The sequence below is a fragment of the Ranitomeya variabilis genome, chromosome 1 (assembly GCF_051348905.1).
Source record: "Ranitomeya variabilis isolate aRanVar5 chromosome 1, aRanVar5.hap1, whole genome shotgun sequence".
Classification (NCBI taxonomy): domain Eukaryota; kingdom Metazoa; phylum Chordata; class Amphibia; order Anura; family Dendrobatidae; genus Ranitomeya; species Ranitomeya variabilis.
The window spans coordinates 630,475,612-630,619,790 of record NC_135232.1 but is presented as its reverse complement, the minus strand read 5'-3'; the positions used below and the strand labels follow the sequence as shown (position 1 = coordinate 630,619,790).

Sequence of the window (144,179 nt, the reverse complement as noted above, 5' to 3'; positions counted from 1 at the left end):
CGCGGCAAGAAGACAAGAGGAGGACGTCATCTGATGAAGATGGGAGGCGCTGGACCGGACCACGACGCCCATCGGACCCTGACCGCAGTGGGACCGCCCCTGGGTGAGTATAATATAACCTTTTCTTTCTCATCTTTCAGGTTACATAGGAGGCTTATCTACAGCATTACAGAATGCTGTAGATAAGCCCCTGATGCCGGTGGACGCAGCTCATATACGATTTTTGGGGTGACAGATTCCCTTTAACCATTAACATTAAAGTTTTACCCTATTCTTTTTCAGAAATGCAACAGAGATGTGTGTTTGGATCGTTGTCAAATTGGAAAAGTATTCATCTACCATGGGCATGGAGTGATGGTAGCATCTTCTTTTTCAATTTAGAGCAGTACATCTCTGAATTCATGATCACATCAATGAAATGTAGCTCCTGACACCAGCAGCACTCATACAGCTCCATATAAAGACACTGCCACCACCATGTTTAACTGTAGGAAGAATGCATTTTGATAAATGAATTTAGAAAAATGCATGGTGCCTACAGTAAAACATGGTGGTGGCAATGTCCTTATGAGCAGCTGCATGAGAGCTGCTGGTGTCGGGGACCTACATTTCAGTGATGTTATCAGGAATTTACGTACTGCTCTATATTGAATGATAAGATGCTCCAATCACTCTGTGCCCTTTTGTAGACATGCACTTTTCCAACATGACAATGATACAAAATCTATCTGATGCATTTCTGAAAAACAGGGTAAAAGTGATTCAGTGGCAAAGTTTGTCTCTTGATCTGAACCCAATCAAATACCTAAAGGGATTTCTGAAGAGACAAGTTGTTATCACTCGCCATCCAGCATCCAAGCTCTAAAAGAGATTTTACTTGAAGAATCGAAAAAAATACATGTTGCGGTATGTCACCAACTTGTTAATGACATGCCTAGAAGACTTTGTGCTGTGATTAAAAATCATGGCGGTCACACAAATTCCTAGTTGCAGTTTTTTTTTGCATCAACTAATTTGAGTAAAACTGAAGATTTTTTAATGAAAGTTAAAACCTTTTTTTCATGGGTAAAAAAAATGTGCACAGAATGTACATTGTATATAACACACACTTGTTAATGGTCTTAAGGATCCATCCTTTAGCCATTGAATTTGGCTTTTACTAACTAAATAAAATATGGTAAAATGTAAGCTCAATGATAAAAAATGATAGAAAATAATATTTCTTTAAATATTTTTACCATTTTATTTCTTAAAGCCCTAAGAGTGAATTCTCCACATTTCAGATTTTGCTTCAGAAAATTCTGCGACTGAAAAATGGGTTCCCTTCATCTGAATAGGGTTGCTTAAAACCCATTATCTACCAATGTCCTTTTTTTGGGACGCCTAATCTTTAGCTTCTAGCAACTAAGATTTTATAGTTTTTATAATTAGGTCCAATTTTTTGTGTTGTGTTTGTAAAATGAATGTTTTCAAAATAGGAAATCATGTTATTGTCATTTTTAAATGAATATTGGGACGCCCTTTTCTGAAAAATCCGTACTTGTAAAAATTTCAATTTGGCAAGTAATGGGTTAAGATAAGTGAAACAGATGCAGAACTTTATGCACTGTCCTCATTCACTTACGTGGTCTCATCATAAACTATGGGTTCTATGCGGATCTACAGCTTTCAGTAATTGCTTTTAAACCAGTTGTTAAAATACTAAAGGAATGATTTATTACTTCTTATCTGTGGTTGAGATATTAAAAGTTCCCATTTTTGGATCAAACCACTGACAAGAGAACTGACTGCCAATTTTACAAGGAAGGACAGAACTTTCACTGGATGATAGCCTGCGCAGTAAACTCCACTGGTTTGCTATAAAATGTCCAATTGATCTACTATATAATTGTGTAAGGGTCACTTCCGTCTTTCTGTCTGTATGTCTGTCTTTCTGTCTGTCTGTCTGTCACGGATATTCATTGGTCACAGCCTCTGTCTGTCATGGAAATCCAATTCGCTGATTGGTCGCGGCAAAACAGCCCCGACCAATCAGCGACGGGCACAGTCAGGCGGAAAAATGGCTGCTCCTTACTCCCAGTGCCCGACACCCGCATACTCCCCTCCAGTCACCGCTCACACAGGGTTAATGCCGGCGGTAACGGACCGCGTTATGCCGCGGGTAACGCACTCCGTTACCGCTGCTATTAACCCTGTGTGTCCCCAACTTTTTACTATTGATGCTGCCTATGCGGCATCAATAGTAAAAGGATCTAATGTTAAAAATAATAAAAAAAATAAAAAATAGTTATATACTCACCGTCTGTCGGACCCCTGATCAGGAACAGGCCTTTCCCGCTCCTTGTGACACTCCGGTGACCGCTCCATGCATGCGACACCGCTACGTCATCATCTCCTGAGACCGCAATGCACTCTTGGGACCGGTGCGCACAAGGAGCATCGGTAACCGCTTCGCCTGGATCTGGGGCCAACGGAAGGTGAGTATATAACTATTTTTTATTTTAATTCTTTTTTTTAACAGGGATATGATGCCCACATTGCTATATACTACGTGGGCTGTGCAATGTACTATGTGGGCTGTGCAATGTACTATGTGGGCTGTGCAATGTATTACGTGGGCTGTGCAATATACTGCATGGGCTGTGCAATATACTACATGGGCTGTGCAATGTACTACGTGGGCTGTGCAATATACTATGTGGGCTGCGCAATATACTACATGGGCTGCGCAATATAGTACGTGGGTTGCACAATATATTACGTGGGCTGCACAATGAACTATGTGGGCAGTGCAATGTACTACGTGGGCTGTGCAATGTACTACGTGGGCTGTGCAATGTACTACGTGGGCTGTGCAATGTACTACGTGGGCTGTGCAATATACTAGGTGGGCTGTGCAATCTACTACGTGGGCTGTGCAATGTACTACGTGGGCTGTGCAATATACTACGTGGGCTGTGCAATATACTACGTGGGCTGTGCAATGTACTATGCAGGCTGCGCAATGTACTACGCAGGCTGCGCAATGTACTACGCAGGCTGCGCAATATACTACGTGGGCTGCACAATCTACTACGTGGGCTGTGCAATATACTACATGGGCTGTGCAATATACTACGTGGGCTGTGCAATATACTACGTGGGCTGTGCAATATACTATGTGGGCTGTGCAATGTACTATGTGGCTGTGCAATATACTGTGTGGGGTGTGCAATATACTACCTGGGCTGTGCAGTATTCTACGTGGGCTGTGCAATTTACTACGTGGGCTGTGCAATGTTCTACGTGGGCTGTGCAATATACTGCGTGGGCTGTGCTATATACTATATGGGCTGTGCAATATACTACGTGGCCTGTGTTATACACTACATGGCCTGTGTTATACACTACCTGGGCTGTGTTATACACTACATGGGCTGTGTTATACACTACGTGGGCTAAGTAATACACTACATGGGCTGAGTTATATGCTGTGTGCGTGGGCTGTTATATACCATGTGAGCTGTGTTATATGCTACGTGGGCTGTTATAAACTACGTGGCTGTGTTATATGCTATGTGGGCTGTTATATACTACGTGGCTGTGCTATATACTACGTGGCCGGCCGTGAACAATCAGCGGCAGGCGCAGTCCGGCCGCGAATTGGTACGGGATTTGAACCATGCTTCGCTAATTGGTCGCGGCCGGCCAAATCCTGTGTATTCAATGTATTATTCTAAAATCTTCATAAATAAATTACATACATATTCTAGAATACCCGATGCATTAGAATCGGGCTACCATCTAGTATTGTCATAAAATTCATATTAAAAGGTTTCCCACTCCTTTCTTTTTAATACCATACGAGGATCAAGTTTTCAATAAGAAAAAATAATAGAAATAGCACTTATCCTTGGATCACCCACAGCTCCTCTGTCCAGCTGGCCGTGTTCCCTGCTACTGTACTCTCCTCTTGTTGCCTAGTTGTGCCTAATCACTGCAGCCAATCAGTGAATGCAGCGGTAAGTAACACTTTGGAGCAGAAGGGAATCCAGAGGTGAGTATGTGTAATTTCTTTTTTTTTTATAGTACTAGGATGTCATTGAAAACCTGTCACCTGACTGTAGACTGTTATAAAATACAGACAGGAGATATGGAGGATAAAGGAAAAGAGCATTAAGGTATTCACTAGTGTTATATTGCCTTAGTTGACAGTGAAGCTGCTGTGCTAGATATATTTTGGAAATGCTATAGGCAAATTTGGGCCGATCCCTTTATTTCTTTTGTGTTTACCTGTCATATTTTTGCTGACAAAAAAGTAATATCAACTGTATAAATTCTGCTGTGAAAAATAGCAGAATGCTTGATGAAAACCCATATTTGACTCAGAACAATTGTGAAAAAGCCTAAGGCCCCCTTCACAAGTCCGTTTTTTAAAGATCACAAATACGGACACATGCACACCAATTATTTTCAATGGTGGTGTGCACATGTGAGGCTTTTCACATGGACTGTGTTTCCGTGTGAAAAACCTGCAGACATATCCATTTTTACCAGCACTACGCACTAAATGTGTGTCACACAAGTGCACACTGATGACATCCATGTGTCATCAGTGTGACATGTACCAGTGGCCTTGGAAAAGCAGTACAGTTCACGCTTTTCCCAGGTCCCGGGTGCTGAAGATAGCTCTGATCATTGTTACCTGGTCTCCCTGAGCTCAGCGCAACCAGGCGACAATGATGGGAGTTGTATTCAGCACCCGCTGTGTACAACCTGTGTAAAATTAAGAATTAAATAAAAAATCTGGCACTTAGCCTCACTCTTTCCACTTGCCCTGGTGTGGTGGCATGTGGGGTAATATGGTTGGGGTTGATGTCAGCTTTGTATTGTCAGTTCACATCAAGCCCAAGGGTTAGTAATGAAGAGGTGTCTATAAGACGCCACCATTACTAACCCCATAGTCATAATATAAAAAAATACACTGCCAGAATAAAGTCCCTTAATCGAAATAAACACACAAACCCTATTTTTCCCATTTATTACTGTAAAAATGAAAATAAAAAAAAACATATTCCTCGGCTGTCTGACAACAATCCATTTGTCCCATGAAGACACAATGAAGTTCAACTCTTCTACGTCGGGACTACGTGGTTGAGCAGTGGCATGACGCAACTGCTCAGCCATGAATCCAGAACACACTGAGCTGAGCTTGGAGTGCACCTTCAGTGTCAAGCGGTAACACCATAGACGTTACTGCCAGTCACTGCCAGCTGTTCCCGCGCTCAGTACAGTATGAGTCAGCTGATGAATGGCAGTGACCTTGATAATGTCACCGATACGTCCGTGAGAATTTTGTCACAGTGCATCGGGCTGCTCAAAATTACCTGCCCATGGGAACTGGAGCAACAGCGACCTGTGGTATCCTCAATGATGCCACTGCAGGTCACTTTAACTATGCTTTGATGCTAAGCTCAGTGTCTCCTGGATGCCAGGTGCACCAAGGCAAGTGGGAAGAGCGGGGCAAAGCTCCAGAATTGGCACATCGTATGGATGCGCCTTTTCTGGGGTGGCTATGGGCTGCTATTTTTAGGCTGAGGGGGCCAATATTCATGGCCTCTTACCAGTCTGAGAATACCAGCCCTCAGCTGTCTGCTTTACTTGGCTGGTTGTCAAAAAATGCGAGGATCTTACTCTGTTTATTTTTATTATTTATATAAATAAGTGTGAGAAACACAGGCTCTGATCTGTGGTAACTTTTCAATTTACCGCTGGTCACTGCTGCTGGCTCACACACTGTCATCTGTATGACAAGCATGGGAACCACAGAGCTGATCAGAGCCTGTGTTTCTCACACTGTCATACAGATAATAGCATGGGAAACACTGGATGTTTGGGATCCCCATTCATTTGAATGGGTTTTGGGTTCAATTTTGGGTACCATTCTGGTACCTGAACCAAAAATTTTTAAAATGTTCGTCCAAACCTGACCATTCACGGGCTTAACCACCACTACTGAAGGCATCTTTTGTGCAACAAGGCATCCCTGGGGGATAGGGTCTTCTTCTGCTCTGGCCCATCCGTCTGTCTCATGTGTTTCTACAGGTCAATGATTCCTCTGAGACCTGCCTCTGTTTATAAATTTTGCACTGCTGCCAACTTCATTGGTGTGGGCAGCACATGCGCAGTTAGATTTCATGGCCGGTTTTCTGGTCTTCAAAAAATGGAGGTGGGCCATGCACAGATAGAGATCTAGGCTCAATAATGTCTTCAGTGCATGATAACTGTAGGTTTAGCATTGACATCTGACTTATACTCATAATACAGTTCTATAGGGAAAGGTCTCACATAAATCTCAGCGTGCCTGGAAAAGAAATAGACATGTTGCGGATTTTAAACACCTACCGCAGGTCAGTTTATGAGTTGGTATAACATTTCTATAAATCCCATCCACTTTGCTGAAATGTAAAACATTGCGTTTTTGTGCATTGAAAATATGCAGTCAAAAACTCTTTATGGGAACTTAACCTTATATACTACATATGACAGGAATTAATAGATCACCATACCACAAGGCCATTACTTGACCTCGGGTTGCAATGTCAAGTATTGTGGGTGCTGATTGGTTTAAAAAGGAAACCTCCCCCCTCTGTTAACCATAAACTTGCTGATGTCATGATTTTACAGCAGCAACTAGTAGGGTGAAAATCTGTTGCAACAGGGAGTCATATAATGTACAGTATACAGCCCACATCCACAACATTTTTGCTTCTTATGTGGTGCTATTTTGGTAAAAAGATGGTGCTGAGGAATAAGGCTTTGTCACATAATGACTAGGGACAGTGGGCGCCAATCCACTTCCTCGAATTAGGGGCACCCAAGTCGGCACCCAAGTCTATCTCTGTTCCCAGATTACTTCTGAAGATAGAGACACTGAGGTTACGTGCCTTGCTGTGCTCCTTTATTAACCATTATCTGTTCCCTCCCCCACCCAGAGAGGTATGAGGTCGAAGTCTACAGCATAACACTATCCAGATAAGCAAGGGAAGACAAACAGGGATAAATGAAAACAACAATCATACAAAATACACTCACCAAACAACAGAGTGGAACACAGGGGATGTATAGGAAGGAGAAACCAAATAAGGGTATGTTTCCACGTTCAGGATGGCCGGCGGTATCACCGCAGCGGCGAAGCCGCTCGGCGCTAAGCCCCGCCCCCTTTCTGGGACGCAATCATGCCGGATGTGTTAACTCTTCACATCCGGGATGATCGCTCTCTCCCATAGGGCCCTGTGATATGCCTTGCGGGGACGCTGCGTCCCCGCAAGGTGTACGGACATGCTGCGATCTGAAAAGACGCGCAGCATGTCCGTAGTCGCAGGGCCGCCGCGTAAGGGTTTCCACGCATAGTGGAGACGGGATTTCATAAAATCCCCTCCACTATGCTGGAACATCTGGATGCTGCTTGTTTGACGCTGCAGCTCTGCGCAGCATCAAACAAGCAGCGTTTCCTGACCGTGGAAACATACCCTAAGAGAGGATGAGGATGTATACACAAACAAAGTCCATGCAACAATCTCCTGAAAACCTCTCCAAGTGCCTACACAAACATGAACTTCACCTCCAACTCCTAACCAGGCAGTAAGAAATATCACTGGCAATTCCCAGCATATAAAGCAGAGGGGAGTGGGCAACACTGAACAGCTGAGACAATCCAAATTGAAGATCTCTAAGAGATCAGCTGAACTGATTAACTCTTGCACTGCCAGCTTCGTCAACATAGTAAATAAACGGAGTGGTGGTCATTAGTGATGAGCGGATATACTCGTTACTCGAGATTTCTCGAGCATGCTCGGGGTCCTCCGAGTATTTTTTAGTGCTCGGAGATTTAGTTTTTCTTGCCGCAGCTGAATGATTTACATCTGTTAGCCAGCATAAGTACATGTGAGGATTCCCTAGCAACCAGGCAACCCCCACATGTACTTATGCTGGCTAACAGATGTAAATCATTCAGCTGCGGCAAGAAAAATTAAATCTCCGAGCACTAAAAAATACTTGGAGGACCCCCGAGCATGCTCGAGAAATCTCGAGTAACAATTATATTTGCTCATCACTAGTGGTCATTAAGGGGGACTTGTTTTCACAGTTTACTTACTATTACAATACAATATACCAATAAGACTCCTGTTACGGGTTGAGTTCCCATCTCTGCACAAGGGGAATCTCGGGCCATCTCCGCTGCGGTCTCCCATTCTTCTCCTGCCGCAGCGGAGTCTGCTCAGTGGAGACGTCGGTCCCAGCATCTCGCTCAGTCTGACTCTGTACAGAGAGTTACTGCTGCTTTTCCTGCTTCTGCCATTGAAGTCAGTACTGGGCAGCGGTGAGCAGATGCTTCTGAGACTAAGTCCTGCTTTTCTCGTTCTGAGCATGCCCAGAGTAAGATCTTTCAGTGGAGATCGAGGGTCACATGATCAGACACTGCAGCTAAGGTCCTGTAGGTGCTCACGCTCTGTGGCAGCCTCTCATTGGTCCTTCCAGGAAAGTCCTGTACATGCTGCAACTATTTAAGGCTCGCATGGCCGCACGGCCATGCGCTAGTATTGCTTTTTATTTATGTACTTTGTGCCAGTGTGGTCTTGTATGAGTGTGTTCAGGGACCCGGCTGAAATAAGCCCCTAGAATGCTGGCACCTTCAGCGAGGAGTTTGTATGCTTGGGTATTCAGGGACCTGGCCGAAACAAGCCCTTAGAATGCTGGCACCTCCGGTGAGGAGTTTCGTGTGCATGCATGACCACTGACTGCTCTTGTTTAGGCAGTTAGCCTGTGCCTCTGTGGAGTCTAACAGGGCGCAGTGCTTTGAGTTCACGGCTGCTCTGTGAAGTAACAAAGTTAGCTAACACCGTCATTTACTTCCGCTATTTGCTAGCAGCAGGTTCTCCTGCACGGTGGACCAAGGGTTGCGAACGCATCTATCATAATAAAATCTATATATTCATTTGGTGCGTTCCGCTAGCCCTAACATAATACTAGCGCCAGGGTCTGGCTAGTAAATGGCGGACATACAGCAATCTTTGCGGTATATCCAGCAGCTGGAGGGTAGGTTGGCGGCTCTCGAGAGCTCAACCTCAGCTGTGGATATTGCCGCAGTTGCTGTACAGGCTGCTAGCGTGGCTGCAGCAACCTTGTCCACTGCCACCCCTGTTCCGACATTTTCGCGCCTCCCGCTGCCAGAAAAATTTTCTGGAGAAAGCAGATCTTGTAGGGGATTCATGAGTCAGTGCTCTATTCACCTCGAGCTACTGGCTGCACGTTTTCCCACAGAGCGGGATAAGGTGGGATTAATTGTGTCCCTCTTGTCGGACAAGGCGTTGGAATGGGCTACGCCGCTGTGGGAGCGTGATGATCGTGTGTTGCAGAGTGCTCCGTTGTTTCTGAGCAATCTTAAACAGGTCTTCCTAGGACCTCAAGTCACCCATGATACGGCGCTCCAACTGCTGGCATTAACTCAGGGTAAGTCCTTGGTCAGCCAATTTGCCATCCGTTTCCGAAATTTAGCTTCAGAGCTGGAGTGGTCGGATAAAGCCCTTATCCCCATATTTTGGAGGGGGCTGGCTGATCACGTTGAGGACGCTCTGGCCACTAGAGAGATTCCAGCCACACTGGAGGAGTTAATAACTGTCTCTACCCGTATTGACCTCCGTTTTAACGAGCGAAGGTTAGAGCGAGCCCAGTGTAGGCAAGGGTTTCAGCTGGCTCCCATCTTCGCCAAACCTCTGGAATCTCCGGTCCAGGTTCCTGAGTCACATGAGTCCAGGGAGGTGTCTCGAGTGGGTTCTAAGTCCCGGACTGCTTGGGCACCCAAGGTCTGTGATGTTTGCCAGCAGTCTGGACATCTTGCCACCAGATGTTCCCAGCGGTCGGGGAGACGTCAGCCTCTAGTGGTAGTCGGTGGAGGTACACTAGATACGTTTGCCTCAAAATTGTCCTTTAAGGGGACAATTATTATTGACACATCTTCCCACTCTGTAGAGCTCTGCGTGGATTCTGGGGTGGAGGGCAATTTTATGTCTTCTGCCTTCGCCCAACGTCACACAATACCCCTGGTTATGCTAGCGCAACCAGTTATGGTACGAGTGGTGAATGGGTCGACACTGTCCTCACAGATAACTCAGTAGACCATTCCTTTTACTCTGTCCATGTCGCCATCCCATCAGGAGACAATATCTCTGCTCGTCATACCTGAGGGAATTGATGAGGTCCTGTTGGGAATACCTTGGTTACGGTACCACTCTCCACATATCGAGTGGTCCTCAGGCAGAATTTTGGGATGGGGTGAGTCTTGTGAGGGTAGGTGTCAAACGGAGTGCGTTCAGGTTGCTACTACAGAGGTAACCGCAGATCTATCCTCTCTCCCCAAGCAATACTGGTCTCATGCGGACGTGTTCTCCAAAAAGGCGGCGGAGACCCTTCCGTCTCACCGCCCCTATGACTGTCCTATTGACCCCTTGCCTGGTGCTGAGCCTCCCCGGGGTCGAGTTTATCCGTTATCTCTCCCAGAGACGGAGGCTATATCTCAGTACATCCAAGAGAATCTGGCAAGAGGGTTCATCAGGAAGTCAGTGTCGCCTGCTGGGGCTGGGTTCTTCTTTGTTCAGAAGAAGAATGGAGAACTGCGTCCATGTATTGATTACAGGGGTCTTAACGCCATCACCGTTAAGAACAAATACCCATTACCCCTGATATCTGAGCTTTTTGATAGGCTACGGGGAGCAAGGGTATTTACAAAATTAGATCTGCGGGGTGCTTACAACCTGATTCGCATCCGTGAGGGGGACGAATGGAAGACGGCTTTTAACACCAGGGATGGGCACTATGAATATCTGGTGATGCCCTTCGGGCTCTGTAATGCCCCAGCCGTTTTCCAAGACTTTGTGAATGACATCTTCCGGGATATGCTCACCTCCTCGGTCGTAGTCTATCTGGATGATATTCTCATCTACTCTCCAGATATTGACTCCCATCGGAGAGATATTCGCAAAGTCTTTGACCTCTTACAGGCAAACTCCCTCTACGCCAAGTTGGAGAAGTGTGTGTTTGAGCAGAAGTCCTTGCCATTTCTTGGTTATATCATCTCTGCCCAGGGTTTGGCTATGGATCCTGCCAAGCTACAGGCTGTGATGGACTGGCAGGAACCCCATTCTCTTAAAGCAGTGCAGTGCTTTTTGGGGTTCATTAACTACTATCGACAGTTCATTCCACACTTCTCAACTTTGGTAGCTCCCTTGGTTGCCCTTACCAAGAAGGGAGCAAATCCCAAATTGTGGTCTGAGGAGGTCTCCAAGGCCTTTAATTCCATAAAGTCACACTTCGCTAGTGCTCCCATCCTACATCGCCCCGATGTAGACAAACCATTTACCATGGAGGTGGATGCCTCATCTGTTGGTGCTGGAGCAGTCCTCTTCCAAAAAGATGCCCAAGGTCGGAAGCATCCTTGCTTTTTCTTTTCTAAGACCTTCTCACCAGCAGAGAGGAATTATTCCATCGGGGACAGGGAGTTGCTGGCCATGAAGTTGGCTTTCTCGGAGTGGAGACATCTCTTGGAGGGAGCTCGTTTTCCTTTCCAAGTCTTCACAGACCATAAAAATTTGGTGTACCTGCAGACAGCCCAGCGGTTAAATTCTCGCCAGGCTAGATGGTCCTTGTTCTTCTCCTGGTTCCATTTCACCCTCCATTTTCTTTTGGGGGAGAAGAACATTCATGCCAACGCTCTCTCTCGCTCCGTTGTGTCATCTGTGGAGGAGGAAGAGGAGCCTCGGCTTATTGTCCCCACTGAGAGTCTGAGAACCATAGCTCTGGTTTCGCTAGAGTCTGTGCCTCCAGGCAAGACTTTTGTACCCATTAGTTTGCGACCGGAGGTTCTCTCGTGGGCTCATTCGTCCAGGGTGGGTGGACATTTTGGGACAAAAAGGACATCTGAGCTGTTGGCGAGGACATACTGGTGGCCACGTATGGTCCGTGATGTCAGGGATTATATTCAGGCGTGTGTCTCCTGCGCCAAAAATAAGTCTCCTCGACAACGGCCAGCTGGGTTACTCTATCCATTGCCGGTGGCAGACAGGCCCTGGGAGATGGTCGGGATGGACTTTGTGGTGGGTTTGCCCAAGTCTCGGGGCTGTACCATCATTTGGGTTATCACTGATCATTTTTCCAAAATGGTGCATTTGGTGCCGCTTCCACGGTTACCTTCGGCACGGGCCTTGGCAGCGTTGTTCATAAAGCACATCTTCCGCCTACATGGTATGCCAGACAAAATTGTCAGTGACCGGGGTCCCCAGTTTGCGTCTCAGTTCTGGAGAGCTTTGTCATCTTCTCAGCATTGAGTTAAATCTCTCTTCCACATATCATCCCGAGACGAATGGATTGGTAGAGAGGGCCAATCAGACCTTGGTCACATATTTGCGACATTTTGTCTCAGCCAGGCAGGATGACTGGGCATCCTTGCTACCGTGGGCAGAATTTGCGCTGAACAATGCGGTAGCTGACTCCACTGGACAAACCCCATTCCTCCTCAACTATGGTCAGCATCCGCGGGTACCTGTGCCTATGCCCATGTCTTCTGCCGACTCCAGGATGGCAGACTGGGCTGTGGAAGCACGGGATATTTGGGACCGCACTCAGGATGCCATTCAGGCCTCCAAGGAGAGAATGAGGTCCTCCGCCGATGCACATCGGCGCCCCGCTCCGACCTTTGCTCCTGGCGACTTAGTGTGGCTCTCCGCCCGTAACATCAGGCTGCGTGTTGAGTCCACTAAGTTTGCAGCTTGCTACTTGGGTCCTTTCAAGGTCGACGAACAGGTTAACCCTGTAGTCTATCGTTTAGCCCTTCCACCACGCCTGGGTATCACCGACACCTTTCATGTGTCCCTCTTGAAACCTGTATACATGTCCCGGTTTTCCGAGTCATCTGCCGGGACATCGGGTTCGTCTACGGATGATTACGAGGTGAACGCTATTTTGGGGTGCAAGGTTGTTCGTGGCAAAAAATTTTATTTGGTGGACTGGAAGGGTTCGGTCCTGAGAGCCTGCTGAGCGCATTCGGGCTCCGCAGCTCATTGCTGCCTTCGAGCGTAGCGAGATCCAAGGAGGGGGGCCCTAGGAGGGGGGGTAGTGTTAGGGGTCAAGTTCCCGTCTCTGCACAGGGGGAATCTTGGGCCATCTCCGCTGCGGTCTCCCATTCTTCTCCTGCCGCAGTGAAGTCTGCTCAGTGGAGACGTCGGTCCCAGCGTCTCGCTCAGTCTGACTCTGTACAGAGCGTTACTGCTGCTTTTCCTGCTTCTGCCATTGAAGTCAGTGCTGGGCAGCGGCGAGCAGACGCTTCTGGGACTAAGTCTTGCTTTTCTAGTTCTGAGCATGCCCAGAGTAAGATCTCTCAGTGGAGATCGAGGGTCACATGATCAGACACTGCAGCTAAGGTCCTGTAGGTGCTCACGCTCTGTGGCAGCCTCTCATTGGTCCTTCCAGGAAGGTCCTGTACATGCTGCAACTATTTAAGGCTCGCATGGCTGCACGGCCAGTGTGGTCTTGTATGGATGTGTTCAGGGACCAAGCTGAAATAAGCCCCTAGAATGCTGGCACCTCCGGCGAGGAGTTTGTATGCTTGGGTATTCAGGGACCTGGCCGAAATAAGCCCTTAGAATGCTGGCACCTCCGGCGAGGAGTTTCGTGTGCATGCATGACCACTGACTGCTCTTGTTTAGGCAGTTAGCCTGTGCCTCTGTGGAGTCTAACAGGGCGCAGTGCTTTGAGTTCACGGCTGCTCTGTGAAGTAACAGAGTTAGCTAACACCATCATTTAGTTCCGCTATTTGCTAGCAGCAGGTTCTCCTGCACGGTGGACCCCCGGCTGCAAACGCATCTTTCATAATAAAATCTATATATTCATTTGGTGCATTCCGCTAGCCCTAACAACTCCTAATACCATAAAATGCTCAATACCTTCTACATCAGAAAATTAAATAATGATAAAGCAACAAATAAGTAGAAATGTAAAAATGAAATGTAAAAAAGGGGAACAATGGCATGCTATGGCAGGGGTGTCAAACTGCATTCCTCAAGGGCTGCAAACAGGTAATGTTTTCAGGATTTCCTTGTATTGCACAGGTGATCATTTAATCACCTGCACAGAATGATTCCAGCACCTTGTGCAATGAGAAGGAAATCTTGAAAACACGCATGGTTTGAGGCCCTCGAGGAATGCAGTTGGACACCCCTGCGCTAGGGGCTAAAAATATATTTGGTCTTTAGGCCCAAAACTAAATTGATCATAGAGCAACAAGGAATCCTGACATTATATTGGACCATGACAACAGATATAATACATATATAAGCTCACTGTGAAAACTACATACAAAAGTTATGAGATATGTGGTCCAAAATGATCCTTTCTATGATGATCCCTAAAAAGTCAATATGCCCATGGTTAACCACCGTGTGTACTGGGCCTTAAGCCTCCCAGACTAGTGCAATGATTTGTCTGAAAGAGGAGGGGAGATTTTTAGTTTTCCTTTAGTAAATTGGCAGATGGCCGGCTGAGGCTTTTGTTTTCACTTTCACTGGTGTCATATTTGCACGTATACAATGATTAACAGGCTAAAATTGGACCTTTGACTTTTTTCAGCAGTAGAAGCATGTAGTTACTTTTGTTACCAGCCAACCTCTTGAGAAAAACACTAGAAAATAAAAATAATCAATAACGCAGCAGAAGAGTTGTGGGAAGAGAAGGGGCAGTTTCATCCATTGCATTGTCACCTCCTCCAGGACAGTTCAATATAGCCTACTGTACCATTTAGGGTCTACATTGAAAAAAAAACATATTTAAAATATTTAGTTTGACAAACATTATATAGATAAGGATGTAAAACTCCATCCTTTCTCTGAAGAACTTAAGCTGGATTTACACTAAAAAGACATAGGGAACGAGTACTCTTAAAGGAAATCTGTCAGTAGGATCTACCCTCCTAAGTCTTCTATATGGGCTTGTAGGTCATAGGAAGCTGAAAAAAATAATACCTCGATATCTGTGATCGATGTCTTATTCCAGAGAAATTCACGTTTTCATTATATGCAAATGAGCTGTTAAGATCTAACGGCTGGACATAGATGTCCCTGAAAATCTGCTTCCAGAGCTTATTTTAAATGAAAGAGGCCATTAATTTAGAAAACAGGGCGCACTACAATATTATAACATACTATATAGGTGCTATATCCAGCAGTCAAAAAATGATGCAAAGACAAGAAAGAGAATAGCACTACTGTACGATATGCACACTAAAAGTCAAATAATATAAAAAAATACTTTATTAGCACACAATAACAAACATTAAAACATAAGTAAAAGCTCGTGGGTCCACAAACTCAAAGCCCATGCTCTGCATACAATTAATGGTAATACAGATAATACATGCCCACAGACAATATAAATAGACAATATTAAAAGTTAACCAATAGTTAATCTATCTAACTTATAGAGGGTGAGCAGTATGGTGATATGGCTCCTGAACACGGTCGGGAGAGCGCTCAATGCATAACAGCACTTAGGCTACGTTCACACTAGCGTTGTGCGCCGTTGCGTCGGCGACGCAACGCACAACGCACGCAAAAACGCGTCAAAACGCACGCAAAAACGCTGCGTTTTGCGACGCATGCATCGGTTTTTGCCAAAAATCGGACGCAAGAAAAATGCAACTTGCTGCGTTTTCTTGGTCCGACGCTTGCGGCAAAAAAGACGCATGTGTCTCACAACGCAACAAAAAAAACGCATGCGTCCCCCATGTTAAGTATAGGGGCGCATGACGCATGCGTCGCCGCTGCGTCGCCGACGCAAACCCGACGCACATTAGCTTAACGCTAATGTGAACGTAGCCTTATAACTGATCAAATTAGAAAAAAGCTGCACAGAAAAAAATTCACAATAATACATTGCATACTAGCTGCTGAAAGATAACACCCAAATAGCATACAGACCCCTTAACGTGCATTTTGTCTATCTTCTTCAGAAGGGGTGCAGATTAAAGGTGTGCCATTTATAGGCAGCAGAGTTAGATCTGTAGGAATAACTCTTACTTCTTCCAGCTGCCTTCATACAAAAAAAAACTGAGTGTCAACTAGACCAATAATTCATAGAAATCTAAAGCTCTGAAGAAAATCCAGTTACCCCATCTAACGTACACAAAGCGTTGGTCAGAGGGCTACCAATTACCAAACTTCATTCATTGACTTGTTACAACAGTGATAGCATAGTCAAGTACCATGCTTGAATTCAAGGAGTATTTTAGGATAATTCATTATGTTACATGTGTTGGTAAAAGGCAAACGGCATGGGGAGAGGCTGAATTTCAACATCTTATGGTAATAGGGATAAATAAACAACCTAAATTCAATGACTAGGGGATGCGTTTGATACTTGTGTTCTTATAGCATAATTCTCCACATATAGATTCCAAAGTTCTGTTTGAGCTCTTGCCTTGAAGGTCACTAGCATATTCTTGAGATCCTGTAAAATTGGGAGAAGTGTATCCTCTGAGGTGCTTATCATTAACATACTCCACTATTCTGTGGAGACCATTTAGCTTCTTTCTTATGTGGGAAAAGTCAGTTTCTTCTTGGGAGGAATGGGGTGGTTAGAAAGTCTTACATTAAGAGAAAAGTTTTTCAACATTAACCCATGTTGTGAATCTGAACAATCGATGTGTGGATGTGAAAAGAAAAAAAAGTTGGAAAGTTCTAAGACAATGTACCTAGAATAGCCTATTATTGATGACCACTGTAGAAAAGCAGGAGGCAAAGTCCTGGATGGCAGGCATGTGTCACTGAGGTGGCTGATGAAGGTCCCAGAAGTGAATGCTCCAGTAACAACCAATTTACTGAGAGGATTTGTGGTGCACCGGATTTTGGATCCTGAATTTAAGAGTGACTAGAACAGCTTGGGTGGATATGGTCACTCTGTACATTCCAGTCCGGGGCTTTGCAGGTCCTATATACCACAGTTCGGCTGGCTCAGGTATGTCTGAGGTAGTAGAGCTAGAGTGAAAGTTCTATTGGTGAACAGACCATGCCTGAAGCCATAGCAGGGCCTGACTTACGGCGAAAGTAAGACTGTGAAATTGTATAGTGCCTACCCTGAGAAAGGATAAAGCTATGACCACCAGTCCAAAGATATATAAACAAGCAGGGTGGGACCAGATAGTTAAAATTTTACTTTTAATATTAATATTTAAAATGGTGTTACAAAACACCTAGGACAATTTTTTGAAATACACTGATTGAACACCAAATTACATGCTAGCATAAATTAAAAGGATAAATCTATAATATTATTACATGTGAATAACCCAAACGAATACATTAATCCACGTCAAATACAAGGAGTACCAAAAGTATGGTTGTCAGGGAGGCACATGTTCCCAATGATACTACTATGTGAAAGCAATAACATTTAACCGATCTTTTGCCGACAAACAATAACACATCATGTTATAAATATACAAAAAGGAACAATCTCACCTCATGTTCTTGTGTTCCTCAAGTGAAAAGAACGGGGATCCTTATAGCTGGTGTTCTATATTATGGGGGAGGTACCTTCTATTTGTATCCATACATTACCCCAAACCAAGTCACCAGTCAAGATCCATACTGTCACCCCAAAATTCCCTCTTCCCAACACGTTTCGTTTTAAATACTCATCAGGGGAAGTTGTGGTAGAAAGTAACAGCGGCTATCCATTTATAATGTCCTTTAGGAGCCCATTAAACAAATAGGGGGAAAGGCGGCTGTTACTTTCTACCACAACTTCCCCTGATGAGTATTGAAAACGAAACGCCTTGGGAAGAGGGAATTTTGGGGTGACGGTATGGATCTTGACTGGTGACTTGGTTTAGGGTAATGTATGGATACAAATAGAAGGTACCTCCCCCATAATATAGAACACCAGCTATAAAGATCCCCGTTCTTTTCACTTGAGGAACAAAAGAACATGGTGAGATTGTTCCTTTTTGTATATTTATAACATGATGTGTTATTTTTTGTCTGCAAAAGATCGGTTAAATGTTATTGCTTTTCCATAGTAGCATCATTGGGAACATGTGCCTCCCTGACAACCATACTTTTGGTACTCCTTGTATTTGATTCAACGTGGATTAATCTATTCGTTTGGGTTAGTCACATGTAATAATATTATAGATTTATCCTTTTAATTCATGCTAGCATGTAATTTGGTGTTCAATCAGTGTATTTCAAAAAATTGTCCTAGGTGTTTTGTAACACCAGTTTAAATATTAATATTAAAAGTTAAATTTTAACTACCGGTATTTGGTCCCGCCCTGCTTCTGCCTTGAGAAAGGACTGTTTTGTTATTGAATATTTTCTTTTGGGCTAAAGAAAAACTGCTTTGTTTATTTCTGAAGATTATGAGAGACAATAAACCTAAAACTGCTTGCAGCAGAACCAAGTGTCTATGTGGACCATATACCCCTACTCCACATATTGGAAAAGTACATACACAATTTTTCATACTTAGGATATTAGGATGTCAGATAGCTGTCTTTCAGTTGCAATTATGTGGAACACTCTCATATTTGGAAAATTTAGATATTTCCGGACTTTGCAAATAGATCCTTTCTCACTACCTTGTTTATAGCCAGGATATGTACTGCAGAATTCTGCCATGTGTCTACATTATTTGATTGGATAATTGCATCTGTTGCAAACCTGCCATATAAAAGTGTATTTATTATCATCATAAATGCCCTGACAAGTTACTTAAAACCTGGCCACGAGCCACAACGGGAGCTGCCTAGAAGTTAAATACTGTACCCTGTACCTCTATCACCTGACACGCCTCGTAACGGAATGCCTGCTACTCACATACCACTGTGCTCATCCTCCTTTCTGATAAATCTCTCATATTTTATCCTGTAATGCTGTACCTCAGTCCTTATACTTTAGTTTATTAGCATTATTTTGTGATCTCTATAGGCTTCATGATCAATGGAACCTAGCAATAGAATCTGTTGTGTAAAAGCCAGAATCCAGTAGTGACTTCTCTGTTTCTTAATACTAAGGATGTAGAGAGCAGTTAGGCTATGTTCAGTCTGGATGACAGAACAACAATCCTCAGTGCACCACAATACAATGCAAAACACATTTACACCTTGTAGAAAATATTTTGAGGATTTTATTGCTCACTGAGGTGTTCTACCACATGCTGTATTCTGCAGCAGTTACCAATGGTGAAATCCACAGTCAGTTATGTCCCATATGAGGGGTTTCTTAAACAGTGAGGAGCCAGAAGAACATGGCGTCTGATTTCTCTTACTCTTGTGCTGAGAAGAAGCACTTCTCCTTCATTTTAATGGTGTTTATTCCTTTTGGCAGAACAGGGTTTAATCGACCATGTTGGAAAACTCAGAGCTCTCAGCTGAGCTCAGTTAGCCATTCCCGTTCCCTTTATAATTTGGCTCCTGATTCGAATCAATGTTAGAGCTAGCATTTGCTGCATGGCTTAGGAGGAGAGGAGTGCTGGAGGAAGTATCTGTCACTGTTGCGTGGTTTGTAAGTGTGGTAATTCCCTTCCCTCCTCTACTTTTGTTTATTCCCCTTCCTCCACTCCAAGGTGCATTCCTCTGTTATACTTGAGTGGATATTTTATATGCCTGGTGTTTTCTGTTACCCTCGTTTGTGTTGCCTTGTTTATTTTGCTGGTGTACTGCGGTGCATGGTAGCGCCCCTCTTCCATGGGTGGGGGAAGAGAACAGATGGAGGGCTAACTCAGAAGATAAGGCAAGGGTGGAGGCCCCGGCATCTTTACCTTCAGAAGTATCCCAGCGAATAGGGCGAGGTAGGGAGCCCCCTAGAGTCAGGGAAAGGGAAGGAACCCCTGGTCCCGGGTCACCCGACAGCTGTATCATCACAATGTATAGGTCCTCCATCCTCATACATATATGCCCCATACTGGTATACATGACCTCCATCCTGGTATGTATGTTCACCATCATGGGCCTCATCATGTTACATATGTTCCCCATTCTGGTATATATGTTCCCCATCTTGGTATATATGTTCCCCATCCTAGTATATCTGTCTTGTTAAAAAATCATACCAAGAATAATTTCAGAACTTTTTCCAACTTTAATGTTACCCATAATCTGAACAAAAGAAACAATATCTGTACCACTGGATAGTGGGGTAGGACCCAATACGGTGGATGTTTGGTTTGCTCAGATTCATGGTCTCTCCTGTTGTAATTTTTACAAAAATAATTGCCTAGGTACTATTATCTCTAATGTCTCCACTAAAAATATTCCATCTTTTCTGTCTGATTTAGGAGGTGTTCTCTAAAAAGGTGTGTCAATAAATGCCTCCACATTGTGTGCATGATTGTCCTGTGAACTTGCTTACGGGTGCAAAGTTGCCCAAGACCAGATTATACAATCTGTCAGGTCTTGCCAAGGGACATATTACACCCTCATCTCCGCCTGTAGTGGCGGGATTCTTCTTCATTAAGAAGAAAGATGGGGCATGCGCCCCTGTTTACACTTTTGTGAGTTAAATTGGATTACTATCTTGGATCCATATCCCCTCCCACTCATTCCTGATTTGTTCAATCAGATTATTGGGGCAAAATGGTTCTTTAAATTGGATCTCAGTGGAGCACATAATCTAATTAGGATTAAGGAGGAGGGTGAGTGGAAGATGGCTTTTAACACACCAGAAGGGCATTATGAAAATCTTCTCATAACATGCCTTTTGGTTTGACTAATGCTCCTGCTGTGGGCCAACATTTCGTTAATGACATCTTCCATCACCTCATGGGTAGATTTGCAGTAGTATATCTTGATGATATTTTTTTCTCAAGACTCAGCAGGTACATATCAGACAGGTGTTACATGTTCTACAGGATAATAAGCTGTATGTGAAATTGGAGAAGTATTCTTAGGTTTCCTAGTGTCAGCCACAAGTTTCTGCATGGATCCTGATAAGTCTGTGCAGTTCTGGAATGGGACCTCCCAGAAAATCTGAAAGCATTACTAGAACGCTTTTTGTGGTTTGTAAACTATTATCGGAAATGTATCTGAAACTTCTCATCTATTGTCAAGCTCCTCACTGACATGACCATGAAAGATACGGACTTCTCGCCGTGGTCTGGCTGCGCTCGGCAGGCATTTTCTTCTTTGAAGAGGTGTTTTTCCACTGGGCCGGTACTCGGCCAACCTGATGCTTAAGAAGCATTTATTGTTGAGGTTGATGCTTCTGAGGTGGAGGTCGGGGTTGTTTTGTCTCAAGGATCATTCCCTGGTAAGTGGCATCCATGTGCCTTGTTCTTCAAAAAAGTTGTCATCGTCCGAAATAAACTAAGATGTAGGCAATAAGGAACTTTTTGCCATTAAATTGCTGTTTGAGGAGTGGCATTATTTTTTGAAGGGGCCAGTTCACCCTGTCACAGTCATCAATGATCACAAAAACTTGATGTACCTTGAATCTGCTAAATGTCTTAACACCAGGCAAGCTAAATGGTCTTTGGTTTTCACCAGGTTAAATTTTGTGGTCACTTACCATCCTGAGATTAAGAACATCAAAACGGATGCTTTGTCTTGGAGTTTCCCTGGGGGGGTGTACTGATGATGTTGTCCCTATTTTACAGGAAGTGGTCGTGTTCACAGTGTATTGTGAACTTGAGGGGGAGATATTGAAGGCTCAGAGGGACGCCCCTGCTGTTCATTCACGGAAATTGTTTGTACCTGTACATCTGCACCTCAAAATTTTAGAAGCACATCGTAACTCGGCTCTGACTGATCACCCAGGTAGTAAGGTGACCTTAGACCTCCTTTCTCGTTGTTTTTGGTGGCCAAGGATGCAGTTGAATTTGTGTCCGTGCACGTTCCGAGACTCCACATACATGTCAGTCTGGAGTTCTTTTACCATTATCTATTCCTGGACTCATTTATCCATGGATTTCATTATGGATCTTCCTTTGTCCTCTGGTAAAACAGTTATCTTAGTTACGGTGGATAGGATTAGTAAAATGGCACACTTTATTGCTTTACCTGCTCTCCCTAACGCCAAGACATGCCAAGGGGAGGAACAATTTTCTTCTTCACTCTCATCTGTGTGGGAAGGGGTTCAGAACAATTTAAAGATCATGAGAAAAAACGATTGTCAGGTCCGGGCCTGGGGGCGAATGATTTAGACTGGCTGTCCACTAAAAATATTAAACTGAAAGTTCCTTTTGGAAATTAGGTCTTAGGTTTATTTGTCCTTATAAGCTAGTCACCACAATCAACCCTGTCGCTTTTCATCTCAAGCTTTCTGCGACTCTCAAGATCCATAATGTTTTCCAAAAAGTGTTTGCTCAAAAAATATGTTGCGTCTGTTGAACTGTCACCTTTACCACCACCACCACTGGTTATTATTATTGATGGCAATTTAGAATTTCATGTCACGAAAATCATTGATTCCCATATGGTTCAACGCTCTGTACAGTACCTGGAACTTTAGAAGAGGTATGGTCCTGAGGAGAGGATGTGAGTGTCGGCATCTGAGGATAATGCCGGTAGGTTGATATGGTCCTTTCAATTGGCTGATCTGGATAAACTAGGCCCCGAGAGTCCTGTAGCCCCTTGTAGAAGGGAGAGTACTGTCACAAGTGTGTCTCGTCCTCCTGGAGAACTGGGGCTAGAAAATCATTACGTATTGTGAATTGCAGGTCTTCCATTTACACTGCCTTGCGAAAGTATTTGGCCCCCTTGAACTTTTCAACCTTTTCCCACATATCATGCTTCAAACATAAAGATACCAAATGTAAATTTTTGATGAAAAAGCAACAACAAGTGGAACACAATTGTGAAGTTGAGCGACATTTATTGGTTATTTTAAATTTTTGTGGAAATTCAGAAACTGAAAAGTGGGGGGTGCAATATTATTCGGCCTCTTTAACTAAATACCAATAAAGATTGGACTCTCTTAATATAAGGCACAGCCACGAGGTCTAGCATGGTCTATGTTAACATGGTCTAGCACAAACAATCAGGGGGACTATCACATCTGGTATTAAAGATGAGGCCGGGAAAACAATATCCATTTAAAGTAGGAGGCCAGAGAGCAGAGCTCATCAATAGAGAAAGCGATAAAAAAGCCTAAAACAGAGTGTGATATTGTAGTGCAGCACTGAAGAAATTAGGAAATGAGAGTGGTAGTCAGAGGGGTAACAATGGCGGTCGCAGAGGTTGCAAATGCAATCAGTAATGTACCGGTGAGGGGTCCGTCAACACCTGCGCAAACTTCAACGGGATGTGTGTCCTCGAAAATACAATCAGCTGAAGTGTTTTGCAGCGCAGAGACTTGCCAGGTCAATACGCTTCAATATACCATACCGACCAATCAGGGGCCAGCAGCTGATGTCGGAATACACAAGACTGGGGGCGCATGACAATGACATAATTTCTCCCACCACTTGCATGCTGTAGTCAGCTGCAGGCTTCAGAAGTAAGAAAAACACAGTAGTGACACCAAACTCTAATTGTCAATATAAGGTTGAATATGAAATGGGGTGCACAATATCAAACCGCTGGCAGCCTGGGGTCATTCCCTCTATTTATCATTGTAAGTAATTGACATTTTTCTAAATTCATTGGCACATTGCACTTTGTTTGGCCTCCTGGCAATTTCCCTTTTATATTGGCACATTGCACTTTTTTGGCCTTCCGGCCATTTTCTTATATTTCATGAGTTTTTGGTGGTAATTGGATTGTTGCACATAGCACCTTATATATTTTTTTACGTGGCCACCTTGAGATTTGTGAGGGAATTAATTGCTGTTTTTTATGATATTCCTATCACTGACACATATTTTTATTATTTTTTATTATATAATTTTTCCCCTTTTTTTCTAATCTCTTTTAGTATGTACACTGGGATCAATTGCCATATGTATTTGTATAGTATTTGGCTTGCCCTATGATCTTGCGGTTTTTAATGTGCACAATTTCTTGTAAATTACTAATATATGTATTTTAATTAATTTTTATTTTATTTTTATCAATAAATGGTTGTCACTATTGCTATCTATTAATAAACTAAATAATTTAATATTCCCTGTCTTGTTCTCATTGGTTCGGGTCCTTGTGTTGGGAACTTGATCTTAGGCTTCAGAAGTGGACGCTGTGCAGCGGTTGAGTGGATGGAAGGTGAGTAAAATCGTTTATTTTTTCTATACATTACAAAACAATGGCAGAAATGGGAACATATACTGGGATTTGGAATATATAATATATACCAGAATAATGGACATATATACCAGGACGGGGAATATATATACCAGGATGGGGCAGAGGATAAGGGACATATATACCAGGATGGGGGATATATATACCAGGATGGGGCCCAGCATAAAAGACATATATACTAAGATGGGGAACATATATGGGAGGATGGAGAACATATATACCAGGATAGGGAACATTAATAACAAGATGAGGCCCAGGATGGTGAACATATATACCAGGATGGACGTCATGTATACCAGGATGGGCACAGGATGGGGAATTGTCTTTGAACTTTTTGCAAGTTTTTACTAGACCAATTTAGATAATGTACACCACACAACCATACACAATAATGTCTCATACACTGTAGTACATAAGTACTGAAATGCATGAGACAAGTAATCAAAATGAAAAATATTCAAGTCCCACAGTGGCACTGGGTAAAAACATAAAAAATGTATAAAAACCCCTCAAAAAGTGCAAAAAAAATCACAACGTTGTGTGACACTTAAAAGTAGCTGTTGTGTAAAAACAAGAGTACGTAACAAAAAAGTACACATAAAATGTATTTCCATGTCCAGAGCGACTTCAACTATAAAACTGTCAATGTAAACAAAAATAAAAACATGTAGAAAATTTAGCTTTTTCATCAAACTGACGCATAACAATAGGAATAAAAATGAATAAAATGTTGAAGGGAAAACAATGGCTTCAATGAGAACATCATCACGTCCCGCTCTCCTACAGTTTTGTCAGCGAAAAAATTAAAAAGCTAGAGCTCTCAAAATACGGTGATGAAAAAACAAATAAATGTTTGTGAAATATTGTTTTTGATGTGCAAAATTGGCAAAGGAAAAAAAAAACTACCGTATATAAATCTGTCATCAATTTTACTGCATGGTGAACTGTGTAAAAAAATAACAATAACTGAATTGCAAGTTTTTGTTCATTCTGCAACAAAAAATAAAGAAATAAAAAGGCAATTAAAAATGTTATGCTGTCGTGCAACCTAAAATGGTACCAATGAAAGCTTCGTCTTGTCCTGCAAAAAATCAGTCCTCATATAACTTTGTTATAGGTCTCAGAATATTACGATAACATAAATTTATTTTTTAAGTAATTTTTAGTGTGTAGCAGTAGCAAAAGATAAAATAGCATAATATAATAAAATCTGGTATCGATGTAATTGCACTAACCCGAAGTATAATGCTTTCTAAACCTTTATCCCACACGGTGGATGGAGAAAAGAAAAAAATATTGAACTGCTGTTTATTTGTTCATGATCGCATTTATCCTGTGTACTACAGGGTGGGCCATTAATATGGATACACGTAAATAAAAAGGGAATGGTTGGTGATATCAACTTCCTGTTTGTGGCACATTAGTATATGGGAGGGGGAAAACTTTTTAAGATGGGTGAGGACCATGGCGGCCATTTTGAAGTCGGCCATTTTGGATCCAACTTTATTTCTTTCAATGAGAATAGGGTCATGTGACACATCAAACTTATTGAAAATTTCACAAGAAAAACAATGGTGTGCTTGGTTTTAACGTAACTTTATTCTTTCATGAGTTATTTACAAGTTTATGACCACTTATAAAATGTGTTCAAAGTGTGTTGAATTGTCAATGCAACCCTCTTCTCCCACTTTTGACACACTGATAGCAACACCGCAGAAGAAATGCTAGCACAGGCTTCCAGTATCTGTTGTTTTCTGAAAATATTGAGAAAAATTCCCACGCTAGAGTTCATATGAGTTTATGCCACCAGGAGACGCAGCTTCTATAATGGCAACGAAGCTGCATTCCACTAATTCCCCAGTTTTTACAGCCAGGGGCGGCTGCATTAGTAGGCTCCTGGTTGTAAATTTATTTAACCCCTTCAGATGGATTTACATGGTGGGACATGACTGTACGGCGGACAGGTATGGGATAGTGTTGCTTTTTTATTTTCCTTTTTTCAGAAGACAAGGGTCGTCAGTTGGATTAAGCATACAATAAAGATATTAAAACCCCATGTGTTTATTTATTTCAATAAAATACTTTATTCTTAATGTGTTTTTTTTAACCCTTTATTAATATTGGATTAATAATGGATAGGTGTCTTATTGACTTTTCTCCATTATTAACCTGGCTTAATATCACCTTACAATAGCAAGGTGACATTAACTCCTTATTACCCCATATCCCACCGCTACAGGGGAGTGGGAAGAGAGTGGCTAAGTGCCAGAATAGGCGCATCTTACAGATGTGCCTTTTCTGGGGTGGCTGGGGGCAGATGTTTTTAGCCAGGGGGGGGCCAATAACCATGGTCCCTCTCTAGGCTATTAATATCTGCCTTCAGTCACTGGCTTTCCCACTCTGGCGGAGAAAATTGCAAATTACTGTATGTAAACCATGTCTCATATCCTGTTGGGTTTGATAAGGAGATAGCAAAAGCCAGGAATTTAATTAGCGGCTTTTCTGCTATCTAGCTCTGTGTGAAATATAAATATATATATGTATATGTGTCTCACTGACATATACTGTATATATATATATATATATATATATATATATATATATATATATATATATATAGACTGTATATATGTTTTCACGAATATTTGAGCCCATGGATCCATTCTATGACCATTTTGCAAGCCGGTAAGAAAATCTCGCCATACGGATGCCATATGGATGACACACGGATAATTTTTGAAGAAAAAATCGCATCCTCGCATTGAATACGGATCACTGTTCAGGAACTATTCTGCGTATTTTGGCTGTAAAAAACAGACCATATTTTGATACGTTAGGTCTGACCCCGGCCTGAAAATAATACTGGCCATAATAACTAACTTTCACTGTGGAGTGCAGAAAGTGAACTAATAGGGCCCTTGTTAGTGCTGGCTAACATGGCAAGTTATATGTTGCAAATCTTGTGGGATGACAGGTGTATCATTTGCATCATTTGCATCATTTGCAACAAAAGTGATGCCTATTGGATTGTCATGCTTTTAGAAACTCTCTAAAAAAGCAAAACGGATTTTTTACCTGCCTCCGAAAAGGAGTCAAAATTGGTATATTACCAGGATAAGTTGTGTTCCCTGCTCTGCAAAGAGTCTGTCAAGCAGATGTCTGCCGTTCACGCAAATAAAAAAAAATCACATTTTTCCTGCAAAAATATTTTTTAGCTCCAAATTTGGAATTTTCACAAGGGTAACAGGAGAAAATGGACCCTAAATTTGTTGTGCGACTTCTCCTGAGCTTACCAATACCCCATATGTCATCGAAAACTACTTTTGAGACACAGTGCAAAGCAAAGCGAAGAAACGCCATACTATAGTGCAGATTTTGCTGCAGTTGTTTGAGGGTGCTATGTTACAATGGCAGAGCCCCTGAGGTGACCCCATTTTACAAACTAAACCTCTCAATTAATTCATCTAGGGGTGCAGTGATCATATTGACACCACAGGTGTGTCAGACTTTTATACCATTGGGCAGCAGTGAGGATAAAATAATTTACATTTTTACCACCAAGATTGTGTGTTACCCCAAGTTTTACATTTTCAAAAGGGTAAAAATGTCAACAAAATTCGCCCCACAATTTCTACTGAATGTAGAAATACCCCATATGTGGCTTTACAGTACTACTTAGCCATACAACGAGACTTGAGAGGGAAGGAACGCTATTTGCCTCCTGGAGCGCAGATTTTCCCAGAATAGTTTGCAGATTCCATATAAAGAACCCCTAAGTGATAGAAAAGCAAAATCCCCTCTCAAGTGACCCCATTTCAGAAATTATAACCCTTTGAGAATTTATCTACAGATGTAGTGACGATTTTGACTCCATGGGTGTCTTCCATGGGCGGACTACAGAAATGCCAAACATGTGGGTTCTAAATGTGGTTTAGGAACACTGGGACTCAGAATGGGGGGGGGGGGGCATTTGGATTAGGGAGTGGAAAATTTGCTGAATTTCTTTTGGGGAGCGTGAAGCCATTTCGCTTTTCCTGAGCCGTTGTGCTACCAGTGACGTGGAAACCCCCTATATTTCTGTTAACAAATGACAGATCTGAGTGAGTCCTTGCTTTTTTGTCGATGCAGTTAAAGCTTCAATTGGGAACATTTTACATAACATTTATGATCACCTTTATCCAGCGCTCTACGCTGAGCACTTACATCGGGGTTTCCATCTAAATCTCCGAGTGACATGACAGGTGAAACCATGGATGGATCCATTTACTATAATGAGGCAGCAGAGTTACTCTGGACTCCATCTGGCCTCTGTTCAGCAGTGTCCAGAAGTGTTGTGAATTCCGCTCTTGGGCTCCCTCCAGTGGTTGTAAGTGGCATTTTTGCGAGTTCTGCTCTTGGGCTCCCTCCGGTGGTTTTAAGTGGTACTGCTGCTCCTTGGATTTAGTAGTCAGCAGCTGCTTCCACTGATTGTCTTTCTGGCTCGACTATTTAGCCTGGTTCTATCCTTCAGCCTGTGCCAGTTGTCAATGGTTCCTGGTTGGATTCACATCGATGCTTGGATTTCCCTGATATTTTGACCAGTTCAGCAAAGATAAGTCCTTGCTTTGTTCTTTTGCAGTCCACTTGTTGTGGACTTAATCTTTCTGCACTTTCTATGTTTTTTCTAGTCCAGCTTGTCAGTATGGATTTATTCAGTTAAGCTGGAAGCTCTGGGAAGCAGATTTACCCTCCACACCTTTAGTCAGGTGTGGAGATTTTTGTAAACTCTGTGGTAGATTTTTCTAGTTTTTAATACTGACCGCACAGTATTCTTTCCTGTTCTATTTATCTAGTTAGACTGGCCTCCTTTGCTACATCCTGGTTTCATTCTGCGTATGTCATTTCCCTCTCCACTCACAGTCAATATTTGTGGGGGGCTGTCCTATCCTTTGGGGATTTTCTCTGAGGCAAGATAGCATTCCTGTTTCTATCTTTAGGGGTAGTTAGTCCTCCGGCTGTGACGAGGTGTCTAGGGAGTGACAGGAACATCCCACAGCTACTTCTAGTGTTGTGTTAAGCTCAGGAACTGCGGTCAGTACAGGTACCACCTCTTCCAGAGCACGTCCCATGTTGCTCCTAAACCACCAGTTCATAACACAGAAGTGCACAAAACTGTGGCCGAAGGCACTTTTATGCAATCCTAAAAGCACGGACACCACCAGATCACCGGTCCTATGGAGTCCACAGTGCATCCATCTGCCTCATTATAGGAAATCTTTTACTGGGGGTTCTGTCTGAATCACATATTTCAGAGATTTACACGGATACCCCGGTGTAAGTGCTCAGCGTAGAGTGCAGGATAAATGTGCACCGAGCCTTACTGCAATCTTTTGGAGTCAGAATGAAAAAATCAACAGCATGTGAAGAATTGGTTTTATTTACTTTTTACGCTGTTCCTCTTGCGGTATAAATTATTAGGTGACTTTATTCTTCGGGTCGGAGCAATTACAGCGATACCAGATTTATAGTGGGTTTTTATGTTTGGCTGCTGTCACACACTAAAAGACGCTTTTTATTGCGAAAACTATTTTTTGCATCACCATATTTTGAGAGCTATAATTTTTTCATATTTCAGTTGACAGAGTCATGTGATGGCTTGTTTTTTTGCGGGATGAGCTGTTTTTATTTTTACCATTTTCGGACACATGACTTTTTGTTGATCTTTTTCTATTCCGATTTTTGGGAGACATAATGAACAAAAACAAGCAACTCAGGAACTGCTTTCTGTTTTTTTTTATACTGTTCCGCATCAGAGGGGTTAAATGCCATTGCTGCAGGGTGTCAGCTCTCACACAGAGCTGACACCCGCACCCGATCACTGCGGCACTCAGCGTGAGGCCACGCGATCGTGCCGTCATACATACACTGCTGTTTGTGGGAACACAGCTCCCGCAGAGTAGCATATGTACGGCGCATGTCAAAAAGGGGTTAAATAATGTTAACCTATTCTCATATATGCACGTCAATGTCAGGTTGCAAGTGTATAGACAGGGCTCAAGAGTTGAGCCTGCTCCAGAATTTTTGAAAGGGTAAGCTATGATGGGGGGGGGGCCCTATCCCATCTGCAGAGTGCTGCATAACTTGGCAAAGGTGATACCTAAGGATGTAGGCGATCATATAACACTCGGGAGTGTGCGGCTGCATGTATTTCTATACAGCTGAAGGCTCCGCTCCTGAGTGCCGGCGGCAGTGCCGGGTATTGATGCACGAGTTTCTCGCATTGCACACGCAATTGTCACCCTGGCCTAAATGTCAGCTCAGGGGACAAATAATAAGACACACAGAGCCATATCCCAAAAATTTAAAACGTTACTGGTCCTAGAAATTGGCGACACAAGCAAAATGTTTATTTTTTGAAAATGTTTTAATTTTTTTCATTGTTAAAATAAAAAAAAATCAATACATGTTTGGTATCAGTGTACTCGTACTGACCTGGAGAATGATATTGCCACATCAGTTTTTCCATATGGTGAACAAGGTAAATAAAAAAACACCCCGAAATTGTGGAATTGCATTTGTGTTTTGCAATTTCAACGCACTAGGATTTTTTTGTACCTGCTTTTCGGTGCATCACATGATAAAATGAATGGTGTCATTCAAATGTACAAATTGTCCCACAAAAACAAGCCCTCATTTGGTTATGTGGATGGAAAAATAAAAAAAGCTATGGCTCTTGGAAGGGGAGGAATAAAATGAACCCTACCCCTCCCCTGAAAATAGCCTGGTCATGAAAGTGTTAAGTACAAAAATCTGTGTAATTCTACTTTCATTGTGCAGTTAATGACTAATTAATAAGTCATTAATTAATTGAAAGATCATGTGACACGTGTCACAGCCCCCGGGGAGAGAGTGAGTGCTGACACCGTTGGAATGGCGCCGTCACGTGAGGTGAGTATAGGCTTTATTATTTTATCGGGCCTGAACATTTGGTTGTACTAGTAGTGAGCAACCCCTTTAAGAGAAGAAAGCTGAGCTCTGATAAGATTGCTCTGGGACTCAGATTGCATGTGTGTGTTTGGTCCAGGGCAACCAATCAGATTGCAGGTTTTATAGACAATTAGATGTTTCTAAAAATGAAAGCAACAGCCTGATTGGTTGCTAAGGGCACCTTTCTCCCTTTGCTTGGTGACTGATAAAGAAACAAGTCACCCTGCTTTGTTAGTGCTTCCCTTTCACAATAATGGCGGGCTAATAACGACTGCCCTGCTCTAGAGTCATTATATGGGTGCTACACATGAGAATCCATGGCAGTCGGTGCCAAACTGCAGCTGACGACACAAAACACAGGCGAGGAGTGCACTGCAATGAGCAGCCTCCCTCCTCCCCAGTCATGGGGCTGGTCATGTGATCCTGACATCAGTACAGGTCCTTGTGCCTGGTGGGAGCAGCATCCTCCATGAGCGGAGTCCTGGAGGCCTGTGTGGTGCTGCAGAGCTGCTGCCTGGGCCTTGTGTATGTGTATACAGTGTGTAGCACATGCTTTATATACAGCACTCAGCCGTTATATAGTCATGGTCACATCATCCATTATATAAGTCTGTCTTAGCCCTAATTTTTCACATTATTTTATTTATATAGCGTCAACATATTCCGCAGCGCTGCTACCCTCTCTCCATCCGCATTGGGGGCTCACAATCTAAAGTTTGGACTGACCTTTTGTGTATTTTATTTGCTCGTGAGAGATAAAGCCCAGAAACCTGCACTTATCAGGGTGAGGATGGAAAAAATCCCACCTGTCTGGCCTGAAAGGGGTCCGGCTCTGTCATAACGTATCCGTAGGTTCATGTATGAGCGGCTCAATACATAGGAACCATTACTAAAATGGATGGAAAGTGCTCCTAAATAATAGGAATTAATAATAATAATCGTCTCCTAAAAATGATTGTGTTATGCCTGTTTCACCATCGGTTACTCCTTTCTACTAATATTATTACAATCCCGGTGTAGTTACTGTTGTAGACTGTGTTATTTATGTGTTCTTCTGTATGTTTGTAAATATATATATATATATATATATATATATATATATATATATATATATATAATTATGTGATATGATAATATTTGTAGACTTTTTTTCATGTGTTTCTCTGTGTATATATTGAGGGATACGATAATATTTTTATACAGTGCCGTCATATTCTGCCGCACTGTACAAATAGGTCTGCTAAAAATAATTTATGTGATACAACTGCTTCTTTGTTACTTATTTATATTAATAATATTACAATCCAACAGTAGTGACTATATACTTGCAGGAAGCTTTATTATTATTATTATTTTTTTTTTTTTTATTATTATGATAATATTTGTATACAGCGCCATCATGTTCTGCAGCGGTATTTTGTAAAAATAAATAAATAACTACCTGCGGCAAATGTTGGTAGTTGTAGTACGCGCGTTATCTGCTGAGACGCTGTGATAGGTTTGCGTGAATAACATTTTTCTTTTTTTTTTTTTTTTTGTTTCCTTCAGAGTGGACCGGCGAGCGACGCGTTAAATGGCAATGTCATCTCGCCAAGGAATCCAAGCTGAAGATTGCCTGGAGTCCATGCTGCCAGAGCTGACCTATATAGGTAGGTGTAGGTAGCAGGGAGCCTTTGTGTGGGATGCTGGGCTGGGGATGTGCCTCAGCATCCTTAATATCCACAGACACTTCTGAGGCCAGCCAGGAGAGGACAGAGCGCTGGATCACCGAGAGCGCAGCCACAAGAGAGCCAGTGTGAGCAGCAGGCAGGGGGATTATTAGGAAACAAAAGAGAGAGGAGGAGGAGGAGAGAAAGCAAGGAAACAAGTCAGAGGCTGCAATCAGCACCACTCTTCCCTCGCACACATACACATCTTGCACTCGCTCCTTTCTTTCCTCCTCAGCCCTTCTTCATCCCCTTTTCCTCCACACACCCCTTCCCTCCCCATCACTCTGCACCCTCCCCTCTTCTCTGTGTTTCTCAGTCCCAGCCATCTTGCTTTATTTTCTGCTTGCTACCTCTCCGCTTCCCTCCCTCCTTTATCTTTCTCTCATTCCCCAATCCTTCTCTATCACCCCCTTCTCCTTCTCCCTGCACACTTTCCTCGCCACCCCCACCGTTCTGCACTCCTCCCCCTCTTTTCTCTCTCTCTCTCTCTTTCTCTCTCTCTCCCTCTCTCCATCCCTTTCCTCCCCCTCCTGGCTTCTCTTTTATTTATTTATTTTGTGTTGCTCTTCTCTGTCTCCGTTTCCCCTCTCCCTTGTATTGCTGTGTCTGTATATTTTGGAGGTGCACCAGGGGGCTCCCCCTTTGCAGTGCTTGCAGTGCAGGTAGTGGGGTTCCCCCACTCACTCCCCTCCTTCCCCAGCCTGTGCTCCCCTTGTGTCCCCCTGTGCTCTCAGCTTGCTGCAGCCCACAAACATGATGGCGGCAGCTCCCATCCAGCAAAACGGGACCCACAGCGGGGTCCCTATAGACCTAGACCCCCCAGACTCTAGGAAAAGACCCCTGGAAGCCCCTCCGGAGGCTGGCAGCACGAAGAGGACCAACACAGGAGGTGAGTGCACCAGCTGCAGTTCTACAAGGGGGTGGACTATAGCTATTGAGGCAGATTCTCGCTTCTTCTGGCCTTGACTGTCCCCCCATCATAATGTAGGTTTGCGATATATGTCGGGGGTCCTCACGCAGGCGCGTCTATTATAATCTGTGGTCAAAATGGCGTCTTCTTCTATTAGTATTATTGTGGTTTTTATATATTTGTTTGACATCTCCAACCTGTACTCTCCGCTCGTTTCAATAGACTTGGTGTTAAGACGCTGCATGCATACGCCCCTTCTGTGTTTTTTGGGGTTCAGAGAAAGATTGTCAGTGGTCGCTTTTCTTGAGATGCATGTCGTGGGAAACTGGTTTATGGGTTTAAGAGGGAATCACCCCGCTGCTGACGGACGGGGTCCAAACACCGCAATCTCTCACTCTCCTCCAGAAGCGAAGAGGTTAATTCTCAGTGCTGGAAGATGCATGGAGGAGGCAGGGACCAGACCAGTCAGCTGCACATCAGTGGCTGCACCTCTCGGTCCCCTCTCATTGTTTCTGGGCATCCTTTTATTTAGCAAGTCAAACCTTCCCTTTCTGGAGTGCCTGGATTTTTTGGAGTAATACTGTGTGCCTTTTTTTTGTATCCCCCCAATCATTAATTGTAAGCTTGGGGGAGGGGGGGAAGAGAGAGAGGCTCAGCTCACAAGAGCTGGGGGGTGCTTCTTCTGCATCCTGGTGATGTGTCCCAGCATCTTCACGTTCATTTCTATTGGAGGCATAACAATGCAACGATGCAGAGGTGAATGCATTTGCTGAGGAATTGCAAGGAAGATCAGTGGGTTTTTTCTTGGCTTGGATGTATGCTCCCATCACAGGAATCACACATGGACCTGCACTTTTATCATAAACTGTACAGGGATATATATTTACTGGAACATGTTGAGGTTATGCAAAGTCAGTGACTTGTTATATATTAAAAAAATATATACCATACCACATTTCCTGTCATTTCATTCAACGAGACAACCTTCCATATTCGCTTTCTATGTTACATATTTTCAGGGGGGGGGGCTTTTTTTTCTGTATTTTTTTATTTTATTTTTATTTTTTTCATTTTGCATTGGGCACATGTGATTCTATCCGATGACCCACGATAACCGTGATTTAAGCCGTAGATCACTTTGAAATAAGGGTGGAGAAAAATCTGCTTAAACTGCTTTAATTAATAAGCTTATAGGAGGATCACGAGAGATTGAAAGAAGCTAAAGAAATACATTGGGATTAGTGTGGAAGTCATTCCACGATACACTGAGGTTTTATTTTTTTTTTCATGGCAACCTCTTAATGCTTACAAATTAAACATGCTGTTCAGAGGTGAGACTTTGGAATAGGTTCGCCCAGAGTTTTCGATTGTCAGATGCTTCGTTTCCACATGTATGTTCATCTTCCATTGCTTCCCATTCTAAAGATCTCACTTTCTTATTTGCAAGCTCGCATCCTTTTGCCATGTATTTCCTTCCCATCACAGGTTAATCTGTAGCTCCGTCTTGGGTATGGGATCCAAAAATGATATATGTACCTATATAGATTTGTATAGATACATATATAGATATATAATATATATGTTATGTAATGTAATGGAAATAATTGCAATGTATTTTTTAAAAAATTTTTGGGGGATTTTTTTTTGCCACCTGAGCTATTAACTTGTATGGTTTTCCCGTTGACACTAGAACTAACTGTTGAATTTTTTTCTTCTCCTTTTTTTTTTTGCATTGCAGAAGACGGACAGTTTTTCCTAAAGGTCCTCATTCCTAGTTATGCAGCTGGATCTATCATAGGAAAGGGTGGGCAGACCATCGTCCAGCTACAGAAAGAGACGGGAGCCACAATCAAGCTGTCCAAATCCAAAGATTTTTATCCAGGTAAGGTCCGGGGCTAGTGACAAGTCTGACGAGGAGCCGTTCAGTGATTGACAGGCAGTTGATATTGCATTTCTCATCCTCGCTTTGTTGGCTGTCGGATAGGTCGTCGTCCCACCAGTTTTATATTTTTCCCACCGCATTTACGAGCATATTTAGTTTTGTGTATGGAAGGAGCAGAATTTGTCACTTAACGCTTCGAGGCTGCTTTTTTTTTATGGGGTTTTTCTAATTTCCTTCGAGCACCACCTCTCTACGTTTAGAGTGCACCACTTTTGACCGATTTAATCTAATTTAGAGAAGGCACCTGCAGTCCTATGTAAAACCATGACTTAAGACTATGTTGTGTATTGACTCTGCCATACTCCGCTCTGCTACATCTGTATTCAGGTGATTTTCAGTAAAAGGCAGCGTTGTGGGAAGATTCGGTTTGGAGGCGTGCGGTCTCTGCAACGCATTTACCATTACGTCAATAGATCGGATTTTTGTGATTTATCCTAATGTGTGTTAAATTGTTCCCGAGCGAATGAGAAATAATCAGAAATGAAAAATGATATTAATTTAGATTTAAAAAGGTTAGAATTTGTGGCGCCGATCAGCATCGAATCGATCAGGAGAAATAAAACCGCTATTATACAGATGTGCCCGTTCTGTACGCAGGCTGTGATTGCAGCGGATTGCTATGGCAGTGGTGTCGTCCTGTAAAAGACAGTGTTAAAGGTCACCCGGATAAATATATGTTCACACTACATAGAATTTTATGGGGAATGAGCTGTAATAAGGCGCTAGGCCGAACGTTACTGTGCACACATGCGGCGTCTACCAGCAAAAAAAAAAATCTAATCACCCTAGATCTTCACTGTCATTATCACCCGTCACCAAATGTCATTTATTAGATATGCAGAATTGGTTTTTAGAACCTGATCGACCGCATAAAGTGTCATGCAAATGGCAAAGGTTCGGGCGACCGTCTGTTTTGACCAAATTTGCTGCCAATGTTTGCAAATAGAAATCAGATAAAGACATGCAAATGTTTGGTGCTCATTTCCTTGCAGACAAAATATTGTCTTAAAGGAGGCCACCATCCGTCAGCGCTCAGGATCTCATTCGACGAGGTGCTCCTCATTGTCAGGTCGACAGATTTTTTCCATTTATTAATATTTGACAGGTTTTTTTTTTGTTAGGAACGTCTGACTCATTATTGTCACGTTTGACATTTTGATTAGCTTTTCACCTTTTTCTTCGCAGATGACTCGCTCCTCTGGTTCATAAATGGCGTTTTAAGAAGGGGGGAATTTTAGGACAATTTATGCAATGTCACCCCCCACATCTGTCTTTGTATACATTAGCGTCTGCCACCATCACTTTTAGCCTACCAATGAATGGATGGAGCGGGGTAGGTAACCCACCTGGGCTCCTGCGACATTGAGACGGACACATGGGGAGAGGGAAGATATATTAGACATTAATAATGAATTGATGTGTGCGTCTATAATCACTGAAAATCTGAATTTCAGCAAAAGCAAGAATAGGAATTCACTGCATAAGCAGATACCAAATAACATGAGGGGGGCTACTGCTCAAATTTAATAAGGTAATATATCTGGCAGACAACCGCTCAGCCAAATTGAATTTGCTGTTTAACAGCTGAAAATGAAATAGCATTTCTTGCATTATACATGAGCTTGTATTAAATGCACCGCAATATTATAGGAAACCGAGTCCGAATTACTGAATACAAGGGATGGGCGGAATGGAAGAACGATCACTTATTGGAGCTGGCTTTATTCTATAGTTGTAGAATGCCTTTCCGTTAGGTCTCCTGCTTCCCTTTGCCTGCGAGATGTGGATGCAGCAGAGAGCTTGGTTTGTCAGATGGCACAACCCATTGACAATCGCTTTGCATTCTTTGTGGTCCTCAGCATCGTTGCTATTAATGTCCAGATCAGTTCTACTACATCCATTACCACCGCAATATTGGCGATTACCCTCCTAGGTTCTTAAGATGGCATTTTGAGCATGAATTGCCGTCCTTTTAGATCTGATTCTACGTTGTAACATTTCCAAAAGGCTTTTGGGCCTAAAATGTAACTTGCGTTCATGATAATTTTTGCTTCATTTTGTCTAGCGGTCATATCTACAAATTACCTGTTGACGCATTTACAGCAACTATTTTAACTATTTATTTCTATATTTTTATTAGGTAGAAAGATCAAGATCACACAATGAAAAAAAACAATAATCCGTATAATAAAAATAATAATATAATGTAGATGTGATAGAACGGTGATGTCCGGAGGACTCGTAGCATAGGGGACTCGTGGTAACCTCGAAATCTAGCTCCCTGATGTTTCCGCAGGAATGACGTAATGCACTTTGCGTCGTCGGCAGGTCCTTTATTCCCTCTAATCAATTCTCTCCAGTGTTTATCTCCTACAAGGAACCAATAGATAGAAGAACAAACCTTAAAAAGCAAATGACACCCCAAGAAAAAAAAATCCTGGGGGTAAAAAAAACAAAAAGAAGTCGTTTTAACAAAGATTATCCCGTATTTAGATAATGAATGTTTTAATTTATCCTGTACGTCAGTTGTTTCTTCTTTAGATGGCTCTGAGCTTATTATTACCGAAACAATCAGGGATGAAATTAAGTCACTTTCTGCGTCTTCGCCCTGTGACAGCTGGTGGGGGGGATTCAACTTAACCCTCTATACGATGGACGCTTTTGTAGTTTTGTTATTTATTTTTAATTGTGATGGATTAGAAACCAATTTGGAAGGTGGGGGACTCGATATTTTATATATTCGTTTAGCATTTAAACTAAATATTAAGATGGTAAAAAGTAAAATACCAGGGATGATTTTACTAAAGCTTGTGTGTATGTGCTCACATCCATCCAGTCTTAATATGCATCAATATATAGACCCACACATGCTACCTTTGTACTGTCGTATGCTTTGTTACTTATTTTCTTGTATATAGACATATATAGCAATATACATAGAGCGCGATATACATGCATATATATGTATATTCTGCATATATACATTTTTGTGTATATATATATATATATATATATATATACACACATACGTGTGTGTGTGTATATATGTGTATATACATATACTGTATATATATAACTATATATAAGTGTGCATGTATAGATCCCTATGTAGTGTGCATGTATAGATCCCTATGTATGTATATTGCTCACTTTCTCTTCTTGTGTGTGTGTGAATGTGTGTGTATGTGTGTGTGTGTGTGTATATATATATATATATATATATATATATATATATATATATATATATATATACATACAGTATATATATGTATTGATATGTTTAGAAGATATGCCTTAGGGTTATACGTATATTGGCGATTGTTCGGTTATATAAGGATGAGTTGTTTGTGTCTCTAGATCCTTCCTTTTATAACTCTCATCATTGCTCATCACTAGGTATGATATTGCCTAATCCTGAAGACTATTTTCCTGCATACAATGCCTGGCATGGTGTAATACCAGCATTAGCCTGCATGTTAAGGTGGTGTTTATCGTCTTATAGTTCTTTATATTCATATAATGAGCTTTAACAATTGGAAAATAATTCTACTAAACAGTAAAAATATACCGATCCCCTTTTCCCCCTTTCGATGCCTACTAAGGTACAGGTCATTGTGTTAATACAGTCTGCCAGATTTCTTAGAAAGTTGTAGACCTGAGTATTTCTTAGGAAGGAATGTATAAAATCATTAGTCAGGATAGCAGTATTATACACTGGGTTGTCCGTTGTGCTCACACATTATATGTGTTTTTTTTATTGTGAAAATCCGCATGTGGGAGCATTTAATTATTATTTTTATTGAACCCAGAACCCACAAATATAATTCCCCTTTCATTTCAATGCAGATGTTACTGTTTTGATTCAGTTGCAATGATGCTACTATTTCTCTTTTTTTCTTTATGGGGTACGCACCCTTTGTTGCCGCCCCTCATCCCCCACCAATCTAATGAATTCATACGGAGCCACGTGTCGCAAAAAAAAAGAGGTCTGCAATGACGCACAGGTGATTCCAGCAGCGGCCATCTTGGAGGAGTAGAAATTGTAGGCAATGACGAGCAGGACTCCAACCCTCTGAGGATTCGGGTTCACCCCACCAGCCATCTTTGGGAGCAGTTGACGCTACCCCTGCGCCTGCTCTTCTAGGCCTCAAAGGTATGCAGACACGACTGACTTGCTGTTATCTACATGCAAGCCGATACTCCGAGATGTAAGAAAGGGTTCGTTGAAGCGCGTCACACAATTACTTTGCTCCCGATCTGTTTTACACGGCGGCAGTTATTAATGCAGTGCAGAGACTCCGATCTCCGCTTTCCAGTTTCACGCCCCTGTATTTTTTATTTATCACACACCGTACACATGCGAAAAAGGAGAAAAAAAAATACTCTCTCTCCTAGTTTAGCTGGGAATGAAACTTGGCTGCTCGTACAACTGGCAGCACCCCAAACCCTGGTGCATCTCCGGTGAGAACCACATGCAAGTTCCCTTTCTTTGGCCTGTGCCAACTCTGTAATACAATCACGGGTGTCCTCAGCCCTGGTGCGAGCGATCGAGAGCAAGTGTGTTTGTTTCTGCCCCAGCTATTTATTTGTGTCCTAATCTGAGTATGTGTGCGTCTCTGGGCCCCGGCCAGCAGTATACGGAGAATGAGAGGCGACGTGTCACACGGTGATCAGGACTAGCTGTTAGCTCTGGCTCTCATTCAGGACTGTGTCAGGCAGCAGGACCGTTACATTTCTGGTTAGATTGCATGTTTATGAGGAGATGAACCATCCAATAATCCAAGAGACAATAATCTCACACCGTATAATGGGGCAGTTGTGCCTACTTCAAAATCTAGCACCTATTGTAAAGTATTCCAGGCCGGTAAATGAGAATATTATCGTAAGCGATTACGGTACTTAGTACACAGAGGCACAAATCTGCACCAAAACAATCCTAAAAATGAGGTTCTTGGTGGAAATCAGCCATTGAGGAAGCAAAGACTGGTTGGCAGGTGAGAGTTTGTACCCTACGTCTGGCACCTGGCACAGTGCATAAATGTATGATATGTGTTAAGTAATCTGAAAGCAATAATCAATGCATGCAACATACATGCCCATGGCTACAGATGTGGTACATTATGGCACAAAGTAGAAGTCAGTTCTGCCACAATCTGAACATTTCATAGTGTCTTCACCATCTATTTACTCATCTATGGAACAATGCAGTCTCCTCATGAATTAGGGAAGCAGCATCCAGTGAAATGTACCAAAAAAGAAAATAAATAAAGAATAAGACTGTAAAATCTAGGTAGGCACCATAGCGCCCGAAAACAATTAATTAGCTCTTGACTAAAGCAATTTCGAAAGCTAAAAATATCCCTGTTAATAGTTGGAGGTCGGTGAATAATCGCCTCATTGTAGTATTGTTAGTAAATCACATCTACATTATACGTAAGAGAGTAAAGGTTCCGATCTTCCAGTCGTCTTAGATCCTTCTTTGCCATATAGCGAATTATCATTCTTCTGAGGATCATTCATTTTCTATATAATATTTTTTATATATACCTATATATATAATATATACTTTGTAGGAGACAGCGTGGAAATCTCCCTAGCGGGATCTCCATAGGATTGGGAGCTGTCACTCATCAGGACACCATATGCCAGGCTTCCGTTAACAGGTTTGATACGCGCACTTGTGTCTTAGTGTAATGGCGGGATGACATCCATATTAACCCCTTGGTGAATATTAACCCCCCGCGTTAAGGGAAGAGGTCCGATGTTTTGTAACTAGAAAGCTCCATCAGGTAATTGGGACCCGGCTGGTGGAACATAACCACGCCAGTGTCTGGTTTCACTGCAGCTGCTGTTGGACTTAATTACCCTGACCTGTGGGGCAGGAGGAGACACTGCATCCAACAAGGGAAGTGGGCAGCAAACTGCGGCTCGCGCCCGCTACAACTCCTTTCATGCCCACAATCTAATTTACCAGAATAGTATGACACAAGTTGTCATCTCTCGTTTCTAAAGTAGTAGGAGCTATTTTTTTTGCCATTGGTGGTTTCCATTCGCAAACCCTTAGCGATGGAGAATAAAGGGTCTACATGAACATTCATTTATATAAAGATTTCCGCTTTCGCCGTACGCGGAAAACGGCACTACTTTTTTCCATTTTTGCACCAGATAGCACCGTTGATTTGCCTGCGTTCCTATGGAAAACCGGATGAAATGACATACCTAGCTTTGCTACCTTTTGTCCTTCACGTGTGATGGATTTTGCTAATTTTCCACATATTATTGGAAGAAATCACATTTTACACGCTATTAGATTGCCACAAGTCTTCGTCTTAATAACCATACTACGCAGATCTTGTCATACACACGCTTACATACAGATACGCTCATGTCCGGCTGTATGACTAACACCTGTCAGAATTTTCCAGAATGTAATCGGATGGCACATTCTTATTCCCTGACACCAAAGTCCAGATAATCTCACTTTTGTCCTTTTTGTGTATAATTAATCTGCATGTGCTCTCGTCCCATTAAACCGCCATTGTACATATTTCACAGCTATAGGAAGGCAATGTCAGGTGCTGTCCGCCCAGCTTAACACAAATGGATAACTACATTTCCTTCACTGTACATTAATTTTTTTCCATTTCGTGAATTTAATTCAAATGATGTTTTAAAAGTGCATTGAAAGCATTTTGCAGGCCATTACGTTTGGCACAATGAGTGACTCATACGTCGTTATTAAGGGGCTGGCAACAAATTGCCCTGCGTAACAAATCTTCTGCAGACACATTGAGTTTGCGCATATCTGCCATCTATATTCGTATATACCCTTGGAGCAGAAGAGTCAGATGGAGTTTCTCATTTAGACATTTGGACCCCAGCCAAATTTAGGGTGCTTCTAACTCCCCCCACCCCCCATACTGGAAGTGAGGATATTCCTGTAATTTCACAGCCATGGGTCATCCACAGGGACAGTTACCTCCCGAATATGCGTCCAGTCACCTGCCAACGAGGAGAGACATTCTGTAGACATTCCTTTCATGTCTGTTCCTCATTGTTGCAATGACGCCAAGGAAATTGTTCCTACAAAGGATAGGCACACATGCTGGAGAGATAGCACTGAGCGTACTTAAGTCTGGCCAGCTCCACCAAGGACTGGTAGGGTCCGTTGTTTTCAGCAGAATACGTCATTCTAAGGTTTTTCTACAGAGAACCAAAATTTGATCTTCGCTCAAAGATTGACATCTTCTCAGTAAAATACTCTAGTATGGTGTACGGTGATGACGACTCTTACTTTAGGTGCATAGGTTGCCTTGATAGACATATTGAATCAGGGGCTTAGCTTGGGGGGCAAGTGTACCCCGGAGAAGGGCACCAACAAGCTTTTTGCCCTACTTCACTGCATAAAAATATAGGACTAAGACCTCAAACTGAATCTTGATCAGAAGTGAAGGATGGTTGAGCACTATCCATCTACTTTGCGGTAAAAAACAAAGTGCGCCATCTTTCAGAAAAGGAATGACGTCACCATGTGGGCTCTGCTCCATGCTTCATGCATTTTGTATTTTCTGCATTCTGATTAAAAAAAATGTATGCTTCTATCAGAGTATGTCATTATATGTAGCATTCATGTGCAGATCCTTGAGACGGACAGATCACCACTCTTTGGTTACATGTATTCTCCCCGAATACATCAATTTTTCTGGACAACATGGTACCGCAGTGTACTTTTTTATTATACATCATGTATGCTACGCCACACTCTAGTACATTACTACCATCACATTCATTACCTAACTTTCTGTTCCTATGCATTAGATTGGATGCCTGGTAAAAAAATTCAATTATTGCAGAATTGAGAAATATAATATTTGACTGATACATAACTATGTAAACTTAACGAGAACTCCAACCAAAGTAAGACATTCCCCCTTCACTTTGTTAGTTCCTACATTGCTTACGCGAGTATTTCTTACACATTTGATTTGATCAGGTTTTTCTGAAATCCATTGCGATATCACACTTGTGCCTTCCCCTATACACTTTTTTTTAGCCTATTGCCAGCCGCATACGCAGTAGATCATGATGAATGGTAAATTCCTGCATACTTTCCGCCTGTATTACAATGCATTCTAGCCATGAGTTGCATTCTCGGGGGCTTGTCTTTTGACCCAGGATTCGGTCATTTACATAAAAGGCCTCAAAATATTGCTGAAAACCATAGTACGTAAATTTATGTTGGAAAATAACGGGCTTCGTATCACCCTGGCCTAAATCTTTCAAAGGTTCTGCGACAGACGACATCCCTTAAACCAGTCCGAGTGCGGTGCATGTCCACACGGATCGATGGGTTTCCAGCTTAAGAAACTGAAATGACGTCATGCCATCTCCAAATTTAGAAGAGGGAAAGGGAATGATGCGAAGGCGCGACGTATCCGAAAGAAGTAACATTCTTGTTCAGCAAGAAATATATTTAGTTGTTTTTATGACCGTGTGGAACTTTTTTATCCAAACTTTTCTACCCATGGACTGAAATAACAAAGGAGCAAAAAAGAAGGCATAACAAAGCAGAAATGCAACGTTTCTCTTGTGCCTTTTTGTTTTTTGATGGCTGCACAACTTGGAATTGCATGATGAGACCTACATTTTTAAAAATACATAGTTTACTTTCTAAGTTTCTTTAAAAAAAAATACATATATATATATATATATAAATTAATATCTATCTATATATATATAGATAGATATTTACAGGTAAATTATTATAATTTTTCTTTTTAATTGAGGTCTCATCGCACATTTCAAAGTTGTGCATCCATATAAAAAAATATATACAGTATATACATATATATACCGTATATGTGTGTGTGTGTGTATATATGTGTACATATATATAATATATAGTACAAAAATTCTCCATATGGTCGTATCGTTAAATATTATTACATTATTTTTCCGAGCTACACCTCCATCCCCCACTTGTGTGTGATCAGCTTGGTAATCCACTCCAGGCATGTGTATAACTATGTATAGGCTTCTCCTTTTCTTCTGGTTGTCCTGGCATTGATGGGGTTACGTGCATGAGGTCTGATTTCCTCAGGAAGCCTGGTGATGGGTGGGCCTTGGAGCTGTGTATCTGTGTGTGTTTGGTAGGTGTGGGTTCCCTGCTTGGCTGGGAGAATGTAATTTCTGGCTACTTGTATAAAGAATGGAGGGGGAAGCGGGGAATTGAAGGGGGGCCTGTGAACAGCTGAAGTGACACTAAGCGCCAGCTGGGGGATCTGAAATCAAAATAAGCTGCGAGAGTTGTATTAATGCACAATTAGAATACACAATAGTGATTGTGCGGATCAAGGTCATGTTGCACTGGAAAAACAGCATAACGGAGCTCTTTTTTTATGGTTTGTTTTTACATTGCATCCTACATATGATCTGAAAAGTCAGTTTTTCCAATGAACAGACTGTTCGCTTCGCACACGCAGCTTGGATGCTCAGTATTCTGGCCATCTGATATTATAATAGTCACACTACGTGGAACTATAGAGCTCAGAGAGATTTAAGAAAAACATTGCCACTAAAATAAGCTACATTCCCACAATGAGCTTTCGGTGAGTTTTTTTACGCTGTGTATTTTTTAAAACAAAATTGCCAGTAACCTTTTTTTAACTTAGTTGGTGTAGAAAATCTGCAACATCAAAAGCTCATCATGGGAATGTAGCCTTAGATTATAAATGTGTGGTCTTTAAAACTTTGCTTTCTAAAAATACCAGTATGTTTTATGGTTATCCATTATTCAAGTAGCTTCATTTTCCCATTTACTCTAGTTTACTGTCAACCACAACCCATTCTGCGGCTGCTTTGTGGCTCCCATTGCTTTTTATTTCCCAGAGAGTATGGCGTGAAGGAGTACCACGCTTGTAGTCACCATACAACCCTACGTACACTTCCCGTTGGACAAAGTCATTGCCTGTAGTTTTTGATAGGCTGTTTGTATTTTGATTCACAGGACCCATTTTAGCTCGATTCAGTCTCTGAGTTGTACGGGGCCATAATATTGAACCCATTGGTATTTTTGGGGCCCTACTGTAAATGTGTAAGTCTCCGACGTCATTATCACATGCAAGAATTTCATGTTTTGGATTGATGTGAACATCTACCATGTTCCATCAGGTTCCCTAAGGGCTCATGCGCCTCACCGTATTTTCGATCCGAATTCAAGTACGATCGAACAAGACATCAGATTGCACTCGAACAAAAGTTATTCTATGGAGTTATGCACATGTCTGATTGTTTTTTCCTCCAACCAAGCCAGTCCAAAGAAAAAACTGCTGCATACCCGAGTTGCATCCGATTTATTGGATCGCATTCGACCATGCAGTTCAATGAGTGCATTGAACTGAGTATAGTTCGATTTTCTGTGATTGACAGAATGGAGAAGATGGAGGCATTTTTTTTCCATCTTCTCGTTATCTGAGAATATCGGACCACACCATGATCACACTCTGGTCAGAGTTTGATCGCAGTGTGATTTGCACAATCAGCCGGATTTACACGAACGTAGATTTTCTAATCCGTTTGCGACAAGTCTAGTAGAGAGGTATTATGGAGGGATAAGGCATTGCTTCTGTTAGGAAATCCATGGAATATGGCGACTTAAGTGCATCACAGATTGACATAAAGTTGTATTAAGGACTCCTTATGCCCCTGCACAGGCTCTGCGATCTTGGCTTCATTTGTGCCTCTCAATACCCCCTCCTTATAAAAACAGACAGCCAGTAACACACCTATTCTGAATTGGGAGAGTGGCGTAAGGGTGCATTTACTTTTTTTGCGTTAATCGCCAATCTGTAAGTATTTGGTAATCGGTGGTCTTATAATATCCTGTTCACACAGGCAGACCATGCTTCGGATGTCACCGAAGGATTAAAAATATAGGCCGCCATTGCTTTTGTCGGCGCATGTCCTGTTTATAGAGTATGATGAGTTGCCGAGAGCGATGATCATTTTGGCAAACCAAATGGTTATTTCACCCAATGAAATAGTGTTTGGCACGTTGATCAGGGAATCTCAGCCTGTTTACACTGCATGATTCACATGAAACAAGCAATCCTAGGAATGCTGTATGATAATTGTGCAATGTAATTGCACCTTAAGCCACTGTGAGCTGTCTCTGATTGTGTTTTTCTTCATTTAAAACGAAAGGATAGGGCATGTTGAAATTCAATTGCCTAATCCTTCTTTTTCACAGCACTGCCATTAGTAGCGTTGAAAGGCCACCATACACATTAGGTGGCTGGTGGGTCCTGGTAAAATCAGCTGATTCAGTCTGGGTGTAGGCCACTTTTAAAGTATGATATCCTATGGACTGTCTGTTATGGTTCGGGAACCTGTAATATTGCAAAAAAACGCTCATTTTATCTCCGGCTTCATAAAATATTCATTTTAACATAGGAAATGATGCCACATATTTGGTCTATTAACAGAATGTATGTTTTTTATTAAGTCGCTAGGGTAGGCTAAAATCTTTAAAGTATTAATACAGGAATAGAAAGAGCACTGTATTTACCCTAAACATAATGAAAAACTGATGGACTGACTGCATCAACATCGCAATTCATTTTAATCTGTTTTAAAGAAAAACAAATCCACCCCTCCCCCCCTAAAAATGCAAGCCTAGAAATCCATTGTTCCACTCTACAGCTGGGTTATTCAAGGAGTTGTATATTTTAGACTCTCTTTTGCCCTTCTGTTTTTTTATAGCGGGGGAGGAATTCCAACTAGTACAATCATTAGTAGCCAAGGCCAACAGCCCTATCTGGCAGAGCTCAACATCAACATTCACACAAAATTGTTCATGCCCATTGATGCCAATTTGCACTGTTGCTTCTCAACCTGATTGTCCCGTGGTGATCGGCAACCAACACGATGACCCATAGATCTGAGCTGTGGTTATCCCAGTGGACAACACCTACAATAGACATGTATATCACACTCTAGAACCTAGTAGGCCACTGTACACACTCATACTATGGCTTTGTTGGATCTACTTAAGATTGATTTGGAAATACTGAGTGTGTTTTTTTTTTTTTTTTATGGCCGTTCTCACATTCTAGAAGTTCTCTCCGTGCTGTCCACAATAATCCATTCTTTGTTGTTCTCCTGAGATTGCTGCCTATTGTTTTTGTTGTCTGTGATATTCAGGAAGAGGCTGACTTGTCCTCTCCGGGGAAGTCATGTTTGTGTTGCTGTAATAAATTCAGATCATATTAATTCCTAAACGAAGTATAAATGTGCCAGACCACAAGTGCTCCATCCTTCGCGATAACGCACCTTTATTGGATTATTCTGCTGATATGCTATTTATTTCACTGAGAGAGATATGTTAGAGTAATTACGTAGTGATCTCATTGATATCAGTCACTGGTTGCTCATCTAAGACAAAAAAGCCAAAAAAATAATGTTTTCAAGTTATTGCAGAAAGTAGCTTTGTTTTTAGGGTATCCAGGCATAGGTCATTCCAGAGCTTGGTCCAGGAATGGAAAAACCAGACGGATAGCACTTGTCCTCATGTTATGGGCCATGCACATCTCCATGTCAGTCCAAGGAAAAAATTGCAGCATGCACGAGTTGTTATCGGATCGCACACAGCCAATCATGTCTGTTTTATTGTGTTCCAATTTTCATAGACTAACAGAGTGGAGAAGATGGAGATTTTTTTTTTACTCTTAATATCCAAGAAAATGGGACCAAACTGTGATCAGACTCTAATCAAAGAGTGATTAGCATAATCGGACTGATTTTCCTGGATGATGGAATTTTCATCGTATGACCCTGGCCTTACAGACAGCTGTTTCAGGTACTTTCCCCTCATCAGTGCAGAGGAAAGTTTGTCTGGCTGAATGAAACACCCTTTGGTTTGTGAATGACTTTCATGGTCCATTTACAGCTCAAGATTATTGCCGGCTAATAGTGCAAGCTTTACATCCTGCCGATCATGTACTGAACAATGATTTGCCCCCAAAAAGTCATTGTTTTCAGAAGCACATCGTCCTCTGTAACCAAGGCTCATGCTGCCGAGAGCATTGAAAGCCTACTCGCACAAAGCAGTCTATTACAGATCGTCCATTGCACATCCAAAATGGTGTCGGCCTGTGTAAACAGGTTATTAAACAACCACCAAGCAGCTGATCAGCAGCAGTTATTTATTGCCCCAGGTCGGCCTGTATAAATGAACCTTTATTAAGAAAACCATCAGTGTATTTCATCTTATTGGAAGTTTTTAGTGGGAAAATCAGGCTAATTACGGTAGCTCTGTTTCTGAATGAATGAAGACTCTTGCCGGTGCCACCTATTGGAGATGGTGTCTGGCATTTTGGTCAGGTTGGTCATTGAATTACAGGGTCAAACTCTAACAAAGAGCTAATTTGCCTCTTTTTTCCCCATGGAGTGTTGCCAGTAGTACTCCTTACACAACTTGTCTACTTCAGGAAAGCTGTCCTCCCAACCACCCGCTTTCTTAAAAAAATAATGATAAATAGTTGTGAGAGAGTGAGTTGTTTCTATGGTTGGAGCAGGATCTAGAACCTCTGATCTTGGGATAAATGCGATCATCACAAACATGTCTGGTGGTCAGTATAGACATGAGATCATTGGTGAATCCACTTAATATGAAAATCATGGTATTCGGTGCCCCTGCAGGAAATTAAAGGCTAATAGGATGCCAGTGGCAAATGATAGGCATCCATTAATTTATTGTTTGCAATTAGCATCCTACAGTCTGTATTTGAGAGGGATTGTTATCTTCAGCAGAAATCTCCTTCTTTGACTGCTTTCTCTTAGATAGTAGTCACTGATGGATTTTACATTCTTGTATGGTGTATGGCACTTCTATATGTAATAATAATAATAATAATCTTTATTTTTATATAGCGCTAACATATTCCGCAGTGCTTTACAGTTTGCACACATTATCATCACTGTCCCCGATGGGGCTCACAATCTAGATTCCCTACTAGTATATCAGAATTTTATTAATATATGTAATGAGCCCATTTGTAATGTGCCTTGGATTGCTGAGGTGTCCATATTCATCAGTAGTTGCTGAATGTTCATTTGATATCTAGGCCATATATTGAAACAGTCCATTGCCAAACTGGCACAAAAGGCAGTAAATAATCATACCCATAATCTTATGCTATTAAACATTTAATTATGATTACGTTATGTCACATTTCAAACACTGCGGAGAAATTGTGTCTCAGGCGCCATAGCCAAGATCTGAAAGTCTTGATCTGTTCGTTTTGCCGCCCTCTCTCCGTTCATAGACCGTTCTTTCCTCCCCTCCTAACTGTAAGTGTTTTACATGTCCAGGACACAGAGACGTCCTGCCGAGAATAACTTTGCTTTGTGTTTTATTCTTTTCACAATTTTTATTTTATTTTGCTGATTGCTCCAGAATTTCTCTTCTCATCTCCTTATCGCCAGTTTTATTTTTAACGAAGTCTTTGTGTGATCTGTAAACACGGAGAGCGGTGCAAAAATAATGACAAATGACATATATCCAGAGGAAGGGACAGTGAAGAAGCGAAGTACTGCCTGCAAATGAAGCTGGTATGGAGCACTGAACAAGGTTGTGGTATATAACTAATGAGGCAAGGATTGTGCCGGAGAAAGAAGGGAGGTAGCTTATCTGTCAGGATGCCATAGGATACATGACAGCCTTTCATCTGCAGGGACTAGCTACGGTATACAGATCTTAGCAGGAGCCAGACCAGCAGAATTTTTTACTAACCTGTCACCCTATTCTTATTTTCTATCTTCAATAAAAAGTGACAGCCCAGCATACAGGACGCTGTGACATTTCGGTGGCAGTAGGAAGTAAAGTATTGTCAATGTTATGTCATTGTTTCTCCTCCAAGTATTCAACTTCACCCTTTAACTAAAATAGTATTAAAGGAAAACCAAAAGAAATGAACTGTAGTATAAGTTGGTATACATGCAATGTGTAGGAGCATGTTTACACTGGCCATTAAACAGACAAAACAGCAGTAGTGTACATAAATAAGATAGGGTACTTGGCAAACGCCGGTTTTAATTTAAAAAAACCCAAAAAACATAAAAGTCATAACACCAGCGCCAAGGTGTCCCAACTTGGGATGGTCCTAACCTCTAGTATGAACACATGGTGAGGTTTTAATACTAGAGGTTGGGACTGTCCCGGCTGGGTGCACCTTGGCGCTGGTGGGATGGATTTTATGTTTTTTTGTTTTGTTTGTTTAAACAGTGATTACTAAGTACTCTGTTATTTATATGCACTATTGCTTTTTACTTATAGCTGGGTGTATGATCATTTCACCTCTATCTTAGATTTAGTCTTTAAAATAGTTTTAAAGTAGTAGGGTTCTTCAGAAGGACATAAATCCGGCTTAAGTAACTGAACACAAGAAATGCTCTAATTTCATGATATTTTATTATTATTCATTTTTATAGCGCCATTTATTCCATGGCGCTTTACACGTGGAAGGGGCAATTATAGACAAGTACAATAAACATGAGCAAAACAAGGCACACACAAGTACAGAGGGAGAGAGGACCCTGCCCGCGAGGGCTCACAGTCCACAGTATCTTTTATTACACACAGCCAAGACGTAATCAGGTTTGCTCACCATAGAAAGTGATGGCATATTGATGGGATATGCCATTATTCAATTATTGTTAGTCCGACAGCCAGATTCCTACCAATCCTTGGAGTGAAGGAGTCTTTCACAAGTTCATCCTGTGCAGCAATGCTCCCGGCCCTCTACGGATCCTAGTCACCTGAATGAAGCTGTACGGCAGTTCTTTGCATCGGGATGGCGGAAAATGCTGTTTTATAGGAGAAAGTCCCTTTTTTCGTGTTTCAGAGGTGGGATCATAATGTTAGCAGTATGCACTGTAGAACGCACATTTCCCAACAGCCCAAGATAAGAGCTTAAATACCGCATAGAGTTATTAGGCAATATAGCAGAATTGTAGGTGACTGTCATTAACTAAGAAAGACGCATAGTTGCGCTCTGGTTGTAGATGATAATAAGCCTGTGTAATGAGCACGGCAGCTTATAGAGCCTATAGTATGCCAGGCTATATGCTGCCACCTTAAGGAATCGCACCCATCTAATATTGTTTTTATTAAATCTGTGTATATATACATGTACTTATATCCTCACTTACTGCTGCTTTCTCCGGGATCCAGCGCCGTTCTTCTCTTAGTGATGTTACTGTGGTTGACTAGCCGGCTTATTTTATGCGTGAGACAGAAGTCTGTTTTAGGGCAGGTGCATGCAACCGTATTTTCGATCTGATTGCAATCTGACAAAACATTGGAACACACTCCGACCAGTGTTAGCCTAAGGTCAGAGTTTGAATTGCATAAGTGACCCGAATCTCTTGGATGAGAAACTACAAGGTCACCTGCACTGGCCTCGTTCTGACTCTCCGTAGACTTACATTGTAGAAGTCACTTCCGGGTCACGCAGAGAGCAGTGTGACCCAGAAAGTCTGCAGAATGGTGACGTCACTGAGAAGCGGAGCAGAACAGTGCTGGATCTTGAAGCGATCGGTGAGTATATTACTACACTCATACTACACGTACATGTACACAAATTTTATAAAAAAGTAGTTGGACGGGAGTGCTTCTTTAAATGTTCACATTCTGTAAAGTACTGCCAGGGATAACATATTTTTGGCTATTATACCTAGTGAACAGGAGTTAAAGGGGTTGTCCAGTCATTCTATGTGATTGCAGACTTTTGAATCATCACAGTGTGCACATCGCACTCTGTCAGGATTCTCTGGCGCTGATACCGGGAGCTTCAGTCCTGTGACTGCAATGTGCGATTTGCATACTGCCATCCACATTCCGACTAGACGTGCTCCATGTCACTCAATACAAGTAAATTGAGCGAGGCCAAACACGTCTAGTCGGCACGTGACCTTATGTATGCAAATTGCATACTTGCAGTCATGTGACTGTCTGCTCTCGCCTCCAGCACTGGAGAATCCTGACTGCATGCAATGCACAGGCATGTGAAGATTCAAAAGTCTGCAGTCACGTAGAGTCATTGCAGACTGTCATCTCACACCCCATGTCAATGGTTAGCAAAATAGTTTCTTACAAAAGACGTCTCCACAGTAAATTTTCTGCATGCATTGGATTATTCATAAGCGCCCAAAACTTTAATTTCTCCAAAACTATAATTATCTTCCAGCTTTACGTCTGCATAACTGGCCCTATTCGTCTCCGACTAGGGTTTCTTAACTCGGCCGCCATACAGTAGCAATGGATCCCACCTAAAATAAGGCAAGAAGCCTCTTGCTGACCCTAGCAGGGTAGGGGATCCTCACTTTAAATGTGTTATACATGGCGCCGTCATCTTTTATTTGTTGTTGTTTTGCTTTCTTCCTGACACGATAAATGAGTCACATTGACACGTCATGGAAAAAATGGGTTGTTGATTTTGATGCAGAATTTATTTCCATATTTCAGGCTTTGCACTGCTATAAATGAAATCCACGGCACCTCTGCCGCAGATATAGCATGCTATGGTTAAGAAGTCTTCTAGATGCCTACAATCTGCTGAGGATACTTTATTTTAGTGAATGGGGTTTGACTCGAATTTGACCGCATCCTATATGTTTATGAAACTGTTGAGTGTGGGTCAGGACACCCAGAAACAGACTGCAAAACATGGTCTCAAAACATGGGAGCAAGCCCAAAAGCAAAAGGTTAACAGCCGACAGGTATGAGGTGAGGTCTCGTTCTCCATAGTTGTCCTTCTTTCGGTCCAGTCTCTTCTGGTGTTGATAATCAGTCAATTTTTTTTCCTCTTAGAATTTATTGCAGGTGAAAAATAAAACTGGGGTTATACTTAGACTTTGGTCTCGCAGCCAAAATTTGTTAGGTGTCGCTGCCACATCACAGCACACTACAAGCGAATGGGGTCATTGTGACCCTGAGGGTACTGTGAGGAGCAAATTGGAAAAGTGACCCCATTTACTTGTAGTGCGCTGAGATGTAGCAGTGACACCTGGTGATTCTCAGTCGTGCAATATGTGTCATGCCCAAAGTCGCCATGTAGCCCCAGCCTAAATAAGATAGTGAATTAATATTGTTTTTGCTTCCACAAAAAAGCGATTACTCTACCAAAAGCCCGTATGTTGTACTATGAAAGCAAAGCCATTGTGGTGTGAATGGTTTCTATTTGTGGATTCATATACAGCATTTTTATATATATAAAAATTCTGAATTTTGGCGGATTTTTCTTAGTGTTTCTTGTAGCAGTTTTTTAATTTATTTTTATTGCTGCTTTGCTACGGGTATATTCCCATGTGATATAACACTTCTTTTTTTGTTGTTATGTTATTCGTGCAAGTGGCTGCATCAAAATACGCTATAACAATCTACTCTGATTTTTCCTTTTTTTAGTGCAAGAATCCTGAGATTCTGCCTTAAAAATGCAATTTCGTTTTTGACATACCTTATTTTAAGGCACCCTGTCCCCACTAACATGGGTTTAAACGCACGGTGGGCAGTAGTTTTCATGAAATCACATCTATTTTGCATATGCAGCTGATTTTCTGCACAAAAGAAACATACTGTTTTTTCACATTTTTGTTGCTTTATTTGAGCCCCTGGTCTTTTTTCCCAAACGCAGCATGCCCTAGGTGTGGCCTTCTTTTTTTTTTTTTTTTAAATGCATGAAGTGAAAAGGAGAAAAAAGCCCAAAGCACATGCTGCAAAAATTCAGAGTGATAAAAGCTTAGGGCTCATTCAGATGTGTGTGGATCTTGGTCTGATCACGGACCACAGTACACGGACTAGCCGTGGGTCTACCAACTTGAGGTTTACAGCCCCATAAAAATATATGAAGCTGTCATGCTCCGGTCTGGAGACCCGCGGCCGGTCCGTGCCTTTGTCTGAGATCCACAATCTCCATGAGCCCTCTGTTAATTGCTCTGATTGAGTATTTCCATGTAGGCTGAATTTAAGATGTCTGTGAAACTCCTATATGGACTGTGAATTTATGGATTGGAGACATGAGGCCAGTCTTATACATCACATTCTGTACTTGTGTTTCTTTGATGTCTGAATTCGGTCTTAGTGTATGTGAACACCATGTCTTTTTCAGACTGTTTCGCCCCAAAATCCACCTGAAAAAGCACGTAAGGGGAACCTTTCATATCTTCAAATGCTATTTAACTGCTTAGGGTTGGTCTTCAGGTTAATAGCATCACAATAGTCTTCCTCCATCTTACTAAGAGTGCGGCTACCTGGAGAAAATTAACTTTATCTCTCCCAGGAGCCACTATCTATGGGCTCGCTCACACGAGCGTTTAACGCGGCTGAGCACTGTCCGATGTTTTATCAGATAGCACTTGGGCCTGTGTTATACTATGGGTCAGCTTAGATCTGCAATTTTTTTCGACTTTAGAAAGTAATCGCAGCATACTGCGAGTGGCTGCAACACTTGGCTCACACACCCATTCAAGTCTATGGGTGCTGGTGAAATATAGACTGCACTCGGATGTGATACGAGTGCAGTGTGACTACCACGTACACGAGACAGACACTGAGAATGGAGAAATTACTTTCTCCGTCGCCTTTGCACCTGTGCTGCAATTATTCGTGCGAGAAAATCAGAGCACAGTGCACTAACACTTGAATCAAACTGACAGAGCTTGATTTGAAGAGTATTTGCATAATCGACCCCGATTCTCTCACATGTGTGACCCCGGCCTATCAGTCATAAAGGGGTGCACAGAGGGACTACAGCAATCACTCACCACATGGTGAATAGTAGCTGAAAGAATGCCCCAGTACAGATGTGCTGCAGAGCGAACTGGCAATCAAAGTGCCAGTGCGAGTTTACAGCTGCTGCTAAATGTGTAGTGAGCGGTGACTGTAACCCGTCCATGCTCGCCTCTATGACTGAAAGCCAGCAGCTCCTTGGGGGAATGAAGTTAATTTTCTCCTGGTAGTAGCATTCTTATTGCAGGAGCAGTACAGCATTGTAAATGCTATTTTCCTGCAGATTAACTCTATATCTGCCAGCTAATAGCATTTAGGGACATGAAGGGTTCCTTTTAAAAATCCTATAAATATTACACTACAATGTCACAATGACTTGCTGTACGTATGTTCAGCCTTTTTGAGCTTCTTTTAAACACTTTGAAAATTGCAAAATGGTAAAAAGAAGAGACCTCGCGATTCTCCAGGCGACTTACCGTACTTTTGTATACATAATATGTAACAAAAATGCCGATGGCTAGAAACGACTAGAAAAAAAAAAAAGACGCTTCTGGAAAAGACAACGTGTGCATATACCCTTATTAATTTTGCCCAGTCTCTGACAGTGATCAGATTGTGTGATATCTCACCTCCCTAGAAGACAATGTCCTCGGTGCACAAGACAAGGACGAATTCTACTTCATTCGCAGGAGGGAAAAAAGTCATTAAAAAAGAGCGGCCTAGAACCTTTACACCGGGGTCCTCCAGACGCTGATAAATCCAATAACTCTGCATTTTGGCCTTTTTAATTTATGTATGTCTTCAACTGTGGAGATGAATAATTCCTATTAATCTGGTAAATGCAGATGCTCCATATGTTATAGTAAATGGATCCCATACTGTCATCTGCTTCTGAAACCCAGATTATCCTCACGCCATAAAAACTGGTTGGGCCTAGTAAGAAGCACTCCTGGTAATAGCAGGGTTAATCTCTCCCAGAAACCACGAATATGAAGTAGGGGAACCTCGGCACCGCAGAACAAGTTGGATAACCACGTTACAAGCCGTGCGGTGTCTATGGTACTATGTGATTACAGGACTTCCCTTGGGCTTAATTGGACAAGGGCTCCTAAACTAACAAATCCAGATTGTTATCCTAGGAGCCAACACCCCGCTCCTTACAGCCAAACATATGAGAACAAGTAAAGTATTGGTTTATTCTCAGTTTCCCTGTCTGACAAGTGCTTGGCAGATTGAACGCCATTCCTCTGTTGGATGCATTTTCAACACTGTTCGAGATGAAAACGACTAAACCGCTGTCCTCGTCTTATCGTCACAGTATCGGCCTATGGCGCCTCCTTTCTCCTCTCGCTTGGGCACTGGCATGGTGAACAGGACTTGTTAATTTAAGATTGTCACTGATGTCATAGTAATTGATCAATTAGAACAAAGTTTATTTTTTTTCTTTGGTTGATTTTTACTCTCCAATGAGCCAAACAACCTTCTGTGTACAGTCAGTAATTAGCCGCCTGCAGTGTTGATTTTTTTCCTTCCGATGGTGTCGATAGGGGCCACTGACAGCCCCCATACAGAATACGTTGGCTCGCTACTCGTAGGCTCGTTTTAATATTGGGATCCACTGATCCGGAGACATGTGTCTTGAGTGTACGGGCACCATTTGAAGTGACCTATCTTTCCGCTGCAATCACAGCTGGTTTTGGCAATGGACAAATGTTATAATGGCGGGCGGATTGTTATTTACCTCGCACTTTCAGAGCGCAGATCCCATCTGCTGTGTGACAAATCAAATGTTTGCTTTTGACACAATAATTAATAAATACACACAAACCCACAGCTTTGCCAGCAATTACAGCTCCATCAGATTCTGTTCCGCATGATTACAGCCATTTTACCCGCTAATTAACAAACCCAATTAAAGTGAACCTTTTATATTGTGCGGGAAAACTATAGCGTCAGATTAAAGTTTCAGCCTAAGCACCTTTCTTGCATCGCTCATCATGGCATACCTAAGGCTAGGTTCACATCGGTTACGACATGTGTGTAGGACGTATACATCGAAAACATTTGCAAACATATCTTATTTTTGACGTTTTTTTCATCGACACTTTTTGGGGGGGGTTTTTATATGGTATTTTTTTTCTTCTGAACTAGCTGTTTGGGCTCATTCAGATGAGCTTATAATACAGACCAATATGATTCATTAGGGATGTTCAGATGATTTTCACACAAACCGAGTGTCCATTTTGAAAAAAAAAATCACAGCATGCCCTAGCCTAGTCTCGCCCATGCAAGTCTATGGGTGCGTAAAAAAATAATCAAATCCCTTACAGAATATTTGTATAGCGTCTGACATTTACAGGCACTTTGCCATTATTAGCATAAGAAACTGTTTTTGATCATATACATTCTAAACTGTTGTATGAATTCAGATGCAGACGTGAAAAATGGACACGCGGATGAAAGTCCTCCAAATTTTCTCATATGCTCATCTGACCCTGGCCTATATGGTACAGTTAGGAAAACGTATACAGTACAGACCAAAAATCTCATCAAGAGAATGCCAAGAGTGTGCAAAGCAGTTATCAAAGCAAAAGGTGGCTACTTTGAAGAACCTGGAATATAAGACATAATTTCAGTTGTTTCACACTTTTTGGTTAAGTATATAATTCCACATGTGTTAATTCATAGTTTTGATGCCTTCAGTGTGAATGTACAATTTTCATACTCATAAAAAAACAGAAAAATCTTTAAATGAGAAGGTGTGTCCAAACTTTTGGTCTTTACTGTATATGTTTTAGAAGTGTTAAAACATAAGGTTTTAATACTTCTCCTCTTGAGAACAATCAAGAAAAAAAACGTATATACCGTATATATTTGGGGGGGCCCCCAAAAACTTGCAACACAGGTTTTGTTCTACATCCCCAAAAAACACAATACCTGACAAAACTTAGTCAAAAGAGTTTTTTTTTTTTTACTAGGTCTTGTCCATTTTAGTCTATGGATTCTCCGCTCAATACATCTGAATGCAGTTTTTTTTTGCAATTCAGGCATATACTCTCTTTGGAAGGCACTGTATAAATGTGACCCGAGCCTAATTCTTCTGCGTGTTGAAGAGCCACTCTTGTCAATGAAACAGTACCATCTTTCTCCATGGGCAACGTATGGATCTGTAGCTGAGCTCCATTTAAAGAGGTTGTCCATTGCTTGGCCAATACTTTCCGAAAACCTACAGTATGTAAAATAATAACACGTATATTCACCTCCGGTGATGGCAGCATTCCAGCAGTGTCGGCACTGGCTCTCCTGGGTAATCGCGAGAGATTGTTTTGTCACGCGATCCCTGCGGAAAAACAGTCCTGGCTTCGCCCTCGTCTCCTCCTGACATAATTGACATCTGGAGGAAGTGACTGCTGTGGCTGCTCTCTCACTTCCTCTGGATGTCTTGATTTGTCCAAAGGACAACAGTCATCGGTCGCAGGGATCGCGTAACATTGTTATACCCCGGGAGAGCCAGTTCTGACACTGCTGGAATATGTGAAGGTGAATATAGATGTTATTATTTTACTGAGGGGAAACCTAGGGAAACAGAAGGAGTTGTCCAAATAGTGGACAACCCCTTAAAGGGAACCTGTCACATCGAAAAACCCACACCGGCGCCACCCCTATGACTGAATCTCTTACACTGTCAGGGGGGAATAAAGTTCCTTTCCTCCCGGCAGCAGGGCTTAAAGTGCAGGTGCCGGGCAGGTTCAGAATGCTTTTAAACTGCTAATTAACCCCATATCCTCAGGTTACTAGCGTTTTTTTGCCGTGAAAGGTTCCTCTTAAAGTAAATAGGATTGAGCTGCAATACCAGACACAGGACATTAATAAGGGTGGTGCTTTTTGGGGGGGAAAAAGTAGAGGCATCATTTTAGGCTCAGACTATATCCACTTTAAAGCGGTATTTCAGTCCGCAAAAATGATGACTTACTCACCACCAGAATCATGACCAATCACCAAAACAGAAATGTAATACCCTCTATGCTGCTCTGGCTTCAAGATGGCTACTAGGAGTTGAATGAAGCTACCGACTCCATTCATTGTCTGTGGAGTAACGATGATAGCCAGTTGCAATGCGATCTTGCAGCCGTGGAAGAATATGGGTTACAAATCCTCTATTCTGGGAATCGGTGAGACCCAAACCATTCCAACAATTTCCAAATATTCAGTGGCCAGATGATAATTGTTGTGGACTGGAACACACCTTTAAGCATGGCACTGTCTTGCTTTAACTGGTGAAATGTTAGTGGTTTAATCATTTTACTTAAGGTTTTAACATTTTTATTAATCTTTGCAGATTCATCATATAGATAGGGCTTTGTGCCTGGTAGTAAGGTTGTAATGTTGTAATCCTGTGGTCTGCAAACAGCTAGCTGCCTGCCGGGAGATCAGATTGCAGACCACTTCTATAGCCTGTTCACTGGAGGCTTTTCACTGCTGTGATGGGGGCTTTCCTGACATGGTAATGATGGCTACAGGATTACTATATGTGGCGCACGGTTTCTATGTTTTGAAGTACAGACATGTTCAGTTACAGCAACCAGTTTGTTGGGAGTAGTGAGTCCATATTAACATATAAATCCCCGAGTAGTATTGCTAATAGGCATGGGGTGCACAACCTTTTTTGGTCCGAGGGCCGCATTGTCAGATTGAACCAACCTCATGGGCCTTAATAAACCTTCAGACGCATAAATATCTGATAGGTAAGGAGTCCAAAAAATGGAATAGCACCTATCATCAGGATAGAGGTTCTCTCCTCTTCCTTTCACAGGCCAGATAGGAAGAGAGCGTGGATTCCTACCCAGTCGATAATTGATCTACAATGATTATGGCAGTACCCGCACAATTCCACTATGTTACTTCTTCTACTTCTAACCTAGATGGTGATATGGCCACAGTTCTGGCCTCACGGTGCACCACTAATAGTTACCCATATCTATGGTGCTGTCTGACACTTCTGAACTCCTTAACGAGGACAGTACATCTGAACAGCTACCAGACAATGACAATCATGTCTGCAACCAGATAGTTGAGGGCCTCACAGAAAGGCTTTGAGGGTTACTTGTGGCTCCCGCACCACAGGCTGTGCACCCCTGAAATAGACCAATTGACTGTCTTCTTATTACAGCATATATTGGAAAACGTATGTTTTTTACACATTTAGGGGTTGGATAGGCCAAAAGCAATAAGCTCTCTATTGCTCAACTGTACATTATGGTCTGGGGCATGTACCATTCACCACCATCACCTCTAAAATTGGCCTTTCAAGTTAGGCTAATATTTCATTTGCACATGCAAGTTCACAGCCGTTTTATGGACCTCATACCTACTTAAAGATACTTGGCCACCCTTGGCAGCATTTCTTATAAAAAAGTATATGTATTTTTGGCTAAGAAAAACATTTTTGCACATGGTCTTACATTTTCATCAACTGATTTATATAGGATCTATAACTATCACTTCTGCCTCCTGAATGATTTTTGAGATCATCTAAGTTGAGAACCTTGGAAAATGCTATTTACCTGCAGATACAGTGTTACTCTGCAAGTAAATAGCGTTACAATGCTGCCTGGCCGCCTTACTGATATTATGGTTACAGGGAGGAAATGAACCTATTTAGCTTTTAGTCATAGTGGTGTGCATGGAGTGGTTTTAGTCACCACTTGCTATACTGTTAGTGGCGTCTGTAAGCACGCCCCAACACTTTGATTGACAGCTGGCTCTGCAGCACATCTGTGCAGAGCGAGCTGTCCATCCAAGTGCTCCCAGGAGGAAATAAGTTAATATTCTTCCAGTAGCCGCACTCGGACAGCTTTGGATCTCTATTGACCTGCAGATTAATCCTATATTTGCAGTTAAATAGCATTTTTCAAGGTGACGGGTTCATTTTAACGGGGTTGTCCAAGGTATGCAATGATAATAAAGCATATATAATATAGAATCCCAGAGCTCTCCTTATTGACAGCTATGGGAGGTATATTTTTAGCAAGTATTCTGTACTTCTGTATTTCATGTTAGTATGGTTTTCACTCCTCTAGTGCAGAAAACTCTTTATAGTCTGATTTGTTAAGACAAGCCGGATCATAAACAATTACGATATGAAAGGTTTTTTACTGGTAAAGCCTTTCTTTGGTCCCTCCCAGGAAAGGTAAGCACCAAGATCCTTATTTTTTTTTTTACTATTACATAAATAGGTGAATAAATCCAGTACGTATGCAGATGTCCTTCCCCCAGATCATCATCTTTTGTTCTGGGGCACCCCATGGTCTAATTAAATGGAAGAGAATGTGTTTATTCTAAGGATTATGGATCGTGACACAATTTAGTGCAATTGTCTTAGAAAAAAAGTGGTGGTAACAGCCTCATCTACTCTAAACACCTTGCCTATAGATGACCATACCAACCATAAATCTAATAGTCCAGAATATCAATTAAAGTTATGAGCTGAATGCTTGGTTTGGGCATCTCATGCCTTTTCTTCTGCCTGTCCATCACGACTAAGAGTGGGTGTTGTGGGTTTGTGCAAGGCATATCCTCGATCTGCTCTACCAGACGTTGGAATTCAGTCACTCTTCTACACGGGTTGGATGTGCAACATATTTTCTATCCAGATTTTCCAGGTGGATTTTTCCAATCTATAGGAACTTTATGGATGAAATTTTAGAAAATCCCATCCATACGCTAGGGAGAATAAAAGAAACAACCCTGCAGATTAGAGATGTCTATGCAGATTTTCTGTTGTCATAATTCAGCTGTGGAAATGACCCATCTGAATGTACCCTAAGTGGATTTTGAAGCGAATCAGATTCCAAACCCGCATCAAAAAGTATTCAAGAACATTTGATTTTTTTTGTTTTTTAGTTTTGAAGTGGACCTGCTTTAAAATCTATGTAAAAACTACATGCCATCCCAGCCTAAAAGTATGTGCACACAACATCTTTTAGACACCAGCATATGCGCCAAATTTTTAAAACAGAAAACATTTCAAAATAATACCAGCGGACTTTTTTCTAAAGCGTCTTTTTTGCCGTCTTCGCCATCATTTTTACAGCGGCTGTCAAGCAGAAGCTAACTAAAGAATGGTCAGGTCACATCCTTTAAAGGGAATCTGTCAGGAGGTTTTTACTATGTAATTTATAGTGGCAGAGAGCCTGATTCCAGAGATGTGTCACTTACTCAGCAGCTTGCTGTAGTTTCAATACAATCAGTGTTTTATCAGCAGGAGATTATCACTGCAGGACTAGGTGTCACGTGCACAGCAGTCAGGCTAATCTCTTTAACCCTGCCTCCACCACTGATTGGCAGTTTGTGGACAGTGCATGCAGGAAGCCAATCAGTGATATAGGCGGGGTTATACACAACTCCGCATTTTTAGCAGAGTGTACCCACCTGTAAAATACGTTATGTGCACATTCCCTAAAAGTGCATCTATTTTATCTATCTAATTTTTTTGGGAAAATATAATGAATGAAATGTGTGTTGTCCATCTCATAACCTGAACGTCTGGTATTGACCATTCTGTTTCTGTGCGTAGTCGTACAAATGTTTAGAAATCCGTTCCCCAGCTCTTTTACATCTCTGCTCTGTTTCCGAACATGTAAGTTAATTACAAGAATAAGCTTTTGATAAATCGTCCTCTGAGTGCTGACAGGCTGATAGGATGCAGGGAGCTTACTCGGTACCTTTGCCAATAACTCACCATAGAATTATGTTGATTTAATTTATTTGCTGCGGGAACCTTCCAATGACATCTTTTTGATGAGATTGATCAAGCTACATAAATATTCATAGGAATTTCAGTAAAGCCGTGTCATGGAGAATACTCCCACTTTTATGGATTTTCGGTGACATTTCTAGCTTAGCCCAAACCTGAATGAGAACGACGTAATTGTGCATAGAATTGAAAATTGCAGCTGAAGATTTTTAGCGACTCAGGCCTCGTCCAGATTTTTCTGGCACCCCAAAAATGGTCTGATTTTCATCAGTGATTTACTTGTACAAAAAAATAAATAAATTGCAACTGTTCTTCATACACACAGATGACAATATAGTATGCGCCTTCAGTGATTTTTCACTAACACATAGAATTGTGTGGTTTAGGTTCCTTGTAGACCACCATATTTTTTCATTTTTGCAAAGGATTGATTACTGGTTAAAGTTACATGAAAACCGATTGCTGGTCAAAGTTTTATGCTGACGGGTCTTCTTGTGTCAGGTCCATGTGGTAGACTCCCATAGAAATACTTCTTGCACTCCATACTTCTCTCTTTTGCTCTTTATTGGCAGTTTCACACATCTATCACTTGACTACGGGGTCTGTATGTAACACCCTAAACTGTTGCTGTTAAATGACCCTAGGATCTGCATTTCATTCAGTAGAACCATAAGGAAGGGGGTCCATTTGGCCCTAGATACAGCCCGAAACTGTATTTCTCGGCATAAGAATTTTTTTTTTCTATAGGAGTAAATTACTTGCACACAGCAGATGTTCTATAATGAACCTTGAGCAACCAGCATGCAGTGTTACTGAGTTGTCCCCATAGAAAATAATGAGATTGCCTGTATTTGCAATTCCTTGCTTGCGACTTCCATGTAATTTCCTGCAATTTTTTTTTTTCAGAATAAAGCCTCATACTGTTTCTGTAACCAATTTGTCTAAACTGAAGGTACCAGATAAAACCATCTAGCTGCAAATGGCAAAAGTAGGAAAAGTAGAAAGTACCAATCTCAAGTTAAAGGGAATCTGTCTGCACGATTTCATCCCCCAAACTATTTATATGCACAAGTAGCTCTTTCAATGTTCGGTAATACCTTTAAATGGCAGATACGTTCCTCTGTTACTGAGAAATCAGTTTTTGAATTCATATACAAATGAGGTTCAAAAGCTATGGTAGATCTGAAGCCTCTGTCAATCCAGCTCTATTTCCCACCCAGCACCACCTCCTACTGCGTGACTGAAAGCCTCTATGCTGTGTGACTTTAGGCAGAGGAGCTATTAGTCAAGTTGGAGGAGGCGGGGAATAGAGCTGGAGTGACAGAGGCTTCAGATCTACAATAGCTCTTCAGCCTCATTTGCATATCAATTTAAACTCTGATTTCTCAGTAACAGAGGAGCATATTGGGTATCTAAAAGTATTGCTGGACTTGTGTTTGAAAAAGCTACATACATGTAAACAGTTTGGGGAGAAATTCTGCTGAAAGATTCCCTTTAGATTAGGCCTTAGACATAATATACGCCTTGCTAATTCGCCCCATTAACATGCAGTTTATTTTAACACAAAAGGAGGGACCCTAAAATAGAATCTGTTCTGCTGCATTAAATGAATGGTGGGCCAAATTCGCCAATTATGTGTTTGAGGACCTTCCAACTCTTCCCTGAGCAGTTGGGTCTCGGTTTTGATTGTGCATTTATTTAAGATATGGAGCGATCGTTGTTTGTCCCAGAGGCCGACATCGGGAGGTTATATGATGGGCCGCAGTGACATTGTGGGTGTATCTGCGCTCCAAGGTCCCTACGAACAGCATTTGACCAGGGTGTCTTTCTCTCTGGGTCACATTGAGATATAAGCATAGCTCTGGCACAATAGATGTAATATTACGGTGTGAGCTGGACAGAGTTTGCCATCTGTCTATGTCACTCTACCACTTGATTGATGGCCTTCATGCCCCTGGTATGTGTCACTTCATGTCAGAGAGGTAATCCTTTGTATGGAGTTAAAAATGGTGAATCTGAAGGCATTGAGAGGGATCATTGCGTCATTAAATCCAAGCAAATCCGCTGCTCATATCTCTCATTATAGGGTCAGCAAAGCAGATGTCACCTGTGCCACATGTCTTTCCCACTGTAACGTGGCCCGCACAAAGCATTCTCTGTGATCTGGTGGTGGGGTAGGGGATGAAACCTGCTTAGGTAGCAACCGCAGAATATCTGTCATAGAAGAGCACATGTAAATCAGATTTTATTGCTGGTTACAAGGGGCACAGCTCATGTTTCCACTACACACGCCAGGGTCAACAAGGGTGAACTCCAGGGGCAAATCAACAGGGACTTCTTAAGAATCTGTCCTCCTCCAGGTCCATTGAATGCTCTATTTGTAAAGGAACCCATGTGCATCAGATCCCACTTCTAACATTGGCCGTCTGCAGAATAAAACCATTTCCACCCATGACTTTACAAATGTTTCCTCTAGGTAGGTCTCCCATTGGGAAAGCTTGGTGACAGCACGTATGGAAGTTATAATATGGGCAATATTTCCATGTACGGGGCTCTGCTGAATTTTTCACATGAAAGATAAAATCTTAGCATAACAATTCCCAGTGTAGCTGCTCAAATATATATAAAAAAATTAAAAAAATTGTTGATAATTTATAAAAGCGTAATTAACATTTATTTATGTATTTTTAATCCTTGACAATCTTTTTCACTATTCTAATATAATGCAACACATATTGCATCATGTGCATTGCAATCTAGGAAGGCTAGTGTTTATGACATCACATGACTCTATATTGGTTGAACGTTTTGTGCAGCTCCTGAACAAGCAGGGTAAACACAGAGATTTGCAGCCAAAGTAGATGTGAATTTGGCTCAAATTCATGCTGTATCTTGGATCAGCATGATATAAGGTTTTATGCCCGCCTGCATTTCATTAGTTTTTTTGAGAGTTTTGTTTTCTTACTAGACTTGGCAGATAGACAGCAGTAAGTAATTTCTTAACTGATTATATTGAGTCGCCTATGTCCCATTATCAGTCTCATTCCATTATACTACATCAATCTGTTTAAAAGGTTTGTGCCTTTTCAATTCTTTTTTTTTACTGAAAGCTCAGCAGTATAGATAAGTGAATTGATCCTCGGAGTAAGATTCTAAGCTCTTATGATCAGCGAGGTCCTCTCTGCCTCCTGTAGAGTGTAAGCTCTTATGATCAGCGAGGTCCTCTCTGCCTCCTGTAGAGGGTAAGCTCTTATGTTTAGCGGGGTCCACTCTCTCCTGTAGAATGTAAGCTCTTATGGTCAGTGGGGTCCTCTCTCTCCTGTAGAGTGTAAGCTCTTATGGTCAGCGAGGTCCTCTCTCTCTCCTGTAGAGTGTAAGCTCTTATGGTCAGTGAGGTCCTATCTCTCCTCTAGCGTGTAACCTTTTATGATAAGCAGGGTGCTCTCTCTCCTGTAAGGTGTAAGCTCTTATGATCAGCGAGGTCCTCTCTCTCCTGTAGAATGTAAGCTCTTATGGTCAGCGAGGTCCTCTCTCTCCTGTAGTGTGTAAGCTCTTATAGTCAACGAGGTCCTCTCTCTCCTGTAGTGTGTAAGCTCTTATGATCAGCGGGGTCCTCTCTCTCCTGTAGGGTGTAAGCTCTTATGGTCAACGAGGTCCTCTCTCTCCTGTAGTGTGTAAGCTCTTATGGTCAACGAGGTCCTCTCTCTCCTGTAGAGTGTAAGCTCTTATGGTCAACGAGGTCCTCTCTCTCTTGTAGTGTGTAAGCTCTTATGATCAGCGGGGTCCTCTCTCTCCTGTAGGGTGTAAGCTCTTATGATCAGCGGGGTCCTCTCTCTCTTGTAGGGTGTAAGCTCTTATAGTCAGCGGGGTTCTCTCTCTCCTGCAGGGTGTTTGCTCTTATGGTCAGTGGGGTCCTCTCTCTCCTGTAGGATGTAAGCTCCTATGATCAGCAGGGTCTTCTCTCTCCTGTAATGTGTAAGCTCTTATGATCAGTGGGGTCCTCATTCTCCTGTAGGGTGTAAGCTCTTATGATTAGTGGGGTCCTCTGTCTCTCTCTCCTGTAAAGTGTAAGCTCTTATGGTCACTGGGGTCCTCTCTCTCTCCTGTAGAATGTAAGCTGTTATGATCAGCAAGGTCCTCTCTCTCCTGTAGAGTGTAAGCTCTTAAAGTCAGTGGGGTCCACTCTCTCTCCTGTAGAGTGTAAGCTGTTATGGTCAGCATTGTCCTCTCTTTTTCCTGTAGAGTGTAAGCTCTTATGATCAGCAGGGTCCTCTCTTACTCCTGTAGAGTGTAAGCTCTTATGGTCAGTGAAGTCTTCTTTCTCACTCCTGAAAAGTGTAGGCTCTTATGGCCAGTGGTGTTCTCACTATCATGTAAAGTTTAAGCTCTAATTGTCAGTGGGTACCTCTTTCTCTCTTTCCTTTAGAGTGTAAGCTCTTATGGTCGCTCTATGGTCAGCAGGGCCCTTGCTCTCTCTCCTAAAGAATGTAAGCTCCTATGATCAGTGGGGTTCTCTCTCTCTCCTGTAGAATGTAAGCTCTTATGGTCAGCGAGGTCCTCTCTCTCCTGTAGTGTGTAAGCTCTTATGATCAGCGAGGTCCTCTCTCTCCTGTAGAATGTAAGCTCTTATGGTCAGCAGGGTCCTCTCTCCTGTAGGGTGTAAGCTCTTATGGTCAGCAGGGTCCTCTCTCTCCTGTAGAGTGTAAGCTCTTATGGTCAGCGAGGTCCTCTCTCTCCTGTAGAATGTAAGCTCTTATGGTCAGTGGGGTCCTCTCTCTCCTGTAGAGTGTAAGCTCTTATGATCAGCGAGGTCCTCTCTCTCCTGTAGAATGTAAGCTCTTATGGTCAGTGGGGTCCTCTCTCTCCTGTAGCGTGTAAGCTCTTATGATCAGCAGGGTCCTCTCTCTCCTGTAGTGTGTAAGCTCTTATGATCAGCGGGGTTCTCTCTCTCTCCTGTAGAATGTAAGCTCTTATGATCAGCAAGGTCCTCTCTCTCCTGTAGAGTGTAAGCTCTTATGGTCAGCGAGGTCCTCTCTCTCCTGTAGAATGTAAGCTCTTATGGTCAGTGGGGTCCTCTCTCTCCTGTAGTGTGTAAGCTCTTATGATCAGCGGGGTTCTCTCTCTCTCCTGTAGAATGTAAGCTCTTATGATCAGCAAGGTCCTCTCTCTCCTGTAGAGTGTAAGCTCTTATGGTCAGCGAGGTCCTCTCTCTCCTGTAGAATGTAAGCTCTTATGATCAGCAGGGTCCTCTCTCTCCTGTAGGGTGTAAGCTCTTATGATCAGCGGGGTCCTCTCTCTCCTGTAGGGTATAAGCTCTTATGGTCAGCAGGGTTCTCTCTTTCTCCTGTAGAATGTAAGCTCTTATGATCAGCGAGGTCCTCTCTCTCCTGTAGAATGTAAGCTCTTATGGTCAGTGGGGTCCTTTCTCTCCTGTAGAACGTAAGCTCTTATGATCAGCAGGGTCCTCTCTCTCCTGTAGAGTGTAAGCTCTTATGATCAGCAGGGTCCTCTCTCTCCTGTAGGGTGTAAGCTCTTATGATCAGCGGGGTCCTCTCTCTCCTGTAGGGTATAAGCTCTTATGGTCAGCGGGGTTCTCTCTCTCTCTCTCCTGTAGAAGGTAAGCTCTTATGATCAGCAAGGTCCTCTCTCTCCTGTAGAGTGTAAGCTCTTTTGGTCATTGGGGTCCTCTCTTACTCCTGTAGAGTGAAAGCTTTTATGGTCAGTGAGGTCTTCTCTCTCACTCCTGTACAGTGTAGGCTCTTATGGTCAGTGGTGTTCTCAATATCATGTAAAGTTTAAGCTCTAATTGTCAGTGGGTACCTCTTTCTCTCTTTCCTGTAGAGTGTAAGCTCTTATGGTCAGCAGGGTCCTTGCTCTCTCTCCTGTAGAATGTAAGCTCTTATGATCAGCGAGGTCCTCTCTCTCCTCTTCCCCCACCTGTATTTACAAGCAGTTATAAGCTTTTCAGTATTGAGACCCACGTGAATTTATTAACTGCAAATCAAATTTTTTTGGGAAAAAATGTGGTGAATTCTGCAAACTCGAATTTCAAAAGCTCTTCTCATCTCTACTCCATATCTCTGCCAATGTAGACGGCACAAGACACTGAACTCAGTCAATAAATATAGTATATGTATAGATGTGATGTCACCGCTGCAGCCAATCAACAATGATCGGAGCAGTGATGAAGAGGAAGGCTGGACTCAGGGAGGGTGGGTACATCACTGATGGTTATTGTGCACATGTGCACGTCTGTGGGCCAAAAACATTTGAAAATGGACTACCTCTTTAATGACTCGGCATGTTCATATTGTTCCCCCTAATTTGTTGTAGACACTTTAATGGGGTTGTGTAAAAAAGACAAAACAAAAATCTATGTTGTGCTCTCTTGTAATAAAATCTTGCAAATTGCAAAGTGCGGCCCGTTTTCTTACTTTCCATTGACAAGAATGGGCTAAGATAACATTACAGTTCGAATGTAAAATGTCCAGTAATAAAGCGACACAGCCATACCTGAATGACAGCAATATATTGTAGGAGCTACTAAGCCATTTCGAGTTTTACGCCCTATTGTCCAAGGAAAGAACAAAATTGGTCTGAAAACGTCAGAAGATGAAAGATACAAATAAGAATTCTCATCACATTTCCACCTCTCTCACAGGGCAATATTACCAAAGGAATACGCTGCTCTGAAAATCCATTCATACGGGTAATTTGTCTGATTTGGAATTATGTTTAAAGTGATGCAGCAACACTATGATGATAACAAAAAATACTTATAAGAAAAGCAATTTAGTAATGCCGTTACTATAGCAACTAGAGTCAATCAGACTAAAGAACAAATGTCAGTAACTCGCAGGGGAGGGAAATCAGCATGGATTCTTCTAAATACCGTGTGTAACATATAAACTAACCTATAATTTATGCTGCAGAAAATCTGTTCTTTTCATACAGGAAAAAATACCTTAGTGGGTCCCAAAACATTGTAACTATGTGGATCATGGAAAGGGAAGGACTATAGAAATATTTTCTGTTTCCTGGGAGGGGGATTTTGTCTTCAAGGGTTGGTGGGACCGTTAGCTGATAAATAATTCCATTATAATAATGTGGGATCTTTTCTTCTAAAGTAAAAGTAAAGATGATCTGACATTGCAATATATAGGGGAAAACTGTATTTGTTGTTCCAAGCAACCAATTACAGCACAGCTTTAAGTTTTCCAGAAAGAAAAAGCTTTGCTGTGATTGGCTGATGTGAACAACAATGACAGTTTTTCTTTTAAAGATTTCTGATAAATGAGCCTGTGTTATGTATGTATTGTCTTAGATTGAAAATTACATTGCCTTCGGACCACCCTATCTCGTTAGTGCCTTAATCTGATCTATTTTTTTAATATACTTGCATTAAAGATTCCCTATTCTTCCCTAACTACTCTTAACTACTATATTTTTTTCCCTACTTCCTTTCTGATGATGCTTCCCAGTGCATGCTGGGATACTCAAAGCATCATCAGAGGACAGAGGCTGTGGTCACTGTCATAACCTCTGCCCCCTCCCTGAAACGAAGCATCATCAATGATGCTTGTTTCAGGGGCTGGGCTAGGCCCAGTGCTATGTGCACAATGAAAGCGCGCTCTCTTTTGTCGGCTCAAATCAGCAGTGAAGAGCTGGCAACAGAGCGGTATCAGAATACCCAGCGTGCAGAAACAAGTACCACCCCCTGAAGTGACGTCACTGGTCTCTGCATGCCAGGTATTCTTATAACGGGCTCTGTTGGCGGCTCGTTACTGCTGACAACAAAGCGCGGGCTGTGATTGTGCACATCCCGCGGAGACTAGCCCAGCCCCTGAAGCAAGCATCACTGATGACGCTTCATTTCTGAGAGGGGGCAGGAGTTGCGATAGTGACCGTAGCCTCTGTCCCCTGATGATGCTTTGAGTAAACCAGCATGCACTAGGATTCTCAAACAAAGCAGCATCAGAAAGGAAGTAGGGAAAAAATAGAAAAGCAGTTAGATAACAGTTGTTAGGGATCTGTAGGGAATTTTTAATGCAAGTAAATTACAAAATCGTTTAGAATATGGCACTAAATAGATAGGGATTTAGAATGAAAATTACCGTACTTTGTCTTCAAACCACCCCTTTAACGTATCACCTTAATATATAGGTACAAGTGGTTTTAACATATTAATTCAGAGGGTAAAGACGTAAGCTCCACCCCCAGGACTGTTTAGAAGCAGGAAGAGTTACAGTAAAATGTGTCATCATGTGATAGACAGAGGGATAAGGTAAATGTGGGAAAGTATTTGGTTTCATAAAGCTATGTGTGTGATGCCCACACTATCTCAACGTCATTAGGGCATCTATTTATAATGTTGTTCTGGTAGTAGTGTCCCTTTAATTTAACTGTTTTCGTGGTCTGATCTGAGTCCTACTTATAGAAAATGAGACGTGTGCCAGTGTTGTCCATGTGCATGTCCCAGAAGATGTGAGAGGGCTTAGCTGTGTGCTTGGTGGTACAAGCTAGAGTACATTGTTTGCTATGGGATGAGTATGTGGAATACTTTTACTTGTCTATGGCAGGTGCAAGCTGAGTGTGGTGTGACCTCTGGCTCGCTGGCCGTGGGAGTCTCTATAGAGTGCTCCCCCCTCGGAGCGGAGGGCCCTGTAAGCTGCACACTCTCTTATCCAGCAGATCGGCTGAGCAATGATGAAAGAAAACAATCAGCCTTAATGCAGAACAGACAGATGTTTGCGCTATTACATAACGCTGGGCGGCAGATGTGTGTCACTGGCAGAAGAAGTCATATTGCAACCCTTTAAATCCCTGTCCCATAACTTTAATTAGGTGGCGGCAAATGTGCCACAATGTCTGGGCAGCGCGGTGTATCCACAGCAACCAGCTTTGCTTTCAAACACTCACCCTTGGCGCTCGGCACACCCACGCTGGACAGAACACAATCACTTCCCCCCTTCCCCGAAAACCATGTCATAATGACTTGCAAGCACAATATCCATGAATGTATGAAGACGAGAGCTGCCACATATCTATGCCCAGACTGCTCTGAGCAAACATATGACAGCAGACTTTTGGCCGGTCTGTATGGTTACAATGCAGGCAGGGAGCGGCCGTGCGCTTGTTTCATGAGCGTTACTAAAGGCATTTTCTATGTTAATTTCTTTGGCTTTGCCTCTGCTGTTTTCCAGGCTCCTTTCCCTGGATCTACCTCCCTTGAGTCAGAAGAGCCAAATCATGAGTTTCTGACCCTTTGTGTCTTGAGCTCTGGACTCTTTTCACTTTCTCGCATTCAAGTGATCTCCCCCTCATCTTTGTTTTCGGCTTCATTGTTTGCCCCCTTTCACTTTTTACTGCTTACTTATTTGCTTCCCTCATTACCTTCACCATGGCTGCAGTGAATGCATTTCCTTGCAGTGCATTCCCCTCCCGAGAAATGGAAATGTTCTACTTACCCTTGTATTGTCAATTTTCTTTTCTGTTTAGCCATTCATTGAAAAGTCCAGACTTGGAAGATCGTTTCCATCACAGATTTGTCCATAAATCCGCACCAAATTCACAATGAATTTGCAACTAAATCTGAATGTGTTATTTGCTGATTTTGTCACAGATTTGACACCCGAATGCTCAGAACATTTCCCACATGTATGAGCATGCTGTAGGCTTCAAGATCTGCTGCATTCTCTGATTTTCATGTGTATTTTCTCCTCTACATGTGGACAGGATAGTGTACTCTGAATTACTACAAATTTGCAGCTTGGAATCCATAGATCTTGCAAATCTGCCTTGTCTGGACCCAGACAGAAAATCATAATCACATAATAAAGAAGCAGTAAATCTAATCGTTCACACTTTTCAAACCGACTATCCTTTACACGAGGACACTCGTTCATCCGGAAGCTACTTCAGCCAACTCTCCTATACACAGGAACACTCATTCATCCGGCAGCCACCTCAGCCAACTCTTCTTATACACAGGAACTCTCATTTGTCCGGTAGCCACCTCAACCGACTCTCCTATACACAAGAACACTCGTTCTTCCGGCAGCCATCTCAGCCAACTCTCCTATACATAGGAACTCTCATTTGTCCAGAAGCCAGCTCAGCTGACTCACCTATACACAAGAACATTCATTCGTTCAGCAGCCACCTCAGCTGACTCTCTTATACATAGGAACTATCATTTGACCGGAAGCCAACTCAGCTGACTCACCTATACACAGGAACACTCGTTCTTCCGGCAGCCATCTCAGCCGACTCTCCTTTACATAGGAACTCTCATTTGTTTGGTAGCCACCTCAGCTCACTCACCTATACACAAGAACATTCATTTGTCCGGCAGCCATCTCAGACGACTCTCCTATACATAGGAACTCTCATTTGTCCGGATGCCACCTCAGCTCACTCACCTATACACAAGAACACTCGTTCGTCCGGCAGACACCTCAGCTAACTTTCTTATACATAGGAACTCTCATTTGTCCGGAAGCCATCTCAGCCGACTCTCCTATAGACAGGAACACTCGTTCTATCGGCAGCCACCTCAGCCGACTCTCCCATACACAGGAACACTCATTAATCCGCTACTGACTTTCCCATACATAGCAGTTGGCCAGCGGATTATCTCAGGGAGAACAAAGCGATCTGCTGTCCAAAATTGAACGTGCCTGATCATCATCTCTCCCGACCATCAGTCAGCCAGTGCCCTCCATACACATTAGACTGTCGGCTGTCAATATTGGTGGATTTAGCCAACATTAGTCTACTGTGCATGGGAGCCTTTACAATAGTAGAAAGGGATATACGGATAAATCTGCTGTGCTTGTCAAGGAGACATCCAATGGAGGTGATGGTTTTGAACAAAGAGCAGTTTTATTAATCTACATGTTTCAGAGTTGAACAAACTCGTTCATCGTGAAAAAAACCCACAACGTTTGCTTAAATTAGTAAAACTGCTCTTTGTTCAACATCATCATCACCATTGGACATCTTCTTGACCAGCAGCGAGTAGAATTATCTGTATATCCCTTTCTACTATTGCATTTATTGCTGGTTTTATTCCAGTATACGGAGCAGCTGCCTGTATCTATATCTGCCGAGGAGTTGTGCTTGGTACAGCCTAGCCAGGTGAGCAATACCATACTATCTACAACGTTTATTGCCAGGCTCATGCCTTATTGCATGGTTTTTGTCATTTTTTAGCTACACTATGTGCGCTCTTAGTCTGTCTATCAATCAGCAAGTAGTTGTGTGCCATGGAATTCATTATGTCACTTACTAGCATGTAATATAATAGATGCTAGGAAGACTTTTGTAAGCCGGTAGCCCCCCTAAACTTCTTCGGGCTACATTGAGTTTGGAAGTGGATGACCACAGATGTCATATCAGGTTTATATTTCTGGTGATCTGGGAATAGCGATATGGTCTCAGTCTAGAAAGTGTCAGGTTGGCCGGTTTTCATTTCTGAAGACCGTGCAGACACGTGATGAAGCGCAGGCCATCATAACACCACTCTTGTGGGAGAAAGTGAGAAGTGGTTGCGAAAGAGGTGAAAAAAATAAGAATATATATAGGGGAGAGCATTGGCTTCTTCAAATGAGTCTCTCACTGTTCACAGAGATATCACACTGAGCCGTAACATCACACACACAGCGGTGCCATCATTCAGGCCCTGCGAGGTCTCCGCTCAGTTACTATTGTTGGCAATGAGGACACTTACAGCTTATATTTTGTATTCTGGTTTTATGCAAGGAATGAGTTAAGGATGTTTAGAAGTTGTAACCCTAAGAACATATTACTTTGGCTTATGGCCATCCTTGTGTCTGGCTCTCCTCCCTTTTTTTTTCTTGCAGCCTCCTCCTTATCTGTCTCAGAGCTCCTCCATGCCCGTAACCCAGAATCCTTTATTTCCATTGCCTCATAGTTTTGACATCATGCTAAAAGTATGTATGGGAAAAATCATCTGCTGAAGTTGCAACAACGAAAAAAAATCCTATTTAACAAGGAAAAATTGCTAAGATTTGAGACTTACACTTAAGTTTACATTAAAAGGGTCTTTCCTGGATCTAGGGTGCAACATGAAGAGAGGACTTGGGAAGAAGACCAAGACACTCATATTTTTATCATTAGAATGTATATCTAGACTTTATGTACATTTCATACAATTTAAATGAGCTGCATAAAAAAACAATTCGGACCTAGTAAGGCGGACCTAAAGGAGATAAGGGTTCCTAACCCTTCACTGTTCTTCAATTACTGTAGGTAGAAAGTCTTGGCAGGATGTGATCTCACCGTATCATAAGATATGAAGGGTTTTGCTGTTACTTTTAATTAATGGCCAATTCTTAGGACAGGCCATCGAAATCTGATCGTTGGGAGTGCATCACCGAGGACACCCAACTGATCAGTGGTTACCAGCGCCAGCAATGGCCGGAACTAAGGTGCTGCCAGGACAAAGAAGCTATGTCATTTCTGGTGGCCGCAGACGGGTACTGCAGATCCACATCCTACTCAAATGAATATAGGGTGGATCTATAGTACTCGGCCACTATGATGTTGACAGAGCTTTTGTGTTCCGGCAGCAAAAGAGAACTTCCGGTCTTCATCTGGTAACAGGTGATCAGTAGAGGTGCTGGTTATCGCACCCCAGTTGTTCAGATATTGATGGCCTGTCCTATACTTGCCTACAGTGCCAGTGCTGTTCCCGATGTGTCAGCACATCTCTCCCAGGCATTTTGCCAGTCAGCAGCCACTTTACTTTCCCCTCCTTCGAACAAATGAAGACATCATGAGAAAGTGAGAACTGCTGCTGCTCTCACTTCTTCCAAATGCTACGTCAATAGGAGAGGAAAGTGAAGCCAGCGCTGATGTTCACAGGGATCGCGTGACATAAAAATGTCATGCCATCCCTGGGAGAGCCAGTGCCAACACCGCTGTAACAGTAATGGTGCTAGAGGTGAGCACATAGGGATTCAGAAGGGATTCAAAACGCTGCTGATTTTTTTTCTTCAGTATGTTGTTGAGAATTTCTGAATACCTGTTTCCAACACTTTTACGGAAACACGCGGTAAATCTGCGTTGTAAAACCTGCTTTGCATACACCTCGTGAGAACGTAGTCTGAGATGCCAGTAACTCGCCAAAGGGTTTGTTGTTTTTCCTCTACCGGTGCCCCTCTGTTCCATGGACTGTCAGGACTTGCCAGCAATGTAAGCTTCACAACAGCCAGATAGTTATACTCTGTGGTCCATTTGCTCACTATAACCAATGTATGTGCAGTCAGGGTGAATTGTCCTGTTTTCCTGTATATTGCTTCAGGGAATTGATATTTATGGGATTCTCTAATAATAATAATTTGATGTGAGCTGCACACTGATTACTAATTTGTGTGTAAATTGGCTCCAAGATGACAGATCATAAATGCTGGCGTCATTTCGAACACCCACAGCAGCGAAATGTGTAACATGAGTAGTGGTGTGACCCCCAGAGGATGTTGGAGCCTAGTAAACGCCTTGCAAAGACAGTGTAAAAAATCCTATACGTACTCTACTAAAAGCTAACGTACAGATGTAACATATAGGAACTATGGCGTGTACATGACTATAGATAACTAGTTAGCTATTATATCTGTTTGTATAAAATAGTATATGCCATCTTAGAGATTGGGTTAATGGCCTTTTCATATGAATATTTGCTCCCGGTGTAAAATGTGGAACATCAAGCAATAAATGTCTAGTTCATCCCCTAACAGATCATGTTTTCCGGATTTCCTTACTATTGCGCATGTGATGGAATTATCAGAAATTGCAGCAGGTTCTGTCACCTGTGCCATACTAAGGAAATCCTGAAAACATGATCTGCTTGTGCCCCTGAGGACTGCAGGTGGGGAAACACTGATAGAAACCTTCCTGATTATTGTCCATAGTAAACGAAAGCCAACCATCAGCTTATATTGTTGATCAGCCCTGGACAATTTATTGTTGTGTGTAAAAATACCCTTAGGTTGTGTTCCCACATGGTTTCTGAGTTGCACTTTTTGGGGGGAGTCCTCAACATGTGAACGCAACCTATGTCTAGTTTCACATGTTTCTTTTTTCTCAAAAGTGAAAAACTGATGTACATGAATGTTTTAGATCAGATTCATCAGACTTTCTTGTATGTTAAAAAAGCCCAAACTTATGGATATTGAAACCCGAACAGCACTAGGGTAGAAATCAAGTGCTGTCCACGTTTTTCACTCACTTCTATATTTCTATAGATGAATTTGTGATGTAACTAGGATCAACAATGCATGTCTTGGCCTACAAAACCCCCATATGGCTAGCCCCATAGACTATTTTGAGTATGTGTTCTATCCATGAAAAACATGGCTAGTATGTGTATGATAAAATCGGTGGCTTAAAGGGGACCTGTGATTGGGTCCACATTGGCCAGTTCTTGCTCTTACTTTATTCCTACTGCTACTGTGTATTCTTTTTTTCTCTTTTTTTTTAATGTGCCATATTGTTCTAGAAATGTAAGCCTTTTAATTTAGTGCTAAAATTTATGGTCCTTGTAAGGGGGCGGAGCTCACAATGCAGAGCAACCAAAAGACACCCCCCCAGGTAATCCTGTGAGCCATGCCCCCTTTGTAAAGACCATAAAAATGAGTGTTCGAAAAAGCCAACTTCTCTCGATCCGTACGTGGATTTAAAAAAAAAAAAATAATACTCAGGGGAGCAATGGGAATAAAATAGGCGCAAAAACTGGCCACTTTTAACCTAGTGACAGGACAATAAATAATGGCAATTAATCATATACTGTAAAGAGAAGCCAGTAAATGTATCTGAATCGATCTCCTAGAAGCTCCTGAGAGGTCTCAAGGGTCATTTCCTTCTCTTATTGAAAAGGTGGAGCCCCTTAGAGCTTCTGAATGATTGGCGGGATCAGGCACAGTAAGGTTAGGTTCCCACATTGAAATGCGCAGCGGATTTTCCTATGTGGATTTTTGTGCGGTATTAAAGTAACATCATTGTGAAGGATAGTTCTAGAAATCTCATTAGTGCTGTGGTGAAATGAGCAGAAAATCAATAGCTATTCCTGCCCAAATTACACAGCAGTAACTCCCGGTCAGGGTAGGGCATGTGGGAGCAGACCTTCAGGTGCATTCTGAGGAACGTACAGTATGTGTGCGGGCCTTGTAATGTACATCAATCTGCTAGTCACTGGCGGACACAGAAGAAGTGGGCTCCTGTGCTGTGCAAGAACAGTATATGGGCCCTTGGCTCCTCATAATGCACAATTCCACCTTCTTTAGAGGTGGCAGTGGCCCCCTTACCTCTTGGGCCCCTGTGTGGCTGCACAGGTTTCACCAATGTTACGTCCGTCCCTGCTGCTAGTGCACATAAGCAATTTTCTACACGGACTGTTTTCAGATGAGCTGCACATGGAAGCCGTCACGTCAACCTTTTGCAGATGTTTCATGCCCAGGAATTCATGTATTTCTATGAACTCGATCTGAAGGAGCATTCACACGCAGCAGAATTGCTGCAGAAACTTCTGAATCTGTTCCCTATACATGAATTTAATCCTCCATACAAATTCACGGACAGCGCAGTCCTAAGACCCCCTGATCAGCCTTTTACTTCAGGTGTTTTACAAATCCAGATGAGATGGTGGATCTGTGCCGGGTTATCAGAAGGCCTGGGTTCTGCCAATGTCATAGTTGAGATGAACGCTGTCCTGGCCGGGGACGACTAGAATTGTAGTTTTTAAGACTATAAATCTTTCATCATATCTTTAATATATTCAGTAATAAAAATGGAAAAAGTCATGTAACTTGTCTTACACATAACTTCGCCCAGTGAGAGCCGCCTTGTGAGTAGTTGTGCTTTTGCTATTTTCTGTTCTTCACATAAGCTTTTAGGCCCGCCATTGCAGCAATAATACCAAACATTGCTGCACACTCGAAAATCATGGAAACCGACCAAAAAGTTATTTATAGCACTCCCCCGTCGCCCGGGGACCAGGCCAATTTAGACTCTCAGTGACAATAGTGTTTTTTTCTTCTTCTCAAATCTCTGTGCATTTCCCTGGGTATATGGAATATGTAGGCCAGAGGCAGGATGCTGTTCTAATTATACAGTGTGGCTGCGCCTCCAACCTGCTTCTGCACACGGTCTTATCTGGTGCCTAGCTATCTCCTATCTGTCTATTTATCTATAGATCTATCTATCTATCTATCTATCTATCTATCTATCTATCTATCTATCTATCCCAGATATATCTATGTATCCCATATCTATTTATCTATCTATCTATCTATCTATCTATCTATCTATCTATCTATCTATCTATCTCTATCTATCTCTATCTATCTATCTATCTATCTATCTATCTATCTATCTATCTATCTATCTATCTATCTATCCCAGATATATCTATGTATCCCATATCTATTGATCTATCTATCTATCTATCTATCTATCTATCTATCTATCTCATATCTATCTATCCCATATCTATCTATCTATCTATCTATCTATCTATCTATCTATCTATCTATCTCTATCTATTCCATATCTATCTATCTCTATCTATCTATCTATCTATCTATCTATCTATAGATCTATCTATCTATTTATCCCATATCTAACTATCTATCTATCTATTTATCCCATATCTATCTATCTATCTATCTATCTATCTATCTATCTATCTATCTATCTATCTATCTCATATCTATCTAACTATCCCAGATATATCTATCTATCTATCTATCTATCTGTCTGTCTGTCTGTCTGTCTGTCTGTCTGTCCCAACCACCTTTGCATAAGGGATGTCATAGATTCTCGGTGTAACTATATATTTAAGTTTTGCTCACACTTATGTAATTTCTTTTATTTTGGAAGAGGACCTGTCATCAGATTGAAAATGAGTCGTTTTTGCTTTTATTTGATTCCCACCGCTCCCCTGTGTATTTTTTTTTACAGTTCCAAACATATAGGCCATTTTATTTACTTTAAACCTTTATGGTCTTTACTAAGGAGGTTGTAGCTATGGGATTCCTCGGGGGTTTGTCTTTAGGCTCCTCTGTATTACCCAGAGAAGCACGCCCACTTGGAATGACCATAAAAATTAGCAATAAATAAAAAGATCCATTTCTGTGGAACTGCATGGCAAATTTAGAAACAGGGATATTTAAGGGAATAATAAGCATAAAATAAAAGCAAAAACTGGCCACTTATGACCTGGTTACCAGTCTCATTTAATGGAGTCATGGCTGCTATGCTAGGCCTGTTTTCTACTGGATCCCTACAAATTCATGATGCACCCTCATTGACTTTTTTGAACGGGCCTTGTTAAGATTCAAGAAGAAAGCTGCCTTATTCCTACGCATTCCAATGTGAACGAACTCCAGAGTGAGGGGGCCGTAAAGATAGAACAATACATTTAAAGCTGACCTGTCACCAGATTTCACAAAACAAAAAGGATACACTATTGAATATATCTTAGACCTGATGAGACTGGTCTACTGACTTTTAGAATCCATATCAGAATGGCTGTATGACACTATATAAAAAGTCTATGCCCAACTAGCCTGATTCAGAGCTCCTCAGTGACCCTCCTCCCTGCTGAGATCTCACACCACTCAGTACAAGTTGTACCTACCAGTCAGGCTGGGGGGACGGAGACTAAATACACTTGGACTCGTGAGGAATTTCATTGTAGTGCTGGACTCTTCAAGTGCTCATCTTATCTGGATTATACCGCCATCGGCTCTAGGAGATCCATTTAATAATGTAATGTACTGTGAAATCTGGTGACCGATTCATTTTAAGACCTTATGTTGTTGCTCTTTTCGCTTGGACGGTTGAGCCGGTTCAAACTATCGTAAATACATTAAAGTGTATGAAAATATTACTCTACACGTTTCAGCATTATATCGGTGCCTTCATCAGACTTAATACCAGATCTAATAACCTGATGAAGGCACTAGTCCACTTCCGAAACACATAGCCTAATGCCACAATAAAGTAACTCCGCGTATTAACTAATCTTGCTTGGTCAGCCGCGCTTTTTATTCTGAATCTTCTCTTTTTTTTCTCTATTATTTTCACTCTATTATTTTCATACACTCATGATATCTCACTTACCAAACTGATCCTAGCCCCACCTCTTCAGCAAGCCACATGAGTACAGACTCCAGCTATGGGCATCATACCTGGATACCAATTTTGGACTTTTAACTAAGATTTAATTGCTGGCTGGGGCGAATGTGCATATATATAATAAAAAGAACAAATTTCCAGGGGATGATACATTCTTAGTTTGCAGCAAGTTTACCAGCTGCAGCAGATACATTATGTATTAGACTGCCGGAGAAGACACACTGTGGGCTAAGTATAGTTACCGTAATTAGAAATTTCTGCATTTTGTTCTCGATAAGGTGTGCTCCGGGCTTTATACCTAATATGACTGAATTATAAAGTCCCAGTTTCCCCCATTTTTATCTGAATATGTCTGCTCCATTATATACAAGAATTGCTTATCAGATACAAATTGTGGAGCATCTGAAAACTCTGATGTGTCTCATTTCTCTAGTATTCCTGGAAATATATAAATACATTGACAAACACTAGTTAGAGGCCTCTGATACAGCCAAATCTGATATCTTGCTTTGCACTGAAGAGGAGCAACACCCCGAAGCACATGTCTGCAAATGCAATGTGCTTCGGGCTGTTTAAAGGTCGATATTGACTTTAGGATTGCTACTTCCAACAGGTGCACTAGAGTTCAAGGTCCTCTTCCTCTCTGAAAAGGCAATTTGCATATTTAATTTCCCAGAGGAGCATTTCATGGCCTATAAGTCTCCTGACAGTGGCATATCAGACATCTCTACAAGTACAGTTGTTGCACCTTATACCCCAGTCAAAGGCCTGTCTCATATAGCCAAATCAGATCTCATGTTTTGCACAGACTAGGGTCAACACCCCAAAACTTTTTTGACTTTATTGACTTTTAGGATTGCTAATTCCAACAAGTGGCACTAGAGATCATGTTCTCTTCATCTCTGAAGAGACAATTTGCATATTTAATTTCCAAGAGAAGCATTTCATAGCCTATAAGTCTCCTTACACTGGCATGTAAAGCATGTCACTCTACACAAGGAGAGTTGACGCCCCTAAGGCTAGGTTCACATTGCGTTAATGGGTGTCCGCTAGCAGACTCCGTTACATGGCGAAATTGTCGCAATTAACGCCATGTAACGGGTCCGTTAGCGCACCCATTGACAGCAATGTGCTAATGGGTCGCCAACGCATCGCTAGCGCATGCCATTTTCGGCACGCGCTAGCGATGTCCCGTTATTTTCGGACGGACCTCGAACGCTGCTTGCAACGTCCGAGGTCCATTCCTCACTAGCGCAGATCGGGCATCTGTGCTAGCGGGATCGCCAAACGCGATCCCTAAAGTGACATTGCGTTAGCGCAATCCGCTAGCGTATGCGCTAAACGGATTGCCCTAACGCAATGTGAACCTAGCCTTATACCGCAGTCAGAGGCTTGTCTCATACAGCCAAATCAGATCTCATGCTTTGCACTGACCATGGGCAATACCCCAAAACACATGTTTGCAAATTGAGATTTAGGTTTGGCTTTTATCTTAAGTCATATTTAAAGGCTTGTTAAAGGGTGGATACTGACTTTTAGGATTGCTACTTCCAATAGTTGGTGCTAGAGTTCAAGTTCTCTTCCTCTCTGAAGAAGCAATTTGCATATTGAAAAATGCTTGAAATTCTGTTATCCTGTGGATCTGAGTCATAACGATGGAAGCTTACACCCATCCTCTGAAGAGGGTTTGCTTCCTTTTTGGCTTTTTTGTGTTTTTTTTTTCTGTAATAAAATAATAATTTCGGAAAATCTTTTCTGTTGGAAATGTCAATTGAAAAAGCAGAAGCAATGGGTTAACGTGCGCTACTGTCGAAGCATCATGAGAAAACCGTAATCCAAGGAATGCAGTTTATTTGTCAACACGTTTCGCAGTTTGAAACTTCTTCATCAGGACAATCCATGATAATCATACGTTGGCACATATAGGTATATATAGGTGTGGAATTCAAATGTCAATTGGGCATGTACCGACAAAGTGCAATCGGTGCTGACAGGTTCCGATTATAGAAAAACCCACCCAATTATGATATACCATGAGATGCCGCATTTTGGCACCCTGCACTTCAGGCTGTGTCACTTTCGTGTAGTTCACGCAGCCTCCGTACGATTTAGAAGACATATGGAGGATGGGTATTATTGACCGGTTGGTGTTAATCCTCTGCTAGTATTTGAGACATAATTAAATCTTCTGGGAAAAATATACACACCCCTAACTGAATTAGAGCCCGTAAGGACCGGTTTGCCCAGTGTGGCTCCGAAGGTTACTTGAGTAGGACACATAGGCTTATCATCACAACATCTGCTTTACCCATTGTCACTCATTAAACTTTAAATGAACCTCCCACATGTATTTTACTGAGCATTGGGAGCAAATTCAGATCTCAAAATCCTCTGCTGAATTCTGTGTATTTCTGGGAAGTAGGGCAGAATGTAGGGCATCTTCTAATCTGAGAGGAAACACTTGCAGAGAATAGCTGAGAGCCAGCGAGAAAGCAGATGGAGGCAGGGGAGGCCTGAAAAGATCATCTGCTGGTGAGGTCGCAGGCAGGGAAAAACAAGATCTTGCTCATATTTAATGCTTTGGATATATATTAGCGCCTCCTTGTGTTCAGCTTGCAGAAAAAATAGTTATTCATAGTAGGAAACAAGCAAAAACATAGCCCTCTTCAGATCATAGCTGCTGTTTATCATGAACATTGGAACAGTTCTCCACCAGGACTGGACAGTTGTTGCTCTTATTTTTATTTCCGCTGCACCCCTGATTCTTCTTTTTTTTTGTTAATTCCGCCACATACTTCTAGAGATATGGGCCTTTTTAATTAAAGATAATTTTTATAGTCTTTCCAATTCACAACCTAAAGACTGGAGAGTCCTGTGAGCGGTGCCCAAATTGTTGAACACCAAAAAATTTGCACTAAATTAAAAGATCCATATCTCTGGTAGATTTTGAAAAAAACACTACAAAATGCAACATTTAGGAGAGCAGTGGGGATAAAAAAAAAAAGAAGCAAAAACTGGATATTTTTGACCAAATCATTCTTAATGAACTTGATGGAGGCCAATATAGCGTCCCTTTGGCCTCCGATGAAGAAAAAAGGATAGGAAAGCGTACTGGTATTCAGTAAAAAAAAAAAAGCATTTACTGGTAGATTTCCCTGGCGTATGTCAAAAAAAGGCCAATAAAGCAATCTGATCAGCCGCCTTATTGTAATAATGCCTACTGAGTGATCTCGACACTCAGACCAAACGTGAAAAACAAGGATCGATACCCTAGGGTTATTTTGGGGGGATGGTGTGGGGAGGGGGTTAAAAAGAAATCATGCAAACTAAACAAATCCACACTGATGTCAAAGTGAGAATGTCTTCAAAAAAACTTTGCAAGACTTTAAAGGGGACGAGTCACCATGAAAATGCAGTCCAATCTGCAGGCACCATGCAAGTCCAATCTGCAGGCACCATGTTATAGAGCAGGGAGAGCAGAGTAGATAGTTTTGTGAAAATAGATTTGGTATAACATTTAGCTTTGTCATTTAATCCTCTGCTCTTTCTGGCTTTTTGGGTCCAGTGGGCGGTCCTTTCAGTGGCTGAGAACGTTGTCTTATAAGTATTGATAGGACCACCCACTGGACCAAAAATCCCACAAAGAGCATTGGATTAAATTAATTAAACACAAGTTCTACTGAATCTTTTCTCATAAAATCTTTTCTTTCAATTTGACTGCATTTTCATAGTGACAGGTTCCCTTTAATCTCTCGGTAGGATAAATTAATTTAATTTTTGTGATTTTTTTTTCTTTTTTTATAAAATGTATATAAACATAACACTATTTTGGGGAGAGAAAAAAAAACAAAAGATATCAGTGAAAAATTTGTGCTGAAACTTCCAATATCTATGGAATATATGTTAAAAAAGTTGGAACACACTTGTAGGTTTCACCAATTGGTTAGATCTTTTCCAATCCCATTGTGTCTGGTTGAACCAACTGTAATATGTAGACTGTCAGATGTCTAAGGATCTAGCTGTATAGAAGTAGTCCATGCTCATCAATGCGATGTAAGTAAATCATTTTCTGCAGTGTCCTTCACCTAGATCAACCATTTATATGACATATACGAAAAGATACGTAGATATGTAGTACTGTTCTGCATTATGCACATGGAACTGCTGATGTGAATCAATGCCCATTGATGCCCAACTTGCCCATTGCTTTTGCAACGCTCAAGAAGTCTCCTTTCCTCCTATGTAGAATCCAGAAACCATGACTATATAAAGATTCCGAATTCTCACAAATTTGTAAATTTCCATACATTTTGCATAGTTGAAAGCACCAAGGTGGACAGTGTCCTTATCCTAAAGGCTTACAACGCTATTTTTTTCTTCCATCAGTGGCAACGGTAATGTGGAGACGTCAGTGCAAACTCCACATGCTGGCACCTACTATACGAAGATTGCAAACAAAAGCTGGACAGAAAAGCTCCTGCTGTTGGGTGCAGTCTCTAAGTATTGATGAAATCCCCCTCTGTAGTAAGGACACTGCATACATTTTCACGCTGGCTCCTTGTCAGTTCAAGGTACAAGAGGGACAGGAGAGAGAATCGGAAGGCACACAATTGTTTTGGAAGCAGACCATTCATTTATCTACCGTAGAGGTGAATAACTAGGTGACAGTATGTGGGTCACAATAGTGTAGATGCAGAAGTACATGCATGGATGGTAAACATGGAAGTTCTCATTCGACTTTTGAGTGAATTTACACTGGCTGATAATCAGCAATGTGTGTTCCTCAGAACATTTGTTTCCCGATTAGCCTGGCAATAACCAACCAAATGATCAAGACACTCGTTTGCCAGGTGAAATTATTTTTAAACTGTAGTGCAGCGGGGTTGGTGCAGTGTGACAGACAGGCAGTGACCCAGGAAAAGTTCAAAACAAAGTCTCTTTTAATAGTGAGTGTACTCACAAAACTGAAAGTAAATAGGATTCTCCAGATCGCAGCCGGGAAACAAGATAGTTCGTAACTGGGACCGGTTACCATGGGCGACTGTACCGCCGTGTACACTGAGGGGTGCCAGGCCTTTTGGCTCTGCTTGGCTCCATGTTGCTTCACACAGGCTGATGCTATGGCAGAGCCTTCTGCTCTGCAGGTTTGCAAAACAAGACTGACACTCTCAACCCCTTTGCTGCTGGGGTTTTCACAAGGAACCTGTGGCTGTAGGCCACATGGAAAGCCCGGACTGGGGGAGCAAACTGATCGCCCCACTACCATCCTGTAGTCCATTTAAAAAATAAAAGCCCATGGCAGGTTTTCCTAAAATCTAGGTTGCCCAAGATTAACATTTACTTTTATTTTACATTGCAATCACAGCTATACGTGTGACTGCAATGCACTCCCGTGGCCTCAATACGTTGCTGTGCGCACCCTGGGGGACACATAGCGACCCTCGCATACAACACCGGTCACTACCTCACAAAACCTGCATTGTTCTCGGCAGCACATCATTTTTTGGTAACAGGACTACAGAGAATACAGTATATTCTATGAATAATATGATTAGACAGTAGGTCTGTCTAGGTAAGCTATTAAACAACCGCCCATCAGCTTACACTGAGCTGGACGAGTCAGGATACCCACAACCAATTGGAACGTAGCAGTCCAAAATCAAGACATGAAGGTTGGATGGATGAAACCAGCCTTAAAGAGAATCTGTCACTAGATTTTTGTTATCTCATCTAAGAACAGCATGATGTAGGGGCAGGAACATTGATTCTGGCTATGCCTCACTTACTAGGTTGCTTGTTGCAGTTTTGATTAAATTAATGTGTTACCTACTGCAGATCAACCAGTTTTCGGAATGCTGAGCTCTGTATAACCCCGCCCACACCGCTGATTGGCCGCTAGCTGTGTATAGGCAGAAAGCTGCCAGTCAGGAGTGGAGGTGGGGTTATACAGAGCTCATGGTTATGGAAGATTTCATGAAAACTAAAGCAAGTAGCCCAGTAAGTGACACATTGCTGGAATCAGGGTTTCTATCTCTACTTCATTCTGCTCTCAGAAAAGGAGGCAAAAACTTGGTGAACAATCCCCCTTAATGAGTGTGTTTGTACAACTGACATATTGATGCTGCCCAAATTGGGAGTAGATTAGAAGAAAAAGAGAAGTAGAATCTTTTACTCCCTTTATTATCCACTTTTAGCTTTGAAAATGTTATCTAGCTGGCACAGAACATCACCATGTTTTCTCCAAAACTGAATAAGACTCCAATAAAATGAGAATCATCATCCATAAAAAAAAAAAAAATGCCTAAAAAATCCAATATCTGCATGCATTAAATAAATGCACCTAAGAAAGCCTTATATTCCCAAGACAATAAAGGAGTTGTCCAGCTTGGAACATAGTTGTTTAGTGTGTGTAAAGGGTAAAAAAGACAAGATTTACTAATGCACTTGGATTATATAAACTTCCCTGAGTACATGATATCCACGCCAGTTCTGATGCAGAGATACGCCTCTTCCCTCCTTTAGCTCCTTTTTCTGTCTCCGCATCAGTCATCACAAAGAAAGGAGCTGGCTTAGCTTTTCGAAAGGGCCAGTCAGCCGAGCCCCTTCGTACACAGCCCTGATCACCTACTAAAATAAGAAGCTCTATCCTGTATCGACACAAATTTGGGACTGGAGGTGACAGGCACGTCTGGATATTGGGACCGGAAGAACCTAGTGTTTTCGAGTAAACTCTTGCCCATGGGCTAGTCCATAAATTGGGTTAATACTGGGCATGCCGCGTTGCATATTACACTCGTCCACTTTATCCTCTGATTCTGCAACTCTTATGGGACGCGATGATCTTTCTGGTAGCAAATGGGTTAAATGCAAGAGTTTGTCTAATTGCACAGTTTCATTAGCAGAGCATCTGAAGCGCTCAAAGCTTTTCTGTTTTATTAATTGGAAAATTGATCCAGTAAAACCATGGGGACAGATTCAGGCACTTACCCACAAAGTGCTGCTCTCAACCACTGCGAGGGGCCTGTTTAACCTCATTGTGATTCCTATCTGCACCGCTCAGCACTCTCATCCCTGAGTACTTGGCCTGTTCACTACGGATGACAAAGTACTAAATCCGACCACCACGGACTTTTTTATTTTTTTGGATGGACAAATTCGGACCAGACTTGGTTTTGTTTGATCTTTCTTCGAAAATGTATGAGAATGAATGAAATCTTCCAAATGCTTTTAGAACGGGATATTATTTTTTAACATAGAAGTTTCCGTATATAGGCCACAACCAACTGGATTGTTGAGCTAAAGTCAATTGATTCAATGAAACAACTTGCTTCTTGATTGGCGGAAATATAGCTTCACTCCTAAGAAACAAAGTATCACTGGTGATGACGCAGGCACCATCGTAACAATTGATTGTTCTTCCAGAGGCATTGATGAAACCAACCAATTTATCAGAGCGGCACCATGCGTTAATGAGGCCCTGATCAGAGTAACAAAAAATATCCAGCTGGGAATTGATTTGGAAAGGGCATGAATAAATCAAGGTTGTACTAGTGGTGCCCACCTCTGTATACTGTATAGAAGAGGTCTATTCATCAGCGATTGCAGTTAGTTTAATGATTCGCCTTGCATGGGCCCTCTAGTACTCAGATGCCAAGGTTTCTGGTCCATTCCTCTTACCTCTTTTCTCTGCCTGCACCACTGCACAATGTACACAGAAAGCTGTCAATCAGTGATATGGGCGGGGTTATACAGAGCTCAGCATTTAGAGAACTGCTAGATCTGCAGCAGAGAAAGCATGGATTTTATCAAAACTGCAGCAAGCAGCCCAGTAACTGACACATCAGTGGAATGAGTGTCTCTGCCCCTACATCATGCTGCTCTCAGATTACATAGCAAAATCCAGGTGACCGATTCTGTTTAATTACAAATCTGTCAGCTTTTTCATGTTGCCCAAACTAGGACAGTGCCTGCAACATTTCAGAAAAAAAATATTGAAATACTGGAAGAGGAGTCTGGAGGATTCTGCTGGGGGGTTTCCCTGTGGAGGAGTCCACTAGGGGGTCTCCCTTTGGAGGAGTCCACTGGGGGGGTCTCCCTCTGGAGGAGTCCACTGGGCATCTCCCTCTGGAGGAGTCCACTGGGGGGTCTCGCTCTCGAGGAGTCCACAGGGCGTCTCCCTCTTGAGCCCACTGGGGGGTCTCCCTCTGGAGGAGTTCACTGGGGGTCTCCCTCTGGAGGAGTCCTCTGGGCATCTCCCTCTAGAGGAGTCTACTGGGCGTCTCCCTTTGGAGGAGTCCACTGGGGGGTCTCCCTTTGGAGGAGTCCACTGGGTGTCTCCCTCTGGAGGAGTCTACTGGGCATCTCCCTCTAGAGGAGTCTACTGGGCGTCTCCCTTTGGAGGAGTCCACTGGGGGTCTCCCTTTGGAGGAGTCCACTGGGGGGTCTCCCTTTGGAGGAGTCCACTGGGTGTCTCCCTCTGGAGGAGTCTACTGGGCATCTCCCTCTAGAGGAGTCTACTGGGCGTCTCCCTTTGGAGGAGTCCACTGGGGGTCTCCCTTTGGAGGAGTCCACTGGGTGTCTCCCTCTGGAGGAGTCTACTGGGCATCTCCCTCTAGAGGAGTCTACTGGGCGTCTCCCTTTGGAGGAGTCCACTGGGTGTCTCCCTCTGGAGGAGTCTACTGGGCATCTCCCTCTAGAGGAGTCTACTGGGCGTCTCCCTTTGGAGGAGTCCACTGGGGGTCTCCCTTTGGAGGAGTCCACTGGGTGTCTCCCTCTGAAGGAGTCTACTGGGCATCTCCCTCTAGAGGAGTCTACTGGGCGTCTCCCTTTGGAGGAGTCCACTGGGTGTCTCCCTCTGGAGGAGTCTACTGGGCATCTCCCTCTAGAGGAGTCTACTGGGCGTCTCCCTTTGGAGGAGTCCACTGGGGGTCTCCCTTTGGAGGAGTCCACTGGGTGTCTCCCTCTGGAGGAGTCTACTGGGCATCTCCCTCTAGAGGAGTCTACTGGGCGTCTCCCTTTGGAGGAGTCCACTGGGTGTCTCCCTCTAGAGGAGTCTACTGGGCGTCTCCCTTTAGAGGAGTCCACTGGGGGGTCTCCCTTTGGAGGAGTCCACTGGGTGTCTCCCTCTAGAGGAGTCTACTGGGCGTCTCCCTTTAGAGGAGTCCACTGGGGGGTCTCCCTTTGGAGGAGTCCACTGTGCGTCTCCCTTTGGCTTTTCCACTCCCTTACTGGCTCGATTGACTGGTCTATCCCTATGTATATTTGTCCATCGAGCCAAGCTAGACTGGGAAGAGAGGGGAAACCACGTCTCACTGTTCCAACTCATTTTCTAAGCTATGTTTTATGTAAAACACTGCAATGTTTCATAGTAAAACATAGATTTCTGTAATGTGGCAGCCTGAACGGCTGTAGAGTTTCCACAATAAGAGTGGATATCTCATGGTCCACAAAATCTACTACACCCCCAAGAGTTTTTATTATTCTAGCTTATCAGGACCCGGTGTAGAACTCATGGTGACTATAATTGACCACCGCAGACATGCAATATGGTTTCCCCAGAGGGAGCTGAAGCATTATGGAGGGTCTTTAGACATACCAGTTGGTGTCAATATTTGGTTTGTCAATGATAATTTTAATGTTCATATTTTGTCCCCCCCTCCTTCCTACAAGGACTAATGGGATTACATTGTAGTGATTCAGTTTCACCATATTGAGGCTGTTTTTGTTAGCAGTTGTTCTGAAAAGGTAAAGGGAATCGGGTCAAGGGTCGTCAGAAAGCTGCTCTCCCCGCTGCAGATGGACTGAGAATAGGAAAGTGAATGTCTGGACGAGGCCTGTGTCAGGGAGATAAGGAACAACCCCTCATTTTAATAGCTATGATGATTGCTCAGAAAGGAACAGCTGTCTCCTCTCGTTCTGCAGCTTAAACTAAGGCCCTGGAACTCCCTATGGTTTTACATTCCACAGCAGGCTACAGAACCTACAAATATAGGACGGATCATCCAGAACACAATGAGAACCATTAACTCTTTTTATCACCACAAGAACATTGCCATAATATGCATAATTTATTTTATCATTTTCCAAACAATTATCTTTTTTTATGGTACATTTCTAATGCAATATTATTATTATTATTATTATTATTATTATTATTATTATTTTTTTAAAACACTGCAGCCATATGTTGGGTGGAAGTCAAAAGCAAGTTATGAAATGCTGGTCACGCGCTGCATTTTTACAGGTGTTTTTTTTTTTTTTTTTTTAAACTGCATGTTCTAGATGTTTTTTTTTCTTCTAATTGATGGGGTTTCTCTACCATAGGCTCCACTCTTCTATTCTTTAAAGAAAAGGGTATTAATATGCCTTATGATACGAACAAAGCTATAACAACAATATCTCTCTTATTCTCCTGAAGAAGTAAAAATGCGAAACGCGTCAAGAATAAGCCACTGACACCCTCCTCTGAATACTGGATTCCTTTATTGGTTATAATACTGCCAGTGCTCCAAATTCTGCTACAAAATCCACATGAAAAATCGTTTAAAAATAGTCTGAATAATCTTCCTATTGATTTAGGTGGGAAAACACACCAACAGTGCTCATGGTGGTGGTATTCTTGAGGCATTATTGTTAGAAAAAATGCTGTGACTGCTGAAGAGTAAAACATCCCAAACACAAAGGCCTTGCCTAAAAAAAAAAAAAAAAAATGCAATTATTTATTTATTTTAGGTGGGGTGGACCATGTAAAAATTAAAAAAAAAAAAAAAGTCCATATCTTTTATCATGATCCTTTAAGAAATATTGTGACGACATGATCAATGAATCACATATAGCAAAGCAAAGTCAGGTACCTATACACATTGGGGCATATTTATCAAACTAAATACATTCCAAAGTCTAATTGCCTGGTTCATCAAGGCAATTTTGCCATAAAACACCTTGAAATGTTGCAATCAACTCAAAAGTGCTGCAGAAAAAAATGCCACTTTTGGAGTTCTTACACAAGTTTTGGCTAGCTCCGACAACATGGATGGGGCATGGCAAATCTCTCCAGGAAGATGCATAATTCATGCCTCAAATTGCGCCAAACCCGTATTTTAGTCCCTAAGACTTTAACGTTTTTGGTCAGGGCACGATGGTTGTAAGATGTGCCTAATTCACTAAGTAGTGTGCACCTTACCCCAGCCATGCCTTCATTAACATAGGTGTGCACAACGCCAGTTTTAATTAGTCGGACCCAAAGTAAAAGTTAGAAAGTGCCAATAAATATGTATAAAAGATCATAACAATGACATAAAAAAATATGCTATTTTATGCCTTATTTGACCAAAAAATGCAACCAAAAAAGCGAAAGTTCCCTAAAAGGGACTCAGCCATCAAGCTTTTGCTGCCGCATCTGAGAGCAGCGTAATGTAGGGACAGAGACCTTGATTCCAGCAATGTATCACTTAGATTACTGGGTGCAGCAGTTGTGATACATTCAGAGTTTTTAGATGTAGCATAGAGCAGGGCTCAGAAAGCTGCCCCCACTAACACCACAGCTTTCGGTGTGCATTGTATAATGACGGTGAGCTGCTTATCAGTGCATGCGGTGGACTTGGACTAGGAGGCACCAGGCAGCTAGTCCTGCATATTCACAATCACTAGGTAGAACTGAGCCTGCTCACTGTGCTGCCATAGCTATGACCCCCATGGAGGGTAGTAAACTGCATACCCTTCGAATATAGGACGGGTCATGGAGATTGCTGTCTCGTGGGCCGACCCTAGCGAGGACAAGAATAGTCTATCCGCCATCTCCTAGAATGAGTTATTCCCTGGCAGGCCGTGAATTGATGGCCTTCGATGATCGCCCTACATGCAGCTGAAACTCTGTAGTCATGGTGATAGCCAGGTTCCAGCGGCATGAGAGCGAAATAAAATATTTAGCTCCCTGTCACTCAAATGGAAATACACAATGCTCCGTCGGCCGGTCGCCATGGAAACTGGCGGTGTCATAATGATGTCACATGCAGAAGAAGCAGGAATGAAAACCTATTACAAAAGGTTTCTCGCCTAGTCACCTAGAAAAAGCATCAATGATTTTACCATTCCAGCCCTAGTTGTATAGGCCCTCTTACCTACGGTCAATCCAACTTACCCAAAATACCATAACTAAGGTTTCCCCAAAAAATAAAAAGCAGCTTATTGTATGAAGAGTAAAGCCAAACAGAGATAGATATCACCAATACACCGCAGCTTTCTGAAAGCCGGAAATTTGCCCTTGGGTTGTGAAAGAAGCAAAATCTGGAGATTTCCTCTAAAACCGGTTCCTAAATATGTGAATGTATTGCATCGCCCTCTAGTGGTGATAACATAGAATAGCCGGACAGTACATTTTTCTTGCATTTAAGTCATCTTATTATTTTATCATTTAATTTTTTTTAATGAAAACATCTTATATATTTTGCAGTCTAGTGACAATCGTAGCCTGCACAATATCGATGCCGTAATACCACAGTATCTACTCTGTGTTATACATTCGTGCAAATTTTTATTTTTTTTTTTCGTTCCACATTCTGTTTTGGATTCTGGGATTTCTGCCCCTGTTGGGACAGATACATGCTGTGGGTGCATCAGTATGGTCGGCCCCTGGACTACACTCGTCACTGATTTGTTTTTATGCCATTGATAACATAAACGTAACATTTTAAATATAAATAAGTAATAAATATAAATAAAAACATTAACTGCTTGTTTAGTAACAAATGCATTCACTTGAGTTCCCTGCGCATTAGTAATGGCTTGTAATCATTTATTAATATGTATCGTGGCGCTGTCTCTTTAATCTATGTCCCAGTATTCATCCCACATGTATGTATTAATCCCACTAAAAAAAAAAATACCCCCCACCATCCCCATCTCCTTCTCGGTCTGGGATTATTAAAGCATTTGGCAGATTATACCAGCAGGAATCAAAGCATGAAAAGGAGTTTAAACCCTGCAGTGCATCTGTGCCGTGACACATTAACCCATTTACTTCCAGACTGAAAAGAAAGATCTGCTTTTCCTCAGGAGCATCGCCCAGTTTAGTAATGTCAGATTTTTCTTTCTTAGTATCCTAGTAAATGATCTGATATTCTATAGATGCAAGTGGGAAAATCATATCGGTAACCCAATTGATAATCCAAAATAATAATTGGTAATGGGGTTACCATGTGGGGAAGCTTGGGGCAGCCACATATTTCCCCTGAAATGGCCACTACAGGAGTAAGGTGCTATTAGTTGGCACCAATTCCTGTGATGCATGCAGTGCAGGACATACAACTTTGCATGCGTGTCGTTCTCCATTTCCCCCCCAAATTACATGTTGTTTTTCTTATCATGTCCTCATAGAATTAGAAAATGACAGGGTCACACATAATGTTATATTGCATATCATGATGCAAATACCTAATTTTCTATGTATTATTGTTTCTTAAGTGGTCCACTGCAGTTTACTGGCAATATATTTTATGTGATTGTCATTAACCTGTCACTTCCCCAAAAGCATTGATTTAAATACCTAGTAAAAATCTCTAAGGTCCCCTGATTCTGCTGCTTTTTTCCATTTTGCGCTGCGTCACTCCATTGCAGAGATATTCATATTTGTTGCTTTTGGAGCGCACTATGCACAATCTCTTATTGTAGCACAACTGGCCATTTCTTCAGAATCTTCTTTTGGGGTGTACGATTTCACAAGTCCCTCACAGTCACAACTTTGTAGCGTCTGAGACTAAGGGCTCCTTCTCACTTGCGAGAAATACGTCCAAGTCTCGCAGGTTATAACCCTGCTCTGGCGCCAACACTCCAGAGCGGAGCGTGCAGCTCCATGTATTGCTGTATGGCTGCACGCTCCGCTGTGGAGTGCCGGGACCAGAGCAGGGTTTTAACCTGCAAGACTCGGACGCATTTCTCGCAAGTGAGAAGGAGCCCTAATAGTAGTAATGGTAGCGTCTGGGAGGAAAGAGTGAAAGTGCATCCCCCGGAGAAGACTGTGAAGAAACGCCCAACTGTAGTACAAGTAGAGATATCACATACTGCGCTCCAAAAGCAACAAATGTGAATATCTCTGCAATGGAGCGACGCAGCGCAAAACGGAAAAGAACTTCAGACTCAGAGGAGCAAAGGGATTTTTAAAATACGTTTAACAATTATTTTTATGAAATTACATGTCCTCTTTAATTTTTGAATCCTAATTAGATGGGTAGCGTTTGAAAAGTGTTCATGCTTTTGTTAGTGACTTCTGAAAACGCACTTTGCTAAGAGTATGCCTTTTTTAGCGTTTTTTGTTATATGAGTCTACTTCAGACAAAAATGTATCCTTAAAGATATTAAAAACATTGCTTTAATTTCTATGTCCCCTTTTTTGAAGAATGTGTGTGCATAATAAGGGAAACTGAATGTAGCTATGTCATAAAGAGCATCCTTTTTACATCAACGTCATAGAAATGGGGTTGTGTTTCAACAATACAACCATTTTATCCCCTGTTCTCATCGGCCAGAGTGAAGTACATACAGATAAGGGATCTAAAATAGGCTTGTTCTTTACCCTTCACCATAATGAATATACAGTATGCACTGAGACTTTTCGTTCCTTAATAATGCTGCTGAGTCCTTTTTTTTATCATTAACGTTTGTCACAGGGGGCCTGAGGTCACTGTTTATGTGACACGTTACAAATAATGTTGGTATATTACTACGAAAAGTGGCAAGGGCGACACTACAAAATTTTGCAGCTCAACTTTACAAATGTGCTCCATTCCACCTGACTGGCGAGAAAGTGTTAAAAAGTGGTTTAAACTTGGGGTTAGATACAAGATCTCACGGGAAAGATTTCTTCTTTATCATTTACCCTGAAAATCCCTCCGCACACAGAGGATGGTGTCTGGGGGTTGGGGTGCAAGATAAATACAGTTTTCATCCAGTGACAGGCACACACCAGCAATTAGCCACTCGGAACAATTAGCACATTCCATTCGCCTGCTAATTGTTACAATTAAGACTCGTAATCTTTAAGCGGTTGGGGCAACACATTAAGATTTCATTATTTTTGTATTTCAATTCTAAAGACCTCTGAGCTCCCCGACATCTGGAGCCAGTCACCACTGAGCTGCAGCAGAGGCGGAGCGGCGTACTCCTACTTTCTCTGGAATCACTGAAATTAAAGTCCGCGCTCTCTGGGCAGTAAATAAGATGCTGGCAAGTGCCCATGCATTAAAAGAAGTAATATTCCTCAAGGCTGCCACAGTAGAATTGAAGGTTTGGGGAAAGTGAACTACATTGTATCCATCTTAAAAATCAACTTAGTAATCGATCTTGTATGACAGTGCTGCTGATTCTACTTCTTTTGTGATGCCAGGCAGGTTTTTTTTTATTATTACCGATAACAATCCGCAAAGCATCACAGTCCAATCACAGTGATGAGGGCTTTGATAACGCTGTTGTGTCTGTAAATAAGTAATCACGTCTCCAGCCGTCAGAGTTAAGATCATGCCTCCTGCTGTTATGCTTAGCATGTTTTAAAGGGAAGCAGAGAGGTAGGGAAAGAACACTGATTGTCACAATCGTTTCGCCCTGTTTCCAGCGGAGCTCGCAGCAACTTCTCTAGCAGTGATGCCTATACATACACACATACTTCTACGCTGGGTCCAATTTTATGGCAAGCCAATCATTTACAGGTAAAGAGACACATGAAGAAATAACAAAATGCGCTCCACATAAATGTAATTAATTTAATGATCATTTAATTGAAAACATAATAAAAAAAGGGACTCTCCTGGTGCTAGCACACACTACCAATATCCTGTAGGGCTGCCCATATTTTCTGCCCTAGAGCTTTACCTGATTCCCGCTCTTCTTTTCCCTAATGTGGTGTTTGTAAAGATGGGGGGACTAAAACGTGGTAACAGCATCCATGGGGAATGTGGTTCTTTTGAAATGTTTCAGTAGACCCATTATTGCCTTATTGCCCTTAAAGATCACATTGTACCTGTGTAATAGCTGGAATGGATAATACATTTTTTAAAATTTCTTTGCGCAATATACTTTGGTTTGTTTGTTCTTTGTTCATTAATTCCCAGTACATGTTTATTTAGGCGGTCTATATATAAATTTTGCAGGCATATCTGTTTGTGTGCCTCATTTTTATATATTTTTATAGAGCAAAAAATGTACAATTGTGACAATACATTATAAAATAGCAATTTTATTGAATAAAGACATAAAATATACTTCCAAGATAAAAAGTGGGTGATAACATTACAGAGAAAAAGGAAGTATAGCGAAGCACCTTACATCCAAAAACAATAATTTCACAATGATTAAGAAAATTAATTCGAGTACCATTATTTAAAAATGTATAGTAGATATATTACAATCAATATAGAGCTGGAGGCAAAGAAAGATGCCTGTCCCAAATATGTAAGCTGTGCAAAGTGCTAGTTAATAGGCATCAGTATTAGAAAGCCACTAAGATGTTATAATTGTGGGCTCTGAGTGATACTTATCTTAGTTACATCTGTATACATTTGTAAAAAACAATTATATGGCGCAAGTATGTATTACCTTCTAGTGCCCGATGCGTGTTTCGCCATTGCTTTTTCCAGGGGCAGCAACATGATCCAGCAGGACTTTCCAGTTCTGTAGTAACAGTTTTTATTGTAGACGGTGGTGTTTCCCCTGCAACGTGCTCACCGGCTGCTGTCTGATTCCTTTCTACTCAGTTGCCTTTATGGTTAAATGAGTCGTCTGACACTTTCAATTGATGAAATATACCCCTGGAAGAAGCAAAGGTGAAACCCGCTTTGGGAACTGAAAGGTAATACATACTGTACTTGCAGCATACAGTATAATATCTTAGAGGCTTCCTAATACTGATCTCAATGGTTTGCTGCCAATTATGTAGGCTATATATTTATAGATAATATTGATAAAGACTAATTTTTTTCACCTTCTCTGCCCCCTATAACAAATAACAGAACATAGAAGGATGTATAGCGTATATCAATCACAACATACATTTCACCATAGAGGAGATTATAAAGGATAAAGGATTACACACATGCTCATTGTGGCCCATATTTCTGTGCCTTTTTATACCCTTTTTTGTTAAATGTGTAAGTCTTACATTGTGAAATTTAATTAGTGAATTTGGCATTACCGCAAAAGGAGGCGCCTATCCTCTACTGGCAAATACATTGTGTCTCACTGATTTATACCGTGGTCCAAGAAGTACTTATCAAGACTTTTTTTTTTCTTTTGGCTTTGTGTGAGCACTTCTCAGCAGCATTTTAACACCGCTCTGTCCTGTCAGCTCAGTGATGATGATGAAGGACCCTGCTGTTCCTTTCAGACACTAATGAAGGCTGAAAGCTTTTAAACTTGACAACATTTTCCCTGAGTTTGTTGATTTACAGCTTTTACTTTTATTACCAATGGTAACCACAGCTCTGGCAGTGTGGCGGGCGTGCGGATCACCGCTGAGAATTGCTATGCCACTTTATGGCGGCAAAAGGCACTAAAATAAAGGGAGATAATTCTTCTTCTACTCACTGACTGTTTGCCGGCAAACTATATTGATGGTGTCTGTCTTTCTAAAACTCGTAGTGTGTACCTATATACAGAATATATCTGCCTTGTATTAATTGGAGTGATTTTATTTTCCTGTACAGAGCAGCTTTGTTCAGTGGTATACCTGACCTGAAGCTGCTCCATGGCGCGCACTGCACACAAGCGAAACACAGATACTGCAAGCAATTGTCCACTTGGGGTTATTGCTTCACTTTCTTTTGAACTAGTTTTGATCAATCCACCAATATTTTAATAACGGTTTTCTTTATTTTGTCATGTTTATATAGAGTCCATATGATTCAACCAGTTTGCTTCCTTGTTTATGTTTAGTTTATGGTATTCAACCATTGTGCTTGCTTATTTATTGACATCCAACCACTGTGCTTGCTTGGTAATGTAAAGTCTATGATATCCAAGCACTGTGCTTGCTTGGTTATGCAAAGTCTATGATATCCAAGCACTGTGCTTGCTTGGTTATGCAAAGTCTATGATATCCAAGCACTGTGCTTGCTTGGTTATGCAAAGTCTATGATATCCAAGCACTGTGCTTGCTTGGTTATGCAAAGTCTATGATATCCAAGCACTGTGCTTGCTTGGTTATGTAAAGTCTATGATATCCAAGCACTGTGCTTGCTTGGTTATGTAAAGTCTATGATATCCAAGCACTGTGCTTGCTTGGTTATGCAAAGTCTATGATATCCAAGCACTGTGCTTGCTTGGTTATGCAAAGTCTATGATATCCAAGCACTGTGCTTGCTTGGTTATATAAAGTCTATGATATCCAAGCACTGTGCTTGCTTGGTTATGTAAAGTCTATGATATCCAAGCACTGTGCTTGCTTGGTTATATGAGTACTATGGCATATCACCCCTTTGCTTGATGGGATATGTGCAGTCTATGGTATCCCACCACTGTATAGGCTTGACTATGTACAGTCTATAGTTTCTGGCCACTGTGCTCACTTGGCTTTGTAAAGTCTATTGTTTCTGACCTCTGTGCTTGCTTGGCTATGTACAGTCTGTGGTATCTCACCTCTGTGATTGCTTTCCTATGTACAGTCTATGGCAGGGGTCCCCAACCTGTAGTTCAGGAGCCACATGTGGCTCACGGTCTCATGAATTGTGGCTCGCAGCTGTCTGTCAGCTTGGTGCATTAGCTCCAGATTTAGTAAACTGGTATGAAGAGCACATCTGAAAATGGTGAAGTTTGTGAGCAGCCCTGCACAGAAGAGCAGATCTGGATGCACGTATACTGGTCTTAGGGGTTTTGAGATTATTTAAGTATGGTACGCTGGAGACAAGATGACACCACCTGTCAGAGGAGATGTTTGAAGCTGGATGTGACAGTGTCTTGGGAGTGCTTTATAGGAGAATACTGTATTGTAGGAACCTCTGGATCCTTTGTATACTGCTTTGGGATGATTGATTTTTGTGGAAAAACCTTGCTTACCATTATACCTGTAATGGGGGCTTTGGTTGCCACTATTGTGAGGGGGCGGGAACTGAATGTGGCTCGCAACCCTATCTCAAAGCTGGATGTGGGTCGTGACCCTCTCTCAGAGCTAGATGTGGCTCACGATGCTCTCTCAGAGCTGAATGTGGCTCTCAAGGTCAGAAACGTTGGGGACCTCTGGTCTATGGTATCCCACCTCAGTGCTTGCTTTTCTATATACAGTCTATGGTACCCCATCTCTGTGCTTGCTTGGCTATGTAAAGTCTGTGGTATCCAACCTCTGTGCTTGGTTGGCTATGTATAGTCTTTAATTTTTGACCACTGTGCTTTCTTGGCTATGTACAGTCTATTGTATCCAATCACTGTGCTTGCTTTGTTGTGTACAGACAATGGTATCCCACCACTGTACTTGCTTCAAAGTCCATGGTTTGCTTTAGGTACAGTCCATGGTTTCCCACCACTGTGCTTGCTTTGTTATGTACAGCCCATGGTTTCCCACCACTGTCCTTGCTTTATGTACAGCCCATGGTTTCCCACCACTGTCCTTGCTTTATGTACAGTCCATGGTTTCCCACCACTGCACTTGCTTGGCTACGTACAGTATATGGTATTCAACCACTGTGGTTTAGAGTCTATGGTTTCTGACCACTGTGCTTGCTTGGTTATATACAGTCTATGGTATCCGATTTACTTTGCTTGCCTCATGGTTCTTTATGTCTAAGGAGAAAAAAAAGCATCAGCGTTAACGTGATATATATGGTTTTCAAATAAAATTTGTTCTAGTCCTAATTAATCCACTCATTCTATGAATGAAATCACCTTTACTAAGGGTTTTATATAAGAACATTGATAACCTTTGTCTTGATCTAAGTGTAAAATAAGATTTTTAACAAAAATCACCTTCTTTTACAGGTACCACAGAGCGGGTCTGTCTGATCCAGGGCACAGTAGAAGCTCTCAATGCTGTCCATGGCTTCATTGCAGAGAAAATTCGAGAAATGCCACAGAACGTGGCAAAGACGGAACCGGTCAGCATCCTCCAACCACAGACTACGGTTAATCCTGACCGTATCAAACAAGTATGTGTCTAAAATCTAGAAATGTGCCCAGTGCTATTGACAATGATCTCACAGCATAGCCCTGAGCCAAATTTAAGTCCCCAAGAAAGGCTGAAATGAATCAGATTGCTAGCCAAGTAGTTTACCCCAGTCATAAAGAAATAAAATGTAACCTATCACTAGCTATGCTTCCAGTTTTCATAGTAGACGGAGGTGTTCCCCTACCACACCCTGACCGGCTGCTGGCTCATACCTTCTACTCAGTCGTCCTTATAGTTAAATGAGTCGTCTGACACTTTTAATTGGTGAACTATCCTCCCGACTAGCAGAAAGTGTCTGTCCAGGCTCAGCCCCCAACATTCCCATGTGATTGCCACTTGTACTGCAGCTTCGCCCCATTGACCTTACTGGACTAAGCTTTAGCACTAGACACAGGCACACTTGAGGTGTACGATGGAGATCTTCCGAATCTCATTGATGGCTGGTCCTAAGGCTAAGCCATTATGTAAAGTCCTGGACTGCCCCTGCAGCATTAGTGTGGCCATTTCTTTTGGTTTAGTTTCTAAGTGAACCCTTCAGAAGACTTTATTGTATATATGCTTGCTGTTATACTAGAAAGGATTTTGTGTCTTACCATGGTGGGATTTTTTTTTTCTACCTTTCCTGCTGAAACTGATTTGATTTCTATCACTAATCCAATCTCATCCATCCTCCTCTCACCCTTGCTGTTCCTGGGAATGCTTATTCCGTTTTCTTTTTCCTCCCCTACTCTTTTGGTTTAACTCCTTCGGTGCCAGACGAGTCTGTCCCACGTTATTTTCCGAAAAGGCCAACGCTGGCAGCGAAGGGGTAAATTTATTACTCAAGCTGATTGAATTCTGCTTCTGACCCTGCTTTGTTCTGCAGACATTGTCATCATTACCACCAGCCACCAAGTCCTCTCCATCTGACCCCATGACCATCTCCAGAGCCAGCCAGGTACAGTACCATTCTCCATATTTCATGTTATTCACGTAAGGGAAGTGCAGCTCCATCAACATGTCAGGGCTCATCGTCATGGACAGTATAATTTTGCAGAGTGCCAATGTAGGGATCAGATCATTGATATCAAGCATTATGTTAGGTAATCTCTGGTTGGGCATCTAGACAGGAAAAGACGGATATTTTATATTTTAATGGGCACATATATATTTGGGACCAAAATAAATGGCAATGAATAGCAAGTTATACATTATTCAGAAGTAATATATGCAACAGTTAACAAAAAGCTTGCTACCGTACTTCTTTCCTTATCGTAGATTCTGCAGGGTCCAGTGAGTATTTATAGATATGCTATGCTAGTTATCTAAAATACATTTTTCCATAGTAAGCTGAATAGGGCAAAGTTGGTGCCATGGGGAGGACCACCCACTGAGATGTAGCATAATGAATGCTGAAGCTAGAGATCATGGGATCATTTCAGAAAAGGATGTAGGATATTTCAGCCCCTTGTATAGTACTACAGTAGTTAACCAAATATGTATAGGATGCACCTTATACAGTATTTACTGCCATTTACAATAAAGCAGTTGACATTTTTCTAATGATCCATTACTTCCATTATTTGCATTGATTTCATTATTTTTAATTTGTTTCTATTAGATTTATTGCAACTTGTATATTTATTTTAAGTGTTTTCTATGGTAAGAAAAAAGACTGGTAAAATAAAGAGTTCCCGATTCAGTGCTGTCTTTCCCACATGTATTGGAGACCTAAATGAGATGAGTCAGATCTTTTGATGCTGAATGACCAGATCATGAAACAAAACTAACAGTAACTAAACCTACTAGATATCTAAAGCCCCTCATAAACATTAGACTAATCTCATCCGATCCTGCCGATATCGGCGGGTTCAGCCGCCGTTCTAATGGGTAGCGGAGCCCAGATAACAGATCTTCGAGAGCATATCCAATTTTAGAATGTCAATCGCTTTGTTCTCCCAGAAAGATGGAGTAGCCAGATATGTTTGGCAACAGCTCTCTCATAGAGTACACAGGAGCGCTCGGCCAAACGAGAGCTCCTATGTATGGGAAAGCCAGTCAAGATGGTCATTGGCCGAACTAAGCTTTGGCCAACAATCATCTAATGAGTATGGCCGATTTAAGTCTCCAGCTGAATGTGTAAGACTTGTCACCTGCACATACTGCTGGCCTCCATTGTCTGAAAAGTTCTTGTCGAAAAATAACCATGGATTTTATAAGGAGCTTCAGATGTGTAAGAGGCTTTCTTAGGAATTGATAGGCTATAAATGTTCCCCCCAGTTGTGTGCAGTTGTTCTAAAACCATACTGGTAGGTCAGATCCATACTGTACGTGTAATGGCAGTGACACTCATTCAGTCATTTAACGTAAGGATTTTAGTATTTTCTTAACTGGTAGTTAAAGGGAACCTGTCACCATGAAAATGCAGTCCAATCTGCAAGCCCCATGTTATCGAGCAGGAGGAGCTGAGCAGATTGATATATAGATTTGTGAAAAAAGATTCAGTATAACCTGTAAGTTAATAATTTAATCCTTTGCTTTTTGTAGGATTTTGGGTTCAGCGGGTGGTCCTATCAGTGATTCACAGCTATCTTTGTATACACACTTATATAAAGAAAACTGTAAGTCACTGATATTACCATCCACAGGACCCAAAATCCCAGAAAGAGCAGAGAATTAAATGAGTCTGTCACCCCCAAAATCGTATATGAGCTGTGGCCACCGGCATCAGGGGCTTATCTACAGCATTCTGAAAGATGAGAAATAAAGGTTATATTATACTCACCCAGGGGCGGTCCCGCTGCGGTCCGGTCCGATGGGCATCGCGGTCCGGTCCGATGGGCATCGCGGTCCGGTCGGGGCCTCCCATCTTTTTATGATGACGTCCTCTTCTTGTCTTCTTGCCGCGGCTCCGACGCAGGTGTACTTTGTCTGGCCTGTTGAGGGCAGAGCAAAGTACTGCAGTGCCCAGGCCCCGGGCCTCTCTGACCTTTCCCATTGCCTGCGCACTGCAGTACTTTGCTCTCCCCTCCACACGGCAGACAAAGTGCGCCTGCGCCGGAGCCGCGACAAGAAGACAAGAAGAGGACGTCATCTGATGAAGATAGGAGGCGCTGGACCGGACCGCGAAGCCCATCGGACCCGGACTGCAGTGGGACCGTCCCTGGGTGAGTATAATATAACCTTTATTTCTCATCTTTCAGGTTACACCGGGGGTTTATCTACAGGATTACAGAATGCTGTAGATAAGCCCCTGATGCCGGTGGCCACAGCTCATATACGATTTTGGGGGTGACAGATTCCCTTTGAAACACAGGTTATACTGAATATTTTCTCATAAAACTATGTATCTATCTGCTCAGCTCCTCCTGCTCTATAACATGGGGCCTGCAGACTGGACTTTTACATGGCAACAGGTTCCTTTTAACACCTTAAAGGGAACCTATCACCCCGTTTTTTTCGGTATGAGATAAAAATACTGTTAAATATGGCCTGAGCTGTGCATTACAATAGTGTAGTTTGTGGACCCCGATTCCCCACCTATGCTGCCGAAATACGTTACCAAAGTAGTCATTTTCGCCTGTCAATCAGGCTGGTCAGGTCGGATGGGCGTGGCTTCTTCCCCCAGATATTGCGTAGTTTTCCGTTGGTGGCGTAGTGGTGTGCGCATGTCCAACGTCCCCAATCCTGCACGGGGGGGTGAAAACAGCAGCGATGTCCGTTATTCCATTGGTGGTCGGTGGGCGCGGCCATCTTCCTTTGGCCGCGCGTGCGCAGAAGCGGCGCTCTGCTGGCCGCGGCTTCAGGAAAATGGCCGCGGGATGCCGCGCGTGCGCAGATGGAGATCGCGGCGGCCATTTTCCTGAAGCCGCGGCCAGCAGAGCGCCGCTTCTGCGCACGCGCGGCCAAAGGAAGATGGCCGCGCCCACCGACCACCAATGGAATAACGGACATCGCTGCTATTTTCACCCCCCCGTGCAGGATTGGGGACGTTGGACATGCGCACACCACTACGCCACCAACGGAAAACTACGCAATATCTGGGGGAAGAAGCCACGCCCATCCGACCTGACCAGCCTGATTGACAGGCGAAAATGACTACTTTGGTAACGTATTTCGGCAGCATAGGTGGGGAATCGGGGTCCACAAACTACACTATTGTAATGCACAGCTCAGGCCCTATTTAACAGTATTTTTATCTCATACCGAAAAAAACGGGGTGATAGGTTCCCTTTAATGACCTATGAAGTGATATGTCTGTCATAGATCACATCCCCCTCTTTGGTGCAGGCTCCGCCGTTGAGCCCGCACCTTTTCCGGCACATGACAACTGATCTTATCAACTGACATGTGCCCCTAACAGCCGCGACTGGAATCGCAATCCAGCTGTTAACATGTTAAATGTTGCTGTCAAACTCTGACAGCGACATTTAACATGGCCACGCCGTAAGTGCATCTTAGCTCCGCCCATCGGCGCCCATGTCACATGAACGCGGGTCGGCGCTCCTAAAAGATGAGCATTTTTGTTACACATAGCAGGGCTGAAGCACTGCTATGTGTAACACAAATTATCAGAAGATCGCAGCTTCAAGTCCCCTAAGGAGATTATTGAAGCAAGTAAAAAGTAAAAAAAAAAAGTTTAAGAAAATATTTTGTCCCATTCAAAACTAAACAATAAAAAAGAAAAACACATATTTGGTATCGCCGCGTTCAGAATCGCCCATTCTATCAAGATATAAAAAGAATGAATACGATCGAAAAAGGCGTAACAAGAAAAAAATCAAAACCCCAGAATTACTTTTTTTGTCGCTGCAACATTGCAATAAAATGAACGGGGGATCAAAAGATTGTATGTACCTCATAATGATATAAATAAAAACATTAGCTCAGCGTGCAAAAAATAAGCCCTCATCTAGCCCCAGATCACAAAAAGTTGAGACACTACGGGTCTCAGAAAATGGCGCCATTGGATTTTTATTTTCACAACTTAAAATAAAAAAGAACTTATACGTGTTTGCCATCTACGAACTCGTAATGAACTGGAAAATATAATGGCAGGTCAGTTTAGTATTTGATATGATAAAATCAATGATGTTGTTCAAAAGTAAAACTTGTCCTGTAAAAATCAAGCCCTCATATGGCTATATTGACAGAAAGATAAAAAAGTTATGGCTCTGGAAAGAAGGGGAGCAAAAAAACAGAAACGCAAAAATGGAAATGCCCCTGGTCATTAAGGGGTTAAAGAATATGACACAACAAGATTAAATCAATATGTCCCAATGTCATTTTATTTACCAGGTAATTTTGCTTTTTGTCCGAGATGCAAAGACTACATAAACCAGTTGCCCGGCACTTTCAAGATTACTGGTGTACTGTATGATGTTTAATATCAAGTATCCCTCACCAGAAGATCTCAATTTGGGTTACAAGCATAGCATGTGGCAAGGACAGTTGTGAGCCTCCCACCCCATGCCGAGGTCACTGCTGATAACCAGGCAGAGCTAATTAGATCAATCATTTCATTACAATGTTACATTACAGTCAATTACACTCTGCGCTCTTTGGTCCTGCAAGCGTTTTTGTAATTTATGGGTCTTCTTTTGCCTGCAAGCGCCTGTCAGAAGCTCCTCTCACTTCCTTTGTCCCCCCACCAGGGTAGTGCTCAACCTGTAACCCTTTTCAAACAAATTAGTTTTTTTCCTCCTATTCGTATACTTTACAAAATGAAAAACATGATGTCCTATATACAGTGGGGAAAATAAGTATTTGATACACTGCCGATTTTGCAAGTTTTCCCACCTACGAAGAATGGAGAGGTCTGTAATAATTTATCATGGGTACGCTTCAACTGTGAGGAAAAAATCCAGAAAATCACATTGTATGATTTTTACATAATTAATTTGCATTTTAGCTCATAAAATAAGTAGCTTATAAAATAGAAAAACAGAACATAGTATTTGTTACAGAAACCTTGGTTTGCAATTATAGAGGTCAGACATTTCCTGTTGTTCTTGACCAAGTTTGCACACACTGCAGCAGGGATGTTGTTCCCACTCCTCCATACAGATCTTCTCCAGATCTTTCAGGATTTGGGACTGTCAGTGAGCAACATTGAGTTTCAGTTCCATCCAAAGATTTTCTATTTGGTTCAGGTCTGGAGACTGGCGAGGCCACTCCAGGAGCTTGAAATGCTTCTTTTGGAGCCACTCCTTAGTTGCCCTGGCTGTGTGTTTCGAGTCATTGTTACACTGGAAGACCCAGCCACGACCCATCTTCAATGCTCTTACTGAGGGAAGGATGTTGTTGGGCAAAAACTCGCAATACGTGAACCTATCCATCCTCACCTTCAGTACTCTTCAGTTGTCTTGTCCCCTTTGCAAAAAGCACTCCCAAAATATGATGTTTCCCTCACCATGCTTCATGGTTGGGATGGTGCTCTTGGGGTTGTACTCATCCTTCTTCCTCCAAACACAGCAAATGGAGTTGATACCAAAAAGTTCTATTTTGGTCTCATCTGACCACATGACCTTCTCCCATTCATCCTCTGGATCATCCAGATGGTCATTGGCGAACTAAATGGTCCTGAACATGTGCTGGCGTGAGCAGGTGGACCTTACGTTCCCTGCAGGATTTTAATCCATGACGGCGTAGTCTGTTACTAACAGTATTGTTTGCGACTGTGGTCCGAACTCTCTTCAGGTCATTGACCAGGTCCTAAAGTGTAGTTCTGGGCTGATTCCTGACCTTTCTCATAAACCTCCTTACCCCACACCGAGGAAGATTGTCATCTTGTGTTTCTTCCATTTTCTAAAAATTCTACCAAAACTTGTTCTCTTCTCACTAATCTGCTTGCCTATTGTGCTGTTGCTCATCCCAGCCTTGTGCAGGTCTTCAATTTTGTCCCTGGTGTCCTTAGACACCTCTTTGGTCTTTGGCCATGGTGGAGAGGTTGGAGTGTGATTGATTGCGGTGCAATAAAAACAGGTAATGAGTGCAGAATAGGAGGGTTTCTTAAACAAAAACTAACAGATCTGTGAAAGCCTGAATTTTTGCTTGGTATGTGATCAAATACTTATTTCATACAATAAAATGCAATGTAATTACCATATGTAAAAATCATACAATGTGATTTTCTGGATTTTATTTTTAGATTCTGTGTCACAGTTGATGTGCTCCTATGATAAAAATTACAGATCTCTCTAGTCTTTGTAGGTGGGAAAACTTGAAAAATCAGTATCAAATACTTTTTTCCCCCTGTGTATCGTGAGGTCTTTAAACTGTGCAGGCAATCACACCAGTGCCATCCTGTAGAATAAAGAGATTATTTTATCCATAGAAATTCACAACTGAGAAACAGAGGTTTTGTTTCAGTTCATTAAGTGTTATACTTCAAATTATGGAAATCATCTTGCAGGGAAACAGGGGTTTATACCTTGAATGAATGGAAGTCATGTTAAAAAGAGTGGCACGATTTGGATGACCTCAGATTATTTCAGTATAACTCGGGTGAAATAGTAACATTATCTCTTCAGAGAGGAAGAGGACTTGAACTCTAGTGCCTATTGGAATTAGCAATCCTAAAGTCAATGTCAACCCTTTAACAAGCCGTAGGATAAAAGCTAAACTGGACACTGTTTGTAGACATGTTTCAGGGTGTTTGTCTCTCATCGGTGCAAAGCAAGAGGACTGCTTTCACAAGATGAGCGGCCTCTGACAGACGTCTAACTTGCGGGGCTTGTTAAACGGTTGATAAATACTTTTAGGATTACAAAATCCAATAGATGGCACTAAAGTTCAAGTTCACTTCCTCTCTGAAGAGACAATTTTCAAATTTAATTTCCCTAAGGAGCATTTCATAGGTGCATTCTGCTATTTAAAGGGAATATACTGCATTGTCTGTCATCAAGCACAACACCACACTGACCTGTCCACCTTGCTTGCTATTGATATAATGTCCACCTATCTTTCTTTCTCCTTTGGTTTCTTTCTCATGTTTTTCTGACCTCAGGTGAAGATCATCGTTCCCAACAGCACTGCAGGTCTGATCATCGGTAAAGGAGGAGCCACTGTGAAGGCAGTAATGGAACAATCTGGTGCATGGGTACAGCTTTCCCAAAAACCAGATGGCATTAATCTGCAGGAAAGAGTGGTGACTGTAAGTGGAGAGCCAGAACAAAACCGCAAAGCTGTAGAGCTTATAGTGCAGAAGATCCAGGAGGACCCACAGAGTGGCAGCTGTTTAAACATCAGTTATGCCAATGTCACCGGACCTGTAGCTAACTCCAATCCCACAGGATCTCCATATGCCAACACTGCTGAAGTTCTACCTACTGCTGCAGCAGCAGCAGGGCTATTAGGACATGCCAACCTCGCTGGGGTTGCAGCCTTCCCTGCTGTGCTGTCTGGATTCACTGGCAATGATCTTGTTGCTATTACATCAGCTCTTAACACCTTGGCCAGTTACGGCTATAACCTCAATACTTTAGGGTTGGGACTGAGTCAAGCAGCCGCCACAGGAGCACTAGCAGCTGCCGCTGCAAGCGCCAACCCAGCCGCAGCTGCAGCAGCCAACTTGCTGGCTACATATGCCAGCGAAGCAACTGCAGGTGGTGGCACTGCAGGGGGAGCGGCTGGAACGTTTGCACTAGGCAGCTTAGCTGCAGCCACGGCAGCTACTAATGGATATTTTGGGGCAGCATCCCCACTAGCTGCTAGCGCCATTTTGGGCACTGAGAAGTCAACGGACGGCTCCAAGGACGTAGTAGAAATTGCTGTGCCAGAAAATCTAGTAGGTGCCATTCTTGGCAAAGGTGGCAAGACATTGGTGGAATATCAGGAGTTGACTGGCGCCAGGATACAGATCTCCAAAAAGGGGGAGTTTGTCCCCGGTACCAGAAACCGAAAGGTAACCATAACAGGCACACCAGCCGCCACGCAAGCTGCCCAGTATCTAATCACGCAACGAGTCACTTACGAGCAAGGTGTAAGGGCAGCCAACCCACAGAAAGTGGGTTAATTGCTCCTCCGTCCTACTTCCCTTTCCCAGGATGTTAACTTAATTGTCCCTTCCTCCTCCCTTCTTCTTTTCATGGATGTACTGTATTTTGCAGGAGCGATTTATATTTTATTTTTTTTTTTACTTTTCATTTTTGTTTTTGTTATTGGCAGGGGAAGTGCGCGTCGGGTTATTAATATATAATTATGCAAATGAACGCAACAGTGTTGACAAAGCGCATCTGTAAATAATACATGTTCTGCGGATGTTTTAGAGAGGGAATTTTTTTAGTGTTTTTTTATTTTTTTTTATTACTTTTTTTTAATTTATTATTATTTGAAGGATTTTTGACAGGTTATATCTCTCTCTCTCTCGTTGAGGTTTTATTGTTTACGCGTCAAAAAAAAAGTAAAAAAAAAAAAAGTTTTTGAAGCCTGCCATTTTACCAGCATTGTTGTAGTTGAAAATGAACTGAATGTAAACATGAAGTGACGCATAGGTTTTAAAACTCTGTGAGGGCTGACGCGCTCCAGCAACGCACTGCAGAGCCACGTGTTGCTGGTCCCTTCAGAAACCCGCACAGTTATCAGTATTAGTCCTAGGTGACGCTGTAACTGAACTACTGTTTTGCTGGGAAACAGCAGGGGGTCGGGTGGGTGAGTTACCTATAAAACAAAAGGGAGTAAAGAAAATCAAAAGCACTGTCCAACATCACTCATGCTTCCTGCCCTGGGGTGGCAGCGTATGAGGAAACACATGTTTTGGAATAAAAAAAAAGAAAAAAAAATAGTTTTAAATTAAAACATAAAAGAGATATATATATAAATATATATTATCTAAAAGCAATATAGTTGCAAAAAAAAGCACTGTAAAAATATATATTAAAATGGTTAAAACTGTGGAAAAAATAACCTTTTTGGTAAGTTTACAGATCAGTGTCTTCATAACAACCTGTATGACGATGAATATTCCGGCTGGCCAGGCTACATTTCTATCATCGCTGATCCCGTCAGATTTATCTCTTCTGATGGGTGACGTTTGGTTTTCATAAGAGCTGTGTCTGTTTTCTTCCTCCATTGGGTTTTCCCTCTTGCCCCTTCATGCTGAAACCCTTTAAATCCCCAGTCTCTCACCCCATCTTGTTTTAATTGCATTAATCACCCATGTTCTTTTTTTATCCTTCACTAGTTGACCTTATCGTACTCTGGAGAGACAATGATGTCACACGTTCAGCAACAATTGACAATGGCGGTGCCAGTAAACCTATTACTTGCCATTGTTCGGGGCTGTGGCAGCTAAATTTAAAAAATAAAAAGGCATTCCTCTCTATCATACAAACTCCAGCTTTGATTTTTATTTTTTTTTAGTAAGAACTAAGCTTATAAGTAGGACCGTTAGTTTATCATTTTACAATTAGTGTTAATGGCTTTCATTTGGGGTTTGTAGGACTGGGGTTTTAATTAAACCCCATAGTACCTGGCCAGCCATGCACCAGTTGATCCATTAACATCCTCCCTTTTTAGATGTAGTGCTGTGTTGTGTGCGTATTGGGGGATTTTCGAAGCCAAACCGCGCACACACGCAACAACTTAAAGTGCCAACTGTTAGCTGATGAGGTTTCATTATCTGCAACGACTTAGCGAGAGCGTTGCCTTTTAAAACGCTTCTGATTGTGTATAATTTTAACACTAGCGATCTCTTAGTGTTGTCAATGTAGATTTTACTGTGAACAGTATCTGTGATTTTTAGCTGTTTTTGATCCCTCCGGGGCTAGGCTACACCAGCCGCCGCAGGCTCCGATGGTCGTTTACCTGCATGTTCTTTTTCCGTGGGGCATCTTTATGTCGGCTTCAGTCAGTACTTCCCTGCATGCTTGTTTAGCTGAGGTAGTGTTCATTTCCGGCGTGTGTCTACCTGTCGCAGCACAGGTTCCTCCAAGGGCCATTTTATAAATTTTTATTTTTAGAATAAGCCTTTTTTTAATTTTTTTTGTTTTTTTGTTTTTTGTTTTCTCCAACTTGTCACCCCCTCCATGTTTCTGAGTGCCAACTAGCCAGATCATTCTGTTTAACCTCTGCATTTGGGCCACCAAACCACTGAATTGTGGTCGTTCATAAACCCAGCATCTTCTCATGCTATGCATGCAGTCGTAAATAAAAAAAAATAATAAAAAAAAAACTATCTAAAAAAATTCAATGGACAACAAAGTAATTAAAAATAGTAAATAATAATACTAAAAAAAATATATATAAAAAAAAAAAAACTAAAATGCTGGCTACCTCTGGATCATCAGGCTGAGAAATTCCCAAACAACAGTTTTCCTTCCATCTCAACTTCAATCCATTGATAACGTCCATCATAACCAACTCAGTGACATTTTCCGCTGCTCCTCCTGTGCAACTGATAACTGAACAATGATTGTGATGTCCTCTCGTCTGGCTTCTCGTCCAGCATCTCTCTTTCTGAACTGTGATCTTTTTTTTTGTTTTTATTTTGGTTTACTTTTCATTAAACGTAAAAGAGAAAAAAAAAAAAAAAGACCTTCATCACCATGTTAGTTTAACCAATAGTGTTCCATCTGTAGCGGACACTGAAAATGTGGATTATTGATTTTAAAACCTTCTTCCCATCAGTTGCTTTATCCCCAAACCTTCCTGCCTTACTCCTGTTGCAGTTTCTGTTCACTGTTATGAGCCCCGCAACTTCCGAGGGGCCGGTGACGCACGGCTGTATATCCTCACAAGCAGCGTCATGGGCTTCTCAAGCTGGGGGCGATCCAGCCATTCCAATCTGATGATCAAGTCTATTTCTTTTTTCTTCTTTCTTTACTTCCATTTTCACGTTCTCTTTGATTATAGAAAAAAAAAAGAAAAAACATTTTCAAAAAGAGAAAACTGATATATATTAAAAAAAGGAATGATATTGCTTGTTTTTAAAATGGAAAGAGCAAAGCTGTCGTACAACTGTGTTTTAATTGGTAATGGTTATTTATCGTTAATAGTCTCTGTAGCTCTGTAAGTTTTTATGACAATACAGTGTAACTAGTGGTTAGCCGATGATGCGAATATATTTACTCATATCATTATAAATGTGCTTTGTTCATCATGTACCATCACTGTCTCCCGTCTCATTATTTTCCTTGCATGTCACTAGTTTCAATTCATTTATAATACATTAACAGTGAATAATACCTATCAGATTTATTTTCCCCACTGTCCTGGTGTTAGCAGGTGCACCAACAAGAGCTCCAGGTCATCAGCTTTTCATGCTCAGATTTCCTTTAAAATGAACATGCTGCATTACAGACATTTTGCTAAAGTCACCGGATACCACCTTGATTACAGACGTCGGCCTCTTCTGACATGTTGTAGGTGGTATCCAGCAATGACAAAGCTCCTGCTTCTGGTTAACCGTGTGGTCAGATGGCAGAAGATATCATGTACAGTTGACAAGAGCTGCTCCTTGTCCGTATGTTCTTAAATTACTGCCTCTGTAGAGAAAAGCCTCCGGCATCCTCCGCGCCCATGTACATTGCAGCATATTCATTTTGCAAAAAAAAAGGCAGCAGAGTAAGTTTATCACAATAGTAAGAAAAGCTGCTTCAGACTTTATTAAAATAAAAAAAAACAAGGGCTGTGAGAAGCAGAGAGGTGGCTTCTAAGAGACCTATTTATTTTTGAAACTTGGGGGAAATGTTTCCGACCCTTTGTCATATCTCTCTATCCCAACAGACTCTGGGAGTCATACATTTCATTCACAGTGTTAATTACCCTGTACCATTTGGTTCAGGCTTTGTGTGGCAAGAGACAAGTGTTCCTTCAGCCTGTTACATGGACTCTCTTCTAGCCATCACTGTTGACATGTTGAAACCATCCTGGCAATAAGGCACCTTTTATCCTCAAGACGCACAAAAACAAATGTTTCTAGTATTTGCACAAATGCATTGCGTTGCCTTTTCACTACTCGTGGTTCCTTTTCTAAACGTTCCTCCAGAATGTCGAATAAGTCAGAATGAGAGGTTTCGCCAGTAGCCGTAATATGTAGTTTTTCTTCCATCTTGAGGGTCTCATTGATTCAATGCCACCTCAATGTAGCTAATCCCGAGTGGCAGAATGATACCACACCATTATGAACTGTAATTCTGAAGTGCCTTCTCGTCATTTTACAAGGTGCACAACATGTCAACAGCCCTTTAATCTCTGACACAGGAGGGCCTCCAAGGTATTTCATTGTAGTCCCTCTTCTGCAGTGACAGGGATAATTGTCCATTTTTATGTATAGCATTTGGGTATATTCAATGGATCCATTTCCTTCCACAGTCTAGAAAAAAAAAATGACAGAGCCACAATTGTAACTTCACCACAAGTTGGGGTGGGGGGGTTCACGGAGAAAGGTCTCTATGCCTGTCATTTCGAAATCATATCCAGCAGCACGTCTCGAAGCGAAGATCAACGCAGGAAGCTGCTTTTGTCTTGTAAAAGAATGCCCGACCCATTCATGTCTTGACAATGTGCTTCTTTACGGCATCACCATTAACTCCGCTTCACTCATAGACTCAGCACCTAGCTCCTCCTGTACAGTCTTACCCCTCCATCCCTCAGCACTATAGGAAAGTGATCAAAGCTGCACTAGCTCCTCCATCCAATCTATCTCCTTCCATCTATTAGCTGTTAATATTAGCTATAGAGCAGATCTTTTCATGAACGAGGAGTTGCTGCTGCATTGTTGATGGGAACGTGGTTTTCGAAGACCAGTTTGCTTCTCATATAATCATGGGTCAGATTTTCCTGTGGAGTTGCCATACTGTAAGACCATAATTGGTGATTTCAAAGCCTAAGGAAAAGTTCCAGTAAATACGAGCTGCTATTAGGTAGAATTTACCCCTGTGCAGATCCATTCGATTTTTTCTGTAGCTCACAGTTGTGGTGTAAACCAGTAGCTCAATTATGCCTTGACACACTCTAATTCTGTCCAAGCATTAGCTTCCATGCATGGACCATTGGGACTGGCCCGACATTTCCATGGATACTGAGACCCTGCCAGCCCGCTCAGCTGTTCTCGAGAATTCTCAATTGATCCTTTGCAAAACAGAGGAATTTAAATGCTAATGGTTATTTCAGACCCAGATTGACAGGGAATAAACGCATTCAGCAAGCACCAAGCTCTTCTCCGATAACAGAGGACCACAGTTACATTCTCCTGCAGTTTAGAAGGGCCCAGTGTTGGTTTGTCCGTGGTTAATGTCGTATTGATATTATATAATACTTGCAGTGTTCGTAGAGCTGTAATTATTCTGGAATACGCGCTGCTTAAAAAGCCACATTTCATTGAGAAGACTTTACTCAGGAAAATAAGTCACTAAGGCTGGAACAGAATCCAAAGCTTGGTATAAAAGAATGACATCTTAACGCATGTGTTCTAACAGGATTAACCGCTACACGTTGCATGAGACTAGACACTATCCTTTTCACACACTACATACAGTACGTCCCCACCGCTTTGTCTGTTGTGCATTTAGAGCGTTACATCTGGGTCCTTTGTAAAGAGAGCTGAGAAATACAAAGTTAGTTTAGTTTATATGTTGGCAAAGTCTATAAATTACAGTAAAGGTCAGCCCTGGTAGAAGACTACTGGTGTGTAAAATTTTTCATGTCCGACCATTCACAAAATGATCTACTTATCCTATCTAAGTACATATCTAATTATTAATTTGTATTCTATTATGTAATTACTGAAAATACTCAAGAACGTCCTTCCATTCTGGCCAATATAACCAGTAAAATTATTAATGATAGAGTTTTCTCAGGGGAAAAAAAAAGCAATCATAGCCCATGCTTAAAATATTTTGCTTGATCTGTGAGTGTCTGACTCCTGAGTCCCTACCTACCAATATGATTTTGCCTAAAATAAGGCAACATTCACATGTGTGAATTTTACCGCCTATGATAAATGCAGCTTTTTTCTTCTTTCTTATGTTTTGTCCGTATTACCTCTATTTGGCATCCAAGTTGCATCGTTTTTTTTTTCATTGAAAAAATTTCAAAGGCCCCAAACCAATAAAAAGACCAATGAAGGTCATATGATTTTTGAGATTTATCACTGAGCAGCAGATGGATGGATAAAGGAAGCAAATCATAAACATTCATGGATCCCCATAGACTTGAGTGGCTGATTCTGATCCGCAGACAGAGATCAAAATAGGACATGATGTGAGTTTCACAAATCTCACTTTTGGATCCCTGTTTTTTACAGGCATATGTATAGATTCATAAAAATCTATGAGTCCGTGACTTTTCCAAGGCACACAGATGTGTGAATTGAGGCTGAAGGCCCCCATACACTTTTAACTAATGCCATCTGACCCTGACAATACTGATGGGTTTGGTTGACGGTCTACTGTGTATTAGGATACCAGCTGGCTGATGGTCGGGAGAGAAGTTGATTGGACATATCCAATTTCAGTCTGCCGATCACATTGTTATGATCTCTAGCCAAACTTTCAGTCTGCAGCTTTCTCATAGAGAACACTGCAGTGCTCCGACGAATGATCGCTTCCTTGTTTGGAAGTCGACTGAGATGGCTGTTGACTGAACTATCGGCCAAAGCATCTTTCTTCCGACAGCTATCTAATGTGTATGGTCAGCTAAGAACAGCAATAGTAGGCCCTTTTGTTCTTTTGATCGTGACGGTCCCAGGGATCACACATTGATCATGCATTTTAAGTATAGTCCATTGTTGTTTTTTCTCAGGAAATGGGTTTAGGTAAACCATACTCCCTAGAATAAGTTATACAATGTATTTCGCATTACGGATACATTGTGAACCCACAGTTTACAGAATTGTGCAGTTTGTAACCTGTCATATAATAATCATTTGGGCTGCCGAGTAGGTGTTTTTTTGACGATTGAGATCATGAATACTACAGTGACCATGCTGAGTAATATCCATGGTTACTCTCAGGGATTCTTCTATGAGATTAGGTTTACAATGATGGCACTCACTTGTTTGGTTTCAGCCATAAATGTCAAGTAAACATGCAAGCCACAAATAAAAAATGTGCTCAATGTGGGCATTTAGAAATAAGCAAATGCTAGAGTTTTGCTTGCGGTGATGGATATAATTTCAACAATTCTGATAGAAGCAATGCTGTCTCAGTTGCGTTGGAGGTCGGATCAAATAGACGCGAGGGGTTCCACTTTCAGAAGCATTATATATGTCCTCACCAGCAGTATCTGCTCAGGGACAAAGACCTAACTCCTGGGAATAATGCACTTAATTTTCATGCTTTGTTGAAGATAGGGGGATGGAGCTGAGAGGATGAAGAACGCCTCGACTCCTTTGCCTCCTTAATGGCTTTCTCTTTTCAGGGACACTTTCAATCAATATTTCATTTACTTTGCTGTGATTGAATGGGTGCTCTGTTGTACAGTTCTTTCCCAATACTTAACTGTTTCAGGACTGAAATTCTCATTTCTGTAGCGCTGCACGACAGTGTGGGACATATAACAAGATAGAAAGCCAACAGAATATGTCATGATGACATATGCATTCTGGGCAGGGATAATTTAGTGACATACTGTATGTATCCCAATCCAGGCAAACAGAGAAAATGTCTCCAGGTTAAAACAACATTCATATTTTTTTTCTCTATCCCTTGGGGCTTGTATGTCAGATATAAATGATAGATTAGGAGGAGCAAGTATATTAATCAATTAATGAATTCCAACAAGCAGATGCTCAGATGAGTAAAAAATGCCATGAAATTCCTAAACAAGTCAATTTTACCCAGTACAATATGACAAAACAAGTCAATTTTATCCAGTAGAGGAGGACAAAATAAGTCAATTTTATCTAGTACAGGAGGACAAAACAAATCAGTTTTATCCAGTGCAGGATGACATTTAAAACTTGTCCTAAAGGTGTGAAATGTAAGTTCTTCCTTTGGAATAATTCCGGGCAAAGCACTCTACATGTGTTTATACCATAACTGAAAGCTACACCCTGTTTAGATCCCATATTGATATAATATGCTGTACTAAATCTAGTGAGCCCATTTAGGTCTTCAAATGTGTGGCAACTTCAACAGAAGCTCCCTCCAATGGTAGATTAACTGTGAATTGTCTATATCTGAGGATGACAACAAGTTTCTATTGCTACCTCAATCTTGAGCAGGACAGTCTCCTGCTATCAGGAAATAGTTCTTTTTAATGAAAGGGTGTTTATGAAATGAATGCAGATATAACGAAATTGGTTTAAGAAACAAGAGACATAAGAATAATAATTGAAGGGTTTTTACACAAGAGGTAAACTTTTAGATCCATTGCACAGAAATGTTAATAATCACCAGTGTGAAGGTGTTGTAGAATGGTCCTCAAGTCTACAATTCCCCCTTAGATCCCATTTCACTCCACTTGGCACCTACCTCTCCACACCTTCGCTCTTCCTTTCACTACTTTGTCTTTCAGAGATTAATGCATTCTGGAGCCTTCCTGATCATCGTTGGTAAGACAAGCTCAAACCTCCAATAAAAAAAAATCAGGGTGACAATACAAAGAGCTCTACACAAAATTCACAGATCTGATCCATGCCACTCCCGTCAACTGTAGTTCTTAGAATGTTTCATTCATTCACTATTCATGGGGGAGCTGAACTCATATTTTAATGTCAACACATACACATTTTGTCTTTTTACTTTATTTTGTTTCCTCAAAGGTTATTAGGGTCAGAGGAACCTACCTCAATCATATGATGTATCTCTGGAGAAATGAGGTGAGTTCCAGTGGCCCTTTCCATGAATAATACAGTAACCCATTCAGTGTCACAGGGGTGTACAGCACCTTGTGTTGCATGGATTCATCATAATGGAAGCGTTACAGACCCTTTTTTTGCTCTTCCCACAAACCTGTCTATCATTACATCTGTGAACACAGTTATTAAATCCTGCCATGCCCAACTCTCCTCAGTGTATTCTAAAATATTTCATCCCATCCCAGTGGCTAACACAAAGTCACCAAATTCTTTTTTTTTTTTTTTCTTTCTCTCTCTTTATATATATTTATATATATATTTAAAATATATGAAAATGAATATATTCTGGTCTCGCTTTCTAAGAAAGTGCTCAGGATGTTTACGTTAAGAATGTATCGATATGGTGCTATCGGAAAATACGAGCGAAAAACAATGAAGAAAATCAGAAAAAAGTTATCCCACTCATTTTCTTTTGTGTACCACTTTGAATGTATGAGAAATATTTTTCTACTTGAAAACAAAAATAAACAGTGTGAAAGCATTAAAAAAATTGGTAAATTAAGTAATTTGGGTGCTAAGTTTCAGCTCACCCTCAGATAGACTGCAATTTCTGAAAGGTGTGACCACAATTTTATTTCATGCAGAGAACAATGGTACAGGAAAAAACAACACAACGAACAAACTGTTCGATGGTACAGGAAGTGGTTCACATGTAACGGTACGGAACAGTGCTGGATATCATAGCAATCACACTTAAAATCCTGTTTTTTTTCCCATTATTACACGTGAATTTTCAACAACATTATATATACCCTCTTTGGTTTCTATGTATTCCGCCACTGTTTCTTGCACACGTACTTATGATTTAAGCTTTGTTCTCCGGTTGTAAATATTCTGTAAGAAGTATAAAATCAGATATGTCTTAATGAAGAGGAACTCATGAATGTTTAATGATATTTCTGAAAGAAGAGAATCCCGTGACACCGAAGAACAGGTTATGGATGAAGGCTGACATTTAGTTTACGTCTATGCTCTATACAAGTGTCACAATTTAGTGTTGAGCGCTGTTGACAAAGATTGGGTTTCTAAATTGTTCTTGAGCTTATAACATCTGTTACAGGAAAAAAAAAATATTTTCATACAGAATTATGTTCTCTGTTGATCAGGAACTCCTGCCCCTGATTTGGATTTTTGTTTTACTCTCCTGCCATTTAACATGGTGTCTGCAAATGGCCAACATTTCTCAATGTGCCAGTATTTTACTACACTCGCACATTCCAATGGGCTAAGGATCTTTTTGTCCCAGGCAAGGTCATTATTAAAACATCGAAAACGTGCATCATAATTACATGAAAGGTGTTCTCCAGGGGCAAAGTCGTTAATCCCGCCCTATAAGTATTCCCTGCTATTTACAGATTCTTTCCTTGCTTTTCAATTGTTTTATTTATGACGGATGTAGCGTAGCTCATTTAATGAAATAAGACCACTAGCACCAAGTCATTGTATAAAATATCAGGAAAGGTTAAAATTAATATTGAAAAGTAACCAACTATCTTAAGGGATCTTACAAAAGTTTAAGCATTCAGAATTTTCACAATAAATATATATTTTTTATTATTTATTTATTTATTTTTAATCCCACAGTACAATTAAATGAATAGTGAAATATGATTGAGATTAAGCTAAAAAAATTATATCCACACTGAGACAGTACCATAATAACTGTTAGGACTACCAAGGCACATTCACACAAGTATCGTACAAACCAGGGGGACCAATACCTGCACCTGACGGATCCTTTTTCAGACTAGGGAAAATCCCTAGTATGTCCCTGTCTGACCATGGAGGTTGGCACTCTAAAATAATGCAATGGTGTTCCCCCCTTACTGTCCTTAGCAGCTGCTAGAATTGCTAGGGTAGCAATTCCCTAATGAATTAAGGAATCACACACAAAACAACTACAAATAATATAGACTACAGCAAAGTGAATTAATCCAACAAAGGCTTTAACCAGCAGGAATTGGTTTATAAAGCTGCACCTGAAAGGTGATAGGACAGGCAAACAAACTAGATGAAAAACTCCTGTTCCCCGAAATGAAAAAGAAACAAAGATAAGAGAACTAAAACACCCACTGTGGCTCAGCGGAAAGAGACGCAGAACACAGGATCAAGGATTCGAATCCAGACGTATGATAATAAGTTAATCTTAAGTAGTACATTTGAAGTTCTGTTGTGCTGCATAGCGTACAGCAGGTCAAGGCTATGTTCACATGTTCATTCCTTTCCCAAAAGTGCCCTATGAATCACATTAGCAGAAAAGAGAGGATAAATAGAAAACATCACCTTAACAATCCGTGCTTAGTCACCCATTGCATCCTTTCAGTGCGCTGTGCAGCTTCTCTCCTCTTCTCTGCTATATGTTATATTGAAACTATTAAGGCGTTGTACCCTATGCTGCAATGAATTCTGCTTTGCGTTAAGAACCTGATAAAGAGGGATCACAGGTGTCCTGGCAAGGTTTCCTTCATTTTGACAGCAAGAATAGAACTGGATGCTGTACTTTTCATACCATAAAAAATTCTTGAGTGGCAGTGTGAACAGAGCCTTACACTAGTAATAATCATGCAGGCTAATACTGTTTTCTAATCTGCACATAACCTAATGTCACAATACAGACTTTTATATTATCCATAGATTTGTCATGAATGGCTAATAGATGAACACCTCTTTGACATGCACCCATCATTCCCATTCAGACTGGTGTCCAACTGTACCGCAAGATGTGGTCGTACATATTCGGCTTTCCATTAACTTCTCAAAATGCTTTGAAAGGTCCATTTAAACTGACCTACTGCTGGCTATTAACAAACACTGATCGCCTATTTACACAGGCAGACCGCGGTAAATTGTAGTGGATGGTTCAGTGCACATAGGCTGACATTGTTCTCGGCTGTGAAAGCCCTGTTTACACGGGACAATGCACCTCCCAAAATGATGATCGTTTGCACTGCACCCGATCATTTCACCCGACCAACCAGCATTTTGCATTGGCCGCCTGTTTACAATGAAAGATTATCGCGAAACCAGGCTTCTTAAAAACACTCATCCACGATAATCTTTAAGTGTAAATACAACTTAAGTGTCTTTAGAGGTTTCCAGAACTTCTATACAAGTGGATAGAGAGATTTGTGCAAGACAATCCAGAAGAATAAATCGAATCAAACATATGATAAATTCCCAACCTTAGATACACATGATTGCATCATACAATATTAACCCCTTTCTGACCTCAGACGGGATAGTATGTCCGAGGTCAGATCCCCTGCTTTCATGCAGGGCTCCGTGGTGAGCCCGCATCAAAGCCGGGACATGTCAGCTGTTTTGAACAGCTGACATGTGCCCGCAATAGCGGCGGGTACAACTCGTCCTGCAAAAAATAAGCCCTCACATGGCCAAATTGACGAAAAAATAAAAAAGTTATGGCTCTGGGAAGGAGGGGAGCGAAAAACGAACACGGAAAAATGGAAAATCCCAAGGTCATGAAGGGGTTAAAATCAGAAATATCATGAAAGTTATATTGAAAGCCTCTTCTCATGAAGTTTTTAACACTAGTTAGGTTAAATGTCATCCATAGTCATTCTATACTTTCTGAAATGGAAATCTCCGTGGACTTATACAAAACTACCATTACAAACATGCAAAGCTTCAGTATAAAGCATCATGAGACAGAAGGTGGGTTTTAGACTACCTTAGACTTCAGCAGACATTGCAGCTCAGCTGCAGACACTGACCACAGCGCTACCATAACGGACTTAGGAGCTTAGAACCTCTGAAGAAATTCAAAGCAGGTAAGAAGTTCTCAAAAATGACTTCAAAGGTTCTTAAGCCCACAACTGTATATTTCCTTTAACAAAGCCCAATTATTAGTATTAATTATTAGTCACGTAAAAAATGTGTCCATAAGTGAGACTCTTCTAAGACCTGTACTGCCTTGTGTTGCTGAGAGCAGACTACAGAGTATACTGCATGGGAGTATCTTTACATTTTGTTATGGTGGCATTAAACCACATCATAAAGTATATATATGTGGAATCCAATAGAACCACATAAACTCAGTGGTACTCACCGATCAGAGTCATTTACTTCATTTATTACCATTACAACATACAGATGCATTTTGACTATGATTGGTGAGTGTTACTGTGTTTATCTGGTTGTTCTGGATAATCTAATTTTTACTGTAAGTGTAAGGTAAGGGCTCATTCAGATGTCAGGTTTTTTTTCACGTAGGAGAAAAATGGACCAAGTTTCATCAGAGTAGCATTACAGTTAGGTCCGATTTTCAGTCCATGAAAAACATGTAAGACTTGGATAGCATGTTAGTGCGGTCCAATTTTTTCACTGACACATAGACTTGCATTGCTGAGTTTGATCCGACACTTGGATATCGGACATGTCTCTGCAATTTTGCACTACCACTTGGTCATGGGCATGTAAAAAGCACCTAAGACTGTAGCAGGTATGAGTGGCAGCTTTGAAAAAGCACTTGTACGCGAAACAGTGACACCTGAATAAGCCCTAAGTTGTAATTGTTTTTCGTATCTCTAAACATTAAGGCTTCCTTTTTCAGTTTATTTGATATGATAGAATGTTGTGTTCACCATTTTGTTTCTACATATGCCCACATTTTTTATATAATTACTTTTCTGCAGTGCACAGTTGCCACTAGTAAGGAGCCAACTCAATGCAGTTCTACAGGGTCAACGGACACGTGCGAAGACTGAAGAAAAAGCGCATTGAATCCCCTATGGAACATGCCTGTGTCTTACATAACCAAACTGCGCCCTTTTTTACACATAGCAGATCATGTCTTGAAAATCTGTTGCAATTTTTGCAGCAAATGAAAAGCCTTGTGGCAAGAGTCCTTCATTTCCATAATAAAGCATCTTAAGTGGCAGACATTTACAATGTTTTGAAAAACTCTAAACTATACATGGCTACAAATGATCACATATCATACTTACCTTTGAAATGCTTTGCACTTGTATTTCGTCAGTCCCTGTTCATCTTCCTTTTTTAGGCTTCCGCAATGATGTGCCATCTACATTGACATCACCACTGTGCCCATTATTTGCCTGCCAAGCTCGCATGTTGAGTATGGCATGTCAGGCAAGGGGTAGAAATTAACTTTACACCATACTTTCCCCTATGTTTCCTTTGATGTGGGATAGGAAAGGCAGTGGAGGTGTAGTTTAGACTTACCACTGTGTTCCCCATGCCACTGCGGTGGCCATCTTGGAAGCAGGTGGATGAGAAAGCCAATATTTATGGAGGAGATAACCAGGTAGGGACACTATACATGAGAAAAATGTAACCACTTTTAATTCCCAGGGTTGTAGGTCACTTTAAGCAAGATTTATGATTTTCAAATAAAAAGTAAAATCATAAAAAGTTATAATTCTCATTCCTGTAGGGGACTGACATAAAAAAATGGAAAAACCACACCAGATACATAATTTACATCTAAGGATCAGTGAAAATTGCCAAACATCTAGTGACACTTTAATAATGTGGGCAAATAAAGGGAACAAAGCCACATGGGAAAACTTCCCTTCATAATAAATTCCCTCCTATTAATATATGAGGGAGCAGGTGATTGTGTCTGCAAAAAAATGGTACATGGCTGAAAATTATACCAACAAAAACTCCAATAATTCCCCTAAGCCATCACTGAGCTATTTTGAAGGAAAACAAATAATGATCATGCTATTGTAATGCGTTGAACCAATAAACCTTTTTTTAAGCTATCTTAATCGCACAAAAGAATTATATACCGGATTATTTGGATTATAAGACGCACCCCAAATTTTGAGGAGAAAAATAGGAGTGGGGTGATGCTGCAGGCCGCAGGCTGGGATGAATGGGTGTTCCGATATGCGGTGTGCCGCGGCAGGTGTCCGGCGCTGTGGGGGTCTCCGGTGTTGCGGGTGCTGACATTTTGTGAAAGGCCAGGGCCCCGCAGTTCCATGGTTTACTGGGCGGTGGACTCCAGGAAAATGGCTGCCAGGGCCGCAGCACCAGAGACCCCTGCAGCAGCACTGGAGACCCCCGCAGCAGCCCTGGACACCCCCTCATCCCAGCCTGCGGCCTGCAAAAAGGGTATCGGTAAGGTATATCTGCATTATAAGACGCACACTCACCCCCATTTTCCCAAAAAAAATTTGGAGGAAAAAAGTGCATCTTATAATCTGAAAAATACGGTATATTATTTATTTTATATCATATATATACTGAACATTATATATATATATATATATATATATATATATATATATATATACACACACACAGGTGCCTCTCACAAAATTAGAATACTGTCAAAAAAGTTAATTTATTTCAGTTCTTCAATACAAAAAGTGAAGAGTCGTTACAAACAGAGTGATCTATTTCCAGAGTTTATTTCTGTTAATGTTGATGATTTTGGCTTACAGCCAATGAAAACTCAAAAGTCATCTAAGTAAATTAGAATAATTAGCAAAAATCACCTGCAAAGGCTTCCTAAGCATTTACAACTGTCCCTTGGACTGTTTCAGTAGGCTCCACAATCATGGAGAAGACTGCTGACTTGACAGATGCCCAGAAGGCAGTCATTGACACACTCCACAAGGAGGGTAAGCCACAAAAGGTCATTGCTAAAGAAGCTGGCTGTTCACAGAGTGCTGTATCCAAGCATAGTAATGGAAAGTTGAGTGGAAGGAAAAAGTGATAGAAAAAGGTTCACAAGCAACTGGGATAACGCAGTCCTGAAAGGATTGTTATAAAAAGGCCATTCAAAAATTTGAGGGAGATTCAGAAAGAGTGGACTGCTGCTGGAGTCATTGCTTCACGAGCCACCACACACAGATGTATCCAGGATCCAGGACATGGGCTACAAGTGTCACATTCCTTGTGCCAAGCCACTCATGACCAATAGATAACGCCAGAAGCATCTTACCTGGGCCAAGGAGAAAAAGAACTGGACTGTTGCTCAGTGGCCAAAGGTGTTGTTTTCAGATGAAAGTAAATTTTGCATTTCATTTGGAAATCAAGGTCCCAGATTCTGGAAGAAGAGTGGAGAGGCACACAATCCAAGCTGCTTGAGGTCTAGTGTGAAGTTTCCACAATCAGTGAAGGTTTGGGGAGCCATGTCATCTGCTGGTGTAGGTACACTGTGTTATATCAAGACTAAAGTCAGTGCAGCCATCTACCAGGAAATTTTAGAGCAATTCATGCTTCCCTCTGCCGACAAGCTTTTTGGAGATGGAAATTTATTCTCCAGCAGGACTTGGCACCTGCCCACACTGCCAAAAGTACCAATACCTGGTTTAAAAACAACAGTATCACAGTGCTTTATTGGTCAGCAAACTCACCTGACCTTAACCTCATAGTGAATCTATGGGATATTGTCAAGAGGAAGATGAGAGACACCAGACCTAGCAATGTAGACGAGCTGAAGGCTGCTATCAAAGCAACCTGGGCTTCCATAACATCTCAGCAGTGCCACAGGCTCATCGCCTCCATGCCACATTGATGCAGTAATTGATGCAAAAAGAGCCCCGCCCAAGTATTGAGTGCATTTACTGAATATACATTTCAGTAGGCCAACATTTTGTATTTGAAAATCATTTTTCAAGCTGGTGTTATAAAGAATTCTAATTTACTGAGATAATGACTTTTGGGTTTTCATTGGCTGTAAGCCATAATCATCAACATTAACAGAAATAAACACTTGAAATAGATCACTCTGTAATGACTCTATATAATATGAGTTTCACTTTTTGTATTGAAGAACTGAAATAAATTAACTTTTTGATGATATTCTAATTTTGTGAGAAGCACGTGTTTGTGTGTATATATATATATATATATATATATATATATGTACATATATACAATATATATAAATAATATACATGCATACATAATGTTCAGTATTGCCATAATTTTAGCAAACTTAGGATATGTCATTTTTGCCATCACATAAACTTAATAAAAACAATGGCAGAATTTCTGTGATTTTTCAATCCGCCATTCCCCATTTTATTTTTCCTTTATAATGGTGCCATTAACAAATTAGGCCTAGTCACACAATAAAAAGTAAACAAAAACACAAAGCCATGGCTCCTACACTCCAGGGTTAGAAAAAAGTTAGAATGGGGTTGTTGCAGGTTTAAACAAATTAGAAGGGTTGTCTGAAGGGAATTTGTTACCAGGTTTTGCAGGATAATGTATTGGCTCGGACCCTGATTCCAGTGATGTATGACTTGCTAGGCTGCATGCTTTAATTTTGATAAAACTCCTGTTTTCTCTGTTGTAGATCTTCTAGTTCTTTAATGCTGAGCTCTGAACATCTTCACCCACCACCGATTGGCTGCTTTTTGTGTTTACACTGAGCAGGCTGCCAATCAGTGGTGGTGGTGGGGTTACACAGAGCCGTTGACTAGGAGGCACGAGATACCTAGTCCTATGGTGATAATTTCTTGCTGGCAAAACACTGGTTTTATTGAAACAACAACATGTAGCCCAGTAACTGACACATCACTGAAAACAGACTCTGCTCCTACATTATGCTGCTCCTTGATTACCTAGCAAAAATCTGGTGACAGAATCCTTTAAATTAAAAAGCTCATGTTAAATATAATTGTCTATTGTAACAATTTTTTCTTGACAATGGGTTTTACACCTTTAAACACACTAAGTACCACAATTATGCCATGTAACATTATAATGAAACTGCATTCTACTGAGCCAAATAAAAAAGTTACTGTGATGAATAGATTGTATCTTATAGGAAAATGATCAGTCGGGTGATGAAGAACTTCTTTCCTGGTTTAATTAATCTACAACTTTTAGCAGGCAAATATATTACCTGTTCATTTTATGGTCATACCTGTATTATGAAAGAATAATAATAATAAAGTAATAGTGAACCTTCTCTATTCAGCACCATGGACAGATACGGTATTGTGCACACTTTCAAGGTAATCAAGCAAAAGGCCTAAGCATAGTTGGTTACAGAAGGAAAGTACAAAGAAGCTTGAAGGGTTTTTTCCGATGGCTGATAAATATTGCTAGGATTGTCTTTCTGACTGACTGGAGTTCTTGGCTCGTCGTGAATCTTCAGAATGAAGGGACTATGTGTAAAGTGGCTGAGAGCAGTAGTCATGACCGAGCTACTGTCCCGTTATGCTCTGGCGCGTTACAGGAAGTCGTGTCCCAGTCCCAGTGTGCTGTCAGGTGTGGGTGCATCACACTCACTGGTAGACCTCAGGCCTCCACTACCTGCAGGTCCCCATCTTCAGGAGCCACCGCACAAAACACAGGGGACACCAAGTTAATTTCAACAAACCAAAGTTTACTGGACAGCTCAAGTTCATCAAATTGTAACATGTTGGATAGGCCACAACACTTATTGTTCTTTATTTCTTTAGCACAACACATCTTCAGAACTACCAGCCGTTCCTACTGGACTATCCCTATGCCCACTGGCTCCGTCAGCCCCAGAGAGTTCCTGTCCATTTCTGCAGTGCACAGAGGATTTGCAACCTTCCCTTGACACAGTTCTGCGTCCCTCTTCCCCTTTGCACCAGTGGACACGAAGTGCCCTTTAGCCCCTGTGTTGGACCTTGAGCTGACGTTGCCGGAATGTCCACACAGGATTCTAATATGGCCTCCCACTGCTTTGAATGGTATTGGCCCTAGCAGCCCACTGCACTTGAACTTGACCTCACTGCTGTGCTTCCCTATCTGAGTTACTGCCAGGAAGTGGCTGCTTTTCACTAGCGTTAGCTTCCTCCTACTATGGGCTAGCCTTAAACATTAACTGTATCTTAGCTTAACTTATGTCCTATCCTTATACTGCACACTACCAACAAATCCTATACAACTGCCATGTTCTATGCATATTATACTTTGCATTACTATATTAACAGTACTTATACTACCCCTATATCATAGTCTATTTACCATACACACTAAAACCACTGTACATAGTTCACATTTCACACTAAATGCACAGAAATTCATGACATTCACATTCCACAATGCTGATGCAATTGTCTTCAGGGGTAGGAACACGGCAGCACTGTCCACCACCATTACATTCCTCCCCTCTTTAAACATGGTTGTCCTTGACCATCCAGGAACCTAGAAGATAACAACGCATTCCTCAAACACATAAAACCAAAGGTCTCTTTCTCCAGGTGTATAGAGTATCCATTGCTGAGATGCACTGTCCCCCAAATATGGAGTCTCAGTTCTTTTGGGCCCATAGGCCAGCATAATAGCAAATGCCCAACAGCCTATGGGTGCATACCAAGTCTTCTTGACCTTGTTACAGTACTTTCCTATCTGGCTCACTACCAGTAAGAGGCTGCTTTGCACTAGAGCTAGTCCTCCTCCATTGTGGGTTAGACCCAAACATTAACTGTATTTTACTTTGTCTTATGATCTATCCTTATACTGTACACTAATGATATATCCTATATTGCTGCTGCATACTATGCATATTATACTTCACATTACTATATTAACAGTACTGATACTACCTAACATCACTGTCTATTTATAATATACACTAAAACCACAGTACATACTTCACATTACCCAGTAAATGCACAGAACTGCATGACACTAGTCGCAATGCACAATGTGGGTGCAATTGATTTGTTCAGGGTAGGAACACAGCAGCACAGTCGACCACTTTACATTCGAAGCAAACTATATACAGATTTTTCCAGCACAATACTGCCCCTCTTAGAACTACACAAATGGTCCCTGCCAGTTGCAGATACAGATAGTATAGAGTCCCTGTGCAAGAACAGTACATGGGCCCCTTTCCGTCCAATAGCTCATAATTATGCACAATTCCACCTCACTTGAACATGGAAGTTGGCCCCCTTTCATCTTGGGGCCCTGTGCGGCTGCACAAGTTGCACCAATGATCTCTGCACTGCATACTGTAAACAAAAAGAAAGGATTGTGGTCCCTTTTCCTTGTGTCACAGAATTCAGACCCTCAGCAATCATAATGTTACAACCTATCTTAAAGTGTATCTGTCAGCTATATTTCTGGGCAGGCAAGTCTTTGAAATATAAATCCATCAACACTTTTTTATCTTTTATCTGTTGCTGCATTTTTTAGTAATTAGTAGATTCACTCATATGCAAATAATGTGCTGAGTGCTCTGAGTGTGTTTTACCACCCACCACCAGCCTCTTCAGCTTGATTGATAGCTCAACAGGCTGGTGCTGGGAAAGGAAACAACCTGGAAATGCAAATGGGAGACACTTAATGACTCAATTGCCTATATATGACAATGCTAATTTTGTGAATGCAGCAACAGATAAAAGATATAAAATGGTCAATAGATTTTTAATGTTAAAGACCAACATTCCCATAAATGTGATTTGAGGGTGATGATCTTACTGACAGATTCCCTTTAATGATTTGCCATAACATTACAAGATGGTAGATTTAAATTCTTATGTTAGATCTTACCTGTGATTTTTTTTTTATTTTACAATAGATCAGTCATATATTGAATGAACAGGTTCATAGCAATTAGTATGGGGTTAGGCTTCTCCAGTACAGGTTATCCTCAGACTTTGGACCGTTTGCAATGCTTTGGAGCTGTGACTACACATATCATCAGATAAATATCGTACAACCAATTTAATAGCATTAAATATATTTAATATCTGTAATGGTATTTAACAAAGTATACGGAATAAATGCATCAGACTGATGATCACGCCTTACAATCTTTTTAGGAAAGCTACAGTGGGATGACTCCTAACATATAATCAGCTTTGTTTGTTACACAAACTGTATATTGCGAAAAACAATTACATCCCTTGCTGATCTTTTTTAACACTTTAATGTCGGCTTCACACGTCAGGTTTTTGTTCTCATATCATGTTTTTTTCAGTATGCTGGATCCATTTTTGGTCTGTATTTCAGTTTTAACAATCCTTGTTGTATCCATTATTCTCTTATGAAGAAAAAAAATATCTTCCCTTCTCTTACCCATTAAACAGTAACTTACAAACAGCACAAGGATGACATTTGTGCGTTATCTCTCTTTTTCACAGGACTGCTGACTTATCGGCCATGTGTCATTTTATTTAATTTTTTTGCAGACAATCGATCCTCAAAAATAATAACATGTGAAAATATGCTTAGATTGTGATTATAGCCCTTATGCACATGATTTGGCAAATATGGTTTTTGATGATACCAATGCGTTTTCGGTGCCAGATCGGGGACTTATTCAAAGTAAAAAAAAAATAAAGAAATGCAAGATACATTACCAGTGAGCTTTACAAAAGCTAAAATGGGTGCCAAAAGCAGTTGAAAACACCACTACAGGAACAGGAAATAGGGTACTCAATAAAAGGAGAAAAAAAAGTTGTGGGAGGATCTAGTGAGACACAAGCATGGACAAAGGAATAAGGTCAGAGATCTAGTGGAAGATTGGAATGAGAAGATAAGTAAGCTAAAAGTGCAAAAGGGAGGAAAAATATTGGAGTAAGAACTAGGTGTAAAGAAAAGAGAACATTCAGAAGGAACCTATGAATAAAGAGACAACACAAGTTAATAGGAAAGACTCAAACTTGAATCGATGTGGGAGTGAGATTCAAGTTCGAGTTCTTCTCCCTTTTAGTTATTTTTAGGTTTTTTTTCTCTCCTTTTCAATAGGTTCCTTCTGAATTTCTTCTTTTCTTTACACATAGTTTTTTTCTTTACACATATTTTTTTGCATTCTTTTAGCTTCCTTATCCTCTCATCATAATCTTCCGCCAGATCTCTGACTTTATTGCTTTCTTCAGGCTTGTCTCTCAATATATCCTTCCACAACTCTTTTTTTTCACACTTTATTGACTATCTCCCATTCCCTCTACCTTGAAGGGGAGTTTTCCAAATGCTTTTGGTGCCAATTTTACCATTTTAAGGCTTATTGGTAATGCATCTTTTTTTTACCTTGAAAAAGGTGCCGAGAGTTGTTCGTATCAATAAAAAGATTGTTTGGAACCTCAAGGCTCCTCTGTTCCTGCCTAACGTAATTTTCTCCATTTTGTCAAATACAAATCTGGAAATTATCTCCTCCAACCATGGGGCAGCAGCGAATGGATATTCATGCTTAAACTGGTTTTATGTCTTCACACAACACCACCAAGTGAACACAACCATTCCTTCTGTGGTCTCTCTCCCAAACGGCACTGCCCTACCTACTGTGGGCGCTTCCGCCCCTCTAGAGCTTTTATGCACATGATGTCATTTTTGTTGGCTACTAGATATATTTTCGCAAGCAATACATTGAGGTGTCAGTTGTAAGTGTGCGGTGTGCAGCAAACGCGACGGTGAATGCTTCCAGAACAATACCTTTTGTTTTGCTCTAGCCCCCACCTGTGACTTTTACTTAAATTTCCCCATGTACTGTATATTTGGTCATAATAAACAAATTGTTCCTTCTCTCAAGAGCAGAGACTGCATGAATGGATAACCCAATAATCTGATAGATTCCAGGTCTCTGTGCACATCAATACAAGACACCCAAGGACAAACAGCAGATGAAGACTGTGAAAAAAAATCACTCAGACTAGGCGGATCTCATATTTTTTACTCTTGTCAGTCACACTGAATTCCCATTATAGATATTCCTCACCGTAGACATTTATTAATGTATATAATATCCATCTGTGACACTGGGAAAGGATCTTTTATTCATGAAAGTCAATATCAATGTTTCATACAAATAAGCAACGACTGATGTTTAACGTGAATCTTTAAAGGTCTGCAAAATGTACCAGTACTCAAACCTTAACTATGAAATGCCAATGTACCCAATGATTATACTATTCAATATTTTAAAAAGTGACTTCTCTTGTAGCAGTACAGCCAAGATGGCAATTCACATTAGATGGCTGGCGGCTGAACAATGCTTTGACCAAACGTTCAGCCAACAGCTTTCTCAGCAATGTCTACCATACACAGAAACGCTCACTTGACCGAGTGCTCCTGTGTTCTCCATGAGAAAGCCAGTGACCAACATCTCCGCTGGCAGCTTATCACTGGTAGAACATAGCTATCGCCAGTCCAAAATTGGACATGCCTGATCGACATCAGTTGGCCGCCCAAAAATGCATTAAACCATTGGCCGAACTCATCGATATTGGTGGGATCGACAGACATTAGGTTAATCTGTAAGGCCGCAGTGTTCCCCAACTCTGATCCTCAAGAGCCACCAACAGGTCATGTTTTCTGTATTTCCTTAATATTGCACAGGTGATGGAATTATTGCCTGTGCAGGTGATGGAATTATCACCTGGGCAATACTAAGGAAATACTGAAAACATGATTTGTTGGTGTTTCTTGGGGACCGGACTTGGGGAACACTGTTAAGGGGGACCTTTACTTGTACTGGTACTCCTATCATATATTAGTATCAAACACCATCTAACATTGTATTAACCTTTTATAACAATGATGGCACAGCAGTCTATGGGGTCTGTCATGCATTAGGGTTCTGAGGTGACTGCACCCTCTTCTCCCATTCCCTTAGAAAATAAGAAAGATTTCCAAGAGAGCGCTGTAGAAGAAGACCTATGCAAAAATGTGTCTGGCAAAAGATACAGATGAGAAATTTCTGTATAAGAGTAAGATTACTGCACTATACTGAGACTTTAGTCGAAAGATAACCATAGCTGAATAAAACCCTGCAGATTAAAGGGGGCCTGTCAGGTCACCAAACGCTAGTAGCCTGCAGATATGGGTTAATCTGCAAGTTACTAGTGTTGCAAAGATGCCCAGCTGCCAAACTGAAAGTACAGGAACCGTAAAACGCTGCAGAGATGGTTGTCAGTCAATGTGCCAGGGCTCACAGCCGTGCCTTTATGACTGAAAGCCCGAGACTGCTGGGAGCAATAGAGTGCATTTCCTTCTGGTAGCTTAGGGTTTTTAGTGCATCTGCTGCATGGCTGTAGAGTGCGACTAACCTCCAGATTAATCTCACATCTTTAGCATTTGGGGACATAACAGATTCCCTTTAAATTTACAAACAGATTCACGTGTTATAACCCCTGATAAGCAAAATCTATACAAAACTTGCATATACCATTATATATCAGGGATTGCTGATATAGCTTTCCATCTTAACATATTCTTACACTCAGACATTTACATTCACATATTGTGCCAAATCAAATGGATATCATATCATAATATATACAGTGCTTGTGTGTATACATATATATATATATATATATATATATATATATATACACTCACCGGCCACTTTATTAGGTACACCATGCTAGTAACGGGTTGGACCCCCTTTTGCCTTCAGAACTGCCTCAATTCTTCGTGGCATAGATTCAACAAGGTGCTGGAAGCATTCCTCAGAGATTTTGGTCCATATTGACATGATGGCATCGCACAGTTGCCGCAGATTTGTCGGCTGCACATCCCAAAGATGCTCCATACAAGGCAGGATGGATCCATGCTTTCATGTTGTTTACGCCAAATTCTGACCCTACCATCCGAATGTCGCAGCAGAAATCGAGACTCATCAGACCAAGCAACGTTTTTCCAATCTTCTACTGTCCAATTTCGATGAGCTTGTACAAATTGTAGCCTCAGTTTCCTGTTCTTAGCTGAAAGGAGTGGTACCCGGTGTGGTCTTCTGCTGCTGTAGCCCATCTGCCTCAAAGTTCGACGCACTGTACGTTCAGAGATGCTCTTAGGCCTACCTTGGTTGTAACGGGTGGCGATTTGAGTCACTGTTGCCTTTCTATCAGCTCGAACCAGTCTGCCCATTCTCCTCTGACCTCTGGCATCAACAAGGCATTTCCGCCCACAGAACTGCCGCTCACTGGATTTTTTTTCTTTTTCGGACCATTCTCTGTAAACCCTAGAGATGGTTGTGCGTGAAAATCCCAGTAGATCAGCAGTTTCTGAAATACTCAGACCAGCCCTTCTGGCACCAACAACCATGCCACGTTCAAAGGCACTCAAATCACCTTTCTTCCCCATACTGATGCTCGGTTTGAACTGCAGGAGATTGTCTTGACCATGTCTACATGCCTAAATGCACTGAGTTGCCGCCATGTGATTGGCTGATTAGAAATTAAGTGTTAACAAGAAGTTGGACAGGTGTACCTAATAAAGTGGCCGGTGAGTGTACATACACAGTATATATATACACTGCTCAAAAAAATAAACACAATTAGGCAACAGAATATAACTCCAAGTATATCAAACTTCTGAGATCAAACTGTCCACTTAGGAAGCCCCCCTTTTGACAATCAATTTCACATGCTGTTGTGCAAATGGAATAGACAACAAATGGCAATTATTTGCAATTATCAAGACACACTCAATAAAGGAGTGGTTCTGCAGGTGGGGACCAAAGACCACATCTCAGCACCAATGCTTTCTGGCTGATGTTTTGGTCACTTTTGAATGTTGCTTGTGCTTTCACACTCGTGGTAGCATGAGACGGACTCTACAACCCACACAAGTGGGTCAGGTAGTGCAGTTCATCCAGGATGGCACATCAATGCGAGCTGTGGCAAGAAGGTTTGCCATGTCTGTCAGCGTAGTGTCCAGAGGCTGGAGGTGCTGCCAGGAGACAGGCCAGTACACCAGGAGATGTGGAGGGGGCCATAGGAGGGCAACAACCCAGCAGCAGGACCGCTACCTCAGCCTTTGTGCAAGGAGGAACAGGAGGAGCACTGCCAGAGCCCTGCAAAATGACGTCCAGCAGGCCACAAATGTGCTTGTGTCTGCACAAATGGTTGGAAACCGACTCCATGAGGATTGTCTGAGTGCCCGACTGTTGTGAATTCTGCTCTTAGGCTCCCTCCGGTGGTTATAAGTGGTAGTGCTGCTGTCTCTGGATCGCAGCATTCATCAGGTGTGTCAAGTTTTTGCAATCCTGGCTGGGCTATTTAGCCTTGCTTGACCCGTTAGTCAGTGCCAGTTGGCCATTGTTCCTGGAGGATTCACATTCCTGCCTGCTCTCTCCTGCTTTGCTGTTCATTTCAACAAAGATAAGTTCTGGCCTTGATTTTTGCTGTCCACATGCTGTGGCCTTATTGTTCAGTTCTTTTCCATGTTTTTGTCTTGTCCAGCTTGGTCTGTATAAGGATTTGTTTAGCCAAGCTGGTATCTCTGGAGATGCAGATATACCCTCCATATCTTTAGTTAGCTGTGGAGATTTTGTATTTTCTGTGGTGGATATTTTCTAGTGTTTTAATACTGACCGCATAGTGCTCTGTCCTATCCTTTCTATTTAGCTAGAAGGGGCCTCCTTTGCTAAATTCTGATTTCAGTCTGTGTATGTTTTTTCCCTCTCCTCTCACAGTCAATATTTGTGGGGGGCTGTCTGTCCTTTGGGAATTTTCTCTGAGGCAAGATAGTTTTCCCTTTTCTATCTCTAGGGGTAATTAGTCCTCCGGCTGTGTCGAGATGTCTAGGGAGTGATAGGTACATTCCACGGCTACTTCTAGTTGCGGTGTTAAGTTCAGGGTCTGCGGTCAGTACAGGTACCACCTTCTCCAGAGTACGTCTCATGCTGCTCTTAGGCCACCAGATCATAACAGTACAACTGGCCAACAATGAGTTAACCGCATCTCAGAAGAAGGGAAGGAAAGTGCTGAGCCATTTTTTTTTCTGTAGTCTGTTGTGGTTTTTTTTTTTTTTTTTCCTCTTTACCTCTGGGTGGCTCAGGAGTTCGGCGCTGGTATGGATGTTCAGGGATTGACTTCTCGTGTGGATCAACTTGCTGCTAGAGTACAGGGTATTTCCGATTATATCGTTCAGACTCCGGTTTTAGAGCCTAGAATTCCAACTCCTGATTTGTTTCTTGGGGACAGGTCCAAATTTTTGAGCTTTAAAAATAACTGTAAACTGTTTTTTGCTCTGAAACCCCGTTCCTCTGGTGATCCCATCCAGCAGGTTAAAATTGTTATATCTCTGCTGCGTGGTGACCCCCAGGATTGGGCATTTGCCCTGGAACCTGGGAATCCGGCGTTGCTTAATGTAGACACTTTTTTTCAGGCGCTTGGGTTATTGTATGATGAACCCAATTCAGTGGATCATGCTGAGAAGACCTTGTTGGCCCTGTGTCAGGGTCAAGAAGCGGCAGAATCATATTGCCAGAAATTTAGAAAATGGTCTGTACTGACTAAATGGAATGAGGATGCCTTGGCGGCAATTTTCAGAAAGGGTCTTTCTGAATCCGTTAAAGATGTTATGGTGGGGTTCCCCACGCCTGCTGGTCTGAGTGATTCTATGTCTCTGGCCATTCAGATTGATCGGCGTTTGCGCGAGCGCAGAGTTGTGCACACTATGGCATTGTCTTCCGAGCGGAGTACTGAGCCTATGCAGTGTGATAGGATTGTGTCTAGAGCTGAACGACAAGGATTCATACGTCAGAATAGGTTGTGTTTTTACTGCGGCGATTCTGCTCATGTTATTTCTGATTGCCCTAAGCGTACCAAGAGAATCGCTAGTTCTGTTACCATCAGTACTGTACAACCTAAATTTCTGTTATCTGTGACCCTGATCTGCTCATTATCGTCATTTTCTGTCATGGCATTTGTGGATTCAGGCGCCGCTCTAAACTTAATGGACTTAGAATTTGCCAGACGTTGTGGTTTCCCCTTGCAGCCTTTGCAGAGTCCTATTCCTTTGAGGGGCATTGATGCTACACCGTTGGCTAAAAATAAACCTCAGTTTTGGACACAGCTGACCATGTGCATGGCGCCAGCTCATCAGGAAGATTGTCGTTTTCTGGTGTTGCATAATTTGCATGATGCTATTGTGCTGGGTTTCCCATGGTTACAGGTGCATAATCCGGTATTAGATTGGAAATCTATGTCTGTGACTAGTTGGGGTTGTCAGGGGGTTCATGGTGACGTTCCTTTGATGTCAATTGCCTCCTCCCCCTCTTCTGAAATTCCTGAGTTTTTGTCAGATTTCCAGGATGTATTCAATGAGCCCAAGTCCAGTTCCCTTCCACCGCATAGGGACTGTGATTGTGCTATTGACTTGATTCCAGGCTGTAAGTTCCCTAAGGGCCAACTTTTCAACCTGTCTGTGCCAGAACATACCGCCATGCGGATCTATGTTAAGGAGTCCTTGGAGAAGGGGCATATTCGGCCATCTTCTTCACCATTGGGAGCAGGTTTTTTTTTGTTGCCAAAAAAGATGGCTCCTTGAGACCCTGTATTGATTATCGCCTCTTGAATAAGATCACGGTCAAATTCCAATACCCTTTGCCTTTGCTTTCTGATCTGTTTGCTAGGATTAAGGGGGCTAGTTGGTTTACTAAGATTGACCTTCGAGGGGCATATAATCTTGTTTGTATTAAGCAGGGTGACGAATGGAAAACTGCATTTAATACGCCCGAAGGTCATTTTGAATACCTTGTGATGCCATTCGGACTCTCTAATGCTCCATCTGTGTTTCAGTCCTTCATGCATGATATATTTCGGAATTATCTTCATAAATTCATGATTGTATATTTGGATGATATTTTGATTTTTTCAGATGATTGGGAGTCTCATGTGAAACAAGTCAGGATGGTATTTCAGATCCTTCGTGATAATGCCTTGTTTGTGAAGGGGTCTAAGTGCCTCTTTGGAGTACAGAAGATTTCTTTTTTGGGCTTCATTTTTTCTCCCTCATCTATAGAAATGGATCCGGTTAAGGTTCAGGCCATTCATGATTGGATCCAGCCCACATCCGTGAAGAGCCTTCAGAAATTTTTGGGCTTTGCTAATTTTTATCGCCGTTTCATTGCCAACTTCTCCAGTGTGGTTAAACCCCTGACCGATTTGACGAAGAAAGGCGCTGATGTGACGAATTGGCCCCTTGCGGCTGTTTCTGCCTTTCAGGAGCATAAACGCCGATTTACTTCTGCCCCTGTGTTGCGTCAGCCGGATGTTTCTCTTCCTTTTCAGGTTGAGGTTGACGCTTCTGAGATTGGGGCAGGGGCCGTTTTGTCTCAGAGGAATTCTGATGGTTCCTTGATGAAACCGTGTGCCTTCTTTTCTCGAAAGTTTTCACCTGCAGAACGCAATTATGATGTCGGCAATTGTGAGTTGTTGGCTATGAAGTGGGCATTTGAGGAGTGGCGACATTGGCTTGAGGGGGCCAAGCACCGTATTGTGGTCTTGACCGATCATATGAATCTCATTTACCTCGAGTCTGCCAAACGGCTGAATCATAGACAGGCCCGATGGTCCCTGTTTTTCTCCCGTTTTGATTTTGTGGTCTCGTATCTTCTGGGTTCTAAGAATGTTAAGGCTGATGCCCTCTCTAGGAGCTTTTTGCCTGATTCTCCTGGGGTCCTTGAGCCGGTCGGCATTCTGAAGTAAGGGGTGATTCTTTCTGCCATCTCCCCTGATTTACAACGGGTTCTTCAGGAATTTCAGGCTGATAAACCTGACCGCTGTCCAGTGGGGAAACTGTTTATTCCTGACAGATGGACTAGTAAAGTGATTTCGGAGGTTCATTGTTCTGTGTTGGCTGGTCATCCTGGGATTTTTGGTACCAGAGATTTGGTTGGTAGGTCCTTTTGGTGGCCTTCTTTGTCACGGGATGTGCGTTCTTTTGTGCAGTCCTGTGGGACTTGTGCGCGGGCCAAGCCTTGCTGTTCCCGCGCTAGTGGGTTGCTTTTGCCTTTGCCGGTCCCTGAGAGGCCTTGGACGCATATTTCTATGGATTTTATTTCGGATCTTCCGGTTTCCCAGAGGATGTCGGTTATCTGGGTGGTTTGTGACCGGTTTTCTAAGATGGTTCATTTGGTACCTTTGCCTAAGTTGCCTTCCTCTTCTGATTTGGCTCCGTTGTTTTTCAGCATGTGGTTCATTTGCATGGCATTCCGGAGAATATTGTGTCCGATAGAGGTTCCCAGTTTGTTTCTAGGTTTTGGCTGGCCTTTTGTGCTAGGCTGGGCATTGATTTGTCTTTTTCTTCCGCGTTTTATCCTCAGACAAATGGCCAAACCGAGCGAACTAATCAGACTTTGGAAACTTATTTGAGATGCTTTGTGTCTGCTGATCAGGATGATTGGGTGGCTTTCTTGCCATTGGCCGAGTTTGCCCTTAATAATCGGGCTAGTTCTGCTACCTTGGTTTCACCCTTCTTTTGTAACTCTGGTTTTCATCCTCGTTTTTCTTCGGGGCAGATTGAGCCTTCTGATTGTCCTTGGGTGGTCTCTGTGGTTGACAGGTTGCAGCAAATTTGGGCTCATGTTGTTGACAATTTGGTGTTGTCTCAGGAGGGGGCTCAGCGTTTTGCTAATCGTCGTCGGTGTGTTGGTTCCCGGCTTCGGGTTGGGGATTTGGTCTGGTTGTCTTCCCATCATGTTTCTATGAAGGTTTATTCCCCTAAGTTTAAGCCTCGGTTTATTGGCCCTTATAGGATTTCTGAGATTATCAATCCAGTGTCTTTTCGTTTGGCCCTTCCAGCCTCTTTTTCCATCCATAATGTTTTTCATAGATCTTTGTTGCGGAAATATGTGGTGCCCGTTGTTCCCTGGGGAGTTGGAGTATGTGGTTGAGAAGATTTTGGATTCTCGTTTTTCGAGGCGGAAGCTTCAGTATCTTGTCAAATGGAAGGGTTATGGCCAGGAGGATAATTCTTGGGTTGTTGCCTCCGATGCTCATGCTGAGGATTTGGTTCGTGCCTTTCATTTGGCTCGTCCGGATCGGCCTGGGGGCTCTGGTGAGGGTTCGGTGACCCCTTCTCAAGGGGGGGTACTGTTGTGAATTCTGCTCTTGGGCTCCCTCCGGTGGTTATAAGTGGTAGTGCTGCTGTCTCTGGATCGCAGCATTTATCAGGTGTGTCAAGTTTTTGCAATCCTGACTGGGCTATTTAGCCTTGCTTGACCCGTTAGTCAGTGCCAGTTGGCCATTGTTCCTGGAGGATTCACATTCCTGCCTGCTCTCTCCTGCTTTGCTGTTCATTTCAACAAAGATAAGTTCTGGCCTTGATTTTTGCTGTCCACATGCTGTGGCCTTATTGTTCAGTTCTTTTCCATGTTTTTGTCTTGTCCAGCTTGGTCTGTATAAGGATTTGTTTAGCCAAGCTGGTATCTCTGGAGATGCAGATATACCCTCCATATCTTTAGTTAGCTGTGGAGATTTTGTATTTTCTGTGGTGGATATTTTCTAGTGTTTTAATACTGACCGCATAGTGCTCTGTCCTATCCTTTCTATTTAGCTAGAAGTGGCCTCCTTTGCTAAATTCTGATTTCAGTCTGTGTATGTTTTTTCCCTCTCCTCTCACAGTCAATATTTGTGGGGGGCAGTCTGTCCTTTGGGAATTTTCTCTGAGGCAAGATAGTTTTCCCTTTTCTATCTCTAGGGGTAATTAGTCCTCCGGCTGTGTCGAGATGTCTAGGGAGTGATAGGTACATTCCACGGCTACTTCTAGTTGCGGTGTTAAGTTCAGGGTCTGCGGTCAGTACAGGTACCACCTTCTCCAGAGTACGTCTCATGCTGCTCTTAGGCCACCAGATCATAACACCGACGTCCACAGATGGGGGTTGTGCTCACAGCCCAACATCGTACAGGACGCTTGGCATTTGCCACAGAACACCAGGATTGGCAAATTCGCCACTGGCACACAGATGAAAGCAGGTTCACACTGAGCACATGTGACAGACATGACAGAGTCTGGAGAAGCTGTGGAGAGCGATCTGCTGCCTGCAACATCCTTCAGCATGACCGGTTTGGCAGTGTTTCAGTAATGTTGTGGGGTGGCATTTCTTTGGAGGGCCGCACAGCCCTCCATGTGCTCACCAGAGGTAGCCTGACTGCTATGAGGTACTGAGATGAGAACTTCAGACCCCATGTGAGACCATATGCTGGTGTGGTTGGCCCTGGGTTCCTCCTAATGCAGGACAATGCCAGACCTCATGTGGCTGGAGTGTGTCAGCAGTTTCTGCAAGATGAAGGCATTGAATCTATGGACTGGCCCACCCAATCCCCAGACATGAATCCGATTGAAAACATCTTGGACATCATGTCTCGCACCATCCACCAACGTCACGTTGCACCACAGACTGTCCAGGAGTTGGCGGATGCTTTAGTCCAGGTCTGGGAGGAGATCCCTCAGGAGTCCATCCGCCACTTCATCAGGATTATGCCCAGGCATTGTAGGGAGGTCATACAGGCACGTGGAGGCTACACACATTACTGAGCATCATTTCCTTGTGTTGAGTCATTTCCACTGAAGTTGGATCAACCTGTAACTTCATTTTCCACTTTGATTTTGAGCATCATTCCAACTCCAGACCTCTGTTGGATATTAGTTGTCATTTATGTTGATCATTTTTAGATTTTATTGTTCTCAACTAGTGTTGAGCGATACTTTCCGATATCGGAAAGTATCGGTATTGGAAAGTATCGGCCGATACCGTCAAAATATCGGATCCAATCCGATACCGATACCCGATCCCAATGCAAGTCAATGGGACGAAAATATCGGAATTAAAATAAACCCTTTATAAACTTGTAGGTTCATTCTACATGAAGGAAAACAACTAAGAATAATGTAGGATGTATTGGGGGACGTGGCGGAGACATTAAAGGCACAGAGGTTTAGCCCAATGTAATAGAATAGCAGGATTTTGGGTTTTTTTTATGACGTTCGGCGGTAGAAAGATTTTGACTATGTTAATTTTTTTTTTTATTTTGTCAGATATTGATGTTTCACTACTTCCACGCCCTTCACCTTCTTTTTTACTTCTCCCACACTTTCTTCTTCATTATCCTCATCATCAGCTTCTTTGACATCAACTTCTTCACCTTATTCATCTTCTTCTTCATCTTCTACCTATTATTTTTTTGGTTACATTGTTCATATTCTTTTTATTTTACTATTATCTTCATCATATTCTACTTCTTCATCATATTCTTATTTGTGACAGGCATTCCCGTAGTTGTTATCTATAAAACTTTGAAGATTACACCTTCCGTTCTGCCTGTCACAAAAGAGTTACATTTGTCCGCGTTCAGTTTGGCCTGCAGCATCAGGCTTTATCCAGGGGCACCACGAGGAGGAACGGACTCACCCCCATACACTGCTTAGTCTTCTTCTGCTTATAATTTAGATAATATTTTTTGCTCTGATATTTAGTGTTATGCTTAATGTTCTTCTGCTCTTTGTTCTGCAGCCTCTTGTTCTTCTGCTTCTCGGTCTTCCAGGTCGTCGTCGTCTCCAGGGTCGTCGTCTCCGGGGTCGTCGTCATCGGGGTGGTCTTCAGGGTCGTCGTCTCCGGGGTCGTCGTCATCGGGGTGGTCTTCGGGGTCATCGTCTCCAGGGTCGTCGTCATCACGGTGGTTGTCGTCTCTGGTGTCGTCGTCATCTTAGGGGTGGTCTTCCGGGTCATCGTGTTTAGTCTCTTGAACTTGGAAATGTAGCAGAAGGTACAAGAAGGCTGAGAAAATGCCGAGAACCAGCTGATGGAACTGGAACTCGGATGGCTACCCGAAGGTCCAAGAGCCAATGGAACTACCGAGGACCAGCTGACGTTACTGGAACCCAGTTACTAAGCAGGAGGTACCCGTGCCTGAAAGCACTACCAAGGACCACCTGACGTTGGTGGAACTCGGATACCCAGAGGGAGGCACCTAAGCCAAAGGCTCTGCCCGGAACCAGCTGACGGTACTGGAACCAGGATGGGGAGCAGAAGGTACAAGAGCAAAAGACACTGCCGAGAACCAGCTGACGGTGCTGGAACCCGGATGGGTAGCCGAAGGTCCAAGAGCCAATGG

At 41.9% G+C, this 144,179-nt stretch overlaps 1 protein-coding gene across 9 annotated transcripts; it reads left to right on the top strand.

Moving 5' to 3' along the window:
• Nucleotides 1-31,729: 31,729 nt before the first annotated feature.
• Nucleotides 31,730-113,710, top strand: NOVA1 (NOVA alternative splicing regulator 1). Of its 9 annotated transcripts, XM_077260877.1 has the most exons (6): nucleotides 31,730-32,009; nucleotides 32,774-32,874; nucleotides 35,583-35,726; nucleotides 101,441-101,607; nucleotides 102,493-102,564; nucleotides 109,615-113,710. In XM_077260877.1, exons 2-6 carry the CDS (start codon nucleotides 32,799-32,801, stop codon nucleotides 110,620-110,622), a joined length of 1,467 nt encoding a protein of 488 aa, XP_077116992.1. In that variant the 5' UTR covers nucleotides 31,730-32,009; nucleotides 32,774-32,798; the 3' UTR covers nucleotides 110,623-113,710. The 9 variants fall into 9 exon arrangements, with proteins under 9 accessions (XP_077116992.1, XP_077117013.1, XP_077116998.1 ...); XM_077260898.1 differs by lacking the exon at nucleotides 102,493-102,564 and having other exon boundaries at nucleotides 31,736-32,009; XM_077260873.1 differs by lacking the exons at nucleotides 31,730-32,009; nucleotides 32,774-32,874 and adding an exon at nucleotides 32,954-33,823.
• The last annotated feature ends 30,469 nt before the right edge of the window (nucleotides 113,711-144,179 follow it).

What these genes read in the sequence shown, in the direction of transcription:
- NOVA1 (XM_077260880.1), top strand. Translation starts at nt 34,605, where the DNA reads ATGCATTTGCTGAGGAATTGCAAGGAAGATCAGTGGGTTTTTTCTTGG. An exon ending in ACATGTTGAGGTTATGCAAA is followed by an intron (nt 34,756 to 35,582) that starts GTCAGTGACTTG and finishes TTTGCATTGCAG; the next exon opens with AAGACGGACAGTTTTTCCTA. An exon ending in CCATCTCCAGAGCCAGCCAG is followed by an intron (nt 102,565 to 109,614) that starts GTACAGTACCAT and finishes TTCTGACCTCAG; the next exon opens with GTGAAGATCATCGTTCCCAA.